Genomic DNA, 131,661 nt, shown 5'->3' on the forward strand with positions numbered 1-131,661 from the left:
TGAATATAATATGGTGGATAGATGCAGATTCTCAAAACTTGTATTACTTCCTCATTGGCCGACTGGATTCGATTTTTTTTTTCTGTTTGTTTAAGTGCCTCACACTATAAGAGAACACTTTATGTGTTTATAGCGACAATTATTAGTCACTCACAGGGTTACGGCGAAAATTACAACTCTGCTGTACCTTTGCAAGTTATACAAGTAAGCATCTGCGTTACGTTTCACATGGACCAATTAAAATCGAGATATTGCTGGACATTTGCGCGGTGACGTCACTACGCCAGCCACGTTGTAAGGCTAATCCCCGCGAAATTCAAAGTCAATATGACGGCGGTGTTCAACGATATCACCGATCCGAGACGAGTTTACACCGCTGCGATCGACGTCTTCACGAGGAAACAGCGGCGGGTGGATTTTACGTAGAAATAATCGACTGATCGGTGAGTCAGAAACTAAACTTCGGGGTTAATATTGAAGTGTGGTGCTGACGGTCCGACCGGCGACCGGTACCCGGCGAGGGGGCGGCGCTGACGGTCTGGCTGGATGCATGTCACAGCCGCCTGGTGGTGCTGGACAGCGAGGTGCAGGATCATCCGGATCAAGCCCACCTACTGATGGACCAACTCAACCGACCGCTGCAGCTGTATCAAAACGCAGCGTAAATGGTGGTCCTACTACAAGCTGTAAGAATCTTGAGATCTAGTTCTAAACATCACCGCCCCCACCCCATTGCATTGTGGGTAATGACGTGTCCACTATAATTAGCGGCGATATGACACTTACTGACCTCACCAAACGTCACTGGGACGTTTAGTTATAGGCCCCGAGTCCAAACATAAGGCATGTGGAAGTCGGCTGACCAGCTCGCGGCCAGCCTCCTGGCCCTGCAGCCAGGAGGCTGTCGCGAGCTGGTCTGGCCGCAAAGATTCGGTCCCAAATTGAAGATTCGGTGTGTGAGTGCCAAAATTCAGAATTGGGTTGCCAAATTTCTGAGATTTGGGTGAGAGCCAAATTTCGGTGGGTGGTGGGAGGGCAAATATGTTTAATGAAATAATCAATCCCAAATTCCACTAGTGAACACGTTCATTTCTTATTCTCATATGAATAGGATTACACTTTTGTTCATTTTCGTCATTACCCACAATGCAATGGGGGCAAACCGTGACTGAAACCAAAAATCTTCAAATCAAAAGAAAACCTTTTGTACTATATCAATTACCTAAAACCTTGTACATGTAGTTATGACAATTCTCAAAAATGTCATGGCAGTGTTCCCTGTCAATCGCATGAATAGTGAACAGGTGATTCACTCTGAGGGTCACGTGAAATATTACATGGAGGCAATGGAGAAAAGAGAATCAATTCATTTCTTAATTGTTCTTGCCTAGTGAGAAACATGTCAAATATTCTACAGTCAAAATGTCTGAATGCCATGAAGCCATACAAGTCATTTTCCTTATACCGCAGCATTTGACCAACATTATTTCTTATCATCAGGGCCCTTTGACCTCTTGGGCCTAACCGTTCCATTTTGGATGGAAGTGTGACAAATAAACCACAATTAATGAAAACAAACGTCTGTATTCATAAACTCTCATTACGTACTGCTTAATAAACACGTGTTCCCTCTTCCCTAAAATAAATATAACAAGATTATGCAACAATGGTTGCAAATGAACCATAAAAATCACATAAAATGAACTGCATTAAATACATCTGTACTAACCTGGCTAAATAAAAGAAACAGTTTAATATAATTAAATAAATGGTTAAAATACACGTATTCTGCCACCAAATGTTGGAGACTTTTGAGAAAAATCAAATTGGATTTACAATTTAGTACAACTCGTAATGTTGTGTTTAACTCAGCTCTGGACTGATCTCTCTAAGTTCACATGACCGTATAGTACCTGTTTATTCAACTTAGCAATGTAAGTTTGCTGGCTTGGCCGCCTAGCTGACCGACTGGCAAGGTGGTGGGTCGGGCGCCGGCCGGTCAGCTAGGTGGCTGGGTGAAGCCAAATATGTTCAATGAAATGACCAATCCCCAAACCTTGTACGTTGTACACGCATTTAGGAGATCGTCAACGCGTGACCATTGAAAAATAACACAGCAATCTAGTGGCTCGTATTTCCCGTCAATAACACAAAACACATAAACAGTGAACAGGTAATTTTACTACATCCACAATATATACAAAAAGTGCAATATTAAATGAAATTACATTGATGCAATAGAAATAGAAATATATGCAGACAAAAGCATTCTGCGTCTTTCTTTGAACCGACACAACGAATCGATAATGAAATTCGTTGCCAACGCTTTCAATAATCAAATTTTAGCAATTTCAGCGATTCTTGTTCTCTTTAAGGATTGTGTGTTGTCAGATATTAAAACAACCGTTGTAATTGTCCAGTTATTAAAATGTGTGCTTTTTCAAGTACACGTTGTGGAATTACTCAACAGGTATTTATTATTACTATTACCTTAAATTGGCCGGATAAAAGTATTCGTAGATGTGACTTGAAATGAATAAAATTTTAGACAATTATACAAGTCTCTTTTACTGAAATATTCAGTGTAGGAAATATTCCATCATATACATGCTCACTAATGTAATCTGGGATTGATTATTTCATTGAACATATTTGGGCCCCCCCACCATTGTGCCACCATCCTGAGCGCGTAATTTTAAATTTTGAGCACGGAGAACTATATTTTAGCAAAGAAAAACATATTCCGTGCGCGCAGTTTACTCAGGTGCCCTCTCCACAAACTGGTTTTCTGCGCGCAGGCAGCCGTTGCTGCGCTCTCTCCACCTCTTCGCTCTGCGCTCGCTCGACTTGCAGCAGCGTTACATTTGTGCCACAAAACCAACCAATCAGAGAACTAAAGAAGGTCCATTGTGATTGGCTGTTGGTCTTCAATCACAACGCTAGTAGGACTACCTACAGCATCGCGGAAGCTCAGCGAGTTGTTGAAGTTTGCAGCATTTGTGCTAAATGCTAATGGCCTGGATTAAAACACTTGCTGTTCTCATCATTTGCTTGGGTCATGTCTGATGGTGGCTAGCCGGACTTCTAATATCGCTTTTTTCCGTCTTCTTTAGGAAGCGTTGTGAACTGCGCGCACGCAATATGTTTTTCTTTGCTAAAATATAGTTCTCTGTGCTCAAAACTTAAAGTTACACGCTCAGGATGGTGGCACAAATATAACGGCATAAGGGCAGAGCAGAACACGTGGGTGCCCTGAAAGTGTGTCGATGGCATTGTGCGTAATCACCTGTTAATGTGTTTTGTGTTGTTGAAGGGAAATATTATACGAGCCAATAGATTGTTCTGTTCTTTTTCAAATGTCACGTGTTCACGAATGTAATTCAAGAAAAACTCCCCAAACAATGAAAAAGTATTCGATGGGGAGAATAAAGGAAAGGAAGGAAGAAACCTTTAGAGAGACACAGGACGATCCTCCCTGGGACGGACAGACTGTGATGGACGTACAGAATGAACAACGTAAAATATGTATAATACGTTCAAATCATCCGACAGAAATGATTCAAATTCACATATTATCTCCTCATATGCGTTCATGATCATGAATCGATTGGACTCGGTAGCTCTTTCTCTGACGGCGATGTTGGTTGTGACAAATGCAGAGCGGCGGGTTAATTGTTCTTTCTTCACATTCCCTTGACAAACCCCTGCAGTACGCTCCTGAGAAGGTCCGGAAGATACTCGTAGGGAACAAGTCAGATGAGGTGGACAAGAAGCAGGTGGCCACGGAGCAAGGAGTCAAGGTGGGTTAGTCTCACAATGGATTAATAATAATAATTATACTTTATTATTATACGTTAAAGTTAAAGTTATACGTTATAAGCTAAGCTCGACTAACTCTTATCATTATTGCACATAAGAGATGTAATCAAGGCAGCAAAGTCCACGAGCTTCTTTACCAAAATGTTCAACTTCCTCAAAAAGCGTATAATCGTTTGTTATAATCATCATAAAGCCGACAGCCCGCAGATCCCACTGCACATGTGTGGAAGGGGATGACATTCAGTTGTTGTTGTTGTTGTTTTCTTAAGTCAATGCTTCACTGTTGTCTGTCTCACAGCTGGCCAAGGCTTACGGGATGGATTTCTTTGAGAGATATTTAGTTGTGATGATTCATTGACGTGTTACTGAACTTTATGAACTGCCAGTTTTTAACAGACCTCACACTTATTAATATACGTTTCACTGTTCACCCCCCACGAGTGAGTGAATGTGTTTGTTTGTGGGGCTTCTGATTTTCACTAATGTGAATCCAATATTATCTCTTTCTGGCTGCAACTTACAAAACAAAAAAACAAACCTCTTCCTTTGACATTCCATGTTTTATTTCCTTTTGGTATGTTTAAATGACAATAATATCACATTATCAAGGGTATGAAATATGTGTTTGAAAGTTAGATTTGAAGCTTGATATTGACAAAAAGGGGAGTTCTGGTGCTCGATTTAGGGGTTTAAACTCTGACAGATTCTGACAGTGGCAACGACGTGAAGCAGATTGTCTTCTTGTAACCGATGTTTTTTGTTTGTCCCTGCAGGTAAGGTGGTCCACGCAGAGACCACGGTGGCTCACGCCGTGCTGAACGGGAAGCAGTATTACCGTCAGGACTGGGTTCATGCTGCCGCCCACGTTGTCGTCCCTCCTCTCCGCCTCGACCCCAACACGCCAGGCTACCTCATGGGCCTGCTGGGAAAGTATGTGCTCAGTACAAAGTGGGACGTGCTCCTAAAATACAGCAGTGATATCAAAGACGTAGGAGGGTCGATGCTTAGTGATGATTTGGACCAATAACATTCATCTTGTTTCCAGCGACTCTCTGAGTGTTGTGGCATCAGAGCACCGTCCATTTAGCATCAAGCAGAGGGCTTTGGGCAAAGACGACTTCACAAAGATCCCTCACGGAGTGGCTGGAGTCCAGGACAGGATGAGTGTCATTTGGGAGAGGGGAGTGGTACGTACAAACACACGCACACATGTACACATATACACACTTAAGCTGTAAACCTGCTCGTGCTTATTATGTAGCGTGCATCCCAGGAAGGATCCATGTAGAATCGTATTAGATACCATTAATACTAAAATAGCTTTGGAAAAAAATGCTTGGTTTTATTTTGTATTACTGGTCCACAAGTCCACCACTGTCTCCTCAGTGTCAATTTGTGTTTTCATTGGCTTATGGTTACTGCATTAATTTAATAACAAGCCGAAGAAATAATGTACACACATTTGCATTGCTTTGACCAAGGAGCCAAGCCAAGCACAACAAAATGCATAATAAAGGGTGAAATGCAACAACGTTCCTTGTCTTAAAGCGGTGATCGGTCGTAGCTCTGTTGGTATCTTGTCCACTCACACCTAAATGTTCTATGATAAACTATTCAGCATTTCGGTGAGGAGCCGCTGGTCTCAGCAATCAACAGGCCCCAGGTCAGAATTTATTGAATATTTGCACTTTCTCTGTGTACTTCACTTACACTACTCTAATCACTGAGAAATAGATTTGCTAAAAGTGTTTTAGGTTTATTACAGCAGTGTGTAAGTGGTACAAACAGAATTCCGTCATATGCAACATGTGTGTTTCATATGGTAACAAAAGATGGTTTTGTTAAATTGGTGTATAGTTTTTCATTTTGCAATGGATCTGAGGTGTTTTGCTCATTGGGTGTGTGGTTGTGCTAATTGTGTGAGTGAAATGAAAAACAGAACAAAGCAGTCAAAATTGTGTTTAAGCAATCGAGAAAAACTGTAATATGACATATGACATAATAAGCACGAGCAGGTTTACAGCTTAAGTGTGTGTATGTGTACATGTGTGTTTGTACGTACCACTCCCCTCTCCCAAATGACACTCATCCTGTCATCGCCTTAAATGGAGTAATTGCACGTGCAATTAGAACCAAAAACAAACAACAAATAAGAAATGTGAGCCTTATTTACAGTTTTTCTCGATTGCTTAAACACAATTTTGACTGCTTTGTTCTGTTTTCCATTTCACTCACACAATTAGCACAACCACACACCCAATGAGCAAAACACCTCAGATCCATTGCAAAATGAAAAACTATACACCAATTTAACAAAACCATCTTTTGTTACCATATGAAACACACATGTTGCATATGACGGAATTCTGTTTGTACCACTTACACACTGCTGTAATTCTGACCTGGGGCCTGTTGATTGCTGAGACCAGCGGCTCCTCACCGAAATGCTGAATAGTTTATCATAGAACATTTAGGTGTGAGTGGACAAGATACCAACAGAGCTACGACCGATCACCGCTTTAAGACAAGGAACGTTGTTGCATTTCACCCTTTATTATGCATTTTGTTGTGCTTGGCTTGGCTCCTTGGTCAAAGCAATGCAAATGTGTGTACATTATTTCTTCCAACCTAACAATCCATAGGCTCGTATTTCCCGTCAACAACAACACGTGATCAGGTGATTACCCACAATCCCATTTACACTTACTACCCCGTAAGTGTAAAAAAAAAAGTGTTTAATGAAATTATCAATCCCAAATTCCATTTGAGAACACGTTCATCTTTTCCCCAACGGCTGATTTACTATGTGAACACAGAAAATAATAAGCATAAGTAAAAACATCCAGTTGAATCGTTGCGTTATTTTGCTGGCCGTTGTTGCTCAGCAGTGAATAAATACACCTGCAGCCATTCTTGTGCAAATGCGGCGTACACCTGCTCACCTGCTCTCTCCGTCCAGTCAAAGGAGCCCACTAAGCAGACGCTTGGACACATGCACATTCAAATGTCTGGTTTTGCGTGTTTACCTTGTTGGGGATGGTGACGGCTCTGTGAGTAGCCTCAGACTCCAGCTGTAGACAACAAGACTGAACGCTTTTAATAAGCTCTCACTAGAAATTCATATTTCAGTTCTTTTGCTGTCCAAAGAAAAACTACAGTATGTGTGTGTGTTCTGTATATTTCTCCTTAAGGGAATTAACATTTCACCGTAAAACATTTTGTGCATCTACATCCAGCCAGTTTAAACCCCTAAATTGAGCACCACAACTCCCCTTTTTGTCAATATCAAGCTTCAAATCTAACTTTCAAACACATATTTCATACCCTTGATAATGTGATATTATTGTCATTTAAGCATACCAAAAGGAAATAAAACATGGAATCCAAACAAGGTCATGACTAAACGTGATAATGAATAATCTTTGATATTAATTTACCTCTTCTGGTCGACTTATTTCGATACCCTCCGGTCCACTGATGCCTAAATCCAGAGCCTCTTTAGCACCCTATTAACACACACGCAAACACTTCAGAAGCTCAATTCATCACGTAATTGTTTCTGCAACATTTCAAAACGCACACACAAGTGATGACAGAATCCAAATGTTGGCTCCTAAAATGTGAAAACTAGCTGTCCAGTATGTAAAGAATCCACAATGAATGACAGACACACAACAAGTATTTTTCCTGTGCTGGACATTCAAAGAAGAAACACAGGCATGTGTGGGGGTTGTGTGGTGTGCACCTCTGCCACCAGCTCTCCGTTCTCAGCGTGGACTCGAGCGACGGCCCCGATGTCTTTACAGGTCTGCAGCGTCTGGTAGAGCTCAGAGTCCCTGAGCATCATCGTATCTTTGTAGGCCATGAACATCTGGAAAGAGTTCACTCCGTGCTCCCTCACCAGGGTCTCCATCTCGCTACGCACCTAAACACAGGACAAAGGTCAGGGGTCAAAGGAAGAGGTTTTTTGTTTTTGTAAGTTGCAGCCAGAAAGAGATAATATTGGATTCACATTAGTGAAAATCAGAAGCCCCACAAACAAACACATTCACTCACTCATGGGGGGTGAACAGTGAAACGTATATTTATAAGTGTGAGGTCTGTTAAAAACTGGCAGTTCATAATGTTCAGTAACACGTGAATGAATCATCACGACTAAATATATGCATTGGTTTTAGTCGACATTGCATCAGGGAATTTTGCGAACGTTTTCTGACCTTCAATAGACAAATAATTGATCAGTTGAAGATTAGATTAGGTTACGGTGAGTGATACAAACGGGGAGGTTATTAACAACTAGATTTGCTTATAGATGATAAATGTAGCATATGACCCAGCACATACATTAACGCCAAAGGCTGAATGAGGCATGTTGACTCGTAGAATATGTCTAACGTGCCCACTGAGCATGTGTGCTGACCTACTTCATGTAAGACAGCATTGGAGCGGCCAGAGCTCGGCAGTTCCCGTAGGCGTCCAGGAGGGAGCAGTGCTGCTCAGGCAGGACCAGCGCCATGACCATGGTGGTACCACCCATCAGAGCCGCCTGGGTGAGGTGAGGAGGGGGAGGCAGGAAGGAGGGAGGCAGAGGAGGAAAGGAAGAGAACAATGATTCCACTGTAAAGGACACATAGTCACTGTGTGTCAGGGTGACAATGAGCAATGGTTCTTCCTCATGAACTGTTTTCTCATCATCACTAAGTCTGCTCGATGCTAGCTCTGTAAATTGTTTCTAGTTTGTTATGCAGATGATGCACAGAGACTGATGTCTTTTTGTACTGGTCTGCAGCAGTAGGCTCATCGACAGAGCCCGGTCCCCCACTGACTGACTATAACATTCCACCGGTCACTCCCCTTCACACTGCACATGTCACTTTAACTGTCATTTATCACTTTGTCGTCACTCGTCACTTTGTTACTTGTTCGCTAGTGCACTTAATATTTTTTTACTTTTTTTTTATATTTAACATTTTTAACTTTATTCTCTTGTTTTATACTAACCCATAGCCCTATTCTACTAACCCATTGCATTAGCATTTCATCTTACTTTATTTTATTACTTGTGCACTGCTGTCTTGTTGTCTATTGTCACACTGTCTACTGTCATGCACCATCCGCCAAGACAAATTCCTTGTATGTTTGACATAATTTGGTAATAAATGTTTCCTAATTCCTGATTCCTGATTCGTTCTAACGTATTAGTAATAGTGTAATTATTTGTATGTACCTATACTATGCATTTTTGTGGAGCTCTGCTTCTAATGTCTCCACTACGTGAAATAATCCAAACTGTTTCCACCTTCATAAAGCCATCTTCCTATCTCTATTCTTTCTAGTGACGTGATCAGTTCGAAAGCGTGACTCATTGATTGAACACATTCTGCCTTTCTCACACAGAGGCAGCAGGAGAGTAAGGAGAAAGGCTGGAGTGCAGCAAATAAGTGATAAATGGAAAATAGGGGCCGGGTTCAAAAGTTGCCCTTTCAATACTTAAATCCATGAAGATCTATTTACTGTTAAAATGAATAACCAAAGCAAGAGGGCCCAATTAATGATGTTTCATTGGATAAAGACATTTTTGAGCTTGCAGAAAAAACCCACCAAGGTTTCCTCCGTTATTTTGATTGTCACTTTGTGTCACCGACCTGCAGGGAGTTTGCATGATTCTGGTGGCCTCTGGCTGTGGGGAAGGAGCACGGGGCACTGAGCCAGGACTGGGCCTCGTCTAACCAGCGGGCGGCGCCATGCATAATATCTTCAAACTCTTGAAGGCAGGCGGGGACCTGAAATAGAAAACATAAGGAAGCAGACAGTCGGTTTGATAAACAGATTTTTAAAAGCTGGGATGCAACAAATTTTCAAGATACAAGAGTCAACCAATGCTTCCTGTTAACTCTCATCACCCCTTTCTCTGCATTTAATCAGTTGCGAACAGAACATTCCTGACCTTGCTGAGGAAGGCAGTGCATTGCTCGGTCATGTGCGCTGCGTTTTAATACAGCTGCAGCGGTCGGTTGAGTTGGTCCATCAGTAGGTGGGCTTGATCCGGATGCTCCTGCACCTCGCTGTCCAGCAGCATCAGGCGGCTGTGACATGCATCCAGCTCATCCCACACGAGCTGGAGGACCGAAAATGTGAAGCATGTCGGGGCAATGAAGCAACAATGTTATCCTGGATTGTCATCGGCTCTGAGGGAAAAGTGGCTGTTTCAGTTGCTCGCAGACATGGTTAAGCTGTGTTACACTTTCTACTGAAAAGTCATCTTTTAGACACTAAAAACATTTTGTGTAAGTGCTCGATTATATTGCAAGCTTGCTGGACTTTACTTGTTACTTACAGCCTACATACATGCACATGTTAGCTGATGCAGTCAACTTAACAGATTTAAAATGTGAATAAAAGAGATGAGAAAAAACAAACAAAGAAGACTTTGAGAACTAATTTCAATTTACAACACCTGCAAATCAGCAGGTTTATGGATCATTCACAAACACACACATAGAAGCAAACAGGTCTCACTTTGATCGCATTTTGAGCTTCATTCACTTTTGGACTCCAGTAACACTTTTACTCTCTCTAGGCCATTTAATGCTGTTTTTTTATCCGATGCATCGATTAATCAAAGAAATAATCCACTGATTAATCGCTCATGAAAATAATTGTTCATTTTAGCCCTAGAGGTGTGTAATTAAGACACAAACAAATGGCTTTGTGGACATATTACTTATTTCATTTATTATTATTCAAGGCTAAATCAAGCATATCTGAACAAGTGATCTGAGGTACATTTTGAGAATTCTATTTCTGAACAACACAGTCTGACTACAGAGAGGGCATCTGGTGTTTCCCTCAAAGGGAATGTTAATAGAAAATGTCACTGTCTCAAAGTACAAAATGGCCTTCATACAGAATAGTGTAAGAGAGGATTCAGTGTCCATCAGTACCAGAAACGTATTTACTTTATTGGGTACCTCAGATTCGTCTTTGCTTTCTTTTTTTTCCTCAATCAGCTCTAGATAACTAATTCTCTCTTATATCCTGAGAATTTTCATTTATGTCAATAACAGGCCATTGATGCTCAATGTACAGATGAAGAGGACGCTGCATGAAACCCAGCTGGGAAACTGGGTCAGTGTTACATCTGAGTGGTTACACCTCAAATCAATAGAGGCTGTAAATACCTACAAACTCCTCTATTATCAATGTTTTTTCCTCATCCGATTTGATGTGGGATTGTGGTTGACTGATCTGCCCCGTATACAATTCAAAAGTTTCCACCACTTTCCTCATGTAGCTGTCAGTCTTAGAACCATTTTGTTAGTAAACTAGTCCCAGTCTGTGATTCAGACCGGAAATATAGAGTCAGTCTGTGGGAGGCCGATGAGCCAGTCTAGTGTCATTTCCGTCATCTGAACACAGGGTGGCGTGGTTTCCCTCGGCAACGTCTCAGCTTCAGTTAGCGGTTCTCAGCAGCCACATGGTCACAGTGGAAGGCACATTCAGCAAGGCTCAGTAGCCAACAGGCACATTATCAGTGTGTGTGTGTGTGTGTGTGTGTGTGTGTTAAATCTTGGGCCTCCAGCCCTGTATGAACTGTGTGATCTTGGTGACGTGCAGTCTGCTCAGGTGGAAGTCATGTGACAGGATGTCGCCAGACAGCTGCACCAGGAGGCTGCCGTCGATTCGCTCCCTCTGGAACACGGCCACCGCCGCCTCCGATAGGCCGATGAACCGCAGGCAGGCCGACACCTCCTCCAATGACAGCACGGACAGGTCGGCGGGGGGCCTCCAAGTGTGGTCGGGAGACAGGGGCTGCCCTTCAGTGACGCCCGCGGACGTCCCGCCGCCCTCTGCCCCTCTGGAGGAGTCCGTCGTGGGGTTGGCAGCGGGCTCGGGCGAGGGGCAAGGCGACTGACGGTTGAAGGGGTTCAACGCGCCGAAGGGAGCAAATCGACTTTGCGGAGGCCTCAGGCGAGGTCCGGAGGAGGTGAAGGTATCCGCCCATGGCTCCGCCCAGGCCGCCTGCGCTGAATGAGGATTGGCTGTGTTGTCTGTGGGGACGGCGGAGGCTGGCTCGGGACTGGCAGGGTGGGGGGCCGGGCAGTCCGCCCAGGAGCACGGGTAGCAGTAGAGGGAGGCATCTGGAGAGGGCGAGCAGCTGGGACCAGGCATGATGAAGCAACGTTAGCTCCTGTTATCAGTCAGCGTGGATCGTATACATTATATGAGGTGTAGTTGATGGTGGCTCAGATAGGACTAGTGAAACCATTTTTATAGAGAAAGTCACTACTAGTCCCTGTTGATGAGGATTGATGGGGTGGTTACAATACCCTCAGGGTAATCATACGTATAATTCCACATGTCATAATGATTTGCTGTGTGCAAACCAAACACTACCTGTCCTGAAGTCCAGAGGAGTAGAAGGAGAGGTTGGGTCTCGGGGAGGTGGAGGTTTTGGGGAAGCGAGGGGGGACCGGAGGGCTGGGAACCGGACTGGAGATGGACCCTTCTTTAGAGCAGCGAGGGGGAACCGGAGGGGCAATCAAGTAGCGACACTCCTCTCTCACCTGCACGCAAACACACACACACACAAACCCAGAAAAATTAGAGCTATGGCAGCAAAAAAAAAGTTAACTACTAAAACTTGACTTCTCAAGAGGCTAAATGTGAGAGTGTGTGTGTGTGTGTCCGCTGGCTCGTCCCATCGTTCTTATCAGTAAATGTCAAACTAGGTGACCTTTACACCTCAAACAAACTCTGTCACACACACACGCACACACACTACATATACACACAAACTGTGTCTTGGCAAGCTAAATATCAGGGCATCAGGCGTGCTGTGTGTGACAGGGTATAATCCAGCTGCATCGCAGACGTCAACACCCACACGCTGCCTTTCCTTTCAAAGTCAAAGGGAATTAAACCAAACAAAGCCTGATGATTCCTCGTCTACAAACTCATAAACACTGTAAATAACTACAACAAAATGATTGTACTGCCTCTGATGATCTGTGGAGAAACAGAAGAGCCTCCAGTTGAACATGAAAAGAATGGAACAATAAAAAAATTGAAATTTACAGGTTAAACAAGTACCAGAGTAGCAATCTGGCAAAGAAGTTTGTAAATGGATTTGCCCCTTGCAAACACTCACTAAGGGATGTAGGAGAGTAATGTTAGTAACAACTCTGTAAGAAGTAAAAAAAAAAAGAAGTAAAAAGTAATATGTGGTTTATGAAATCCTGAACGTTTCTAAATCATTAAAGTCCTGTTCCAAAAGTTCATAATGGGAAAAAAATGATTTACAGGAAGATTTTACATTTTCAGATCATTTCAAATTGAGCATTTATGCCACCTTACTCAGTTCCACAGTTGAAAAAGGAAATATGTTGAATATCTTAAGGTTTTGAACTGATGCAACCATGTGTCCTGCAGATTTTGTTTCCGTACAACCTAACTGCATTCTCAATTACATTTACAATGATTCCACTTGGATTAGAGTTGCTGTTTTAAACAGTTGAAAAGTAATTCATGTAAAACATGTGGTTGATGTTTTATTTTGTATTTTGTTGGGTTCAGGCAACAGAACTACTTGATTATGTTGGATGGGGAAAAACCGTCATGGTTTTTATTAGGACATTCAAATAAAACAAAAAACAATTTTGTTGTAAGAAAACATTTTAAGAGATTATGCTGTAAGAAACCATCAGAATTTCTCAGTTTGTGCAACATTTATATGAATAATCAACAAATTAATTTAAAATGAAAAGAATCGTGGCCCTAATATTAAACTGTTGCTAATTTGGTCATTCTTAAGACCAAACACTCCATCAGTACGGCCACCATGGGACAGAAACAGCTCCGTGCTATTCATTGAACTCAGACAGCACATGTACTCACCTTCTTGGTGATTTGTACTCATATGTATTCATGAACTGTCAGCACACAGACTCTTCCTTTCCAGGAAGTGGGTGTGTTTGTGTGTGAATGTGGCCGCTGAGGTTTAAAAGCTTTAACGTATGAATAATTCAAACCAGGCATCCTGACTTTTAACAGCCGGATGTTGCCGCGGACGGGCTCAAACTCACAGCTTCTGATTTTGGAGGTACGGGCGGCGGGGTCGACACCCTCGTCACCACGGTGCCAAAAGAACCATCCAACGACGAAGACGAATGAAAGGAGATGAGGTTTGGTTCCTTCCCCAAGCCCTCTGGGTTCTGATTGGTCCAGAGTTCCTCGTAAGGGATTTCCTCACTGGTCCTCATTTCGGCCTCGGTCCACTCGGGAGTCACATACTCCCGCTCTTCACCTGGTACCTCCCCCAGACGCTCTCCCAGAGAGTCCCTGCAGCGCTGCGATAGGCTGTCCGAAATCCCGCCCCCATACCCGCACATGGAAAGGCGCTGCAGTGCCGGCGCCAACGAGTCCTGGCCCGACACGCACAGGCGAGAGCGCCGCGGGCTCACACACTCCTCCGTCATACACTCCAGCTCCGGCCGGGTCTCTCTGACAGCTCGAGAGTAGGCATCCGGGTCGAACGCGTGCCGCAACAGGAGGCTCTCTAGCGCCGCCGTGCGGACGGAGGCCTCGGCCACGTTGAACCGGGGCATGCAGCGCAGGAGCAGGAAGTGGGACGGGGAGACTTCCTGTCGGCGGAGCACCATGCAGAGCACCACCGTCTTGCTGACGATGTTGAGCAGCTTGTAGCGGTGGCCCTCTCGGACCGCATGGCGGTCGTAGGAGTTCCGCGGCGGTCTCAAAGGGACGGACACATTGACGGGCAGGCGGACCCTCTCGATGATGCTGCGCACCGTGTGCTCCCCACCCAGCATGCCTTGCTCCAGTGGGGAGCGTGTGCAAAAGCGACCGCGGCAACCAAAGGGAAGGCTGACACTCTGATTTGTGCGATGGTTCATACAGACCAGGCATGGAGTTTTACCTGAGGAGGCGGAGACAAGGGAGGTGGATTAGAGCCTGAACACAAGCTAAGGTCACATTTGCTCTACGATAAATCCTATTCCTCTCTGCTCAGGCCCTGAATATGAGCATCAATGGTGATGAAAAATGATTACCTTGAATTCATTGCGTCACTGCTTCTATTGACTGGCTGTGCTGAGCTGCAATAATGGAATTAATCTCTGAACTGAAGTGGACTGTATCACTTTTATCAAGAGGGAATCTACTTCTCATTTAGTGCCGCCCCAGTATGTCACTAAATCATAGCACGCAGCCCTACGTACTTCTAGGAGTCTTCCCTAGGCGTCTCAAGAGTGCGCTCAGTCCCGTCTTTTCCTTCGATGGCGTGGCACAGAGAAGCTCCGCCTTTCCCATGAGTGACAGCTCATCTCCAGCCTGCAGAGTGAAGCTGTAGGGCTCACTGTCCTCACTGAACTCGCCCGACACCACCTGCAACATTCACATGGGACGTGGATGTGTGAGCACGATCTTGCGTGACAGAAGCTTTAAGATTAACATTCTCATGTTCTCCCAAACCTTGACACTAAAAGTGATCGTCTCCATGACGAAGACCCGGTCGGGGAAGACTCCAGCGACTTCCTCCACGCTGGAAAAATACTGGATGGGATCCCTGACGTCTCGGTCTTCATCCAACAACTTGAACTTTCCTACAGAGAGGATGGAGGTGGGATGAGGGAAAGAGGAGAAAGGTGGAGGAGGTGTACAAAGGGAGACGCAAAGATGGACGGAGGAAGAGGAAGGAAGTTGAAAAAAGCGGAGGAAGGCAAGAGTGAAGATTAAGCCAAGTGAGAAGAAAGGAGGTGAAAAAAGGGCAAGGAAAGAGGAGAGAAGAGTAGAGGAAGACAAGCAGGGAGGACAAAGAGGACAGTTATTTTTCTTCTGTTTTCTCTTTTCTCTTCATGACTCCCTACAGCATCGTTCAAACACATCCTCAGGAGACACTTATTGGACAGGGAAGAACACAAAGACACCTCGGTGACCTATGACCTGGCACCAGCTCTCGCCAACCGACAGCAAACGTGGGTCGGCATGGCAACTAATAAAAGGACCCCCATTCTCACACAGAGCAGAGACCCATCACCATGGAGACACTCATTCCCTCCTCTGTCTCTGGACCTTCCTCACTCACACAACCAGCATGCGTGTTTGTTGTCCTCAAACTGTGTTTGGCTTGTGCCCCTTTTCAACGCTTTTCAGGAATTCACCTCCAAATCTTGTCTGAACCCCGTTGTCTTTTCTCCTTATAAACTGGCTTATCAGATTGCATTTAACTGCTGCACCCTTTTAAAGGAGTCTGTTTGTATGAGCGCGATGGAAAGAGACATGAGAATTTTCCTTTTTTTTTTGGTCTGAGAAGCAGAGCAGAATACCAAACTCCACCATCTTCCTCGCCAGCACCTCCCCCCTTAAGCTCTCTCCCTTTTTCTCCTCCACCCCAAACAGGACCTCCACAATAAGGAGCTTGCACCCTGCGAACAATACCGGCAAGTGCTACTTGTCAACAAAACCAAAGAAAACTACAGTTCTATTCTGGAAATTCTTGGAAGTAAGACGATTACTGTAACAATGCATTAAAGGGTTACTGCTCTGTGATAAAATGTCCAACAAGAAATCCAAACGCAATCACTCCGAGGCTTTTAAATCCCTACACATTCGGCTTTGGCCAGCGGCTCCACATTACAAGGGTTTCTTTGGCGCCACTCGCCTCCCTGAAACCCATTCATTCAGCCTTTCTGTCCGCTCCCCTCCAGTGATCCGGGCCTCTCTCGCTGATGGATGGAGGAGGATTCAGAGTGAGAGAGAGAGAGAGGATGAGAAGGAGGGGGCATCCTGTTGTCTGTCCTCAAGGGGAAACCTATATTGCTCTCCTCGTAAGCTTATTTAGACTTCCTGCATGAAGTCATCACACAGACATTAGCTCATCACTGGCGATGGCGTACGGTTTGACAACAACCCACCTGTCCTATAAGTATGCCTGAATTTAAAATGGCTCGGTCGGCTGTTTTTGCCTTGGCTACAGAATTGCAGTTTTGAAATGGTTCACAAGTGAAAAGTATTTGTCGCCTTCATACAGCACTCAAGAGAACTAAAAACCTGGAGCTGAAGCCACCTGGCAGGAATTTGGGCCAGATTGTGAAATTGCTTGCTTGCTTTGAGGGATTCAAGGTTAAAATCTATGTTGTCTTAGTATCCATCTTTACGAGGATCTAGAGTTTGAGTCATAGAAAGGCAATCACACGTTTCCATGTGTTACCATGGCAGTTCTGGATGTGGCGGGATGACAACGACATCGTGTTATTGCTTCTAAGTCCCAGTGAGAAATCTAAATCTACCGGTAATAGTCTGTGAATTTGTTTTCCTTCGCATGTCATTTGATGGCAGTAAAAATGTCCAGCGTTTGTGCACAATTTCTCCCTGGTCATTATTTCCAGAAAAGGTCTTCAGTGAACTGTAACAGGGCGGTTAGTCAATTTTCGAAAGAAAATGTCCCTCAGAGAAAACGGTATGTGAATAACTGCACTCGACAGCTTTTGCAAGTGAAGGTAAAAAAAATGACAAAGTGTTTTAAATCTTACTGGATCATCACATAATCAGCTTTTTTCAGGCATTCTATTTCCATATGTCTCTAATAATGTCCCCCTATCAATGCTATTGTTAAAGTATTAACAATACAATAGCACAATAATCATATACTATAATCATCATAATCATAATACTATACTATACTTTGATATTCAAAGTGTCTTAAAAGGAACAATATGTCTACCTTCTGCTGCTCACTGCTGATATTGCCAATACTGTGCGCTCGTGCTTCTGCTGTCAAATGGCGAAACGTCTAAAATGTCAATGACCTCAACACGCCCCCCTCCTCCTCCTCCTCCTCCTCCTCCCACCCAAATGTTCTTTCATACTTCCGAAAAGGAGCCTAAGAGGCGGCAGCACTGTGAGGTGACATCAGCACTCCATCGGCAGAGGAAACAATGAAGAGGAGGCATTAGGATCCGGTTACACGGAGAACAATGAGACTGGTAGGACGGTCTGAACTACGCGATCGAGCACCGTGAGGTCATACTGACTAGACTCATTCAGCAGGAAGACGACAGGCCAAAGGACTCGAGGAGACAGGAAAGGTCTCATTGGCGGTGTGTGAATGGGGGATTTGCGTGCAGACAGCTGTATTGCAACGTTTTCTCTCCTTTAGTTCACCTTGAGTCTGATTTAAATCCTCTCCCTCCGAACCGGGGTGATGATGACTCGTGCAATAACACCCGACGTGGAGGCCTTTTGAAAGGAAGCAACCAGAAGGTCGCACAAGGTTTAAGAAAGAAAAGGCAAACTCGACCCTGGTGGGGTTTAAAAAATAAGAGACCGCTTCTCTTGTACTGTGTAAATATTTGTTCTTGTTTCTTCTGAGCAGGCCTGAAGGCTGGCGCAGGCGTCTGCGTCTTTATGCACCGTTGTGTCGACGCACTCGTTTCAATTCATGGTTCTAAAAGTCTTGCGTGTGTTGCAGAGCAGTTCCCCGCCAGAACCACAGTGAAGTAACGTGCTTTTGTCAAATATGACCTAGAGAGTCACGTATTTGTGTGTGGAAGTTGTTTGCATGTTTGTTTATTTATCATAGACTTTATTGCCCCGTGCATCGCCACTGCTGCTTTTCATCAAGGACACATTTGTCCCGTATTTTCCTCCACAACTTTGTTCACCTCTTGACCGGCAAACCGATGTTTTTGCGGAGATCTCCCCCCATGAATCAGAGGCCATTTGCGCGTCCTTATAGCCGCCAATGACGGCTTGTAAAAGTTCTCATATTTACGGATTTCTTCTGTATATATGTATCTGATCCGTTCTCTCGTAAACATTGTTCGTTTTAATAATGGCGGTATTGTGCTATGAATACGGAAATGTGAGACATCGGAAAGGATGCAGTTAGCAGACCAATCGCAGCTTTGCGGGCTGCAGGAGGCTCGTGTAGCTTTTGACGCAAGCCTAGAAAAATGTGTCGACGCACGCAAGGAGGTGTGAAAAGGCACGCGAGGGACACGCAAGGGGCTCTTGCGTCTGCGTGTCCTTGCGTCTCTCTGAAAACGCAGAAGCATAAACTAGGCTTAAGACGCATTCTCATGAAGAAATGGTTTTAGAATGCATATTCAGAGCTGGCGAACAAGCCTCAGATCTCACTCGTCAATATCTAAAGCGGCTGTGTCTATTTCCAGTGTTTGTTTGCACAAAGAAACATTTTTTTCCGCTTAAAAGAGCGGCTGGAAAATGTTGGCCTCGTGCCAAAAGTGTTTGTGACATTTGTCTCCCCCTCAGAGGAAATGGACAATTTATGGAAAAATTGGTATTTTTAGGATACGGATGACATTTTGACGAACTATTATGGCCTTTTTGGGGGTGTGGGGGGGGCGACCTCCAGTTCACCCGGTAGACTGAGGGCTCCTGGTAGAGTCCTTGGCAGCAGTGCCCCGTGTCTTTGTCTCATGTCGAAATGCAGTGAGTGTGTGTGTGTGGCTCACCCTGGTATTGCAGAGGGATGTCTATCTTGGGTCCAATAACGTAGTGTCCCTCCTCTAAGCTGTGGGCGGTCACTGTGGTCCACTGGCGACAGGAGTGTAACAGCACCACATCCTCCTCTGACAGTCCCTCCACACATTCACCTGGAGCACACACACATGGACACACAGAACATGGGTTAGGATCAACCAATAGTCCGCCTGCCTGTTATTTCTCCACCGAGTATTTCAGCGATGGGAAACACTAAACCACCAAAACCACCCACACACACGCATGCAGGGTTCAGAGTGCATAATTGCCACTATCAGTGACAGGTCACCACGCTGCAAACTACTCATCAGGATCCCACCATGCAACTGGCAACCCACTATTACACCCCACCCCCTTCACTGGAGCCATCGTGTAGCAGAACTGCATGGATTTCTGCCGGAATCAGAACTCGATCCCACACACAGATTGCATGGATGGCAGAATACAGATGTAGGAAAACATGAGAAAGGTTTTCTGCATGTCAAGCGAAAGGATTGCCTCACCCATTTATTCATCTTGGTTATTCAATCATACATTTGTATTTGTTGTGGGTTTTTTTTTGTTTTATTACTCTTGATAACGCTTCCACCCAAAGACACACCGGATAGACTTAACTTGACCGAATCCAACCCACAGCTCTTCTAAGCCTGCAAGCTGGAGAGTCTCAGAAACACTGACTGCAAGAACAAGTACAGCATGTCGGTGTCACAGGCCTTGATCAATACAGATTTTATCCTTTGCTTAACTGCGTGCAGCAAGATGCTGTCATACTCTTCATGGATGCAAGAACTTAAGCCTTCCAGACTCTTTGCTTTTGTTGCAAAAAAACATGTCCCCTTTTGTTCACACTCACATTTTCTAGACACAATGTTAACATTTTGTTGGCCAAGACACTCAATACGCTCACTCTGCATCTACCTCCTCTGCCTTGTTTTGACCTAGGTTCTTGATTTTTCTTGATCTTGAAAAATAGCACCTGTGTTGAATTTTTATTGGCACTATTGAAGTTCTGGTGTCAAAATACAAACATTTTGATGTCTAGATCAACAAAATATGTGAAGCCATTCAAGTGCAACACTGAAGAACTGTTATTCCAAATTTCGGCAACGGCTATCTTGAGAAATGGCCGCCATCTTTGAATTTTACTGAGAAAGTAGTACCGAGATTATTCATGCCAAATTTGGAGGCGGCCTGCATCTCTGTTAAAACAGTATGAGGTTAAAAGCATGTGTGCACCCTTGCCTATATATAACAGAATTTTATTTTCTTTTTATTTGAAGTCGTTTTAATCACAGGAATTGAGATGGTTTAATCCTTGCAGGCGTTTCAGTGTCTCACATTTCTGTCATCGCTTTTACGAGTGTGAGATCATTGTCTCTTTAGTTTGTAGTTGGATTAGAGCACATCTACAAACACTGACTGTAAAACTGTTACCAGCGACGATGTAACTGACATCAAAACCGTGCCATGTTGGAAATAACTAACCACCATCTTGGCCGGCTGGTTGTGCAAACAAGCCGGCCTCTGTGGGTTAACTACAGTGCAGTTAATAAACACCCACGGGTGCTCTCCCTCTATCTCCCCCCTCTCTCTCTCTGTCTCTCTCTACAATGCAAGTCAGTAAGTAAGGTGAATAATCTTCGGGGACCCGTGGTTTGGCGCTATTGTCCACGAAGGCCTTTTTTTTTTTTCCCTCCTCGTCGCTACTTGTTGGTATTCACCACATTCACCGACAGATTACATCATTTACATATGAAAAGAATTGAGCAGCACTTCAGCAGCACAACAGACACTTTGTGGCCTTCCAGGCCTCGCTGGACTGGAACAACTTTGGCCATGATGACACCCGTCGACTGCTCACCAGAGTAAAGGCACCGAATGTGGAGAGGAGAGGATTGTGTCCGCGGGCTAAACATGCCACAAATGACGGGGAATTCAACAGTAATGTTCAAAAGGCCCCTGGGAGAGTCAGTGGGTTGGTGTGAAACAGAAAAGTTGGTGTCTGAGAGAGTCACACAGGGGCCGCTTTCAAGACAGCCACACATAAAATAAATAATAATGGAAATAATTAAATAATAAAAAATGTGCCTTGTCAGCAATTCAAACCAAATCTGAGCCATACATTTATTGAGCATGTCAACAAAGATAAAAAGTGGTGCTAAAATAGCTAAATCAATCCAAGATCTTGAACTCAGATCTTTGATGACACTGACTTTGACTCAGGAACTAATGAATTAATCCTATTAATAGCTTAAGTCCATTACTGGCTCATAACAGCAGAATCTCTGCTCATTCATGGAAAAGATCATCACGTCACAATATTACAGTGTGCAGTTTATTAAAGACATCTTTCATGAATTATGGGTGGTGCAGTATCAATTTATCTAAAATGTCAAAGTTGGTTTACACTACCTAGTAAATGAGACACCATCTACAAGCATTCGTTTCAAAATACCTATTTGTCACTTTTTAATTGGATCAAATTCCGAACAAATTTCTATTTGAGTGTGTATCTTTTTTTGTATTAATTCATTTCCAAAAGCTTTTTTTGTCCTTACAAACATATTTACATATTTAGGTTTTGACCGGAAGTGGTATTTATTTCCTATCAAACTTGACTCCGTCGACATTTTTCAGTAAATTGCCCCACTTGTTGTTAAATTCCAACATCGTTTATTCGAAAAAAAAGAAGAAAAAAAACACGAAAGACCAACCCCCACCACAAAAAAAAGTTTAATTTGACCTATTTTCCGGACAACTTACATATTCTTCATTCTATCCCATCACCGCTCCACTTAACGGTTCATCCGCGGTGGCGCGCAAAGAGCTAACGTTAGCCGGCTAACCGTCATCACCACAGGACAACGGCAGGAAAAGTTTCCAACGGTCGCGCCGGAGTTCCGCGGCCCCCGCGGGGAGGAGAGGAGACGGGATGGGTGGGTGGTGGTGGTGGCGAAGGGTCGTGTCTTACCGTGGGCCAGCCGGACCAAAGTGGGCAGACGGAACTTGCTGACCACCGCGTCCAACGGCAGCGCCAACGGGCTCCAAGTGATCTCCGACAGGCTCGCCGACAGCTGCTCCATCCTCCCGGGGCATCACGCTACCGGAGATAACGCCGTTGCTGAGGAGGACGAGGAGGAGCAGGGTGAGGATGACGACGACGAGGAGGAGGAGGTGAAGGAGGGTGGTGGTGGTGGTGGTATGGTGGCAAAGAGTTTGGCCATGTTTGAAATGTAGCAAAAGAGGGAGCACAGTGACAGCAGGAGCGATGGGAGGGAGCGCGCTCTCTTTCTCCCTGTCTGCCAGTGAGCGCGCGCGCCCCCCCACACTCCCTCACGCGCACCCACGCGCACAGCCGCCCCAAGTTTCGCGTGTGTCATTTTAATGGAGATGCGTAGATTCAGCAAGACGCGTCCTTTCGATCTTTCCCGGATGTCTCTGTGTGATAAGCCGCCCTCTGTATCTCTATCTCTATGTAAATGTGCGTGTGCGTGTGCGTGTGTGTGTGTGTGTGTGTGTGTGGTGAGCGTGATCTGCAGGGACTTTTCAAGGAATGATTTCTCAACAACTCATGGCCTGCACTCATTTTAAGATCTTGGGAAACATGTTCAACTGAGATGCGAATCCAAGTCATATTTTATGGCAACTCTTCCCCCTCTATGTTACGGTATTCACCTTTTTTTGCGTAATTTATATAGTTACACAACTTGTACACAAACCTAACATCGATCTAATGAAATTAGATAATAATAAAATGAGTTTCCAACCTGGGAACCCTTTTCAAGGACAGGAAAGAAGAAAAACATTATTCAATTCAATTCAATTCATTTTATTTTGTATAGCCCAAGATCGCAATTTACAAATTTGCCTCAGAGGGCTTTACAGTCTGTAGACATGCAACATCCTCTGTCCCGAAACCCACCATCGGCACAGGAAAAACTCCCCCAAAAATGAAAAAATCCTTCCAAGAGGGAAAAAAGGGAAGAAACCTTAGTGAGAACGTCAGAGGAGGGATCCCACTCCCGGGATGGACAGACTACAATGGATGCCATGTGTACAGAATGAACAATGTATAATACATGCAATTCCTATGACAGAAATGATTCAAGTAATTGTGAGTAGTAAGCCAGGCGCACAGCAGGACCACTGCAGGGGCAACCACCATCAGATAGAACCACCATCCACAGAAGCCTGTGGGGAGGGAGAGCACAGAGACTTAAGGAGAGGGTAATGTTGGTTTACGAGTACAGTAATATGATTAATATCTACAATAATAATGATGATGATGGCAGCAGCAGGCGTCAGCAGGGCCACGGTCGGTGTCAGGACCAGGGTCCAGAAGGAACTACGATCTACGGAGACCTGCTAGGGGAGAAAGCACAAAAAAAACCTCCCAGAACGAAGCTGAGCTCGGTGTGTCCTAAGAAGTCCCCCGGCATTCTAAGCCTATAGCAGCTTAACTAAGGGCTGGTCCGGGCTGACCTGAGCCAGCCCTAACTATAGGCAGAACCAAAGAGGAAAGTTTTAAGTTTTACTTTAAAAGAGCTGACCGAATCTGCCCCCCGGACTGAAAGTGGAACCTGGTTCCACAAAAGAGGAGTTTGATAACTGAAGGCTCTGGCCCCCAGCCTACTTTTTAAAGCCATAGGAACAACAAGTAACCCAGCATCTATGGAGCGCAGCTGCCTTGTAGGGCAATAAGGTGTTACAAGCTCTTTAAGATACGACGGTGCCTCACCAGCAAGTGCCTTGTAGGTGAGGAGAAGTACCTTAAAATCTATTCTTGATTTAACAGGGAGCCAGTGCAGAGAAGTTAATACAGGAGTGATATGATCCCTTTTCTTAGTTCTTGTTAATACACATGCTGCAGCATTCTGAATCAACGGGAGAGGCTTAAGAGATTTACAAGAGCAGCCCGATAACAAAGAATTACAGTAGTCCAGTCTGGAAGTGACAAACGCATGAACTAATTTTTCTGCATCACTTTGAGACAGGAAGTTCCTGATTTTTGATATGTTACGTAGATGGAAATAGGCGGTCCTTGAAGTCTTCTTTATATGCGAGTTGAAGGTCATATCCTGGTCGAAGAGAAATCCCAGATTCCTGACGGTGCTGCTGGGTACCAGAGCAATTCCATCCATAAAAACTGTATCACGTGACAGCTGGCTTCGGAGGCGCTCTGGGCCTGTCAGGATAACTTCCGTTTTTTCTGAGTTTAGCATCAGGAAGTTGCCGGTCATCCAAGTTTTGATGTCTCCAAGACATTCTTCATTATTCATTCATTATTCTGCTGCACCAAGATCTATACATTAAACATTACTATTTGGGTTCATATTTGCTATTTTCTAGGGAAAAACAGGATACATTCACCTCTTCAGGTCCCTTAAACACATTCAAATTACTCTTTGACCCACTCAAAACTCACCACAATTGAAGATGGGTTTTTCAAACTGTCATCTTCAACATCAAAATGTAAAAACACAGTACCAAAAATGACCCAATAAGAACACTTTCTCACATCAGTGACTGGATGTTACAGTGCATTAAAGAACATCAGTACTCATATACTCATACTCACCTCTCACTTGACCGAGAGATGATAAACTCGGCGCAAGAAGCAGGAAGTAACCCTGTCAGCTCCCTCAGACACACAGGCCAGACATTTATTTAATGATGGAGCAATACGGTGGAACAAATTCACGAATGCCTACACAGCGGTCTAGTATGTCATCCCTTCTGTCAAAAGCTATCGATTCATCTCCGTCCCAAGAGGGCAATCCTGCTGCTACTACAGTATGATGTCATAAATAGACACAGTTGTATGGTTTCTAGATTAAATGTTGGGGTTGATTTGATGTTTATTTTAAATGCAAATAAGGGTGTTAAAGAATTTTAAAGAAAAAGACTCATTTGTATAGCTTCAATTTGCTTCAGCGGGCTTTAAAATATTTTCGGCACAACACATCCTGTGTTCCGGGATTCTCGCGGGGAAAATGATGGCTACTCATATTAAAAGCAGAAGGGGATGTAATTGAAGAATCATGATAACAGTAGAATGGACATATTGATTTCAAACTTTCATTAAGACATCTACTTAAAATCAATTGCGCAGGTGATCATGAAGTATTCACAGCGCTCATATCCCAAAAGTGCCATCAATAGCGCACAGATTGATGTATTGGAGGTGGAATCAGTTCATCCACCTCTGCACTAAACTTCTGGCCCACAGGAGAACTCTTGTCAACTCCTTAGTTAAGTTGAACAAAGTGAGAAAATTTGCCATTGATTTGAGCTCCACACACGGCAATTCTGTGGTTTATTCCTTCCGTTCAGTTAGTTAAAACCTAATCCCAAACTGACTCATGGGCCATTAATGGCTCACTCATTCTTTCACAACAGGATATGACACAGGAAAACAAAAAGGACCCCATTATCCGAACAATTAGCTTCAATAACTGGTTATATAAATGGATTCAGAGTTATTGAATATCCTTTGGTTGCACACACAACATGGGATGTGCAATCAAAAGACAAAGACAATTTGAGTTCATGTGGCATTACTGTACAAATGCACAACTAGCTACGTCAAAGCCAACAAGGAAAATGTTTTTTTTTTTTAGATAGCAACTTTATTTGTTCCATATCAACAAAAAAAAGAAAAATCAAATATGAAGCTTGACTTCGGGACAAACGGAAGGTCCGTATTTCATAGCAGGTGGAGGTGTGGTGGGAAGCTCAATGTGCAGGCTCTGCAAAAAAAAACAACATTACAAATGTCTTAAAAGAAGCCTGTCCACCAACAACAAAAAAGTTGAAGTTAGTCTACCGGTGACATCTGGAGGAAATGTAGCTGTGCAACTTCTGTAGCATCCAAGTTTATTACTGCAAAATTTCTTTAAAATAACTAGAATCTTAAGACATAGCCCATGCAACACATTTTAATGTTACATTTTGTAAACAGGATATTAAATAGCTCGTATATTAATGAAAACAAGCCTAAAAGTGCATTACCATGCATCAGTCCTGCTTATTGATGGGCAAAAAGTGTATATTGTGTTGCGGTATGTGTATGCATGTATATATGAAGAAGAAGATGTATACATATATATTCATTGCCCTACCACAACTACATGGTATGAATAAACACAATGTTTTGCTACTTACTGTCCTTCACGGCCTTTGTGCCTAGAATAGAAAGAAACATCTAATGTCACTCACATTAAGATAAACCACTGAGACAACAGGCATTTAAAGTATACCCACGTTAGCAGCATTACTGGAAGACAAGTTCCCTACAGACCCATTACTCACTTCAGAATTCATATACAATATTTGTTATGTTATATTTATTGGTGATTTGTTATAATAATAATAATCCGAGACAAAAGGAATGCAAAATCTATTCTTTCTCAATCCAAAGCTACTGCAGCCTCCAACTTCATGCCGACAACAACGGTGCCTTATTTTGACCAACGACATTACTCCACATAAAGTTTGTATTTATCAACAACTATTGCGCCTTTGACCCACCTCCATAGGATACTTTGTAGTACAGGTATGACATGATGCCAACGCCCACCCACATCTCCTGGTAGGCCTTGGTGTAGTAAGGCCGCACCAGCGTCCACCACTTGGTAAAAGCGCTACCAGCCATCTGCGGGAGAAGCAAACACCACTCTGGTATTCGGGGTACAGCAACGGCATCAGACACCAGTGAAACGCGGCCGTTCGTCACCCAAAGGGCGTCATCTAACTGCGCCAGCTTGCTGATGTGTTGCTTAACTGCAGGACTAATTTTAGATTTTTAATTCATCCTTAGAGCTTATTCTTTCGGGAGAATGCCTTGAATACGTCAGGGTGCACCAATACTGACTTGGCCTTTAGAAACTGATTTATTGATTCGACAAATGTGGTTGCTAATCATAAAGATAACGTGGATGATATTCTGACCCTCAGCGGTGTCCGACCAAAGAGACACCGGGCGAAAGAATAAGCAATGTAAGATATACATGTATTTCCCTCCCCGGTTCTTTACCGTGTGTGGATTAAGGGAAGGAGCGTCATTGAGGTCTCCAGTAACTTATCGTAACTCAAGGTAACGTGTTTTGCTAACTCCGTTGCTAGTGCTAACGGCACCACCACTAAACCGTTAGCATCGAAGCAATGAAGATACTATTTAAAAGCAGACATAAAATGAATGGCTGGTGGTCAATCTGCGGTCATTTAACGTGTCCAGCTAACAATGTCCAATCAACGAATGCACCCTGGCTGTCGTATTAAGTCTTCTCCGCTGTATTAGCAGAAATAATGCTAGCAAGAAACTAACGTTAGCTTGCTAGCCATACCTGGGTACATCTGCAAAAGTTACACATACAACCACAGTAAGCACGTAGAGACTATTTGGTTTAAATTACTGTAGTTTAAGGCAACGACTCGTTCCTGTTATTAGTCAAGTGACTTTGCTAAATTTGCGTATTAAGAGCTCGCTTACCTTTCAGTTTGTCACGCTGCAGTGAGAAGGTCAGGAGAAGCTCTGCTGCTAAACGTCAAAGTCGTGGGGGGGAAGTCTTCTTCTACTCTACTAAACTGAGTAGGATGTGATGGGTGTTGTGGTGTGTAGCGCCACCCAACGGGGGAACATGAGTACCTCATCTGTGACCTGTACGTGCTTCACCTTGAGGGTTTGACCATACATTAGTAATCTTAAAATAATAATTATAGTTATTAAAACTCAACTATTGCAAAACAAATAATAATATGGTTAGGAATTGTGAGATTGAAGCTAATATTTTTAATTCTGCAGATATATTGATGATTACTGAGCAAAGCCAACAGTTTGTTTAGAAATACAATCTGACGTTATCCCTAGAAGTCAGCCATCTGATAATTCAAACTCTTGTGGACATCTCTTGCGCTCAGAGTCCACCAACTGTTCAATAGGAGTTTCTTTCAACTTGTTAGGTATTAGGTGTTGCACACTTCATGCCTTAACATCAACAATAACTAACTTCTGAAAAACACACTAAAATCTTAACATAAGAAAACCTACCTCCCATTTTAACATACTGTTATCATAGGCATGTTTTACTTGAGCTCCAATTTGATGTTATTATACACAGTATAGAGACAGAGTAACCAGTGTAACTATGAAACCATGTGTCTTGATCTGCTTGTTGGCTCCTGTGCCACTGCCATAACAGAGGTGGAAGTTTGAGGTGAGGGTGCAGCTGCTACGTTGCACACAGGCTGTCCGCCAGCTCAGTGGGCTCACCATAGTGAAACAACAAATAAAACACCGGCACATGCTCTCAAGGGTAAAGATGGACTTGTGTTACATTGTGTCTTCTGGTGAAAGAAAAACACTTAGAGTGAAAGCAGAATAAAATTTGCACATTGCAAAGCCATGACTCAGCAGGAACCCAGAAATGCACTTAAAACAGTTTCACATAAACGCATCCACCCAAAGGTATTTCCCTCTCAACCGTTACATTATTGCACTTGATCCCAAGAAAATAGAAGAAAAGGCCAATATGAGTAGAAACACGAGTATGTTTGCTCAGCATTTGCTCTCTCATCAACTCTCTCTGTGAATTGTGAGGATGTGATTACTTTTGTTGTCAATAAGTTTGTAGCACAGCCTGCGGGAGGTTTTTTGGCTTGCACTGGGCGTGGGCGGGACTTTCCTGCGTTGTTTGTCCCCGCACTCCAAAAGCAAAAGGCACTATAAGACATTTATGAGCACCGAGCGTCAAGTCCTCGGTGAAGCGACTCAACACAGTGGATCTGCACAGAGTTGTGCCAATATGAAAGGACACGACTGAGGACATTTATTGCACACGGAACACTGTAACATTGTAATCAATCTCCAGAGACTACAGCCCTGCTACAGGTATGCAGAAGATTAGTGAGCGGGCCATCTATTTTTGTATATCGACGTTATGACAGGGTGGCACTTTCCATGCAGCAGTTATTCCTCCTCTTTGCGCTCTTTGCGCTTTGTTTGAGTGTTTGCATGTGTATACTTGTATCTGACTGGGTGGTAATGTAAGGGCGTGGAGGTGTTTTCAACGTGACTAGTCAGCCAGTGGACGCAGCCAGGCGAAACATTGACACTGCGGTAATTGGCTTTTGCATCCTCGCCCTTTTTCGTCACTGTGGATTTCTCTTGAGTGGACGCTTTACAATCTCATGTCTCCCGGACCTTCTTGAGGTTCGGTGCTGTTGCTGGAGGCTTTCATGGCTTCTGGCGGAGCGGAGGAAGGCGATGGAGGCATTCCATTGGACATCGACAACGTGCACATGCTGCTCCAAGGTCAGGCTGTACTTTGGTTGTGACGTGATGTGCTAAAGTGGTGGCTACATTTCGGAATGTGTCGAGGTACTATTTCAACGTGACTTCCATCCGTCCGACGAGACGTGGAAGACGTGCTATAGATGGATTACCCAAAGGAGTTGATAATAATTAGAAATAAAAGGGATAAAAAGGATAACTGCCTCTTACTCTTGGGGAAGTGGGTGCAGTTGAGTGATTAAAAATGCTGAGTTTCCTGTTTGGGACTCACACTCACTGAGATGGATTCATGGGTGGATAAGTGTGTGTTCGTGAATCTAACATTTTTATTTATTACAGATAGAAAAGTAAAAACAAACCTCCACAGTTAATCATTCTGGTCTGCAGGAAGGAACAATTGTAATCGTGTGTGGTTCTGAATGTGTATAGATCACTATTTGTTGGTCTGTTTCCTTGACAGTGGAGCAAGAGCAGATTCAGAAACAAACATTCACCAACTGGATAAATGCTCAACTGGCTAAGGTAAGTTATGGTACTATATATTTGTGTAGGATGCTTAAAGGATACATTAATATACATTTTCTTTACATTTGCTAAAAAATACAAGACACTGATCACAACCAATTTTAAGAAAAACTGAAAACTCCATAAAAGCCTGTGGGTGATTGAAATATAATTCATGTCTCTCAAAGCATTACTTTAATAGATATGATCAAAGATCTGATATTTTTGATTAAATGAAGATCTGGTGCTTTTTCAAATACGTCCCACACAAAGGTTTGCATTAAGCTGTCTAAAGTAAAGGTTTCTTTATGAGGTCATCCAGGGGCCGTGTATCACTGAGTACGAGAGAGGCTGGAGAAGTGATGCAGAAAGGCAGTGATGAGAGAATGTTACACAAGCCTGCAGGGGTATACGTGTGTATTGCAAAGCTTTACCTTTGATATTTTTAAGGGGACGTACTGGGCTTCGGGCACATTAGGGTATCTGAGAGCCAACACACTTAAAGAGACAGTGTGAGAAACATATGTGTTGTGAACGGTGAAGCATGTACTTATATTCTAGTAGAAACCCAGAATACAACTATTAACCTGAAAATAAGCATGACCCGTTCCTTTTAAATACTCTACCTGCTGGCCTTTTACTTTCCCTTAAGGGTTAAGTTTTCCTCTATATTTTTCAAAAACCTGCTTTTATTTTGGGAGATGTTGAAAGCAAAGCCTGATCCAGAGTTTATGCAGAGTTTTCAGTGCATTTTAATCTGACGTATTTTGACGAGAATTTAAATATGACAAAGTATTTTGGAGAAGTCTACCTGGCGAGAGAGAGTGAAGAATGATGTGATGCTGTGATTGGGCTGTAGAGGATATGACGCAGGCAGTAGACCTGCTGACTCGTTGTTCAGACAGGGTTCGTTGTGACTCGGATGAAGTATTAATAAATCATGTAATTTGAATCCAGACACCGCTTCATAACCGCACGTCTGTATTACGGAGCCCTGAGATCGCTGGTTCATTCCCTGCCATCTGTTACACCAATCTAAGTGCACTGACAACACCCAACAGGAGCTTCTTCCTCAGAGGACGACGCTCAATGTTGTGACTTGACCCGAAAGCTTTGACCCAGAAACCTTTGGATGGTCCCAGGGTCAAGTTCTCCTCTGACCTTTTATGTCTTCTCCCTCAACCTCACCGCCAGTACTTAAAAGCCTCCATCTGCAGCCTCGGAGAAGCTGTACGCTTCCTTGTGTTTCCAAAGCGTGCATCTTTAGACTATGCATACATGCGAGTTATCTCAGTGCTGCTCAATGACACCTACTCCAGTGTATGCAGCAGGTGAATACTGGATCACAGCCCACTTCTTATTTATATTTTATCTATGTTAAAGTTTAATCTCATGCTTTCTTACAGAGATGCCCTCCCTCGTTTGTGTCAGATCTCTTTACTGACCTGAGAGAAGGATCGCAGCTGCTGGACCTGCTGGAGGTGATGAGCAGTCAGCCCATGGTGAGTTTCTACACTGTGAATCCAACAGACAACAAGTTCTGTGATCCGGAGGTAGACTAGTCGTTGGGAGGTAGAAAAACAAAACCGTGCTGAAATGAACATTAATATCACATTAAAGTTGACTTGTAACTTGTCTTTGCAGAAAAGACAAAGGGGCCGAGGGGTTTTCCAGCAGAGGGCCAACGTTGAGACAGCTCTGAACTTTCTCAAGAAGAAATCAGTACGTTTGCACCAAGAAAAGTCATGGCATCCATTTCTGCAGTGGTGTTTTTATTCAATTAGTTGTGCCTTGTTTTCGTCTAGATCAAATTGGTGAACATAAACATCCCAGATATCATAGATGGACGACCCTCCATCATCCTCGGCCTCATATGGACAGTCATCCTCCACTGTCATGTAGGTACTGGAGGCAAAAACACGGGAAACAGAGGAAGAAGAAACGCAAGCAGGAGCAGAATTTTTGATGCATCTTTAATACTGTAACTTGTAACATTTATGGAGGTTTTACACATGTATGTTTTGTTTCACCATCTGTGTTTTAGATCGAAGAGTTGGCCAGCACTCTCTCCTACAGCTCTTGTCATTCCTCCCTGGACTCTCTGGCCACCCTGGACTCCTGGTCTGGCAGCCCGGTCCCATCAGGCCGGACCTCGCCTCTCCACAGACGCTTCCGACTATCTGCCAAGAAGGCCTTGCTCATGTGGGTCAGGGACCAATGCCTAAAGTGAGTTATCTACCTTGTAGGTATCCAGGTTTGCTGTTGTCCCTCATTGGTTTGACCCTTTCTGGTCGTCATTAGAGGTGAACAACTTACTATTTCATTGCTTGTTCGCATACAAACTGTAAAATAAGAGATCAGTGAACATGCAACTCAACAGGCCATTAAGATTTGTCTCTCTTTATGTCCCACGACATATTAGAATACACCGCCCACGTGTCCCCACTCACGTCTACCTGTGAGTCACTTGCCTGCAAATAAAAGTAGACCTGGTAGTTGAAGCGACAGGAGCAAAAAACAAAACACAACTTTATTAAGCATGTAAATCATTTTCTAAAAACAATCCCCAAAAAACAGTGTCAACCTGAAAATCCCCCTGTTCCCTTGAACGGCACAAATCTCAAGCACAACTTCTTTCCTTTCCTCTCTTCTTTCATGTGCTTTTGTATTTTGTATTTTTACCTGTAGGGTTGGCTGCTCCGTCAGTGTGAAGAACTTTAAGTCGAGCTGGAGGAGTGGAGAGGCCTTCTTGGCCATCCTGGGTTCCCTCAGACCACAGCTTGCTGATCTGTCGCTCGTCCAGGTAAGAAGCAACCTGGAGAACCTGGAAGAGGCTTTTCACCTCGCCGAGAGGGAGCTCCACATCCCTCGTCTGCTGGAACCCGAGGGTGAGGCTTACCAAGTATTTTAATACGGGTAGATGACATCCAGCGTTGTCATTGGTTGAAAGTGAGTCACGGGGGGGGTACATTATTGGGCGATGATGTACACCTACCTGTTTACATTGACCCGAGCGTAACAGGTTAGATGTTGCGCGACCGTTGACATTTAAGCTTTTAGCTCGATGGCAATCGCCGAAAACCCCCACAAATGATTGTTTTCTGGCAATACGAGCTTTCGCAATGGGACAATTAAGGTGGACATCATGAGCGATGTGAATGAATGAGTTGGTGCGGAACCTGATGATATTTACACTTACGGAAGAGGAGTATTTTTTCTCTAGACTACTAAAATGCGATACACAACGTTTGGTGGCAATTTCGCTGGTGACCGTATTATAAAAGCAATAAGGTACTTGAAGGTGTACTTTATCTTCAATTATGTAACTGTTCGTGGGATAAGCGTTGACTCATTACTGCACCAAAGAAGCATTTGTTATTTTCATATTGGAGCAGCAAACCTGTGAAAAACTTCATTTATAATTACAGTTCAGCTGCTGCCATACTGAACATCAATAAAGGCTGTTGTTTTATTTGCCTGTACCTCAGATGTTGATGTCAAAGACCCTGATGAGAAGTCCATTATGACTTATGTGGCCCAGTTTCTGCAGTACTCGAACGACATGCCGGCACCCAATGACCATCTGCAGGTAGGCCGCGTCACTGAAGGCTTCACTGCAGAAAGCCTGATTCGTCGTCGGCTCATGCTGCTTCCCTTCCCTGTTTCAAGCTTGAACCCTCAGTCTCTTGCATGAAACGGAGGGGTGTTCTTTATTTTCCCTGTTCTCTTCTGGCGTCGCTGCTGTAGCTGTTTCCTCAGATCCAGCCCTTTTCTCTCTCCCCTGTGAACTTGCCCACTCACTTCACTCCAGCAATCGCTGTTTCACCGTTACGTCAGGTAGCTACACACCCAGCAAATAAGTCCTTCAGTAAACATTGGTTTCGATCTTTTCTCTCGCTCTCTCTCTCTCTCTCGCACTGTCATTTGCGTTCCTTGATAAGAAGTTCTATGCAGCTCAAAAATAGTTTATCACACTTAAACACAGAAAGGTAGTGACTGGCTGTTTACACTTTGTAAATGAAGGTCTCTTCCACTGAGCGAGCACTAGAAGTGACTTCCTGGCTGCAGCGAGCCTACCAGGAACTGTCGGAGGCTCGGGCGGCTGCAGAGAACTCAAGCTTTGCAGAAAAATATCACGTAAGAACAAAGAACGAGAGCTGAAAGAAGCAAAAAAAAATTGTTGTCTACTATTTTGTATTCTTGTGCAGCAAAAGTTTGACTTTGTTTTCTTGTTTGTTTTCTGACTTTTCTGTCAGGTGTTGCACAGCCTCGCTGGCTGCTTCACTGAGCAAAGGAGACCAGTGATGACCCTCCTGGCCGCCATAAGACGCTGCCCCGAGCTGAGCCGAGAGCAGTGTGCTCTCAGGACAGCGTGGGATTGTCTGGAAAAGGAGGTGGGGAAATTCATGCTGAATCCTGTCTTTTGTTTCTCTCTGGATGAATGAAAAATGCTTTTCAGTGCATTCATTGGACCTTATACCAGGTTGCGTTTGTTCCTCAGCTGCAGAGATGTAAAGTAGACCTTGACTCCAGCCTTCCTCCTCCTCTGGACTCAGTCGTTGTGTGGCTGCAGCGTGCAGAAGCATCGCTGACAGAAGAAGGAGGAAGAAGCAAAGATCATGCAGATGCTGCTAAAGAAGCGAGAGCCCGACAAGACGCACAACAGGTTATTTTTTACTTTTAAAGCTGGAGAACAGAAACTGTTCACAACCCGCAAGAACTGGGCAATTGTGGACATGACCATATTTTGACACTCGTGACATAAAGCTTGATTTTTGTTTTTCAGACTTTAATGAAAGAGATGAGCTACTTCGTCAATATCATTGCTACCTTCCACAATACGGACGACTTAGGAAACACAGTCGTGCCCATTGAAAAGTTCAATGAGATAAAAAGAAGGTGCGTGGCACAATTGGTCAACTTCTGTTATTACTGAATTCCCTCGGATCCAAATGGTCTGCAGTTTGGTTCCTCTAAAATAATGCATTAACACCTGTATTTGAAAACAGCTTAACCAACATCCGAGTCACAGCCAAGTATGAAGGAATCAAGTTGGAATACCAGGAAACCCGCCACACGGTGCTGCATCTCCTGGGCCGCCTCAATGCTAAGGTGGTGACGTGGAAATCTCCCTACGGATCCCAGGAGACGGTGCTTCTGCTTCTGCAGGACTGGCATGTACGTATCCGAAAGACAAGGACGTAAAACCAGACCTGTTTTTCTTTAAAGATGCAGTCAGGTGACAAGTTGTACTTTCTAACAATAAAAAAAGGATTTGTTTTTTTTTTTTTCTTCCAGGAAACCGTGGAGCGCCATGGCATGCTTTTAATTCTGATGGACGCTCTCAAAAGCCTGAAGGAGAAGGCGAATACCTACACCAGTAAGGCAGCACTAGGTATGTGATGTCTATGACAAGAAGGCTCTCAGCATAAAATCCTAGTTTCGTCTTCGATACATATAGTGAACGCCGTCGACGATTGATCTGACTTTGGTCAAAGACGCGACTTGACCTTCCACGCACTCTTCCGTCCCCACTCAGGTGAAGATGCGCAACTTGTTACCCGCCAGCTGAAGGAATCAGAAAGCCAAGCTGAGCTGGTCACGCGGACTGTGGCGGCTGCGAGGGGGACGATGGAGAGAGCGGCGTGTGTTTGGGAGACGTACAACAAGTGTCTTGCGTCTCTGCAGACGTGGTTGGCTCAGAATACGCTCCCTCACGTCGCGCATCCTCCCGCGGGCACGCAGGTAACCTCTTGACCGGAATGCTGTCATTCAAGAGCCCAAAAACCGATTGCTTTTGACTCTCACTGTCAGTGTTTCTAGGCCACGTTAGCCGTTTGTGAGTGTGGTACGGTGTGGTTCCCGCAGGACATGAGGGAGTGGACGTCGTGTCAGGCCAGGCTGAACGAGGCCGGGAACGCGCTCATTGAAGTGACAGAATCCTCAGCCGGCCTCGCTGTGGCCAAGCAACTCAGCGAGGTCAACAGGAAGTGGGCTGAACACGTCAAGAGGACAAAGTTTGTGAGTGTGCGCGTGTAACGAGTGCCGGTTACCCGCCTTAAGTTCCATTTTGAAGTTACAAAATTCTAACATATTCAACAGATATTAATGGTGGTTGCTTGTTATCAGTGTTACCCTGTCAAAATCCTTTGTTATTACCCTACTAAAGTAATTTAGTAAAAGGAAATATGTTCATGTGTTAAATATGGGCAATCCTAAAACCAGAAAAATGTAAACACGGTAAAGTAAACCTCACCAGAGTATATAATTGCAACATATTCAATTGATTTTTTTCTCTGAGAATATAACTGATTTTAATCACCTCTTCTTTGTAATTGACCATGGTCATCCTGTACATGTATCTCCCCAATGCTGCTGGTCATGAATACAGTATGTCTTTCCATGTGCAGGCAGTATCATCGGAGCCCAGTGTTGGTCCCTGGTGTCTAAAAATGGTGCATTTACTGAGCCAGGAGGCCAGCAGGCTGCTGAGGATGCCTCTGGAGGTGTCCTCAGTCTCACTTAAGGCCAACAGGCAGAAACTACAGGTTGGAAAATCTATAGTGTACCAATTGATTAGCCAATAACAATCAACAGCAAACACGGGAAGGATTTATTTATGCTGTAACTAAAGTATTTTTTTGCTTCTTGTGCTTTTCAACAGCTACTGAGTAAAAAGATGGCTGAGGTGGATCTTTCATCCCTCGGTCCGTCCCAGTCCTTTCAAACAAGCGACACAGAGAATCTCCAGCAACATCTCCCAAAGGTGCCCTGCTGCAAAGGCCTTCTGACTGACTCTGATACATTTGAACAGGCCTGGGAGTTTTGAAGCTTATACACAGACTTGTTACAAATACAACATTTTAATAAGGTCTCTTATGGATGTATCATCCGGTTTACGCATTGCTGCTCTCTAGTACGGTAAACTGAGGATGGGGTTCAGTTCTGATTTCTTGTGTCTGCATTACAGGTGCTCGCTGACGCAGAGAGTGCCTGTGAAGAGCTGCAGCGGGCCGCGTCCGGGCTGGAGGGGCGTCTGGCTGAGCTGGACCACTGGAGCACGGAGGCTATGGACCGTTACCAGCACCCGTGGGACAAAAGGCACAGTGGACGCTCTGCATTTGAATCTGCAGCCAAAGTCAGCAAACCAACACTTCTCACACTTTCACAAATGATTCATGCCTCTTAAGTACAGTGTTTGTTGAATTAGCAGGAGAAAATGGTGTCAAATATTTAGCAAATTCGGTGGCATAGGCCACAGGTTTGTAATTATAATTATCTGTCTTTTTTGATCATCATCATCATCTCGTGGGTTCGATGTTGTTCAGCTTTTACATGTTTCCCACTAATTTCTTGTCAATGGATGTTAATGTAATAGCTTGACACATTTTGCCACGGAATTTCAGTTAACTATGTTGCTAGATATGCACGTAAACTTGTGTAAGTCCCTGCATGGGGCAGGGGAACATATATAAAGGGCAACACCACAGTTCATAACATCTGACCCTGAAATGGAACCAAGAGTGACTTGGGCTGAGGCCATTGGGCCCCTCGAGCGTGCCGTTGGTGTGATTCCGGGACAAATACAAAGCAGACATGTGTCCTACATGTTCGGTTCACTCCGGATAACGCAATATTGGCCATATAATCTTCTCTAGGTGCTGATCTGTCGAGGTGTGCAGCTGGAGAAGCAGGTTATAACCGAGGGACAGGATCTGCAGGACCTCGTGGCCCGAGTGCAGAAAACCTCTCCGCTGGTGCACCTCAGTACCTGTGGCATGCAGGACCGGATCTCAGAGGCCGTCTCCCACTGCCAGGTGAGATAAATCATTGTTTGAGAGCTTTCCAGTTCTCCAACACTTACTCCTATTCTCATGTTTTTGTATGCGTTTTATTTTTAGGAGATTCTTGAAATGTTTGGTTCTCTCGGATTTCTGCGACATGTCAAATCAGCCCATCAGACACGGAGACAGCCAGAGGCAGGGCTCTTTGTTGTGGCCAAAACCAAACAGGTGGAGCAGATTGGGAACGTTCTGCTCACCCAGGATCCAAGTCTGGTTTCACCTGAGCTTTCATCGCAGACTCTCAGACAAATAGCTCTTCACGGTTGGGCTACAAACCAGCATGAATCAACCACTGTGAATCCATGTGTTGAAACCCAAATGCTGCCCGGTCCATTGAGGGAACCAATACTTCATATTCACTCTCCCCTCACTCGATCTATACAAGAAGCTGAACCTGAGCATGTGATCCAGCCTCGGACACTTTCCAAACGTCGCACTCAAGCATCAAGTTGGAGTCATAATCTAGTTCTACCTGCTTTAATCCAAACTCCTTTTGGGCTAAAGTGTCAAAATACTCCAGTTCTGTCGAAACATGTGACAAGTCCAGTCCCAGAGGAGGAAAAGAGGTCCCCTCCCTCACAAACTTGTACATCAGAATCAAGAATGATCCGGCAGCTGCACAGTGTACAGAGTGTTAAAACATCTCCAAAGCCGCCGGTTGTGGTCCGCGGTGAGGTTCATTCAAAAGCCCAGTCGATGGCGAGGAGCAGACTGGAGAAGGCCAGATTCCGTCTGCAAGGACGCATCCAGAAAGCCATCAAGTTATTCGGTGGAAAAGAGGTTTCAGAGTCACAGGTCAAGAGGAAACAGGTAAATGATGGAGGATATGGACATCACTATTCCTACATTTTGAAAGAAGTGTTAGCTCTGAATTAATTTATTCAATTAGTGATTTACTTTGATTTAATAACCCATTGCTACTTCAAAGTCTTTTACTTTGGAAATCTTCAAAGGTTTGTGTTTTTCCGCTGTGCACAGCTTGTGGTCTTTATGTCTTTCTGTGCAGAGAGCTTTAAAGATTCTGCAGCCTGTTTTCATGGATGAGTTCCTTGGTGCCGTAGAGGGTTTGGGCGCCTTTTGTACTGGGCCCCAGCTCCAGGACTTGATGCTCCTCTCTGACTCTGTCCGAAGACTGTGGGAGGTATGAAGGGGTTTTGCACATAGTAGACTGTCCACCATACACCCACTAGAAGTGAGAGTGGCATTGATCCTCTCATCAGACTCAAAGAGCATTACTGTGTTTTCATAAAACAATTTCTTTAAAATATCCAGTTGGGTTTAAGCTACAAGGAACTTTTACGTTTCTGCTGATTTTATCAGTCTCTCGGGATTTCACAGGGAATCCGACGGATAACGAAGAATAACTAAATGGAAATGATCAATGTTTTCGCTTGTGTTTACTGTTTGTGTATGTTTACTGACGTTGACAACACACACCATTGTAACCACGCCTTGTTTGTGCATTCAGGAAGTAGGCAGAGAGATGGCTGCTTTCGTTCCTATCTTGTGGTGTAAGATCAGAGAGGGGAAGCAGTCATCCTCTGTTGTGAAGCGTGAAACCCAAACTAACGCTCTGCATGAAGCCCATGAGCAGACTGACCATGACTCTTTGCCCCAGCAACAGGTATTTGTCACGACCCTGTAACATGGCAGTAACATCCGCTTGGCCTCCCGATGCCGACCTGAATCGATTATAGAGAAAATATTAGAAAGCTCGATCTACATGATTTTAGTTTCTTAAAAGTTCACATCCGTCCTTCCAGGCCGTCACGGAGGGAGCTGCATCTGTGGAGGTTGAATCACTAGAAGAGCTTTGTGCAACTTTAACATCACGGGAATCCTCCTGCCTAGCAACAGATCAACTGAAGGAGTCAGATGAAGATCAGGAGACACATCCCAATGACACAGAGCTCCCATCGGACCGGTAAGACAATGCTAAGGAGACGTGTAGCACGTGGAATGTATGAGGCATAGTGGTTTTAACGTTATACAAACCTTTTTACTCTTTTTACTCTTTAGAAGATCATACTGACTGATCGCACGTGGCAAGTTTAACTGCTTAATTCTCACCAGAGAAGGCCTTATAATCATTAAGACGTCTTTGAATTTGCTCTCATCCCTAATGCTGTAGGTATTTTGTACATTTATACATACATGTCCATATTTTCAAATGTAAGCTAATTTTGCCAGAAAAAGATCTTAAAACTTTGGGAAAGCCTCTAATTAGTAGGAAGCACATAGAACATTTGGAAGTAAATCAGGCTTTAGTTTAAGAAACTTTTATTTTATTTGGCTAAGCTGAAAAGACTTTGAATGCTTTAACAGGTACACTTAAATGAACATTCAGTTTATACATTGTGAATTTAATTGAACTGCATTGTTCAATTGACACAGTCATTTTATGTATTAACAATGGTAACTCTGTAATCCCTCGTTAATCTGGGATTCCTGGAGGACTGATTGTTTCTAACTCGTCCCGACCTCCCCCCGCTAAACCTTTTTTTTTTTTTTTTTGTACTCAGCAGGGGATGGCAGATACAGGGACCCCCCCCGCTGAGAGCGACTGGCGAGTCGGCCGACACACAGCAGAGCAACAGCTTCCCCCAGGAAGCCTGTCTGTGGCAAAACCAAGCTCACATACAGGTTTGAGGGGGGGGTTACATGTGATGTCACCAGCGTTTTACTTTATATTTACTACGCTCTGTGAACTCCCACAATCAACTATTTGCATTTTTGCAATTTGTAATTATTTTTTAAAGCCCGCACATGGCGCAAAAGGAAGTAACAGTAACATAAATAACTTCTTTGTTGTGTCTGTTTTATCGTTGCGACCAGTTTATCAATGCTCTCAGATGCATTTCATGGCTTTATATGATAGGAATCAGTCACAGTTATAACTTCGATGCAGTCTTAGACCTCTATGTTTCTACAGACTTGTTCGGGATGCTGAGGCTGAAGAATGTAAAATAATTATAGAAGAGATACAGGCAGAGTAGGATTTGCTGGTTGCAGTTTGCAAATCCTTCATTCAAACTTGGTGCCTCCTCGTTCAATGACATCAAAGGTGTTTAACGTGCTTGGTGCACCATTTTTATTGTGTCCCTTGTGGAAGCGCACTTATGATTTGTAGCCTGACCACCACAAAAGTGATAATTGGAAGGGATCATTATGTCTTATGTCAAATGAATGAGTATTACTTTTCTACTTTTCATCTTTTGCTTTGGTTCATATCTAGAATACCAGAACTTTAAAAGAAATTTATTTGAATTTGTTAGGAGGTTTTGCTGAACTCTAAAAGTTAATAGTACCTGGAAGATTTAACTGGACGTTAATTACCATAAATGAATTGCATTTACTCTGTCCGTTGAATTTGAAGCTGCATTTCCTTAAGTCTCCCCGTATCATTGGCTGTGGCTGATCTGTGCGACGCACTGCAGGCCACTAATCCTCAGTAATGGGATAGCTTTGCTCGCTGTTCCGTCTCCTCCTCCTGCCTTCACTGGACTGTTTGTATGCAACTCGGCCATCTCCCAGGTGGTCGTCAGGGGTAACGCTGTGGAGACCAAGCAGGAGGCAGAATGGACCGTCCTTCCAGGGTCAGCCGCCCTCGCACAGGAAGAGCAAACCTCCGGACAGGATGTACTGAGAAGGTGTGAGTTCATTTCTCAGTTCTTAAGTTTGTGTTGTCTTGAGGACATTCAACAGGTGGAATAGAGAATAGAGGACCTGACGTATTCATTAACCACTTGTCTTTTTCTAACATTTATTTGTGTCAGAGTGACATCCCTGGAGATCACTGCTGACCTGATGGCACTAGTCACAGAAAGACTGGACCGGCTTATCAGAGAGTCTGTGGACGTCTCCTCCTTCACCCTGGCAGATCCCAGATTGGTATCTGATTTAAAGGTGCATCTATGTGTTTATCAAAATAATGTTCACTTGAATTTAGCGCGCGGAATATTAAAAAATCAACTCAATCCCTCTTGAATTACTCAGGAGATGAACGACGCACTGCGGTCTGAAATGAGAAGGTTATCCGAACGTGCCTCTGAAGAGGGAATGCAGTCCCCCCCATCCCGCTGCCAGGCTCTCCACAAAGCCAGAGTCCATCATCTTCAGCTGCTCATACAGCGTTTGGAGGAAGTTCTAACAGCTGCCCAGGCTCTTGATCACTTCATGGCCACAGTGAGGGAAGTGAAGGCTGAGATCCCAACCCTGGTGGCAAACCAGCCCCCCGGCAGACAGCCCCTCGAGGCCGAGTGGGAGCAAGAGACAGACTCGTGGCAGGCAACAATGCAGCGGAAGCTGCTGACCGTAGATAGTGTGGACAGCTCTTTAAAGGCAGCGGGGATGACGTGGAGGAAGAAGTGGGGAGAGGCAACAAGAGGGAGAGAAAAGATGACTTCTACACTGCGGGCAGGGAGAAAATACAGGCATTCAATCCCATGGAAGAGGAGGGAGGGTTGGTGGCCAAAAGGAGTAAACCTGAAAGAGATGATGATAGAATTTCACAAAGGCACGCAGAGCACGAAGCTCAAACACGGAAGCTGGACGAGAATGATTTAACAGGCGAGGAACGTAGAGGAAGAAGCATCCAAGTTAAGAAAGAGGGAGAAGAGACAGAGAGTTCTGTCCAGAGGAGAGTCGCCTTGTCCGGCACTCTGAAGGCGATAAGAGAAGCAGCCGAGCAGCTGAGGTTGCAGGAGCCCACCCTGCCGGCTCTGCAGCACAGGTACAACACTTACCTACACCCAAAATATGTGTTTTCAACAAACTTCAGTTCACCGCATCAACCCGTGATCATACCCGCTGGTATGCAAAAGCAATCACAATCTAAACTAAAACACAAATATATCAATGATTGTTTTTCTCTCCTGCAGGACACGTGCATTGGCAGAGCTACACAGTCGACTCACTGAGCTGCAGCACGCACAAGACACAGCCTCACAATCAGAAAACCAGAATGTGAGTCCACCCAGGGAGCTGGAAGATGCCTGGGAGGAGGCCACAAAAGCTGTAACTGATCGGTAAAGAGAGCAGTTTGAGAACCTTCATGATTTACTACGATTTGAGTGTTTTATTGAGTTTGGTGCATGTGCGTGCGTGGATCACTTGCAGGCTGGAGCAGTGTGACGCACTAACAGAGCTGCTGAAGAGGTTTCAAAGCATCCGCGGGGAGCTGAGTGGGACACTGCAGAGGGCAGAAAGTACCGTCCGTGAACAAGCCTCCTACATGGGGAAAGACAACCTGCAGAGATTGCACACCAAGGTACAGGCTTCAACACTGTTTAATCAGGTGATTAAGAAAGAGATTGTGTTATTAAACTGACCAATGAAGGCCAGTCAATGTGGATTAAATCATTTGCGCGCGCGTGTGTGTGTGGTTTCACAGGTCCAGGAAACAAAATCAGAGCTGAGTGGTCTCGCTGACGGCATAGAGGAGGTCCGCAGTGTCTGCAGGCAGCTTCATACTCATCTGCGTCAGCTTCCAGGATGCCTCAGCATCCCATTTGAGGACGAAACGGAGGCTGTGATGGACCGCTGGCTGGACGTGAGTCACTTTAAACTTTCAAAAAACTTTCGTTTTTCACAAAACTTTTTGTTAGTGTTTACTACTTACTACTATTGGTTCCTATGTCAGTGCTTTTACAATCAGACAATACAAGATTTCCATTTTTTCTTTTAGTATCAGATGTATTTGGGCCTTTTTGTGAATGTGAATTATTTTCTCAGTAACTATGTGAGGTAAGTTAAAATGCACTTTGCTGTTGTGTATGAAACAAAAAATATCTATTGGGGAAAAAATATTTTTGTCAAACCTCTCATTGTAATTCAGTTTCAAAAGAGCTTCCTGCTTTTCTTGCAGTTTATGCCGGGTACTACATACTCCTATTAAAGAGTGTGTTTTGACAGTATTTACCCTTTTGTTTCTTGTGCAGCTGCTTACATATTTAAACTGAATAATTCTGTAGAAAATTATTGTCATTAAAAATTCCTATTTTTATAGTTTCTATTTTGAGTTTAGTTGTATGTGCTCAGGTGAGTGGCAGCATTCATTGCAACTCTAATTCTTGCAGGTATCAGAAAAAACAGATTCCTATCTAGAAAACCTACACCGTGGCCTGACTCTGTGGGATGGCGTCATCCAGCTGGGAGCTGCTGTACAGAGCTGGACCTCCAACAAACTAGTAGTTGCTCAGTGTCCGTCCTTCCAGACGGAGGAAGACATCAGAGCCTTGCAGGTAAAACTACCTTCCTCTTTCATTCCGTAATGACACACAGGTTTGGATCCGTCTGCTCCGTCTGAAGTGGCTTTCGACAAAGATCATCCGCCATAATCATCTTCCTCCACGTGCCTCCAGAGTGAGATTGTAACCCGGGAAGAGAACATGGAGCGTTTCCACCGAAGAGTCGCTGAGATTCAGGCCCTGCTTCAAAGCAGAGAGCCCCCTCTGGAGCTGCAGGTACAACGTGAAGCTTTCCAGTTTAGGATACAAGTTTTCAGGCTGACGGATCCAGTGGATCTGAGGGTTCTCATGATTGATTGCTTTTCTTTTGTCTAGGTTGTGGAGACCCAGATAAGGAAGAAGATGAAGCAGCTGAAGGAGCTCGTTTCTGAAGCTGAGGATGTTTACAGGCAGAAGGAGGCTGCTGAAGAACAAATTACTGCCCGGATGGCTGAATGCTTCAACTCCCTCCAGAAGATTCAGGACTCCCTTCTCACTCTCAGTGCTTCAGATGTTCCAACAGTTCTGGCAAAACTTAAGGTAAAATCTATTTAATGTGTTTTGTATGCAGACATGTACTAAACACTTTGCTGCACTATCAAAATAATCCAATAGAAGCCATAACTGATATGATTTTAAAATTCCAAACACCGTTTGAGGAGAACTTGACTGCTGAAGCTTTTGAATGCTTAACCCTTAAATGTCACTTATGTTTTTCTAAAGGGTCTGCTTTTTGAGCTCCAGACACGGGACGAGCAGGCAGAGAGTCTGCTGCAGGATCTGCGTGTAATGGCCTCTACAGCCGGTCCAGGCAGCCTACACAGTTCATCTGTGGATGGGACTCGGCTGCAGGATGAAGTCAGAAACACCCACCAGCTGTTCTCTGAGGTGGAAGAACAGACTGAGAGGAACATCCGGGCTCTCGACAGGTGACAAGTGTCAATTCAGCAGTGATGTGTGCAGTAATGTTAGTGAATGTCCCTTCTTAGACCATGTAGCATGCATACAAACATTTTGGACTGCACAATAAGAGTAAGCTTCTTTAGATGCTTCCTCTTTTTTTTTGCTAATAGTCGTGCAACAGGTCCACGCAGAAAAACAAAACTATACGTTGATCTGTGTTTTTTTTTTCTAAAATCCACAATGAGCTCTTTGGTTTTATAGTCAATGAGCAGTAGGTTGTTCTCTAAGAACCTCCCTGAAAGTTGTGGATTCCCTCTCTATTTAAAGTGTCATCGTATAGATTCCGCCTGAGGACGGTAGTGTAACTGAAGTTTGCAGGATGAATCGTATTGTACTTTTACTCTGCGTCTGTAGTCGTTTTTTCACCATGTCACTTTCTGTTGCCCTGCAATGTGCACGTTGTACATATGAGTCTGTGTCATGCATCATGCATTTATACTGTGTGTGTTCTTTAGGCTCCAAAGCGAAGGTGAGCACTTGGAACAATGGTTGCAAAGTGTTGAGGGAAAAGCTGCGAAAGACGAGGATCTTGCAGGTCTCCTGCAAGAGGAGCCACTCAAACAAAGGTAGCCTGTTTTAGGAATTCAGATATAAACCTGAATATATTCAGTTTGTATTTTACTTCAGTTGATATTGTAATAGTATCATCTTTCAAAGATCAAATATGAAAAGGACGGGATTTAGATGCAACGGTCTTGAAGGTTGTGGAACTATAACGTCATTTAACACACTTAACCAGTCTGCAGTAGTTCAATGTTGTGAAGCCTGTTCGTCCGTAGTACACATGTGTAATTATTGACGCAACATATAGTCTATCCCACCTTTTATTCCCTTAATGCGGGAGGATCCAGTAATTTGAAACGTTTTTGAAGTTCCTGTAAGTGTTTACTCGTAGTGTGCGGTTGCAGACTCCCTCATCCTTAGAACGCTGTTGTAATACAAACTTTTTTCCTATCAACTAATACAAGCGGGCATCGATGTTTTCTCTCTGCAGTGTGAGAACAGCAGCCCTGGATCAGCTCACCTTACAGAGCAGCACATGCAGGCAGTCCGCTCTGCTGGAGGAGAGCAGCGAGCTGTTGAAACAACACCACAACTTTAAAACCAGAGTGCTGAGCGCGGAGAAGCAGAGCTCCGTGAGCCGGGACGTCGAGGCGTGTCAAACCCTTTCAAAGTCCACTCAATCCCCGGTTGGACATCACAGACAAACTTCTGACTCTCCTCTCGGGGAAAACCTTGTTCGCTCCGCTCAAGTAAGAAAACATCACCCTGACTCAGCTGCTCAGTTTCTCAACCAAAAACCCTTGTGTGTGTATTTAAAACAAAACAGGTTTTTTTGTATAGTTTGAAAGGGACAAACTTTACAGTAGTTTTTGTTATGTCATACAAGGGTGCGGCCACTGTGATCTCTTATTTCTTTCACATATACATCTGCTTCTTCTTGTATAATGAGGGCGTGTCCATTGTTGCAGAAATACCTTTGGGACCGGCATATTTGTAAGCACAGATGAAACTCCTACAACGAAATGGTCTTCAGTCCCTGCAGCGACCGGTGCGATTGCACCGGTTAAGTATTAAGTACCTAATCAATCTAATAAAATAAAGAAACTGTTTCAGGCTGCGGTTATTGAGATGGCAGAGGGGAAGTCTCACCTCGAAGACCTCGGAGTTCCTGGAAATCCTCTGAGTGATGGAACTGGCCTGAAACAGGACTTTCAAGGAAGCCTTCAGGGAAGCATGCAGAAGAGCGAGGCGCCGCGGACGGACTTTCTCCAGCCGGGCCAGTCTTGTCACAAGTGAGTGGAGCCAGACAAACCCTTTTGAGGCTTGTTCTCCCTGACACATTGTGCTGGAGTTGACTTTGTTGAGTCCTCGCCCATCCATCTTCTTGTATTTTTGAGGGAAATGAAAACACATATTGCACACATCCCTTCAGCTGAGTTTGTTCTTTTCTACACTTTCCCAACTCATCCATTAGTTCTGCTTTGCCTGAGAGACAGTTTCTGCTCATCTAACAGCCTCTTCTTGCCTCTGAAATTCTTCTTCTACCAGTTTCCTCCTGTCAGACGCCGATGCTTTGTTCCAAATACATAGGCGGTGGTATTGTAACTTAAATTAATCCAAACTCCTGACACCCATGCTGTAGCTGCCTTACAAAAACCCCTATGTCTAAGTGCTGTTTGAGCCTGTAAAATTGCCTCCCCTGGGTTCCACTTCTTCCGTGCTGAGAATGGTGCTTCTACCTAGACACTTTCAGTCTCTTGCCGTTGCACATTTAAACTCTCTCCAAGTGTTGATTGGCTGAACTCCGAGATACCTTTTCCATACAGGGCAGAGTTATGCACAGGTCTTATCACATACTGTATGACTAATTACTTTCGCCACCTGACCTGTTGACGCAGGTTGCCACAAATCTATTTATTATCCATCGCCCTTTTGGGTTTTCAGCCTTTGGTACATGATGCTGTTTTTGGTATTGTCAGTTATACCCTTTCGTTTTTTTCTTCAGCGTTCTACAAGTTGATCCAGACCTCACCAGAACTGCTCAGCTCCCTACTTTATTCCCCGGGTCCGGCTTGTCGGAGCGCAAACAAGTCTGCTGTCTAGGCAGTCACGGGCAGGATGAGGCTGAATCCTTGCAGTTAACATTTACCCGCCCGGCTGAACAAACCAGCGATAAAGATCCGTTCATGGCTGAGCTGGAGACCCGCTGTTCGTCACTGATGGATGAGCTGAAGGTAAAACTATTCATGTTCACGTACAGTAAGTCAGCTCGGCTGCAGCGTGTGGTGTTCATCACGTGACATTTCGGCTCGGGGAAATCTTAGAAATAAATCATTCCTTGTCCTCAGCATCTGTAGCGCTCGTACAGGCCGTCATTGCGGCTAAACAGGTCTTTGTGATCTCGGAGAAGTCTCTCCCTATAAAACGTTAATCTAACTGATAGTGCTCCTTCATCAATGAGGAAGTGAGCTGCCCTTTTTTTCTGGGCGAGTAGTAACTAATCCAGCGGCTCATATGAACCTGTGCCGGAGCAGGTTCAAGTTTTTCAATGTGTTGCTATAGTGATTTCAACAAACCTGCTTCGGGGAACCAAAAAGTCTGATCTACGTCATCTCATCGTGAAAATTCCCCGGCTAACTCAGTTAAAGCCCAGACCTCAAAGTAGCCAGAAAAAGTGCACCATGACTGAAACAACTAGTCGAGGATTAGCTATAGAACTCTAATATGTCCAGTTATACTCGTAAACCTTCTATCTTCAATAGTTGGTCGACTGGTACGGTGCATAGTACTTGCATTTAGTCAGACGAGTCATTTGGAAATCAATTTAGAAAGTTTTCAAGTTAAGATCAAACTGGTCAAATAATATGCTAAAATGAATTTATAAAGAGTTCAACCAATACACACTTGAGTTTAAACACATGAACAAATCAACAAATCACATTTAAAGTTGAATAGGATGACAGAACCGTCGGATTCATATTATCACATCAAATCTGTGAAATAATATGAGCCCTCTGACTGTGGCTTGGTCCACAGGGTGTGTGTTCCAGCCTGCAGCAAGGTGTTTGTAATGAGGAACATTTTGGCAAGTCACTGCAGGCCTGCCGCCACAAATTGACATCCCTGCAGGAAAAGATGTCAGCCTGTCGATCCCAGAAAGAAAGCTCAGCTAAGCCCATCACAGATGCACCAGCTCTGCAGGTATGGTCCTGACCCAATGAATGAAAAATAAATGTCGCATTTGTTCTGCATTCAAATGTCTGAGGACAGAGATGTTCCCAACATACTATTAATTTTCATCGGCCCCTCTCAACACTTTCCAGGCTTTGCTACGGGAAGTTACCGGCATAGAAAAAGAGCTTTTACAAATTATAACACTCAAGAACATTTCCTCAGCCAAGGACCAGGACAGCCTCTCCGAGCCAGTCGGCTCCCCCCAAAACCACAAGAGGGCACTAGACAGCAGCATCAGAGGAGGTCGCTCACCGCTCACAGACAAGAACAAGCAGAGAGTTCAACGAGAGGAGGGAGAGGTCACCTGTCTGCAGACAGATCTGAAAGAAATGTCTGAGAATCCGTGTGGGAACTCTGTGTCTCCTGATCTCACACAGCTCCAACAGCAGTGGGATTCATTACAGGTTTGTTAAAAGATCCTATGAGATGTTGTTCATTGAGGGATAACTTGGCGTCACAAAACCATTTCTGTCTTTTAGGACTGTGATACCAGGCGGACAGAGTTGGGTGCGAGAGTTTGCGACCTGCAGCAGGCCGGAGAGTCCGGCAGCGCACGTGAGATTCCACCTGCGGACGTCACTTTAACTGTTTCCGCAGTTGCTGAAGACCTTGACAGGTATCTAACGTCATTCCTCATTTCAAAATCAATTAATGTTATGCCTCAATAAGAAGGGAGTCCTCTGCTCTGGGATTAATTAGTTAGAAGTTGATGTTCCTTGTAGTTATTTAGAAAAGTGTGATGCTCTCTTTTTATTTTTCTCTCTCTCTGTCTCATGTTCTCTCTGTAGACTCTCGTCCATACATCCAAAAAAGAAGCAGGCGTGTGCAGAACACAAAGCAGACGTAGGGAGTGAGGACATCAACCAGCGGCAGCCTTGGAGACAAACGGTACAAGCTGACCTATCGTCCCCCAGCCAGGTAACACACACCAATCGCTCGATCTATTTATCAAAAGAAACATGAGCATTCCCGTTCCTCTTTGCCTTTCTCATTAATCCTCACTTATGTTATTTGCAATGAACTTAAACAACACAAAGAAGTACATGTCAATAAGATCAAATCTTGCTTATTCCGAACCTTTACTGGACGATAAAAGCCCCACGAGACGTTCAACCCCACAAAACAGCGCTTGTCCGTCTCCTAAAGGACAAATAATGTCATTGTCGGAAATATAGATTATCTGTCAAAGGCTATTTTTCTGGTAGGTAATATTTATGTGTCTGTGCTCTCACAGGCATCACTTGATGAGGGGTTATGTCTTCAACAAGGTCTTTGTGAAATTCTCACCGAAAAATTAACAGAGATATCGGAGACAACCACGGCCCTTGTGTCCTCTCGCTCCTCTGAAAGGGATCAGAAGGACAACAAATATACAACCAACGAAACTATGGAAACAACCAAAGAACAAAAGTTAACAACTGCTCTGCCAAAAATAAACGTGAAGAACTTTTTTGTGCCTAATGATGATACTCGCACCATGGATACTGATGGCAACCCTTTACGCAGAGGGCTTAGGGAACTTCCTGGACATAACACTTTAATGTCAGACTCGCTTCCTACTCTCAAAACGGGTTCAGTAGCTCTGCAAGAGACCACAACTGAAATCGCGTCTCAACGTCTATCGGCCCAACAAGAGACATTTGAAACAGTTACTGATGCTCAAGAACAGGACAAGCACTGCGAGGACGCCTGTGTGACGCCACATAAAGTGTTGACAATAGTCTTATACTTAGAGAGGCCTCAGTTGCAGCTTCAGGACATTGTTGGAGCCTGCAGTCCAGGTGTACTTACATCTTCACAGAGGGCCAAGGTTTGTGATGCACAGCTCACAAAATCGTCCAGTGTTCCTGAGAAGAAATCTGAAGGCTTTACAACATTACCGGGTCCTGAATCAGATGAAACAGACTTGGTGATCCATTACACAACGAACGCTGCATTAAATGAGTCTCCAGTGGCCAACTCACTGCCAAGAAACCCTTTGGCACTTGCAGCTTCAGAGTTTGAGGATATAAATCCTACAAATGCCACATTGTTGTGCCGAGCAACGTCCGAAAGCCAAGCATTAATGCACAGCGAGGTTTTCAATTCCTCTAACTCCTTTGGCACTGATGCTAAATGTCAGCTCACTTGTGCGCATGCAGCTGAAACGACGTCTCTGGATGTCCGGCGGGAGGAGACGACACATTTCTGTCACGCTGAAGAGCAAACGATGAGCTTCGTGTCGTGCACCGGGGAGGCAGACGCTTGGAACGCAACGCAGAGACCCGCTGGTGACAATAAACAGCTCGCTGCAAGTACAGGACAGCTGGTGAGGGCAGAGGGAGGTTCACCTGAAAGCCTGCAGTCCCAACTTTCCAAAGGGCCAAAAAGAGTCAAAGCCACGCTGCCACTTGGAGGAAGTGAGAGGGAGATGTCTACATCGCTGGAGGACAGACAGGTGAATAAGATGAGGGTGGATGTCAAATTTAAAAACACCAGACTCTACAAATCTTTTCTATATAGAGCTTATTTTTTCCTCCACTGTTTTTTACCCACTTATGTTTAAGGCCCAGAAGACGTCATATTGTGCAGCAGATCACAAAAAACACATTCAATAAAAAATGTAGCTAGGATTACATTTTAATTCATTGAAAGATGAGCATTATCGAGCTTGATCTACTGTAATTGGTGGCTGCTCTCCATGTTTGTCAGCCCGGTTGGCAGAAGGCCCCGATGATAAATCCAATGTGTTTGCTCCAAAATTTCACATAGCAAATATGGTCTTCTGTGACATTTACAAAACACTTTTCTTTCCTCGTCTTCCCTTCATGTCAGAAAAGGGGCGGTTCAGTTGAAGTTTATTGTTGTCTTTTAAGTGTTTAATAGTATTCTAAATTCAGTCCTAAATGCATCTAAAACGTAGCTTTTATTCTTATTTATTCCATTTGAATGTGGTACTTCATACAGTTCTGCCAATCATCCTTTTCCCGTCATTCACCCACTGGAAAGAAACATCTTTCTTGGAACAGATAAATTAAGTCTGCATATTGACTTGTTCATTCAAAAGAATGCATTGCAAATTGCAAAACCAAATGGTGCAACACAATATGCAATAAATAACTGCATATATAAAGTGAAAACAGAAACTATACAAATATACTGTCTACCAAAAACGGTTAATTACTACAATTCAGAAAGACTCCACCTGCACAGTCTGCAGGAGCTCTTATGAAAGATAAGAAATAGTATGTAAGAAAAACAATGATGCGGCAAAAATATGTGTAACAAAATAAAAGCAGTGCAAGATAGTTGTCTGAGAAAGGGAAGGAAAAGCCTCATTTGTAATCTGGTTATCATTGGCCTTCTTTCATCAGAGGGACCACTAAATGCTTCGGATGCTTGTAACACAGTATATTTCTCTGCTTGTAGTCTGTCATTAAGTGTGTTTGAGTACAAGCCACAGTGCTCAAAGGAATTTAGGAATTCCTCACTAAAACAACTTGTCATTTTTGTGAGTAATTACAGCACTCCCGTCTCACTGTAAACAGCAGTGTCCTAAAATGCACCAAGATGTTTGGATATTGTAAATGTCCTGGCCCTACTTCGACCGCTGACTAAATTCATTACGGGTCTGCTGCAAGTCAAAACGTGTGTAAGAGATTGAAGTACAAAAAGTTGAAAATGCAAAAAACACAGAATTACAGATTTTTGTGATGTGGTTATGAACTGAATTGAGATGTTTAATCCACTTTTTTTGTTGTTCAAACCCTCTTACCGCTCCAGCTGCGCTCTGCTCGCAGACACACCTTGATCATGGCCGAAATATTTCACAACGAGGCAACTCCCCTGTTGGGAGTAACCAAGGAGTTAACGTTGTGTTTTTTGTGTTTGCCTTGTCTACCAGGTTATAACAGATCACTTTTTTTTTTTTAGAGAAGCGAGGCAGGAAGCTCTTTAGAAATGAATAGTCTATTCTCCCTCAGGGCAGACTGCTCCTCACCCAGGCACATTCCTGCCTTAACTGCATGGACTCGCACGCTGATCTTTACCGCCGTGCAGCAGGAAAAGATGTGTCATAATCAGTATGCGGGATGACTGTGACACCACCCCATGTCTCCTGTGTGCACAGCGTCAGACCCGTGACAGCATGGAGCCCGAGAGGACGGCGCCCGATCCGCCCGCTGGGGAGGCGACAGGTGGATCCCCGGAGTATCACGAACGCCGCTCCACCATGCACAGCGTTCTGCCTGCGATCCAGAGCTTGGTGGAAAGCAGTAAGATAATAAACGTGAGTATCAACTTTTTTTGTTTGGGTGGATCTCTGTTGGATTGACTGTCGGCTTGCTTTGTTCCTGTGGGTTTAGAAACTGATTTATAAAAGTGGGAACTTGTATGTGGGAGTTAAGGGGGCGGCTCCCTGCGGCTCACGCAGCAGTATTCTTTAAATAACAAGCAAGCTGTTTTTGATTAATATGTTATTTAATGATGATATTTACTGTTCCTGGCGCTGGTTCTTTTAATTCCCTGTTAAAGTATGTTTAAAGGATAAATGCATGAATATCCTCATTTAAGTATTTTATGTACTTCATGATTTCAAACATAACTCCATAGCGTCAATCGTCCAAAAAGGGCGAGGAAGTCAATTCTACTTACTTTTGGCAGTGAGCAGATAGGAGCAGCAGCATTGTGATTGATGTTTGTGTGTGTTCCCTTGATGCTGCGGACAGGAAGTTACACAAGATGGACCCTTGAGATGTAATGATTTCCTGCAGATTCATTAGTGGGGCGCACCCCTCTCAGTGACTTCCACTGACAGACATTCAGTCAACTTATTGTGACAAGTTGGATATTCTATCATTTCATGTAGACATTTATAAGTCATATCGCCCAAAGTTGGCTGGGATAGAGTCCAGACCCCCGCGACCCTGTGTGCAGGATAAGCGGTTGGCAGATGGATAGATGGATTTATAAGTCAAAGAAAAAGGAAACAAGAAGATTTTGAAATAAAAGAGTAAAAAAACGTTGACGCAACTTTGGTAAAGGTGATGTAGTAAATTGAAACCGGCATCTTTACTTAGTTTTTATGATATTTCTCATATATCGGTATAAAGGTTTTAAGCTAATTTTCTTTCTTGGTTGTGTTTATTTTCATAGCGGACTCCACAGATTGATTTTAATTGGCACCTGAAGTACTTTCCTGGAGAATCACAGGTTCGATTGGTACGAGCTGTCCAAAATGTTCTTGCATGTCGTTATCAACCAGCTCAACTCGATGTCTCCGCAATGGCCAAACAACTGCAGGAGGCAAAGGTAAACACTTCCTATTACTTTTCTTTTCTTTCGATATGAAAATGTAATCAGCTAAAAACTTAAAATTCATGTCACTGACTTTTTTTTTTGAACGAAGTAGAAGTACAAAAACCGTAAATCCTTTTACCTGCCGTCCATTCTGTCTGCTTAGGACTGCAGGCGCTGTGTGCAGGAGCAAGTGGCCACTATGAAAAGCATGAGTGGTGCTAGGATTTGTGATCCAGATGGTTTGAAAAGAGCTGAAGGACAGTGGAGTGCTGCACTGCTGGAAGCCTCCGCCACGGTGCAGGTCAAAGCAGCACAGCTGGATCAGGTCAAAGAGTACCACAAACGGATGAAGATCACCAGAGCTTTCCTCGAGGTTGTGGCGGCGGAGAAGGACAAGATGAGCTTGTGAGTAACACCTTCACTTATAAGTGAGGTTGGTAGTCTTCGTTTACATCAATCCAATGACTGTGTAGCTGATGAACTCATACTCTAAATCTTCTTTCTTCAGAAGTACTTTGAGAAGCAGCGCTCTCCAAGCTGACAAACTCCAGGCCCTGCTTCAAGCCATGGTGCAGAAAAAAGACACGATGGAAGAGCTCCTCCAGTTGAGCAGGCGATTCTCCGTCCACTTGAGCGACGCTGAGAGTTCAGGGGCTCTTCTCGCCCAGCTCGGAGATGTCCAGGAGGAATGGAGGCTTTTGGAAGGAAGCATCAAAAGAGCTCTGCAACACGCCTCGAGCTCCACTTCTCAGTACTCTCTGTTAATACGAGAGGCCGAACAGCTAAAAGCCAAGCTGGACGCTCTTCGGCCATCCAGTTTTAAAAGCCGTGACAGCAAAAGTGCTTTAGAACTTGTTTGCCTGAGCACAGACGTACAACTGTACAACCAGCTCTATATGCACTTACAGTCCCAGACAGATGCTCTCATCCATTTCCCTCTGGGTCAGAAAGAAAAGGATGAGCTCAGTGGTAGTCTTAAGGACCTTAGGTCCCTGCTTCATGTCACCAAGAGCCAGCTGGACACTTCAAATTACATCTGTGGCGGCATTTCTTCAACTAAGATCAACAAGCAATTACAAGACTTGATCATATGGGCCAAGCAAGCAGAGAACCACATCTCTGTTAGCAATAAGTCAGCTCTTTTCCCGGAGGAGGCTCGTGTTCAGATTGTTCAGATGAAGAAGTTTCAGACAGATATTTGGTTTCGAAGTTCCAAGATGCAAACAGAAGTTGAGAATATGAAAGCTGCGACAGTCTCCGATATGGAAAATGAGCAAAGTGACAAAGTATTGAAGACAATAGAAGACCTTTATGAAGCCTTCCCTGACCGCTTGAATCAGGTTCTTGACACCATGAAGGACAACCTGCAGGAGAGGGAGACACTGTTATGCCAGTTTGCCAGCATTGACGAATGGCTGGCGGAAATGCGTGCTCAGAGAGACCCATGTGCTCTTGTTGACAACGTTTCAAAAGCTGACATCGGAGAGCTGGAGAGCGAGCTAAAAAGTCACCAGCTCGCCGCGGTCGAGATTGAGGCTCAACTAAATCGGGTGGATGCAATGGCTGACGCTTGCAGGGAAATAGCCGTGTGCTCGAGTCCGGGAGAGAGCCGCTACCTTGTCAACAGACTGTCGGGCCTTTGGACGGAGCTACATGGGCTGCTAGCTCACGAGAAAGCGCTCAGCTGGGAATTGGAGGAGCTGATTCATGAGCTAACCACTTCCGGTGAGGAGTTATCGGCCATCCAGGCTAGCTTGAAGCAGATTTCCACTGATTTGGTGCAGCAACGGTTCCCTTTAACACAGGAAACCCTATCGGCAATTGCACATTTGAAGCACACGTTAATGGAACATCAGTGTCAAGTACGAGGCCTTAAGCAATTCCAGGAGGCAAGGCGAAGCTCCGTGCTTTGCACCATTGGTGAACTGCAAGACCAGTGCAAAGCACTTAGTATTAATGCCGTTGAGCAGGACAAATATCTGCACCTGAGAAGACAGATGGTGGAATCTAGGGACATCGTTGAAGAGCAAATCCAACGCGCCAAAGACGAAACCATCAGCGTGGGCGAGAGGGTCATGCTATGCCAATCACTCTTGGTTGAACTTCCTTTGGTAAAGACACAATGTCAAGAAGTGGCCGACCAGTTGGAGACCATAGCTCAGGAGTTGGAACCATCTGATCTACACCTGGAGAAGGAGAGGATTCACTGCACAGTGGAAGCTTTAGTCTCCTGGGAGGATTCGGTCACAGATGATATCAAAAACCTAGAAGCCAAGCTTCTACTAGGCCTGCATTTTTTCTCAGAGCACCGTGCCTTGATAGAGCTCTTCCAAAGAACAAGAGTGGAAATGGAGGGACTGGAACCAGTAACTCCAGATGAAAAAGCCATAGATATTGCATTAACAAGGAACTTGATTATCTGCAGACATATGGAGTCTGGGATGCGGGTGTTAGAAGGTCTGGGAAGGAAAGAAAACGTGGACTTGAAGAACTACAAGGAACTGTACTCGCTCAGGGATGCAACCATGCGTGACTGTCATTTACGAATGGTAAGCTTCAACGTTCGGATGAATCTGTGTTGTTTCTCTAAACTGTGCGTGATCATACAACATGTATCCAACAGGAAAGCTTATGCCAGGCGAGAGAATCCTTGAAAGATTACCACTGGGCTGCTCAGGGAGCAATGTGCTTCCTCCATAACGCCGAAGCCACCTTCTTATCAGCTCCAGGAGGGTTCTTGGACTGCACTGAGGAACAAACACAGACTCAGCAGGCTCTAGAAGCTCTTGAAGGTGGATTTCAGGCTCACATCTGCCACCTTGTGGATCTAGTGCCCAGTCAAACCTGCCTGTCCCGACCGAAAACTGAGCAGCTGCACATTGGCATCCTCAGTCAGCTGTTGGTGGGTCGAGCCATATTGGAGGCCCAGGCCCAGCTCAGGATGGAGTCCTTGAGGAGGTACTGACTGCTCACTACCCCATTGAAGTGCTTCTGTATACCTTTCGTCGTGGACATTTCTCTGTGTCGTAACAAGACTTGTTTCTCCCAGGTGTGAAGTAAGACAACAGAGCCACAGGAAGTGGCACGAAGACATACGTCAGCGTCTTTCAGGGTTTGAAATCAAACTTTCAGAGTGCGCGACGGAGCAAGTCACGTCGTCTGACCAGTCTATTGCTCAGCAAAAGAGAGCTACGGTGGGTTTGATGCAGCAGTATTTCTCTACGGATTAGCGCGCGGCTCCAAAATGTAAAGTCTACACATGTTGGATATAGTTGAACCTTGTATTACACAGATTATAATCATTTACAAACGTCAGCCTGAGTGATGCTACCGACGTGGCCCTGCCAATGGCAAGGGACTGTCCTTTGTGCGAGAGTGAAATGTCTCTGCAACTTTGAGTTTGATTACCATGATATTTGATACAGATGTCGCTTAGTAAGATGAAGACTTTGGTGCCATTGTGACATTTGTGATTTTGAGTGAACCGTCTCTGTTAATATAGGATTGATTAAATTGGGATTTGATCATCATGTCAAGATAGATTGTGATAAGTTTGTTTCTTCCTTCACGTTCCATTTGCTGGACTTTTAGTTTTGCTTTTGCCTTTTTGTAGTACAGACTCCACCACTGCATCACATGAGTGCGTTTGAGATGTTAACCAACACGTGGTTCACGTAAAGGGAATACTGCCTGATTCAAACTTTAATTTTGTGCTTCATTTTGTCACTGCTTAAAGCTACTGCTGGAAGGTCTTCTCAGCCTCGCAGGTCAACTTGATGAACTGCGAGCTGGATGTCCAGCGCAGAGTTGCGGAGTTGGGAAGGACGGCGAGCTCGGCGCTCTCTGGAGGCGCTGGGTATCGTTACGCCGTGGTGTCGGCATCGTCATAGCACACACAGAACAGAGAGGGGAGGAATGGAAGGACATCACTACCAGTGTGAGTTTTACCAAAAAACAAATTCTTTTGCATTTTAGCATGACCTAGTACAGTATATATACAACAATATATGCAGAGTCAATAGGATGTTTTTTCCAGCATATTGTTTGTCTGGCTTCTAAATGTGTGCATGCGTACAAAAATGATACTTTACTGCCTTTCTGTTTACAAAGGTTTACTTTGTTAAGTGACTTTTATTGCTTTCTGAGGCAAAACTTATTGTAACATAATATACAGTCAATAAAAGACTAAAAAGTAATATATAGCTACATTAAGAACTACATTCAATACTTTTTAGATGGAGCAGTGTTGCAGCTCTTTGGTCCGTCTTCAATCCGAGGTTCCCGACTCCTCCGCTGTGAGCTTCAGTCAAGAGGAACTGCTGGAGCTTCTGCAGCAGGCTGAGATGCACAGGGCCTGGCTGGAGCAGGAGCAGCAGGCCTTATCCTCCCTCGAGCATCGACTGGAGCGTGCCCTGGGCTTGTCTAGTACCCAGGAGCCCGCCAGCCCTGGACCGGTGGCCAAAACACTAGTGAAGCTTCAAGATCAAGTCAGGAGGTGGGGTTTGTTTGGTGAACTGGTGCACAGTGATTACTAATGTCAGAGATGCTGAGGTGATGCTGTTCTCCGTAGCCTGAAGGAGAGGAATCTGCTGGTGGTAGCTGCAGCTCAGGCAGAGGACAAGGAGAGGCAGCAAGTCCAAGTGGAGATCGCAGAGTGGGAGCAAAACATGTTAACCATTCTTCCCTCACTGGAAGCCTGTTCAAATCCGTGCAAACAACAGGTCAGGTTCCTTTTTTATTCTAATAGCCCAAGCATGGAAATGTGTGAGAAGGCAGGTAACGTGACATCTAGAACAGATAGCGTCTTAAGGTATAATAATAACAATAATAATAAGCTTCTTTTAATGTCAGGATCTGCTTAGAACAACGGTGTTGTAGCTACAGACGACGTGTAGCTTCAATATTTGGCCGAAAGACCCTAAATCGTCTAAAGTTTGCATCCAGTCTTTACTGAGACTTTTATAGCCGCCGTCGGAAAACGCGAGGGACAAATTACAATTGACGGCCAGGTCAATGGTCACCAAGTCTTTACATCCAGTCTTTACTGAGAGAATAAGTTATTATTATTATTTGGAAAGAATTCATCTGGAGCTAAACAATTTGACGCTTGCAGTCTCTATCTTCCATATTTCCACACTGACAGGAGCTCAGACAGGATTTGTCCTCCCAGAAAGACAAACTAAAGTGCATCATGGACAGCGTACAGGGCCTGTACGCTGAGATACCAGCTGGTATCAGCAGATGGTTACAAGAAGCTCAGCGTTCTTTACAAAGAGAAGAGGAGAAGGTAACTGCCAACGAGGATCCATCCTTAACGTCTCACCAACTATCAACCATTAAAACCTCCAATGTCTTTCTTAATGTGCGCGTGGTCGTTCTACAGCTTGTGGAGAAAAGCTACCTGCTTCGGAGGCTGGATAGTCAAGTGGCACAGTTGGGTTCTGGCCTAGAGATAGTAAAAGTGTTACTGGAGCAAAGGAGTCCAACCGTGAATGAAGCTCAAAATGCGATCAAAGTGAGACCTGTTTGCTTCTATGTGTGTGTTTGTGAATGATCCATAAACCTGCTGATCTGCAGGTGTTGTAAATTGAAATTAGTTCTCAAAGTCTTCTTTGTTTGTTTTTTCTCATCTCTTTTATTCACATTTTAAATCTGTTAAGTTGACTGCATCAGCTAACATGTGCATGTATGTAGGCTATAAGTAACAAGTAAAGTCCAGCAAGCTTGCAATATAATCGAGCACTTACAAAGATTACTTTTCAGTAGAAAGTCTAACACAGCTTAACCATGTCTGCGATCCAGGATTACATTGTTGCTTCATTGCCCCGACATGCTTCTCATTTTTGGTCCTCCAGCTCGTGTGGGATGAGCTGGATGCATGGCACAGCCGCCTGATGCTGCTGGACAGCGAGGTGCAGGATCTTGCGGAGGAGCATCCGGATCAAGCCCACCTACTGATGGACCAACTCAACCGACCGCTGCAGCTGTATCAAAACGCAGCGCACATGACCGAACAACGCACCGCCTTTCTCAGCAAGGTCAGGAATGTTCTGTTCGCAATGGATTAAATGCAGAGAGTTGACGGAACAGGAAGCATTGGTTGACTCTTGTATCTTGAAAATACGTTGCATCCCAGCTTTTAAAAATCTGTTTATCAAACCGACAGTCTGCTTCCTTATGTTTTCTATTTCAGGTCCCCGCCTGCCTTCAAGAGTTTGAAGATATTATGCATGGCGCCGCCTGCTGGTTAGACGAGGCCCAGTCCTGGCTCAGTGCCCTGTGCTCCTTCCCCACAGCCAGAGGCCTCCAGAATCATGCAAACTCCCTGCAGGTCGGTGACACAAAGTGACTAGCAAAATAACGGAAGAAACCGTGATGGGTTTTTTCTGCAAGCTCAAAAATGTCTTTATCCAATGAAACATCATTAATTGGGCCCTCTTGCTTTGGTTATTCATTTTAACAGTAAATAGATCTTCATGGATTTAAGTATTGAAAGGGCAACTTTTGAACCCGCCCCCTATTTTCCATTTGTCTGTTTCTATGTGAATGATGCGTACAACAATTTTAGAAATATTTTTAATATTGAGGGAAACCAATGCAGGCGGCAGACGCGCTAAACGTGCTGGTTGATTATGTAGAGGTCACTGAAGGGAAATAAAGCGTTTTTTTCTTTACCTTTTCCTAATCCGTTCTGTTTGGTAATGTTTGTCTCCATTTTCACACTTTTCCTTTTAATGATGAATTGAATTCTGAATCCTGGGGCACAGCTGGTCCTGGACGACTCTGAGAGGATCAGACAAACGCTGCAGGCCTTCAGGCCGGTCCTGGATGAGATCTCCGCTGTGTGTGACATCAGCACCCACGAGGAGAGGGTGAACCAGAAGGACCAACAAGTCCAGAAAATGCAACTCAAGATCCTACAGCCGCTGGAGCAGATCCTTCCAGCTGTTGGGGTAACCTCAAAACCCTGTCCTCGCACTTACTCTAAATAGGTTCCATTTGCGGATGGATTTGCTTTGCTTTTGCTCAAACTGTAGGCTTGCGAGCAGAAATGTTGTAGCTTGCCCTTATTTGCTGCACTCCAGCCTTTCTCCTTACTCTCCGGCTGCCTCTGTGTATAGGTCACGCTTTCGAACCGCACTAGAAAGAATAGAGATAGGAAGATGGCTTCATAAAGGTGGAAACAGTTTGGATTATTTCAGGTAGTGGAGACATTAGAAGCAGAGCTGAAGACCATGGAGCAGAATGTCCCGAAGATCAGAGCGATTTTATCCTCCGTGGACGACACGCACATAACTCTGATGGAGCATCTTCAGAACCGACAGGTGATTTGTTGCGTGCTTCTTATAATACCTGTAATACTACTTATTTCGAACTACATTTTAAACCACACACATGGAACATGGAAACAAGGTAAAAAAAATGATCTTCATGTAAAGGGATGGAAGGATGTTGATTAACTTTGGGAAGAGATGTCTCATGAATCTAGATGTAGGACTCCTGATTGAGGAGGGAAGCATATAGTAAAAAATATAGTAGTGTAGTAAAGTGTAGTATAGTGAAATACAGCAGTAATTGACACTGGGGTACTACTGATTTTACATTTGCATTTTACATTCCTAGTCATCTCTAATCATCCTGTGAAAAGTTCAAGTATATACATGTGTTGCATTCATGTTAAATCAATATATAGTAGCAATATATACGTTATTGTTACAAGTGTTGTTATGTTACAAGTAAATAGTTTTCTGTGTAAAATGATTGGTTACATTTGTTCATGATTGGATCACACTAGAGAGAGGGAATCTCGCAAAAATGATGTTGTTAACAGTTTGCTCTGTTTCAACTTGAAGGTGATTGTGGCCAATGTGCAGTCCATGCAGAGGACGTTGGAGGAGATTGAGCGATGCAAAGGAGAGCTTCACCTCCCGCAGGGCGCAGAGGAGAGCCTGCTGGTTTTCTCTAGAGCCAGACTGCTCCTGCAGCCGCTGGACGAGCTGCAACAACTCACCCATCAACAAGCGGCGCTGCTCCAGGTACTGCGTGTAGTCTAAATGCCACGGCACATAGAAAAGAGGTCTGATGTCAGCAATATGGGATTAAGCCAAAAGTGTGTATCTCAATGTAATATCTCTTTATTTAAAAAAAATATTTTTCAGCAGGTCCTATTTTTCCATCAACATTTGTCACGTGTCACATTCTCTTTCTTTTTTCTTATTTCTATAAAATAGAACAAGATTAGGGCAGAGAAAGAAGAATGGAATGATCTTGACATCATTGCAGTCTCTGGTAGTCCTGAAGAAGTATTTCATCTCGACAGAGCTCCACAAAAATGCATAGTACAGGTAAATACAAATAATTACACTATTACTAATACTGTAGAACGAATCATCATCAACACCAGCTGAAACTGTAACACTTGTTTGAATACCATTTTTGGAGCCGTCCTGCAGTTTAACCAACAACACATGTGCTCTCTAATCATTTATTGTTGACAATTTGCGGCATTTCACTACTGTTTTGGGGAAAAAAAGCAACCGTTTCTGCAAGAGGTACTTACTGCAGGCCCAGCTAAACTCCTAAATTATTTTGTTTTTTTGGGGGGGGGGTTACCATTATGGCCGTACTGTGAGCAGTGAATCGCAGACTGCATATTGTATATTTTCTACGCCATTCACGAGAATCCTCTGCTGTCAACACATTATCTGTGTATTATCTTTACTAACTGGGCTACGACTCCTTGTCCCATTGTATTCTGAAGTATACTAAATCGTAGACATCTTGGCGAGGCACCTCACAATAAATGGATTCTAGATTAATAGATTGCACCAGAGGTAAGAATATTTTTTAGGTAAGGCAGTACAATTATACTTAAATTAGATTTGTCACGTCCCTTATGAAAGGAAAAGATGAATATCAAAAATGAGTGTGTGACAGATAATGGAGTCGTGCTAGTCTGCATCCTGCAGAGCAACACTTCTTCCTCACAATATTCATTTGAACATTACATTCAGAAAAGGTTTGATGTGAGAGAAGAAATGAGGGAGAAATCAATGAAAAGACAACTTATTGGTCCATTTCATTTTTACTCATACTTTTTTATAATATTACTCACCTTTACCACTAAAAGCAGGAGGCCTTTGAGTTGTCTAATTCAGAGGAAGAGGAGGAGGATGAAAACAACAGTTGTCACTCGTCGTCCTCTGACACACTAACATGCAGTATTCCAGAGGTAAATCAAATTATCATTTGTATTTCTGGGTACCTCCTTGACTCTAGGTCTCATGAGACCTTTCATTGAGACCTGGACAGGAATTTAATTATTAATCACAATACTAATTCTCTGTGTTTTGGACCTTCACATTTCTTCGGTTCCTTTTTCTTTCACATTTCCCTCTTTATTAGCGTTTTAATTCACTGAACAGAATCCAGCTTTCGCACTGCCTCTCTTTTCCTGTGGTGTGGGCGATTCTATCAGTCTGTATCAGGCAGACGGTCCGGTCTCCTGGTGAATCCCCTCGGAAGCTGTCAGAAGCAGCTGTTTGACATATGTTGCTCCTCAGAGACCTTTCCCTTCACACACACAAACACACACACACAAGTCTGTGTGCGCGTGGATTACGTTTGCATCTGTATATTGATACTGTTCATGTTTTAGGATCCAGAGGAAACACTGAGTGCCTCAGATGTGCAAAAGGAGGAAATTGCCAAAATAAAGCAACCGCCAGACGTTACAGTAAGTTATTTATTTTTAAGGCTCAAGGTTGATGAGCTTTTTGACCACTTCTTGTAAAATCTTCAATCAGATTTTTATTGCTACGTTTTCAAATACTGTTTGTTATGATTATTCATCATGGTGAGACTTTTGTTTTAAAATCCAAAGATTACTCCTTGTCTTTATCCACTGATTATTATAGAGAGCGCTCATCTTCAGTAAAATCTTAATCAAACTTGTTTGTCATTCAGGCACTGGAGAGTTTGGCTGGAGCGTTTACCTCCGAAGTGAAGACGAGCTCTAAAAGTGTTCCAAAAGTTCCCGGGCTTTTATCTGGGAGTCCTCGTACATCAGAGCCTGAATCCGAAAATGTTGCAACTGGATTAATAAAAACGGATTCCGTGGTTGGTGAAGCATTCGGTCATGAAACTGTGACAATCGAGCCACCCATCGCTGCAGCCAGTCTGGCAGTTGAAGACAAGTTTACTGCTGGCGCTGCCGAACTGGACTCGCATGGATCACCAAAATGTGAAAGTCTTGTCGCCGAGCCTCATGCAACGTTCCCTCAGGCAGCAGCCGCAGTGGAGGAGACAAGACTGATTCCTGCGAGACCTGAAACTCCATTTACTGCCACAAGAGGATTTGATGGCTTCATGGAGGAAGCAGATAAACATCCGTATTTCTCTACACGTCCGCATCGACATCTGGTAAATGAGATTTCAATCATTTTCCAACTTTTCCAAGTGGATGAGTCGACACCGATTAAAACTCTGAATGGGAACTACTGTCTGTCTGATTTCGAAAAGTTACATCAAAGTTCGCACACCATTAAAAACAGTAAGAAATCATTTGTCTTCTCTCACTCTGTCTTGATTCTAGAACAGTCCCGATGTGTCTACGGTCCGGGGAGAAGAATCTCCTCGAGCCCGGGAGATGTCCGAGGAGCCGATCAGGTACACGAGTGTCATTCTTCCAACTGCTGTTTTACAACTCTCACAGCAGACTTGTGACTCAGACATTCTGTGTGTATTTGTTCCCCAGCATGGCTGAACAGGGGGAAGATAACGAGGGGGAACTAAGGTGGATTCAACTTAATACCCAGATCCTCCAAAAACTGATCACTTTGAAGAAAGTTAAGGAGGGGCATCAAAAGGTAACAACTTACTCAAATGCTGATTGTGAATTTGAATACAAATGTTATGAATGAAGTGCTGATGCTTAAAACTGCACCTTAAAATGAATGTCCTTTTTGGTTTTATAACTCCTCGCATCTTGTTCATTCATTACCTCCATGCATCCTGTCTTTTTTCCCCCTCTTAAACTGAAAAATCCTGGTTTTCTTTAGGACCCCGAGAGGGAGCTGACATCACCCGGGTCGGCGTCTGCTGTCCTGCTGCGGGCACACGAGTCCATCACCATGATGAGACAGATAGTACGTACCATTGTAGATGAGGTTAAATGTTGGCACATTTGTGCATGTTTACCTTATCGTAGATGCAGAGATTGAGTTTTGGAAGTCAAAAGGGCTTATTCTAAGAAACAATGCAGTGATTGCCTTCTTTAACTTTAATTATATATACCATATATGTATGTAGTTGACCAATAAGTGCAAACCTCTTTTATAAGACCTAATTTGTTTCATCATAATAGTGTTATAGTGACAGTGATTCCAATATGTTTGCCTATTTTCCAGGTGAGCTCTCCAGGTGCAAATGACACGCTGTATGCGGCTGCCCGGAAGCTCCTCCTCTGTCTGGACGCTTTGACTGACCTCCTGTTAACTCCTGGAGAAGATGCCCAGCTGAGGCTGCTACAGCAGGAGGTGACGCACCACAACGATTCTCCAGCACAACCAGCATAACGACTCTATTAGGTGTCTCTTTAACATCTAAAGTCTACAAAGAAAAAGTGACCACCTCGCGGTTGTAAAAGCTCTGTTTTTTCTTTGTTTCTGACTAAATACCTGCGCAGTGTGTGTCAACTGAGCTGGTGACTCTGTGTGAGATGTTGAGTAAAGTGGCGTCAGCGGCTACACCTGCACTTTTGAGGGAAAAACCAGAAGCGCTCCGCTGCTTGGTCTCCCTTCAGGAGTGTTTACAGATGGGCCGGCTGGTCTCCACCTCGTCCCACAACCAGCTCATTGAGTGCCGGGGACACGCACTGCGGCTTAAGGTTTGGATTACAAATACATTGAAAACCTTATTATTATAAGAATGTGAAGAAAACGTAGTTATTCATATATTATGCCATTTTCTTACAGCAATAATCTCCAGTAAACAATGTTTCAGCTGAAACTGGGCTTTTATAGCTTGAGACATTAGGGTTAGGGGTTTTATATGTTTTTATGCTTAACTATGGCAATGCATTGTATTATAATTATAATGGTAATGCAATCATTTAATCGCCGTCAATTTCTAATGTGCACATTGTCTGAACCAGTATGAGAATTGAGAGAGAACTACAAATACTTAAATACAATGTGGTACTGCTCGTGTCCTTAAATTTGCAAATTTACAATTTACTCAACTACAATTATTTTACTCATACAGAAGTTCACAAATTTGCAGATAAAATTTTACTCACCACAATGAAATAACGCAGTACCTTTTGTCCTACAGGAGCACGGCTCCAGCCAGCTGTGTAATCTGGACGAGTTCGAGATAGAGCTGAGCGAGATGTTCCCAAACATTATGGATGTTTCCATTTTGGAGGTAACCAGTGCTTTGTAGATTTTTTATGTTAATGTTTGCCTTTGCACGTGGACAGTGCTATAACATGCACAGGCAAATACTTGATAATGCCCGGTTTGAGAGCTGTTGAAGGCTATGACTTCGACATCATTTCTGCTTTTAATTACACGTGGAAAAAGACAAATTTAAACAACAAAGGCTTTATTAGTTGAGTTTTCCTGAGAAAATAGAAAAAAACTACTGAATAATTCACATCTAAATATGCCTCCTTTATACACCCATAGTATAAATGAACGTCATTGGGATCTAATTACAGACTAATGTCAAGAAGAAGAGATGGTGGGCCTTTGTTTATAAAGTTAACAGTATTTTCCTGCAACTGTGCTTTTCTGTATCTCTCTCAGCAGTGCATGCAGGGCCGTCATCAGAGGGAGAGTCCAGGCGTAAAAGCCAATCTACAGCAAGTGTCCCGGTCCCTGCTGCGGGGGATAACTAACCTCGTGGAGCTGGGTGAAGAATGCGTAACAGAAGAGCAGATGAGCTGCACCCACAACTGCAGCCAGTTTCAAGCCATCCGATGCAGATACAGGGTACCTTATTACGCTTTTCGGCACGTTCTTCAACCATCAAGCAACGACTTGGTTAGGGCTGCAACTAACGATTATTTTGATAATCGATTAATCGGTGGATTATTTCTTTGATTAAGCGATGAATCAGATTAAAAAACAGTATTAAAAGCTTTAATTTCCAACCCTTTATTCTAAAACAGAACTGCAAATTCACATTGCGAAAGTACAGGTTACTCCTTGAACATAATAATTTATAAAAAAATAAAGAAAAATACAAATCAGAAAATGTAATAGGATTTGTTTTAATGTCAGAACTTGTTCTCTAAAAGAGGCGAGTAAATAAAAACGTGTCTTACTCCTGCTAACTGCTTTACTGTTGTTATTAGCGAGCTAACGCCAGCTTGATCAGCTGGATGAGAGTAAACAGCAGCAGCGAAGCCGCCCAGCTGACCGACTGGCAAGGTTGTGGTGGGTGGGATGCCGGCCGGTCAGCTAGGTGGCTGGGTGAAGCCAAATATGTTTAATGAAATAATCAAGAGCACCATCAAAACGCTACTGCATCTGGTTGATGTTGTACACACATGTGTGATTACCCACAATGCCGTTTACACACTTTCAGGGCTCTCACGTGTCACGCACGTGTGGTCTTTTACAGAGTGGTGTCTCCGCAACTCATTGAGTGACGTAATAATCACGGGACACAACGAATCGATAATGAAATTCGTTGCCAACGCTTTTAAGATTGGAAAGTTGGGAAACATTTCACTGATCTGAGCATCTAGCATAAGTACAATTAGTTGTTGTTGAATTCTCGATTCACTTTAGTGTGTGCACATTCTTTTTTTGGTTTTCATGTTGCTAATGTCCAGAAAATATGTCAAGAAACCTCCAAAGTTACTGTTACTGTATTTATTGATACACATTTTCAGATACGGACATTCCTTTTATTGTAAACTGCCCGTGCTTTGAAGTCTGCTGAGGGAAGGGAACCCATTTAGAGCAAAAGTAATGTTGAAATTAACATACCTGCAAATATAAATCCCAATTTGAAGGAAGAAACTACATCATAAATATCTGCAATCTATTTGCTCGTATTTCCCGTCAACAACACAAAAGACATAAACAGTGAACAGGTGATTGCCCACAATGCCATTGACTCACGTTCAGGGCTCACACGTGTCACATGTGTAAGTCATGATCGTCGTCTTTTACACAGTGATCGTCTTTTACACAGTGGTGTCTGTGATTACCCACAATGCAATGGGGCAGCTTTAGTAAGTGCAGCGAAACTGCTGGAGGCTCATTACGTTCCTCATGTCAAAACGAGACAACGTAGTGCTTCCGTGCCAGGTTATAATGAAATTTGTTCGCTTTTAATAATCAAATTTTATCGATTTCATCGATTCGTTGCTGCAGCCCTAGACCTGGTTTAAACTCAGCACCTTCAAAATAGTGTGTAGAAGCCTCTTGATGGTTTTCCAAGAGATGCTCAGTCCCAAAACAACTAATGATTAGACTTCACACAACAATGCTCAGACCTGATTCACGGTCAGTTTTGGTTTGCACTGTTCTGTCTTTGTTTAAATCAGACCCACGGTGCAATTGTTTCACTTCAAAAATCTGCTTTCTTGGTGATCCAGAAGCTCCTGGGAGTCCTCGGGTCTCAGTTGGCTTTTGTGCAGCATTTGTTCCAACGTGAGCCAGGAGCACTCGCGTGTCAAGAGGCTGAGCGTGTACAGCTGGAAGTCAGAGCCAATGTTCTGCAGCAACAAGCTGTGCAACAGGAAGTGGCTTATGAGAGGAGAATTGAGGTTGGTAGTACACATTTGCTGAGGGCCATATGAATTCATACATAACAAAATGGGATTTAGAATACTTGTTGGAATCAAATGTCAAAACGAATGTCTGGTTTTCTGGTTGGACCTGCTGTAGGAGTGGACACGCTGGGAGGATAATTCTGGTCAACTTGGAGAGCTGTTAGATGACCTTGAAGCCTTCATCAGCAGCGGGGAACCAGAGGGAGACAACGGCAGTTCAGCACAGCACCGACAAGCCGCCTGCCAGGTAAACACACACATATGGAACATGTTTATCAGCTAAGATCAGCGTATTTTGTACATTCGAGAGAGAACCTCTGTTATTGTTTGAGTTATTTATTGTACATTTCTGACGGAGTTTGATGTAAACTCAACATAATCATTGTTGGTTCCATTTTCTCACCCAGCAAGCACTGGTTCGTCTGGATGACAGCAGAGCTGCTTTAGGACTGCTCCTGGATCAGCGGAAGGTGCTGCAGGCAGATCCAGAGTTTGCTGCCAAAGTCGGTCAGGCAGGAGGCGCTCTGGAGCTGCGATGGCTGAGCACCCGCAGACGGACGGAGCAAGAGAGTCGGCGCTGCAGAGATATCCAGGACAGCCAGGACAGGTGGGCCAGTCTCAAATACACAAACTTTATTATAGGAATAAATAAAAAAAACAGTCGATTGGCATCTTCACAGCAAAGAACGATTGTCTATCCAACAAGTCGAATATGGTTGTTTGCAATCTGAAGATGTACTGAGTCTGGTTTTCATCTATTAAAAGAATCAACAGCCATCGTCAAAGAGGTCTAGCATGTATGACCTTGACACTTTTATTACAGTAACTCCATATATTTAGGTCAGTCAGAATTTAAATGTTCTTTTTCAGAGAATGAAGCAAGCTGCAAGGGAGAGTATTGACTTGAATGAGTTTTGCGTCAAATTCTGCTACAGTGACGTCCTGTTCAAAAAAGAGAAACCTTAAACTCAAGTCTATCATAGTATGAAATCTCAGAAAATATGTGTACATATTAACAGCCCTAATTCAGCTTCTTGCGGATACTACTACATGAGGGTTTTGGCATTTCTGAGGATATAGTCTTAAAGAAGTGGGAGACAGATTTTGTTTTACACCCAAAATGTGCCACTTGGGAAAAGTGTCTACTTTGCTGTTAGTCAGTATTGGACCCATTCCCACGTCCTTAACTCACTCTTTGTTAACGAGCAGTCGTGTTCCGCCCCACTGGATGAGCTATCTGATGCTCTCATCCTCCCCACAGATTCCAGACTGACTTTTCCTCTGTCAGCGAATGGCTGGCTGGCGCCGAAAAACACAGAAAGAGTTGGACAAACCTGGCCAACGCTTCGGACCTGAAGCAGGAATGCATCTGCGCCAATCTGATCAAACTGCTGGTGCGCTGGTTTATACATTTTTTTTAAAATAGAGGTTTAAAAAACCCCAATCAATATTAAGGTTGGTACCATGGAATGGAGCCCTAGGTGACTATATCAATGCTAAAGGCAGAGGGAATATCTTCTAAATGACAAACATCTATCCACATGAGGATGCACAGACTGATGATGTCATCTAGTAGTGTAAAATGCATACACACATGATAAAACGCATTTCTGCTTCAGTCGTTGTGCTCCCATCCCCCAGGACTTCTCCATGGAGATTGAAGCAATGTCAGTCCAGAGGGCGTCTGCATCCAGGGAAGCCACTAAGCTGCTCCGCCTGAGGGAAGCTGATTGTCCTGAACTAAGAGCTCAGCTCGCCCAGCTGGAGTGCAGCTGGACCCAGCTGACCTCTGACCTGTCCACGATACAAGACTCCTTGCAGCAGGTACGGCATACACAAAGAGTTGCTGGAGAAACATGAGCTTTCAAATGTATGGTAGTTGCACCTTAATGGAAATATTAATAGTGATACTGTGATATATTCTTTGTATATGTATCTATCACCTTAATATAAAATGATGCAATGGTCAGGGTGACCTCCACCAATCATCAAATGTCTTATAAACTTGATTATTGCTATCTACGTTAAAGTGTACTGGTCTTGATCCCAAGTGTGTTGGTATTCCAGCATTATTGGACAGAGATATCCCCTCCAGTGCAGGGGAGTCTAAACCCTGCTGAAATCCGTTTCTGGGTGATTAAAGACCGGACGTTTGGGAGGACTTAGTGAGGAAAAATAAAAGATGTCCTTCACCTTCTTGCAATTTGTTACTAGTGAATGAAACCAGATAATTCTACAACATAATAAATATCCACCCTCTCCTTTTTAAGATAAACTTTGATGTCCTACACTTTTCAGAATGAAATGATCTCATTTACCAAAAAAAGATTAAGATAAAAAGAACATTATTACGGCTATAATTGGAACATCCCTTTCTTCTCTGTCGCCTGGTGTCCATCAGCAGCTGCTGGCGGCGGCGGGGCCCCCAGTGGAGCTGCTGTCACACCTGGAGGCCTGGCGGAAGAAGCTGGAGGATCGGCTGAGCCTGGAGAAAGGAACGCTTGTCAAGGCCGAAGATGCTGCTCAGATCACAGAACATCTGCAACACTACCAGGTACTTACCCCTCCACTGTCCACATTCATTTCAAGAGCATGTTGGATGTTTATTTCAATGTAAGATACATTTGCTTCACATTCAGTGGATAAAAATCTCAAAATTACACATTTTTTCATCCTTAAAATACGCTGCAGTGTTTCAACATCCCTTCCTTCCTTTATTAATGTTTCAAGATACCATTTAGTATCAAAATATATATAATCTTTAATAGGCAAAGAAAAATTGTTGAAGTACATATTTCATGTTAGAAACATATTTCTGGCCACTGTTATGAACCGGCTCAAAGGCCACAACAAATACAAGAAACCACGCTACAGGGATTACCAGCCAACGATGTTTATTCTCCAAAGTAACCGATTAGACAAACGAAACCGCCATTGTACTGGGGAACAGGGGAAAGCCAGCAGTCGCGCCCAAACACTCAGACAGGGGCAGGTTTTAATGCGCTCAAGACAGTGGCCAGCTGCGTCTGATCTGCCTGATGGCCTCAGCTCCACTCCACCAGGAAGTTCACCCTGTAACACACATACAGACAAAGACACACCCACAAATACCCTGCCAGTGGCCCTGGGGCCGTCACGCCACACACCAGAAATTACAACTCAAATTCAGTATCACAGCTGTTGATTCTCCACGATATCGTCTTTGGATTCATTTGTACTTTTTAATGTGCAACATTTTTTTTTATTGATGGCCATATTTGTGTTGATTTCTTCGTGACGTGCTGTCTCAGGAGCTAAAGGCGGGCGCGCTCAATGCGCTGCTCCTCCTGGATTTCCTGTGTCAGTCTGGTCCTCAGCCCGGGGGACCTGATGTCCGGGCCCTTCGCTCAGAGCGCACAGTGTGTGCAGAGCAGCTCGGAGCCCTCAGACTCCAGTGGCTGCACCTTCAGGGAGAGCTGGAGTGCCAGGTCTGTTCTTCAACTAACTGGTGGACCTGTCCAGTCCGAAATCGAATGCATCTAGCTGTGCTAACCAGCTGATATGTGAAATGCTTAAGAACCACCGATTCAAACAATACAAAAAAGCGGTGCCTGTCATTAAAAGGTCAACTAGTTCATATTATAAAACCATTAGTAAAACCAGAGACATAACTCAAATTATGCCAAAAAAATTCTTCTTCTTTTTTTTAATTCACACGAACCAGCCACTGTCCCTTTGTCCCCTCAGTCTCGGGAAGCCGAACAGACGCATTACACTTGTGCAGACAGAGAGAGGCGTTTGCAGCGTCTTCACAGCTGGATTGAGCAGCAGAAGAAGCACTTGAATCAATGGAAACAGCCAATCAGTCAAACTGCGGCTCGTGAGGCTATGCTGGAGTTGGAGGTAGAGTGACCGGATGTAAGCAGGCGTACGTCTGGTCTGTCTGTCCTGCTGATCTTGAGACTTCGCCTGTTTTGTATTTTAGGCTGCTGTGAGCAAAGTGAAGGAGGGGTGTGCAGCTTTGCAGGAGTTGAAATCCATACGAGTTGCAAATGAAGAGGATCGCCCTTGTGACGTTTCGTTCTCTGGCTGGACTGAGAGTGTTTGTCGTGCTTACGTGGAACTTAGTCAACAGGTAAAAGTACATCAAATGAGCACCGGAAGAAAGTGAAATACAGTTATTTGTAAACTTATTGAAGATTACTTTTACGATTAAGTAAAGGACTTTGAGAAAATCCAGAACAAACCTTCTTTTCTCTTGTCAATAATTAAAACTATATGTTGTTACCTAATTGTACCTAATAGCTTTCATATACACACATATATTAACATATAATTAAAGCTACACTATTGATTATTTTTAAGAGCAATGGCTCAATTGACAAAAATGAAATGTGCCATAGTTAGCAAGTACTAATAATCTAGCGTTTGAATGTCTTTCATTGTTTCCAGACCTCAACCAGCTGCATGGATGATTTCTTGCCAATTGTATATTAAAGAAAAGTAACAAGAAAGCACCGTATTTGCTCAGAAACAATAAGAAAACTGTTCCCACTGTCAGGGATGCTGCATCACCAAACATCCTTTTGTCTTCCTTTGTGCTAATTGACAGATGGAAGTTCTTCAACCAGCTCTTCAACTCAATGTGGGCGAGTGGAGTTGTTACGAGAGGGATCTGAAGGAGGTTTCTATTCACACCACCAGGGTGCACTGCGCTCTTCAACACCAACCTTTGTACTCACTGAAGCAGGCAGAAGGACACCAGGACCTCCTTCAGGTGAGGAAGATTCGTGACCATCATGTTTCATAAGATGCAAATTTGTTTTTGACACAGCCTGTTGAAAGTTAAAATCACCTTTTATAAGATTTCATAAAGTTGTGGGTGTTCATAGACGTGGAAACCACAGTCACCCTTATTAGGTTTAGTAGAATGTTATGATCCGGCTCCAAGGCCACAACAAATACGAGAAACCACGCTACAGGGATTTGTCAGCCAACAATTTTATTTCTCCAATTTAACCGATTCGACCACCGAAACCACCATTGCGCTGGGGAACCGGAGAAAGCCAGAAGTCGCCCAAACACTCCGAAAGGGGCAGGTTTTAATGCACTCGGGACAGTGGCCAGCTGCGTCTGATCTGCCTGATGGCCTCCACTCCACCAGGAAGTTCACCCTGTAACACACACACCCACACAGACAGAGACACACCCACATATACCCTGGCAGTGGCCCTGGGGCCGTCACACCCCCGCCCATAAAGACAGGGTCCCCACCGGAACCCTGACCAACAACCACTATAACGTTATAACATTTAAACTTTTTTTTTTTTTTTTTTCTTTTTTTTTTTATTGTCACGGCCTTAAGTTATTCCTTAAAATTATATTTACACCTAACTGTCACTAGACCAAATACAAAGTCCCCCGAACAGTACTTGCTCCTTTCGCCTTCATCCTGTAGCCTCACACTCATCTCTGCAACTGGTACCTGGAAGCGATTTTAGAGTGAGAGAGACACCACAATGAAGAACTAGAGAACAATCACTGACATGGGGCTCTGGACAAATGAGACAATACCCTGTTTAAATCCGAAAGTACCTCAGAGTTCTTACGCCGACCAGTTAACAATGCAGTCATGATTTGGTAAATCATCCCCACAAGCAGCTTCACTGCGAGACAAAACTGTGTTACCAACACACTGACTGAGGATCATCTGCCCGTGCACTCAATTCCTGAGATACCCGGGTATGATATGCCTTCAACATTGATTTTACAGTTTGGTGGACACGTTCCAGCGCTCCTTGGCTTTGCGCATGGTACGCAGAAGACTGATTGTGCTGCACATGAAACAGTTTCAATACCTGTGCGAATAAGTGAGAGGAGAAATTTGACCCTTGATCCCTCTGAATGGTTCTAGGAATGCCGAAGATGGATATGAACTGGCCCAGAGCACGCACCACTGATTTTGCTGTTAGCGTGCGTAACGGATATGCTGCTGGGTATCTGGTGCTGCTGCACATAAGCAAATACATCGCACCCGACCTTGAACGAGGAAGAGGGCCTACACAATCAATAATCAGGTGCTCAAATGGCTGGTCTACAACAGGAATCGGATACAGGGGAGCAACTTTCACTTTCTGATTTGGCTTACCAGTTAATTGACAAGTGTGGCATGTTTTGATGTAGTTTGCAACACTTTTCTTCATCCGCGGCCAAAAAAAATGTCTAAGGACCCGATCATACGTCTTACCAACCCCCATGTGCCCCGACTCATCATGAGCAACACGCAAGACCAAATCACGAAATTTGGAGGGAACGACAATCTGATACACAGGATCTCCCACAAAGCTCTCACAATGTGGCACCCCCTTCCGAACAAGCACCTCATTTTGTACAAAGTAACCATGTGCCCGATCTTTCACCTCATCGACCCGCAGAACAGACTGAAAAAGCTCCTTTAGCGTACCATCGTCTCTTTGCTCACGCGCCAATTCACTATGGGAGACAGACAAGGGAGTGTTAGACAAAGTCATTACAAACAACTCCAATGCCTCACTCTCTACGTCTTCCACTTCTATAGGCTCTGCATAATCAGTCGGCCGCTTCATGGCGCGTGTTACAGCGCAGGCCGTGAACACTTCAGGAAACTGCTTTTCATTCTCATCAGGGCCGTTACTACCCAGGGGTACTGGGACCACCACTGGATGTACCGCGCTACTTCCCCACACACGTGCTCCTGCCACATCATTTCCCAGAATTACAGTGACACCGTCTATGGGCAAAGCAGGACGTACTCCCATTTTCACTTCGCCCTCAAACAATTCTGAATGAAGTACAAGTTTATGTACAGGAACATGAAAAATAGACATACCCATGCCCAAAACAGGTACAAAAGATCCAGTATCAGTTTCCTCAGAAAACGGCAAAGCAGACTCTAGCACAAATGAATCCAATGCTCCCGTGTCCCGTAAGATAGTCACTGGCACCCTCTTGTTATTTCCAACCAACGACGCATGTCCTTTTGAAATAAACGGCAAGTATGAGCTTAAGTCAGGCTTTGACATCACAACTGGTGACTCAACCCTCGATTGGTCTGAAAGCACATTGGAAATTGGTGCTGCCAGAGCCACCGGCTTTACACAAGTTACATCTTGCCTATTCCGTAACTTAAACGCCACGCAGTCTCTCTTCCAGTGACCGTATCTATGACAAAAATGACACTCAGAGTCATGGACTCCATGATCAACTCTCTGTTCTCGAGGCAAACCCCCACCTGACTCCCTAGAAAAAAACATCCCTCCTGCAGGTGCAACATTTCCCCCAGACAAAGCATGCGTGCGGACATCGACACCGCTACCTTTGTGGGTCAAGAAATAATCATCCGCAAGGGCAGCAGCCTCCCCTGCTGTCCTTACCTTCCGTTCACTTATGTACATGGCAATTCGTTCTGGAACTGAATTCTTTAACTGTTCAAGCACCATCAAGTTACACAAGTCATCAAAATCCTTCACTTCTGAAGCCGAGCACCATCGACTAAAGTGAATCCCCAAATCACGGGAAAATTCAAGATATGATTTATCTCCCTTTTTCCAACTCCTAAAACGCTGACGGTATGCTTCAGGGACTAACTCATACGTTTTCAGTACAGCAGTTTTAACCTTTGCATAATCACCGCTGTCTTCCAGAGACAACGAGGCAAAAACCTCCTGAGCACGCCCAGTTAACACACATTGTAGCAAAACGATGCGGTCTGAATCAACCCAGCCCCTCGTGTCTGCAATCCGCTCAAACAACGTGAAGAATACATCCACGTCTTTCTCACTAAATTTAGGCACCAAGCGCAAACTATTCAAAATATCACTTGAATTACCGCTGCTTCGAGCAAACTCTTCATTCCTGGAAAAGTCATTGAATTTACCTTCTTTAACTAACCTCAGTCTCTCACTTTCCAAATCTAGCTTTGCCATTTCGGTTTGTTGCCTCATCTTTTCTAGTGCCAACGCTTTATCACCTTCTGCTTGCTGCCTCATCCGTTCCAACTCTAACTCTTTCTCCTTCTCCAACTTCATCCGCAATATCAACATTTCTTTTTGCTGTTCAAAATTTAAAGCTACACTATGAGACATATCCTGCGAACACTCATCCAAAGCCAAATTAGTAGGACTATGTGATTTTTGTACGGGTGTTAAAACACCAATATCATACAAATGTGCCCTTATAGTAAATCTAACGTTTTCCTTTAACCTTCGGTCGCCTACACTGATTTTATAATGGTCAGCTATCTTTAACAACTGATCCCTAGTACACTGATCCAAAAATTGCTCCGAAGGAATAGCAATGAACTCATCTACTCCTGCCATGATGATGAACACCACCTGAACGATGCCCAACAGTAAATCAGTCCCCGGTAAACAAAAGAATGTATAGTATTGACCTAAATAGTGCGCAACGCAGACCACAAAATAACCTCAAAATTGAGCATCCCCTCTAAACTGCCTAACCCGATCTATCTAACTTAACCCTAGTCTTCAGGAGTTATTTGCGGCGGGTATTTACGCACTAAAACCCAGTAGTTTGGTTAAGCGACCAGCAAGCTGGCAACTTCGCCACAACCATGGACGTGCTCCCGAGACAACCGCTCCAGCCACTTTCACCCCACACTACATTCCTGTGCACACGCATCCTAAAGAGGAAAACGCGCTATTCCTACAGGGGAATTTGCTCAAAATATACATTTGCGCAACCCCCCCCGAAAAAAAGGTCAACGCTTACCTTCCTTGTCCCGTGACTAGACCGAAACTAACTTGCACCAATGATTCCAAATCATTCCACGGCTTGGTCATTTCCCTTACGTAGGTTTCCACACAAAAAAACACATCACTTTACCTCTGCTAATAGTACAATTTCCAAGTTTGACGAGCCCCCAATTTGTTATGATCCGGCTCCAAGGCCACAACAAATACGAGAAACCACGCTACAGGGATTTGTCAGCCAACAATTTTATTTCTCCAATTTAACCGATTCGACCACCGAAACCACCATTGCGCTGGGGAACCGGAGAAAGCCAGAAGTCGCCCAAACACTCCGAAAGGGGCAGGTTTTAATGCACTCGGGACAGTGGCCAGCTGCGTCTGATCTGCCTGATGGCCTCCACTCCACCAGGAAGTTCACCCTGTAACACACACACCCACACAGACAGAGACACACCCACATATACCCTGGCAGTGGCCCTGGGGCCGTCACAAGAAGTATATGCACCTCTGAAGTGAAAAAATATAAAAGCTGAGTTCTGTGTCCAGCAACTCCAGGACAAGGTCAGAGAAGGAGAAAGGCTTTGGGCGTCCGTGGACAAATCCTATCAGGGTCTAGTGAAGAACGTCCATCCTGCAACAGCACAGGAGCTGGATGATCAAATGAGGGCAGAGCGAAAACGGTCAGTGACCCGAAAGAACCAAAAGAGAAATCCAAAGTCTTGTGAACACAAATCTCAAAAAGTGTCTTTTAAGATAAAACGTCTTGTACTCGACATAAAAACGTACATTTATTCAGTCTCTTTTCATAGCACATTGTCATTATAGAACGTTTGTGTGTGTGTGTGTGTGTGTGTGTGTGTGTGTGTGTGCGCGCTCAGGTGGGAGGATGTAGTCCAGGAGTTAAAGAATGAGCACATGAGGAACGAAGAGACGATTTGTCTCTGGCTGGGGTGCACTCAGCTGTCTGATCGATGCTCCCTGGACCTGCTGACACTGTGGCGTCAGTGGGAGGAGCTGTGGAGGTCTTCACCTCGGGAGACACAGGACATGGTTCACTCAGTGGAGGTGAGTTTAAAGTTGTTGAATCCGGTGATCGTGGATCTGAATCAGACAAGAAAATGAGATAGTTAACAGTTAATTACAATTCCTCCTCTGCATTGTTGAGGTCGTTTTATGGCGGTTTGTTTGGCGGTTACACTTGTTGTCTTCACGAGAAATTTTGTTTGCAGGCCCTCTGGCCTTTTGGAGATATGCAACAAAATGTTACATTAAACATGTTACATTAAACATGTTCCTTTTCATGGCGGAATTATGCATTTTGAATGCTGGTAATTTCTGTAATTTTTTTGTTAAAGAAGGCTTCCACAAATGTGCATTTAAAGTAGGTGCATTGAAATGTTCCTGGCATTGTTAAAAGTCATTGAAAGTAAAGAGTCAATAAGCAAGTCATCCATCTAGTTCTGCCTGTTTGTAGCATAGGTTTTCTTAGAACTGTACTCATCCTGTACTCTTTAAACCTTTATTTTAGAGTGTTTCTCAAAGACTGGTCTCCTGTTCTATTTTTGGTAGGAAACAGGCCGCATCCACTCTAAAACAATTAGCGATGAGCTGCTCCGTGTTCCCGTCTGGCTCAGATGTTGTATTATGTGTTGTTTTGCACATTCATGCCAAAAAACTAAAATAATATCTCCATTTTTCAAAAGGATAAATAGCAGCCATGATGTTATGATCTTAAATATTTTTATGGACTTGAAATTGCAGAAAATGCAGACAAATGATATCCAAATAAAAGAGAAATCTATATACATAAATATACAGGTGGATAAAAAAAACGTATCTTCTCATTTCAATTGTTTTTTTCACACCCTGACACCAGAAGTTGCAGAATGCTGCTCAGGATTTGCAAAGCAGTGCGGGAGATGTGCTCGGGGCATTCAAGCCTCTCATCGAACGGCTCAAACCACTGGCCACAAATGTTATCAAATCAGAGGCCAGACAGCTGTCACGTGACGTCCTGCTGCTTATAGAGGCGATGTCAGCAAAAAAAAAAAGTCTCCAGGTGAGGAAATAAGTCAAAATATCACCTTCATTCTACAACAAGAGTAGAATTGTAGGTTTTAGTTTGTGGTTTCTGTCGCAGTTCAAGAATTGATGAAAGATCACACGTACAGTGACTAACACAATATAGAAGCTGTCTGTCCTGTTGACATCTAATTTGTCAAGTGTATAATGAATGGAGAACAATTCTCTGACATTTCTGTGTGCAGGAAGCTTTGGAGCAACAGGAGATATTTCGTACTCTACTGGAGGCCCTAGAAAAGCAGACGCAGAGGCCACAACATCTGACCAGGTTCAACAACACAGACGAAATAAAGGTTGTTCAGAGACTTTCCTGTCCAATACTAGTTTGGACACTTCTAATCCAAGTTTAAATTGCTTCAGCATTGGCGTCACCTTTTTTTTTTGTTACACTTTTGGATGAAGGGGCACACGAGGAACTGTAAGTGTGTTAATCATTTTTATTCCTTGGTTGGATAGCAGGCTCTCTCGGAGCTCATTGATCTGTTTCCATCACTGGTTGACGTCAGGGAGATGAGTTGTTATGTGATCCTCACCAACCACGAGACAGAGAGGCTGCACATGCTCAGCAGGCAATGGGTGGAAAGCATGACTCACGCATCTGACATAAACAGGTGAGAGTTTGGTAAAAAAATGTGTGATTGAGTTTTGTATTTGATTGTTGCAATTTGAACGTTCATCCGGCATATGTAATGACTAATGGCTTCATTTTCTGACGCAATACAGTGGATGCAAGTCCATTTTGAAAGTTGCTTCCTGTTGAAGTCCAAATGTTTCCCCAGAGAGCTGCAGGCCGAGCGTCAGTGTTCTCAGAACCTCCAGGAGAAGTGCAAGAGCCTGGCCGCCATCCAGAAGAAGATTGAGGAGGAATCAATGTCTAAAAAATGTCAAAGTATCTCAAGCCTCCGAGACATGATGACTGCTCACAAGGTCTTCAACGCTTTTCAGGATCTCTACATTTCTTTCACTTCAGACAAAATTGATTGGATTTAAATAGAAAGGACAGTCTTTTAAAGCAGAGCCAACTTGCAGTCTGCTCTAAGCTTTTAATTGTCTTTCTTCGCCTTGTATCCCTGTATATTTTAGTCTGAACTCTAGAACAACACTCATCTGTATTCTGCCTGGATGTCGTTAGATAACAAGTAATATTAAGTTATTAAGGCTTGAGGTTGCTAGATTAATAAGGAACTGTCAGCAGAAAAACATATTTTGCTTTCAGTCTAAACGGGTTAATGCATATCTACGAAAAAAGGCTGAACCCTTATTTTAAATAATTGATGTTATTTTGAAGCAAAATGCATGTTAATTACTTTATTCATGTAAACGTTGTTATTTGTTCATGTTAATTACCTGTTTCTCACACCATCAGAGGCTTGAAGCTGAAATAATAATTGGAAATCAGCTGGTGCAGGGTCTTCTCTGTCATGCAGTGGAGTCCATGGAAACCGAGGGAGGAGAGAAAAGGTGAGCGAGGGAAACGTCTAGGAAGACATTCAAATGGCAGTTTTTAAGCCACGATTTGCCCTTTTTGTTCCTGTCATTTGGGACTGCTTTCAGGGCGAGAATGAACTGAATACATTCCCAGAGGAGAACAGAGCAGCATTCCTCAGTTCCTCCGTTTGGATTGGTCAGTTTCATTCTTAACCGCGGGTGTTTTGCACCGCATTGGCACCTGCAATTCTGATTTATTACATAGTTGGATAAGCACGCTGTGAAGAAGCTGTACTTTAAATGAGTTGTGATGTCCCCCCCCCCCCACTCCCCTCATTTCGTCATCAAAGCTCAAGGTTCGCCTGCCTCCGACAGGCTCATAATTAGATAAGACGCCACTTTTGAAGTTCAGCAAGCAATGAATCTGATAATGGAACAATTATCAGACCTTTCCTGTAGAAGGGAGAAGTTTGAGCTGACAACAGCAGTTTATAAAGTAAGCGTTGGAAGTAAAACCTGAATACTTTGATAGATTAATAAAATGGTTTACATTATCAATAAGCTTAAAGAGTTCAGGCTGAAACCAGCACCAGTATTTAAGTAATGTCCAGGTCCAGTTCTCTAAGGCGATGTATATAAATTGTCTTGAATTCTTCTCAAACCTGTGACGTTATAAAGTAACTAGAAAACATAAACATTGTGTTTATGCTGCTGACATTGCAATGCAGTGTGCGCAGGTGTTTCCTGTCCTGGATCGTTTACATGCCTCCTTCACCAAAGCGCCCTTAAATCATTGCTTTGGAAAGCTCTTAGATGTCTCTTTTTGAAGGAGTAAAAGGAAAGTTTCTTCTCATGGGATTGCACCCAAAGCCTCTCTTAAAACTCTTGACAATTTTGTGTGGATTTGTAACTTTTCTTCTACCATTTTATGTGTTGATTTATTTTCTACAAAGAAAGCATATTAAGTTTACTTCAACTTTACAACAACTAACATTCCCACATGCAGCGCTGACTATTTTCACTTATCAGACACACGCCAGCACCTTTTGCCAACAGACGACAATGCAATTAGTTTTTCTCCAAAACATAAATAAGTGGAACCTCTTTTCCTTCACAGCTCTGAGCTGATGGCGCACGTGGACCGAGTGAGAGAGAGCTGGTTGGACTCGTTGGCCTTGGCCGGACAGCGCAGGTCCTCCACTAAAGAACAACTGGGCTACTGGAGAGTCTACCAACGTGGCTCGACGCTTCTGAGCCGGCTGTTGAGGGAAGGTGACCCTCTGCTGTCCTCTGCTGGACCCGCTGTGTTCGCCGCGCATCAGCTCCCAAGCTGCACGGACGATGACCAGGTTAGTGGAGGATGTACAGTCAGCGGCTCTCAGCGACAAGCAACAGTTGAACTCTGAACGTGGCGGAACAGTACAATTGTGCAGGCTGTGATGCTTGAATTAGTTAAAAATGACAAACAACTAAAACTGTGTCCCACGTTCCCTTTTCAAGCGCGTTAAAGACGCTCTGGGTCTGCACGCCAGCGTGTTCACCCGGACGCTGGGGGCCGGCAGACATTTATGCGAAACCATGACCGAGTCAGAGTGTCAGAGCCAACTGCAGTCAGAGCTTCAGGCCCTGCAGGATGCCTGGGAACGGACCACCTCACTGCTGGAGAGGAGGAGAGACGGGCTCAGCACAGCTGTCCAGGTAACAACCATATCTCCCTTAAATACCAACACGCATCAATCGTTCTGTGTCAACATTTAGCAGCTTTGAACTGAAAAAAATCCAAGAGAAGAGCATGTGTTATAGTATTAACAGAGTAGGAGGGGGCAGCTTTACGTGACCCATATCCAGGATCTGATCCTATCCCAACACACACACACACACACACACAATCTGTTGTGTTGCCCTGGCACAGACATCCAGCCAAGAGGGATCAAAGAGGCTCAAATCTCTCCATGATCCACATCCAGAGATGTCTGGCTGTCCGTCCCGTTCATTCCATCACAGTACAGAGCAGGACTCTTATATCATCATACAAGCATCATACATAGACATATGTGATAGACGTACTGCATCGTCTTATGAATATTAAAGAAATTAAGTGAGATCTCTTGAGGATCACTGTTGAATAAGTGTTAAATAAGGTATCTAGACGTTTAGCTGTCCAGGCCCAGCGAGGTCAGGGAAAGTTGCGTGGACCCCTTTAGGCTCAGCAGGATCCTCCGGGCAAAGAGAAATCCCTCTGAGCAACATCAGATCACACACAGAGCAGCACTAACGCACAAAGTGGAACTGACCAACTTCCTTATTAAAATGCTCAAGTAAAAATTGATTTTAAGGACCAGAAGGGTGCGGTTCTCTTCATTCTTGGACTTAGAGTTGCTCTGTCTTGTCTCTGCTGCCGTATGTTAAGAAGTGGACTGAGTGTCAGGACACGATATCCAGCATCACGTCTGAGCTGGAGGAGCTGAAGAGTCGGCTGAAACAGCCGCTGCCTGAGGAGGAACTGCAGGACTTTAAGGGCGAGAAACATGTTCAGGTAATGAACACATTTACAGCCCGGCATTCCCATCACTTACTCATAATAGAAGGAAGCGTTTTGACACCCATTTTTTAATGAAATAAATTTCTTTTTTTACCCTTTTTTTTATCAACCAGGCAATGAATATAGAACACGGACACAGAAATAATGCATTTATTCTTGGCACATAGATCAATCGGTGGCTCTGTGTCTCCGTGCTAAACTACGGACACGCATTTGTTGAACCAAATAATAAGAGAAATCTATTGATGAATAACGTTTTTTTTCATACTAATTTTGATCAACCTTTTCAACAACTTTTAAAGCCCGGTAGTTCAAAGCAGTATTGTTTTCCCTGTTGGATCCGACTGATGCTCTTGACTGGTTATTCTGGTGTATCTGTAATCCCAGCTGCGTCCCTGTGGCGATAATATAAGCCTGCATTACTGTGGCCGATCACACAAACCGTCATGTAATCCCCAAATGAATTCTCAATATCCATGTTGGAATCTTCAGAGAACCAGCCGCCGGTTGTGACTGGCCGCATTCACCGCCCCACCTGATAATATAACAGGCCCGAGGAAGGATTTTGAAAACTAAAAATAACAAAATTTATTTTTGGCACAATGAAAATAAATCATCATAATGTATGTGAAGTTAAAGGCGAACACACTCGTTCTGATAGATCAGCAGCATCAATAATCAGCTGGTCTGCACACTGGCCAAAGTTCCCCCACCCCTCAACTCCATCAGCAGCCCCCCCCCCCCATAACACCAGAGCCCCTCTGAGGTTAGCCCCCTTTTCTTTAGCAACCCCATGCTTTCACTCCCCTCCCCCTCTTATCCCCTCCCCCTGTCCTGTCCACAGCCCTTTAATCTGAATGGTCAGAGCGAGGAAGAGGTATAGAAATGTGTCCACGCAGTTTGTGCACGGCTGTGTGACTGACTGTGTGTGTGTGTTGTGCAGGAGATAGACCTCTTACTGAAGTATTTCACCGGGGAATTTAGAGAACTGGCCACTATGAAGACGGAGATGTCCCAGTACGTAGCGGCCGGTGACTCGGCTCTGCTGGAGCAGCAGCTGGAGCAACTCCACAGTCAATGGGAAGAGCTGTGCTCGAAGGTGAGAGCCGAGCAAAGCAGAGGAGAGACGAGAGAACATGTGGGAGGTGGTAGATGGTGCAGGTGGGGAGGAGAGGTTTGGCGAAGGAGTGGTAGAGAAGGAGGGAAAAGTTCTCAGTGTCTTGGCGCTGACCAGCAGCACAAACCCTCTGCACCACTGGGGCTGAACACACACACACACACACCACACACACGCATATGCACACACACTCATTTGGTTGAGAAAAGAGTAACATGTGCCGGTTTGTGGAGGGAAAATGACAACTTTGGGTCCCTTTTTTGTTAAGACTACTTTTAACCATGTCTTCATATTTCATTTCGTCAAGTTATTGTTGATACTAGATGTGTGTTGTATAGGTCAGTTTGGCTGATTTGGTTCGATTCGGTTACCTCTAAGTCAAACAGAGCCCTTTTCTGCTCGCATTACCATGTGAAAAGCAGAGCCTCATGCCGTTTGTTCAAGCGTTTTGAAAAGGTCCCCTATAATCAGCTCCTTGCTCGGACACACTGCTCACGGAACAATCAACCCTCCAACAGAAACAGGCCGCTCATTCTGTAACTGCATTATTTGTGAGATTAGCTCTACCGTAGAGGCACGGGCTCAAATTCCTACAGTTAAGCCGCTTGGCTTTAACACAACCGTGCACTTTGTTCTTGAGAGACCAGCGGTTATGAGATGCCTACTGCCTTTATTGGGGCTGTTGGATCTTTGCAGCTATGCTAATCGGGTCCCCTCTCAGAACTGGCTGCGTCCACCTGCTCCTGCCCTGGCAGGAGTTATTCACAAATGGAGCCGTTCAATGTTCAAGTAGCGTGCAGCAGCCACTCGTCCTGACTACTTCATTATAGAAGATCTCCCAGAGCAAACCCTGTACAAGAAACGCTTCATTTTTTAAGCGAAAGAAAGTAGGAAAGCCCCTACCAGTTACTTATGTATCAAATTAAAAAAAACATGTGCATAGGTTGAATTTTCTGTTCTATATATCACATTACTTACTCATGGCAAAAAGAAGAAATTTTATTTGAGGAAGCACAAACAAATTTTCGCTGTTAGATTAAGCACACAGTGTTTCATCCCTGACATGGCCGGGGGGCATGAAGCTGAGCCACAAGCGTTTCCTCTGCATAGTTAACAGGTTGCAGGTGGGGGAAGCCACTGGAATGGCTGAGCAGATGGCCCGGCTGGGCTAAAAGGATTCAAGGGACAGGCTCTTTTGTTCCAGGGAAGCCCAAAGTCCTCACGGGGTGACGGCTGCTCACAATGCTCCTTAAATTCTCCCGAGTCCAAAAGGTGCGGCGATGCAAGTACATTAAAACTAAAGCCAGGCCCATTTAAATGAAATAAATGCCAATGAGCAGTAAAATATGGCTGATTCAAACATGCCTCAAGGGCTCGCTAAGCCCTTTAACCTCCAAAAGATCATCGGCCCCTCCTCGGCTCTGTGATGGGTGTTCTCATGGCGTTAAGCTGTCATTAGGGAAAATGGACCTCGTTAATTTGATCAAACGGCCAGAGTCCCTCAGGATTTCAGTGTACTGATTCAGATGGAGATTAAATGGCATTGATATTGAAAGAAAAACATTAATGTTCGGTTCACTTTTTTATTCAGTACCATTTAATCTATTGTGTTGAACAGTTATTTTCTTTAGCACTTTACCATGTTATGCTTCCCTTTGCACCACGCTATGATGTACAAAATGTACAATGGTGCAGACTGACTCGCTTTAAATAACTAAATATACCTCTGTCCTAAAATAGTTATTACTTGGACATTCTGTCAAAATTACTTTCTTATCACTCCTCCTGTAGGTATCGTCGCGCAGACGAGAGATTGCGGACCGTCTCAATGCCTGGACCATCTTCAGCGACAAGAACAAAGAGTTCTGTGCTTGGCTGACTCAGATGGAGAACAAGGTGTGCCACAGCGGGGAGCTGAGCATCGAGGAAATGGTGGAGAAACTTAAGAAGGTACAAGATGTTAGAATCTTTAATATCTTCCTTTCCCGAACTCGTTGAAGAACAGGTGTTTGCATGCGTGTTCAGCTGCTCACACGCGACTAGGACACAACAGGGTGACAAGTATTCTAAACCGAATTTGGATGAAATTGGATTCTTCCAGATATTTTGCAGCATTATTGTTCAATGTACATTGCAGGTTTGTATTCACGCGCATTATAACGTTTTTAAACTCCTCCCGGCACTCTACTCTTACATAAATACCCCCTTTTGTTAATTTGAGTTTTGAGTAGGTTAAAATGCATGAGTTATGCTGTTGATAACAGATGGTGACCTGGAATGTTATGGCTGCACTTCCCTTTTGTTCATACACAACCTTTGTTCTTTCAGTGGCCTTTTGTGCCGGTCTCATGGTGAAGCATGCTCATCTACTCAGCGAGATAATAATTGGTTTGAACACTGCAGGATTATTGTTTTCACTTGTTGGATGAGTGGCACTCCCCTTTGATAAGTGACGGCTGCAGGGACCGGGACCAGGCATTTAGAAAGGATGAATGAAGGGGATACTGAGCAGGGAAGGTGTATTATTAACACATTCCCCTTTCAAATTGAATTGAAATCCCTATTTTTATATTTTTCTGGTTATTTGAAGCTTTAATCAACAACATTATGCCATAACAATGATCATCATTTGGTGTCCTTTTGAAAAAGCAGATTGGCCAAATTAATATCTTGAACACAATAATAATATGAAATCAGCCTGCTGCAGAACACAAATTAATACAACAATCCAAAGTATAGACACCGTTTGTGAGGGTTTTCCTTCTCCTTTCCTAAAGCGGCACGCTGTTGTCATGTTTCCACAGGACTGCATGGAGGAAATCAACTTGTTCAGTGAGAATAAAAGCCACCTGAAGCAGCTGGGTGAGCAGCTGTTGTTGGCCAGCGACGAGGCCAAGCGGACGCAGGTCAACGGCTCGCTGCAGGAGGTCAACCAGCGGTGGCACAACCTTTTCCACCAGATTGAAGCCAGGTGAGAACAGCCACATCTATCAGAGGATCTGAGAGTACGGGCTTAGTGGGCCCCCCTTACATGCGTACCGTGTATATTTTTTCGGCAATTAATGAAAGAGTTTATCACCACATAATATATGTCACCCCATTATTAGCCTTCCTTACAGGCCCCTCTAATGCAGATCCTTCCATCCACCTCCTGTTATTAGTCGTGCTCTGCAGCTGTCAGGAATACATGGCTTGCTACATGGTGACCTGTTACGGCCCCCGACTCCTCCTCTCCGACAGATGGACAGTCCCGTAAGAGCTGGAGATACAGAGTATGTGCATACAAGCTACTGTGTCTACGTCTCAGACAGGACCATATGTCCCCTCCGACTGTCCCCCACACTTTTTGTAGTCTCAGAGTGGGACGACATGAGGGAGGGTGGGTTAGTGTGTGTGTGTGTGTGTGAGGGGGTGGTTGGGGGGCAAGATGTAAAATACTGTAATGCGGGATTCCTGATCCTGAGTTTTCCGGGTGTTTTTTGGAAAAGAGCTTTATGAAAAAGTAAGAAGCTTGACATTTTTTGCAGAGAGACAGAGGATTTTTATTTTATATTTTATGACACTTTTCTTTGTGGTCTTAATGCCTTTGATTCAGCTGCTGGCAACAACTGACTTGATGCGATAATAAAGTATAGTCTCACTATCATTCATTACGTAAAAGTTAAGTGATTCAATCACCGGCGAAGAAGCACATGTCTAATAAGGTAAAAAGAATCCCAGTAACTTACACTTCTTTACTGTTTTAACACCGACCGTATATCCTCACTTATCCTGCAGCCCTTTTCTGCTCCGTTCATTCTCCTCTTGTCCCCTTTTCCTCCCAGAGGACCCCTGACTGGGTTTTGTGTCTTTGTTGTGCCTCGGCATGAGGCTGCTAGTTTTTGTTAAGCTGTCAGAGGTAGAGCGGGACTGAAAGAGAGACACGGACAATTTAGTTGACGGGGATGGTTGTATGTGCAGAGGGGAAGAGTATTTTCAGGACACAATTTACAACGACTCTATGTCTTCATTACATGCCAATAAACATAAAGACACAGTAACTGCACACATAAACTGACCAAACTGTGCATTGCTCCTGAACTGTAACTGGAGCTGGTCACAAAAAATAGGTAAAAAAATATACAATGTTTTTATATACATTTTTAAGGATTTTACTAGCTACTTGAAGATGTCCAGACTGAAGGTGACCTTAAAGTTGGATCTCACGAGGACATTATATATATAAATATATATATATATATCCATGCAGACGCTCACATATGTACTCCTGCGCAGTTCAAAGGTCCGGCCTCCGTTCGGAAGCTTTCAGGGGTTTCGGCCTGCCGATGCCTCTCACAGCTGCTCTAGTTGCTTCATATTTAGGTGGAGAGGCTCTTTCCTACTGGACCTCGGCAGTAGGAGAAGGATGCAACGGGTACATTAAATCAAACTCCCAAGAAGGACACACTTCAAGCTTTTAAGCTTCATAGTGCTCTATTGTCTCCAGCGTTGCTATAACTCCAGTGTGTGCGTGTGTGTCTCAGTTACTATGGAGATGTTTGAAATTGTAGGCCGACTATAAGAAACAAGATTCTCATACAAAGAGAGGAGACGCTTTGTACCAGATTTGGCTACAGGCTCTTTTGTTCTTGTGTCTTTTTAATTAGTGTTGTTCAAGTGTTCAAGAGGTTTGGTCTCGTAAATTGTTCTTATTCATTCACACATTCCTCTAATCTTTGCTCGCTTATGTTTTCTTTTGGATACCAGGCAAATTTACCGTTGCGCCTTTTTCACTGGACAGTTTCAGTTAGCTCAATAAGAACCATAGTGACGTTGATGCACCGATCAAAAGGTCACAGGATGAGTCAGTGAGATGAACTGGTGAACTACCCCATGATGTTTCCAACACTCTTGATGGCTGATTTGTGGATAACCTCATTTTAAAAATTAAAAGAAAAGATAAAGTTAATAAAGCGAAGTGTGTGTTTGTTAATGTGTGTGTGTGTGTGTGTTTAGGGTGAAGAAGCTGAAGGAGACTCTGGTAGCTGTGCAGCAGCTGGACAAGAACATGAGCAATCTCCGCTCGTGGCTTTCTCGCATCGAGGCCGAACTGTCCAGACCCATCACCTACAGCGTCTGTCACCTCCAGGAGATCCAGAGGCGGCTGGAGGAGCAGCAGGTACACACACACACACACACACACACACACACACACACACACACACACTGTTATTGTCTTTCAAGGATTTATGTGGAGCTTTGTCTTTCAACTAAAATTTCTGTTGTAAGTTTCTGCGGTTTTGAAATGTTCTCTTTCTTCAGCAGATTTTTCATTCTTGCAGTTAGTTTTTTTTGCTTCACTGCCACGCCCAATTACTGTCTGCCTCTCTTTACGATTAATAATTCATGTGTGTTCTTTGTTGGTGGTCTCATACAGTGAGCTCCGTCTGTATGTCTGCTGTGCATAACACACGGGTTCATCCGGTGGGTCCGAGGCCACGTCTGACGCGGTGTGCGTCCATGTGTCCGTGCAGGTGCTGCAGAGGGACATTGAGCAGCACACGGAAGGCGTAGCGTCGGTACTCAGTCTGTGCGACGTTCTGCTGCGGGACGGAGAGGCTGCTGGCGGCATCGAGGTGGAGAGCGACTCGCTGCAAGAAACCAGCAACAGTCTGGACCAACGCTGGAGGGCCGTCTGTGCCATAGCTCTGGACAGGAGGCTCAGGTAGGAACTTTCACACACACAAGCTTTTCCCTTTGGTAAATCAGTCAGATCAGGGCAACCACAATTCACGCCAGTTTTTACATGCAAACAAGTTAATTTTGAATCAAATGAATAATTAAAAGTAAGATGAAAGAGTTTGATGATCCCCCTCACTGGTAAAAGCCTTCATCTGTGTCTGCTTGTAGGATTGAGGAGACCTGGAGGCTCTGGTGCAAGTTCCTCGACAACTACTCGCGGTTCGAGGATTGGCTGAAGATGGCCGAGCGCACCGCGGCCAATCCCAACTCTGCAGACGTCCTCTATACGGTCGCCAAGGAGGAGCTCAAGAAGTTTGAGGTCAGTTGCGACGTCGGCAAAAAAATCAGGCTTAAACTAACATTTTCTTCTCATTCTTGTGTATCAAATTGGATGTGACTAAATTCATGAATTCTGAATTCTGAATGGGTGAAAGACACATCTTTGTCAATAACTTATTTCTTTTTGGCTCAAAGTTCTTTCTGTCTTGATAAAATAAAAACATAACAGTTATAACCCAGTTTTCTTTTAGCAGCAAGAAAATAAAGAACAAAAAAAACAGTTATCGTTTAATTAATCAATCAATTAATCGCTTTATTTTCTCAATTGGTCAATAGTTTGTTGTTATTCAATGGTGTTTGTTCTTTATTAAAAATCTGCCCTGTTCCTTTTAGAATTTCCAAAGGCAGGTACATGAGCGGTTGACCCAGTTGGAACTAGTCAATAACCAGTACCGCCGTCTGGCCAGAGAGAACCGCACTGACCGAGCCAGCCAGCTCAAGGCCATGGTGCATGAAGGCAACCGGCGCTGGGACGAGCTGCACCGCAGAGTGTCGGCCGTCCTGCGCAGACTCAAGGTGCAGCACGCGATGCCGGACCTTCCTTTCAAATGTCAGTTGTCTAGCCTTTGACTTTATTATATGTCGTCTACCTCCACACCTTTTTCTCTCAGTATTTCACCGGCCAGAGGGAGGAGTTTGAAGGCACCAGGGAGAGCATGCTGGTGTGGCTGACCGAGCTGGACCTGCAGCTCACCAACGTGGAACACTTTTCAGAGAGCGACGTCCATCACAAGATCCAACAGCTCAATGTGAGGACATGCTGCAACACAGAAAGACACCTTTTCTTTTTTTTTGTGGGAACCGTACAAGGCTTTTTTTTCTTCATCTGACTTCAAGCTTTGACCAAAAAGAAAGCAACTGGCCACTTCTCATGTTGCTTACACAATGCAGCTGTTCGTTTAAGGCATCGGCTTACCATCGCCATAACAGACACTATTACTGTTGTGTTTGGTACCTTTTGTTTTCTCAAACTCCTCCTGACTTTTGTTCATTCACCCGTCCAATTTTCTTTGCTGCAGAGCTTCCAGAAGGAAATCACCGTGAACACAGAGCGCATTGATGGGTTGATAGTGTTTGGAGAGGGTCTGATCCAGAAGAGCACACTGCAGGATGCAGCGTTGATAGAAGACGAGCTGGAGGAGCTGCACTCCTACTGCCAGGAGGTTTTCAGCAGACTGGTCCGCTTTCACCAACGTCTGAGTCAGCCCCCGGTGAGCTGGAGCACGTCAACCGCATCACTGCTCTGCATTCTTCCATTCATCACGTGGTTGATTTTCCTTCTTTTCCAAGCACACTCTTTTTCCGATTGTTATTCTGTGCCTTTGTGATTTGGTTCATACATGTTCACATGTGCATATATATGTTATTTTACATTTGCAAGTATAAACTTCATGCCATCTTTATCTCACAATCCAAATCCAAATTCATGACATATAAGCGGTGGCGATCACGGCGATTGTCATTTTTGAGTTTTAAAGTGAAAAGCTCAATACCTGCTATTTCTTCTCCTCAGATGATCAGAGAAGAACCGGCGCTCTCCGGTGCGGCCGTTTCCTTGGAGTCCAACTTGGAGCTGATTTGCCGACCTTGGCTCATGCGGAGCCACGGAAGCCTCCCGGCGACGCCCACCCGCCTGCTTGCTTCTCCGCTGGAACGCTCGGGGCGGGAGACGCCGGTGAGCGTGGACTCCCTGCCGTTGGAGTGGGACCACACGGGAGACGTAGGAGGGTCATCGTCCCATGAGGATGAGGAGGAAGAGGAGGAGGAGGAAGAACAAGAGGATGACAGAACCTACTTCAGTGCTCCATCAGGTGGATATACAGAAAAACATATTGATTGATGAAGGTTTCCTAGTGTCTAATAATGCAAGGTTAGAGGGCCGTATCATGACGTGATGGTCGTTTCAAAAGAAACATGCATGTGGAAGGACACTAGAAGCACCTGAAAGCCATTTCCTGTTTGACACCCGGGAAGCTTGGCTTTATATTGTTAGTTATTTAAGCCTTTGAGTCCTTTAAAAATCATCCTGATTTACTGAAAAAGCTTCTGTGGCGAAAATTGATTACCCCAGTTTGGCTGGTGGTGATATGATTAAACAAACACCTGATTTAATGGGATTCCTAAGCTGTTGAAGTGGGAGTTGGATCTTTTCAAATGGGTTTTTATGGGGTAATTATATATTGTCAATGTATTACCTACAGTACATGGTGGTTTGGAGACGCAGGGAGGCGCTTTAGGAGTTCACAGGAGTTGTGGCAGACTTTAGATGACGGTGTCTTAAGGTGTCTCCCGCATACAAAAATTTGAACTACCCCTTTAAAAGAAATAGACAAGACCAAATGAAACATCCTTTTCCCACACAAACTCAAACACCAACATCCATACATCTCCACTCTGACCCCTCTCTCCTCTCAGAGGTGGAGTTGACTGAGAGCCAGGAGGAATTTGTTGAATCTCCGGAGGCCGTACGAGCCTCCCCCCCGGGTAGGAAAAAAAAAAAATCTTCACCCTCTGCCTAATAAATCCACTGCTTGACTGTTCGTGGTGGAATATGTTTCCAATGAATAGTTTTTAGCAGCGCGCGTAGCTTTGCGCTTATTGGTTTGTGGTAACGTTGCTGTTGCTCAGATACTTTGCTTCCTGTGGCCGTGCTTTGATTGGTCTATGCAAACCTCTTCAGGAGGCATTGTGCTTTTTCTATTTAATGAAAGCCGCCTCTCCGTGTTGTCCTGCACACCTAAAACACGGCTAGCTCCCTGCAGGGAGCCCATGGGTCCGGACTCTGACTTGCCAAGCACGAACGCGTTACTTGAAGCCTGATGAGATGGATTTTTGTGACATCATAATCCAGCTTCTTACGTGGCCTTTGGTCAACTCCGTTGAATCCGGCTGCCACGCTGGATTGATGTATTAACTGTATTAATTGATTAACTGTATTAATTAAACGTAGCGTTATTTAAACTTGTTGTCTTGCTTGTTCCAACGACAGGTTTGAACTGTGTCCTATTGTTTCTCTCCTCCTGCTGCTGAAGAATGTGAAATCTGACATTAACCAACCATTAATAAACAGTGTTATTACAAGTAAAAATACAGTAAATTACGTTTTTAGGAGGAAATATTATATTTGCGATTGGGTTCTTTAATTCATTTTTTTTGTGCGTCAGTTTTAAGCACATCTGTGGCTGAACACGAGCCTCCAAGATGGCGATGCCAGGGAGACACTGAAGCACAGCTGGACTCTGATCGGCCCTCCGAGGCACCACAGGCCCTCACCAGCACCCCTCTGAAGCAGGGCTACGTACGTCTAAAAAACACCCAGTTCACTAGGGAGGACATGGAAAGGAAAACGTTCATGTGGAATATGAATAGATGTTTCTCAGTGTGCGTCTCTTCTAAAAGCGTCTTCCTTGTGTCTGCAGTTGCTTCTCATGTCTGACTGCAGCGGCAGCATTGAGGACATCAAAAGAGTCTCGCTTATCCTGGATGACGAGGAGCAGCCGGAGGACCTGGGTCTGACAGGACTGTGTGCCGCAGACAAACAGTCGGGTGGGTAGAAAACTGCATTCAGACTTCAGCCTGTCAGATAGATAAACAGAAGAGCAACTGAGGCCGGCCAATGAACTTTTTGAGAGCAGAGGCGTGACGATAAATGGTGAGTTTCTCATGGCATCTTCTCATACATCTGTAAATGTGTTTTGCTCTCTCAGGTGTGATTGAGCGCTGGGAGCTGCTCCAGGCTCAGTCCAGAAGCCCACAGGAGGCCTGTCATCTGCCCTCTGCCCTCAGTGACATCACTTCCTGGTTGGAAAAGGTGACCCCGGAGCTGAAGCGCCTGCAGCAGTTGGAACCGGCAGCCAGTATTGAGGACATGGCATCCAGCGCCACAAAACTAAAGGTGAGAATTACGACCAAATACAACAGAGCTGAACTATTACGCTTTTTTCTTTCTTATTATGTAATCATGGATATTCTCCCGCAGGAGATGCAGAGGACATTTACTCGCTACAAGTCCATCATGCTCTCCGTCAACCTGCGCGCCCAGGAAGCTGCAGAACTAGAGGAGGGACTGGCCGGCATGAACCGGGACTGGGGCAGAGCGTGTGCAGGCCTCCAGCAGTGGGAAAGCCGGCTGAGGGAAACGCTGACGCGCTGCAAGGTGAGGACACAGTTCACATGACAGACCGGTTTCTGCTTTTGCTACACCAGTGTTGCAGAAGGTGGATTGTTCTTTTGAGTTTCTCAGATTTTTCATTTTTTTTTTCATTTTTTTATGTTTTAATGCCGTTAACAACATATTTATTTAAGTCCATTCTTTTTATTCGTATTGCTATTTCAGTACTCATCCCTGATGTCATAAAAAGTAGAACTACGCAGAGTATTCGTATAAAAATCCTACTCTGTCCATATAGTTCTCTGGCTTCTGACATCATATTTGCCAGTTCCATAAACTTCAGCTTGTATACAACTGACCTTGAGGGCTGTACTTATAACCACTGTATACGTACCACTTATAAACCTAATTGCATTACATGTAATATGTACAGTGTGTTGTGCAGAATCTCATTCTTGCACAGTATTGCATTAAATTAAATATCTGACTACTTCTAAAAACCCTGCGTCCGTTGTTGCCCACACAGGAGTTCCATGAACGGCTGCACTCCCTGCTGCTGTGGCTGGCCCACGCAGAGAGCCGACGCTATGCAGCAGACATCAGCGACCCGGCCACACCTGCCACAGACCTGCGGCAACATCTCAGCACGCTCACCGTAAGCAGATGAAACCCGGGATGTTCCACAAAACGTTGTGGCACATCCCGCGTCCCGCAGCTAGGCCGCCTCCGTCGCCATCTTTTACATCTGTTGTGGTTTGTAGGATCTGCAGAGAGAGCTGCGGGGCAGGCAGACTCAGCAGGCCTCCCTCCAGGCTCTGTGGAGTCAGCTGCAGCCTGAGGACGAGGCGGAGGAGGCCGGCGAGGCCGAGGAGAAGCTCCACGTGACCAGCAGCAAGCTCAAGTGGCTGCTGAGGGAGGTGGAGCAGGACCTCGGCGCTCTTCAGCGGCGTCTGGTGAGAGTTTAACCCTAAATCGGCAAAGCACTTAAACTTAGTTTTCTCAGCATTTATTTAAGAGAATGCTAATGATTGACAGAGTGGGAATGAAGCACAAGTTAATAAATTAAGCGAGAAACTCAATGCAAGATTTATTAGAAAGAGTATTACCACTGGATTACAGAGAAACACAAATGTAACACAAACCTTCACACACACACACACACACACACACAGACACACAGACGTGCTGTATAACAATGTCTTTAATTCAGGATGGTGATGCTGGATCAAACATTCAAGGCCAAAACACGTCTGCACATCCAAAGAAAGGTTCCTGCACTCAAAGGTGGGCAGAAATTCTTCATTATTGATACATTATTATCTACTGTTGTTTAAATCGATCGTGGTTTGTTCATGGAAAGTTTACATGAAGGCTTACAAAAGACTGCGGATACTCTAAAGTGTTTCCTGGCGCTCCTCTTTTTTTGTCGAGTTACGTCCTTATCCCTCATTCCACGTGTCTCATGTGTCACGCAGAGAGAAGAGAGACTCGCCTCCGCCTCGTTCCTTCTTCTACAGGGTCCTGCGAGCTGCCTTCCCCCTGCACCTCCTCCTCGTGTTTCTCCTGCTCCTCCCGTGTCTCATTCCCGTGTCAGAGAGCGAAGCCGGCTGCACCGGGGCCAACAACTTCGCCCGGTCCTTCTACCCCATGTTACGCTACACCAACGGCCCACCGCCCACCTGATGGGAAGAAGTTGTAAGAGTGACAACATCCTGTAATGAAAAAAAGAAACAAAGCACCTGAAGTGAAGTGATTGAAGTCATTACGGGGTCCCTGAACAGATTGTATTCATTTCACATTCAAAATCAACCATTTCAATCCGGAGAACCTCCACATTTTTTGATCTCCCTATAGTTACACAGTAGATGGGGGGAAAGGCAGGAGACATACTCTTGCAATAGCAGGTACAATAGTTTAAATACCCTTCTGCTGCTTCAGAAGCCAGCAAACATATTGCAGTGTGTTCATTGGAAAATAAGAATAGAGATGAAAAAAAAATCTAATTCTAAGACAACAAAAACTGTCACATGTTTTTGTCCAACTGGATGCTTCAAAAAACAAATATGCATACTCTATTGGTATGTTAGACTGAGCTGTTAAAATGTTTTTTTTTTACATCAAAGATACTTTAAGATCTGTAAGCAAGGTTTGTAATGTTATTTTTTATGAAGCTAATCGTTCAAACATTTTATACACGCAAAGTATCAACTTATTGTTTTAGATTCAATTTGTTTTGAATTGATTGTGTGTTGACATGTAAATGTCCCCCACTGCACTGTTGTAACACTGGATTTAGCAGAACAAAGTGTTAAAATTGTATTAATATGATGCTTATTTATAACATGAAATTGCTCCTAATTGTTTGGTAGTTTAAAATTGAGCTTGATTGATGAACAAATAAATATGTAAATATGCACTTTACTGAGGGATGCATTGTATGCTTTGGACATCCGAGATGCATTTAAAAAAAAGACATGTGAAAAAAATACAAAGAATTACAACCACAAAGTTACTCTTTGAAAATGAATGCCCAAAAACAAGTGATTACTTTTTTCATTGGTAAATATAAAATATATATATATATATATATATATATATATATATGCCTCCCGATAGTCTGTCATTAAAAGATTTTAGTGTAGACAGTTAGTTTACTATACAAGGTTAATTGTCATAAAAAAGGGCATAAAGGTCATAATATAATTTCTCACAAAAGTTCTAGTGTACTGTATTCATGTAATAAAGGAATTGTTCATGTCATGAAATCCTATGATCATTTATAGGCAATTATTTTAAACTAATTCATTCAATTCAATTGTATATTATTTACAATATTTTAGTTTAGTATGTCATTCATAGATCCTAAAATAATTATTTTATTTCCATACTATATTATGACTTGATAGAAAAAGTCACAGTATACTATGTCCAAAAGGCATGAAAGTCAATGATAATAATATGTTAATAAATCTAAAAATAAATCATAGTATGGTATTTCATCAAAAGGCATAGTATCATATGTCTTAAATATTTATGGTCATCAAAAAACATGAGACAATTTAAAAGGATAGTGTAATAAGTCATAGCATAGAACTTCGAAAAAGGTTATCCTGTATAATAAATTGACGTGGTATAATATATATATAGATAATATATCTGAAAGAAAAAATAAAGTTACAATATAGTGTGTCACAAAAAGTAGAAAGGATTGGAGAATTTCCACAAAAACCCCCCAACATAATCCTACATACGGAAATATTTTTTTTCATGAAGATTTAATCTGAAAAAAGACATTTGGGCATTTATTTTTTAAAACCAACCAATAGTCTGCTTTTAATCACAACAAACACAGCGTTAACACAAAGCCCAAGAATATAATATTTAATATTTTTAAGATTCGCAGCATTTTTGGGGTAAATGGCATGTATTAACACATGGAGAGGTGAAGCACAAAGAATACTGCAGCAGTAACATTACATTACATGTCATTTAGCTGACACTTTTATCCAAAGCGAGTTACAATAAGTGCATTTCAACCATAAGGATACAAACTCAAAAGAACAAGAAACAAGAAAGTGCAATTTCATTAAATAAGCCGATTTACAACTTGCTATACAAAGAGCCTTTAAGTACTAAGCACTTAAGAGTACTTAAGTGCTACAATTTGTTAGTATTTTTAGTCAAGGTGGAGTTTGAAGTAACAGGTGAGTTATTTTATATTCCAGCCATCACTGGATAATGTAAAACGAATAACAAAATTACAATATTTTCACATAATGACTGTAAACAAGAACCTGCTTAGCTTTTATCAGCTTTTCTTTTAAATCAAATCAAATACATTGTCCTGTCATTCAAATTTTACTTGTACATCAAAGACAGTTAACATTGTAATGTTAGATTTATACACATAAACATGCAATAATACAAAGCTTATTTATAACATCAAAGGGTTTATGTGTGCTTATAAGACTTTTACTCAAAGCATTTCTTGTATCCCATCTAAAATGAACAAATGCATGTGTTAATAAGTACTTTACATGCAGGATATTCTTTGGTCCTTTTAAAAATTCTAAATCGGAAGAAGCATTACAACCAAAACGTTATTCTGATTATTGATCCACCAAAACCGAGCTTGCATTTTTTAGCGGAGAGATTACGAACAGCTCATTTTGAGACTACGTGGTTTCCTCCTTTTGTTGTCAAGCGAATGGTTACCGCACTTAATTCCCTTTTCTACGCTAAAGCTTTGAATAGCGGGAACTGAGGGCGCGAGCAGCGCGCGTGATGACGGGCGGCGTGCTCCCAAGCCCTCCGTATCGACCTTGGAATTTATGTAACTTGGAAAGTGTTTTTAAGAGTGCATTCTGTCTACTGACCAGCAGGGGGCGGCGATCCGCGGTCGCAAACAGTCGGCTTGTATAGAGGTCTATGAGAAAATTGTCATATTTCTCATTTGATTTATTACCTTAATAACTTTGAAAACATGAGTTTATGGTCTCAAGTTTAAAGTTCTTCTTCAATAAAGTATTCTGTTTAGTAATTTACGGTCCAGTATGCAATGGGGCGAGCTTAATGTGATCGACAGGTTGCTGCTGCCACAGGAGTCGTAGCCAAAGTCACTACGCCACTTCTCCGCATTTGAATTAAAATTTAATAATTTCCATTTATCGGATACAAAAAAAAGCAGAGAAGGCAGTTTCTGATGCCGAAATTGCCAAAACTAAAGACGTTACTGTGGTAATAAATGAAGCGATGGCTGTACCCTCAAAGACTTATCTGAAGAAAAATCGTTTATTACTTTTATTTTTTCTATACAGGGCTTGAACAAAGGCCACAACGTAGTCCATGAATATGAGATATTAGAGTTCAGATAATTACAATCCCTCCTGGTCATTTTGGATGTTGGTTTATGGCTCTTGTTTTGACAGAATATTGGGTTTTTAAACCCTCTGGCGTTTACGAGAATAATGCAGTGTGCTGCATTATTCTCGTAAACGTCAAATACACAAATACACAGTAAGTAGAATGCAGCTAAATGCCGTGGAGGCCGTTTGCAAAATCCAAAAGAAATCCACACCTGATTCTAAAATTAAGAGAGAGTGAAGCTTGCTGGTTCCCCCTGCTTCCAGCAGTTAGCTTAGTGCTAAGCTAATCAGCTTGCTTTACGCACACATGGTGCATAAAGTATAATATAAAAAATATTTTGGGTATTAAAGTTTGGTTTGTATTATTTGTGATGGTGGTGCCATACTTTTTCTGGAGAGAATGGATAAATGTATAACAAACAAAAAACGACATAGTTCGTGGTCTGGTCGAACATCGTGGTCGAACACACTGGAGATCATTGATGCAACACCCAGAAATTCTTTCACAAGAAACAAACTAGGCACATGCTGGACAAACTGATGTAATGTCATAGTCAGCAGGGCTTTTAAAACAGAAGAGTGTCTCTTACAATCATAACCGTGTACGTCATGCCTCAAATCTCTGGATCACCTCCTGATGACTTGTAGGGTAAAGAACATGATGGTCTGCATCCAAGGACGATTACCGGCACACAAAGGCCCCTGCTTCATTATGTGATCTTTTAGCTATATATATATTTATATTTATATATTAGGCGCTGGTGGAGAAGATCCTCGAGAAGCCCTGATGCATTAAAACTGTGTACGTTGTCAGTCCTGTCTCCTACTTTTACATTACAGGTCATTAAGCAGACGCTTTTATCCAAAGCGGCTTACATTACACTTTAAACCCATGGCTTTTTCACATTTTTGCCCGGGGAGCAATTAGGGGTTAGGTGTCTTGCTCAGGGACACTTGGGGCGACATGGGGCAGCCTTGAATCGAACCACCAACCTTGTGCTTCCCAGCACACCTTCTATAACCCTTGCGCCACGACGACCCCTTATTAATACATGTCCTGTGTAATGATTTTGCCGGTGTCAAGCAATATTTTTCTTACAGCACATTATCACGATATTGTCTGTTAACATAAAGTACAACTGAAGTGCACAGTGAAAATAGAGCTTACAAGAATGGTTACAGAGTGCAGAGGAAAAGCACAGTCTACCTATTTACACATTATGCTTCCTTCAATGATCCCGGTCGTCGAAGCACTAACGCACACACACAGGTCGACTTCCGTCCACAGTTCTAACATACAAAAATAATTCCCCAGTTTGAGCTTGTATGTTCACAAGTCGGAGTGCAGCGTTGTCTCAAGAGCAGCGATGGTTTTGATTATTTTTTTTCCCTCGCTGCAAACAGCAATGTCTGTGATGAGAAAGCCAGGACGGGGACACTTGAGAAAGTCGAGCCCCACGTGTCTAAAGGTCGGTTCTCAATTACTTTTGCAATCTTTCAGTGGCCTGAAAGATGTGTTTGGTCTATGTACCGCACAAGATTGTATTTATTTCAACAGAGTTAAAAACGTTTTTAAACAACTTACATATTTGAGCCACATTTATGCCGTCATGGTCTTACAGGAGTTTTTATTGTTGAATATTAACAAACTATATTGTCTTCGGTAACCTATGTCATTTTGCATAAAAGAAATAGGTGCAGTACACCTGTTGCATTTCTTGCCAAGAGTCGGATGAGAGGATTAAGACCGTTCAGGTCTGTGTACGTCAATTTTAATATTAACTAACCGTTACCAGAAACTCTGAAGCTCACTAACTGTTTGATCTGAACAAAAACTAAAATGTCACATTGTTTAAGTTCCCTCAATACGTATTAAACAACCAAAATATTGCAGGTTTCACTGCTGGCTGTTTTCCTCTTCTTTCAGTCTTCATGCTAATCAGTTCTGCAATACATATTTATTGCTTAGAGGTCTTGATCCATCGATCTAATGAAAATCTTGGCAAGAAAGTGAATATGGTTATTTGCGTAAAGATGAAGAGATTATACATTATAAAAATTCGGATAGATTAAATGACTAAATCGGAATGTTTATCTAGTCCAGTCAAATAAATACCTGACAAATCAAGGTATTTGTATCATGTGAATGAAAAATGCCATGCAAATATAATATTCAGCCAGCTCTCAAATAAAAGAAAGCAGATCTATAACAACTCATGAAATCGCCTGTATCTCACAGGGACTGTGCATATATCCTTTTCTTGGTGTGGTTATCGTCTCTTCAGTTAAACCCAGCGTTCTGAGTGACCTCTAGAATAATACCTGATGAAATTATCAACATGATCAGAGATGAAAAGGGAAAAAAATCACGTTAGTAACATAGGATTCACGTTTAAACAAGAACTGGTGCTACTGGCCAAATGATTCATTCCTTTCCATTGTACTTTTTGTTAATATGTAGCGATGAGGCGATGAATACTGGCAGGTTAGACTGTCTGCAGAGTAACATGCTCACATCAAAAGTGCACTAGAATTAGTGCAAAGGGTCCACAGAAATCAGCCAAACGTCCCAGAAAAATGTCTCGTCGGTCTTGTGAATTACTTTTGTGCAAAGCGGTAAAAACTCTTTGCATCTAATCGCTTAACTCCCTGTGCTGCCGGGAGTCCAGGTATTCGAGGGCCCGCCGCTGGGGTTGTTTGGCCGAGCAGGGACCTGCGTCTGGTCCCCGGGCCCCTGCGGAGGCCGGCGGGACAGACGGGAGCCGTGCATGATGTGGGCGTCCAACATCTCCAGCAGCAGGTCGTACAGAGGCACCATGTTCTTCATCTTCATGCAGTGGAGGTGGTCCATGCCCTTGTTGCTGCGTGTTTGGAAAGAAGAGGAAAGGAGTGGCGGTTTCATGTGGCCCAGCAGTGAGCTGTACTTTTCACTACCGAGATGATGGGGAGTGGCGTCCAACATATCGTCCAACAGTCAATGAAGACGTGAACGACCGATTTTGCATGGAGAACATGAAGGACGTGGGGTCCTTTTACCTGGCATGGCGGATGTGTGACAGCATCATGAGCAGGTGAGCGAGGCGGGTGTACTGCTGGCGGAAGGTGAGGCCGGTCTTTGCGATGGCCCACACCAGTGCGTCCGTCACGGCGTCCAGGAGACGCAGCAGCTTGGAGCGGCTCTGCAGCTCCCCGCTGCCCTCCGACGAGCTGAGGCACATGTCTGTCCACACACACACACACACAGACACGAGGACATTTGGGCTTTGACAGACGGGTAACACAAAGATGATGATGGCTATTCTAGTGCGGTCAGACTATTCAACGTCCAATCTACATGTTTTTCGTCTCTGAGCTCTTTTATCCTTTTGTTCAAAGCACTACTTTGTCTAGATATCTAAAATAATAAAAACAAGCCATGGCCGCATAAACTGCTGTATATGGTTATATGCTAAAAGGCTGGTGTCAGTCAAGGATTTCTTTTTACATCCTGCTTATAAAAGCTGCCATGAAAGAGACTGATGCAGAAATACGAGCTCTGTTTGAGGCAATTAAAAGGAAAACAGAAACATTAGTCGGATGTTAATTACTGCGCAGAATAGCTGCTCACCAGAGAGGCTCTGACCTCGTTCATCCCCCAACAAGCACTGTCTGATGCTTTGAGCAGCACAGCCAATGAGAGCATACACAGTGTTCCCATTAGGGTTTTCACTGGTGAGTTATTTAGCCGGTCCCCTTGACAACCCTATGCGGACGCACGCACAGACAAGATCACATGCTGAGACACCGATCAGAACAGTCAACCGCGGTTTCCCGTTCTGCAGCGCCGTGCACAGACACACACACACACACACACACACACACACACACACACACACAGGCATGTCTTTGTCACATCTAAACACATAGCGAGGAGATAGGCGACACAAATAAGAGGCCTCACAAGAGTAAACACACACACACACACACACACACACACACACACACACTCGCACGCGCACACACTTACTGGAGTTAAGGAGGATCATGGCCTTGAGGCAGACATACTCCTCTCTCTGGAGCTTGAGTTCTCTCACCCTGGACGTGGCAGCTATCAGCATATCAAAGATTTCTGAGAGGCCCTGGACGCAGCTCCCCTCTTCTCTAGCAGGCAAAGACACAGAAACGGCTCTTTATTTATGCCTTTCGGGAAATTAGGCAAAAATCATATAAAAAAATAAATATATATATATATATACATTCAGAACGAAGGAAATGAGGCGTTACAGGCTCAGAACTATTCTTGTCAAGGAAAATAAAGGAATTATCAGCTGGATTGTCAGTTTGACAAACAGCAGAACATTACAGTCGTGGAAAGTAACAAAGTACATTTTAACATTTCAGAAGGGAAATATTCTGTTTTTTACACACTTTGGTTACCTATTTTCAAATATCCTTTATAAAATATAATGGCTGAAAAGATGCTTCAGGGTGCCGCGGTAACTCAGTGGGTGGAGCCTGTACCATTAAGGCGGAGTCCTCTTTGACTTATGTAATGATTTGCCATGAGTGTCTGCAGAGCACTGCACTGCTTCAAAGGTATCATGACGACGAAGATAAGGGCCACCACTAAGGAAGTGTTGTTGAGTCAGGACACTTATGTCCTTAGTATCACGCCAGCAGATTCTTCTCATCGAGTGGAAGCCAACACAATGTAGCACTTAAGTTGTACTTATAATGGCTCTTATCTATAGCAAGTTGGAAATCAGCTTATTTGTATGTGAGTTTGTATCCTTATGGTTTAAATGCACTTATTGTAAGTCGCTTTGGATAAAAAGCTAAATGACATGTAATGTATTGGAAGCACTTGTTTTTAACACTTGTTTTTAAGTGACAGTGTTGTAGAAACTGTGCCATTCTGAACTCCACCATTAAAAAAAGAAAGTGAAGCTACATCCTTACGGGTTGGAGGATCTTTGATTTCAGTTTATTACACTCTAAAGTTATATAATGACATTTTCGGTTAAGCATTCCTTGCTACCGTTCAGCAACATGCCAAAACGATCAATGTTGCTGTAACAGAGAGGCTGATACCAGCAATAAAACGCGAGAAGCCGGTGATGCGCGCGTAACACACAATAATGACGCCAAACTGGCCCGTTGATGGAGCTTGTGAGATGTTGGCGGTGGTACCTGCTCAGGCTCAGGTCAGGGGAGAAGATAAGTTTCCCTGGATGGTCCACTGACCTCCACATCAGTCCGATCATCAGTACCTCCAGCCAGCAGCACTCCAGCAGGTGCACCTGGTCCAAAAGGCTGAGCTCTACGAACCCTGAGGAAAAGACACGACCAAATAGCATGTGTTATGTATCATGACATTATGTTACAGGTTATTTACCATGATACATAACAGCATGTAACCGCGGGCTGCCGGTGACGCTCCACAAAGACGACAAGCAGCCAACATGAACGTCCAAACTAGTTAGGAAATTATAAGTTGAACAAAAAAGATGGAAAAAGGTAAAAGGTTTCTGAGTCACGGTGTTCGCCTGAAGCAGTTGCCGAAAATAGCCTGAAGTCATGTGTGCAGACAAGAAAGTCTGAATCAATCAGCCCGCACTCGGCTCCCATGCTGACTAACATTGAGACAATTACAGCAGCTGGCCGGGACGCAGTGGTTAACTCGGGTGTGCCGCTGACTGAGCTGCGCTGCAAAATGGTGTTCAAAAAGACCATTATATAATATCATTAAAGCAATTGTGTCTAGCATTGCATTTGAAATGAAAAGGGTATTTGATGTCATCCTTTTTGCTCCTCTGTGGCTTGTTACCGTTAGTGGGCTTGGACAGAAACATCTGCTTAACAATCAAGTCATTTCTCCTTCAGGCTTCCCTTCATACACAGACACGCACCTGGGATCTTCTTGGCCCAGCTGATCATGTGCACCAGCTCCTTATCAGCCAGGTTGGTGAGCGACATCATGATGTTGGCTTCAGTCAGCGGCCCCCTCATGTCCTTCATGAGGAGGATCTCCGGCGGCTCCGCCTCCATTATTCGTCCTATCAGCTGTTCCGGGGTCAGCGCAGGAGGGTGGGGCTCATTCGGCAAACTGACCTCCGGCCCGGCCAGCGCTTTCGCTCCGTTGGTTCTTCCCTGAGAGGACAGACGGGTCACTCGCCTCGCCTGTGGGTTCCGGTTGTTTGCGCGCTCCTTTCGCATACCTGAGACAAAGGAAACGCGTCTTCTAAAATTGGCCATTGTTCGTTTGGTTTACGACTTCTGTTTTGGCCTCTGGGACGCAGTAAAAACGCTGGGATGTCATCACCATAAGATGAACTAATCAGCAAACAGTTGCTTATTGACGTGGAGCATCAGCAGCAGCTCTGGTTTTGGTCTCCTGAGGGAAACATCTGGCTCGTTCACCAGCTGGTCGCCAACTTTTTCAGGCTTCTGCTTGAGTCTTTGCAGGTGGTCAAACGTGTTTTTCTTAAAAAAAGGTTTGTTTTTTGTTTGTGTGTTTGTCTGATAGCATTTTATTTCTGGAACAGGAAACCGTTAACAACAGCAGTGGGAATAAAACACAGACATTGGTATAAATATGTTATTGTTCTTAGAGAATTGAATGAGAAAGTGTGTGCAGACTTTTGACTGGTACTCAGGCTGTTATAGAAATATTCATTTGGGCCGCTCTACCAACAGCATTCGTCTCCACTTTTTAACAGCAGTTTGACAGATTAAGTTTACGTTGGAGAGGAGCAGCACTTTTCCTGGCTGCTGGAGTGGGATCATGCTGCTCTGGGAAAAGGAGAACAAACAGAGCCACGGGGCGGGCTTTTGATCTCCTGACTATAAACATGACAAGATGACAACCGTGGAGACCGTGTTGGTAAATCACGCGTTGTCTGGTAACGGAGGCAGAATTAAGAAATGATAGAATACGACTTGCCACACTTGGTCATGCCAACTTCGCAGCACTTGCGCAGGCGACACGCCTGGCAGCTCTTGCGGCGGTTCTTGTCGATGGTGCATTGATTGGTTGCTGGACAGATGTAGTCGTTGTGTCCTGGGACGGCAGCAAGAAGAAAAGAGAGAAAAGCAGTATGAAAGGATTAAAAGCAGAAAAAAAAATCTATTTTTTTAAACACTTTTTTTACATCCTCTACTCGTATGTCCATTACGACCACAGAGATTTACACGTATGTATATATATATATTTATAGATAGATTCGCCTTGTATGAGTAACTCGTTATGACCGGAAAGTGAACGTGTCATCGATTGAGGAACGGCGGTTTGCAGGAATGAACTGAAGGTTTCCTGCTGAGGCAGCTGCGTATCTCCACGGCCCACCTTGGATGCTCCTCTTGAAGAAGGCCTTGCAGCCCTCACACGACCACACGCCGTAGTGGTAGCCCGAGGCGTAGTCGTGACACACGGCACAGTAGTGGAGGTCCGCCTTGCCGCCGGATGACACCACGGCGTCCTCGCCCTCCTGAGAACGCCTCCTCACACTCTTACTAACAAGACAAGTTTCCGTCATCATTTCAAGACAAAAGATACCGTGTTGAAGGCGTAATTTACTGAGCAGGATGTTCCCTTTGAAGAAGTCGTCACCATCATGACATTGCTTTGGCTTTTTGCAGCCTTCATTAAGCAGGGAGTAGTTCAGAGAAGAGGAAGCTTATCATTCAATTCACCATCATTTTTGTATTTAAAATGAAATTGTCAATACTAACTGGGGCTGAAATAATTAGTTTACTCATCAATCATTTGGTTCAGTATGTTTGATACATTTTCATGATCAAAAGTTACATTTAACCGCTTGTTACATGTGAGCTGCTTTTCTCAGTTAAAGGTCATCGTATGTTTTACATTTTGGGGAGGTTTGGATGGTTGGCCTGCCAAAAAAAATTGGAAATTGACTATTTGAAATCGCTACCTAGGGTTGTGACATGTTTCAAACTACTCAACAGCTCCATCAATCACAGAAAGAAAAGAGCCACAACGAGAAGGGATTAGGTGATACAATGTGTTGTTTGGTCGTCGCTCTCACTGTCGATTCTCGGCCTACAAGTAAAGTAAAATGTCGGAGTGGGGGTGTGATGCACCGCCCTACCTGGTCGTCAGGGCGCTGTCCCGCTGCGTCAGCTCCACCCACGGACTCTGGGCGGCCGGCCCGGGCTGGGGCCGGGCCTGGGCCTGGTGCGGAGGCGGCCCTGCGTGCCCGTGGCTGGGCCAGAATAAGGAGGGGCTCAGCGACCGGTGGACGGCGGCGCAGTCGGAAATGCCCGGGCTGGCGTACGTAAATATGGTGGGACTGTAGAACGGAATGGGGCTGAAGTCGTGCCCGAGGTCGGTGTAAGGCGAGGGGATGCAGATGGGCTGAATCGCTTCCAGGGTGAAGCCAGGCGACGAGGGGCCCTGGACCGCGTGAAGGACGCGGCCGCCGATTCGGCTGGAGTCCACCTCCTGGAGCTGGAGGAGGGGTTCGGCCTTAACCGGAGAGGAGGAGGAGGCGGCGGCCATCGCAGCTGCAGAGGGTCTCAGGATGCTCGGCGTTAATGCATCGCCGAGCGGAGAGAGCGCGAGGTTTTCTCCAGCCGGTAAGTTCGCTGGCCTTGAAGTATCACAGCGAAGACCAGCAGATCTACCTACACGGGCCGGGGTTCTTTCACGTCCTGCATGAGCTCACATGGTAGGACTCCCCCAGAATGATGGATGACTCCAAAAAAAATGTGGGCCGACTTCGATTAGACTCACTGTGAAACGCGAGATGGAATCACATTGTTAAACTGAAACCAGAGGATCTTGGGGGTAGAGGACGCGGTGCAGGATGTTCAGCGCTCAGTCGCTGCGCCGTCGTCCTGCAAGGCAACGAGAGAAACGGCAGTTTTCAAGTACAGGTTGTGCAGTGGGGAATGTTGTGCCTTTTAGCTAAGGAAGCAGTGTGGTACGGACCAGGGATCAGGTACGGCCGCTCATCACCATCATGAATAATGTGGCGACGGCTGAGCAAGATGGCCGGGGGATCAGTCAAAAGTAATCTATTCATATAACAGAACCCAAGTGATGTTTTATTTAAAAACTCAAGACTTTGCATAAGGCCCATATAACAAAAACAATCCATTCAAGACAGAAGAATGAAGACAAGTAGGCAACTCGGCTGTGCAGAATAGAATCCGGCTCTCTGGGATTTAAAACCTTGAGCAAATATTCCAATGAGAAGTACAACTGATAGATTCCAGTGGGAATGAACCACTATTTGCTGCAAGGTGAGTTTTCTTTTAGAATTATAGAGTCTGAAAATGACAAGAGGAAATATGAAATTGGGATTTATTATGTACTGAGGACAGACACAGCTGGTAGATCAATAGAACACACACGCACACACGCACACGCACACACACACACACACACACACACACACACACACACACACACACACACACACATCAGATAAAGCAAACCCAGAAGAGTTAATCATTCCTGGTTGGCAGGACTCTGTCTTCAGTCAAAACTGGTACACATTGTCTCCACCTTTCTGGCACAAAGGTCCCTTTAGGAAGGCACTATTAACCCAGAAGGGGGAAAAGAGGCGTCGTTAATCTCCCCAAATGGCTGAGAGACGCTTTTGATTTTGCCGGCCAACATAACTGGACAGTGCGTAAGAGTAGCTGAGGTCTCGCGCAGCGAGCGAGAGAGGAGCACCGCTGACAACCGACGGTAATTAAACTCGCACCGAGCAGAGGGGACCATTCCAGAGTTGTGTTACCGTGTAAATCAGCAATATAAAGTTCTACTTTTTTATGGTATCACATTAAAATGTTACCGGATAAATCACTCATAGAGCTGTGATAAATAAATATGCAAATGAAGTCATTCAAGCTGCTTCATCTTCACCACCAAACTACAGTATGTCACAATTATGACAACATCAAATATGGACCCCGGCCACGACTTCTCTCACAATCTTCCAATGTTCTGCAACTGTACGTTAGTGGCAAGAATAAAAGACTTTGGACTTGGACTGATGCCTCACGACAAACAAGAGACATTTCCTTTTCAATGAAGCCTTTATTACACACACACACACACACACACACACACACAGATATAAATAATATAATATATAATATAATATAAATAATATAAACACTCAAATGATTCTTGTTTTAAAGCCACTACATGGAACTTTCCTCCCGTGTTCTGGCGTCCTTGTGGGGAAATGCAGGCCGTAAAGATTTATCCGTCCTCGACTGCTTGAAGTTCACATTCAAACCCTCGCATCAGCATTTTTTTTTTTTAAACGGTTAAGATGCTGAGTAAGTCCGTGGCCACTATGCGTTTTGAATTTGGTGTAATAATGAGAATAGTATTCATGTTAAATTGATTGAGATTTGCCCTCCCACTGTTTTTACTGGTGATTATTGACTTTAAACTGTTTTAAAGTGCGTCGCTCTCAACTACAAAGCAACAGAATCCTTTTACTTTCTTTAAAAGACATTTGTTTTGATAAACGGTGTATTTCTGGCTGATAACACACAGCGTCCCCTGGCAGCGGGAGGGCGGCTTTACCTCCGTCTTCTCGCGGTTTATCAATTCTCTTCTACCCTCTGGACTGATGAGACGCCAGGAGATCACGAGTTAGGAGGTATTCTCCGTTTGAGGTTTAATAAAACCGCCCGCCAGCTCATCTGTTCCAGCTCTAATCACGGACAATGATTGATGAAATAACGTAATGTACCGTCTCTTATCAAAATATGTGGCCCCCACCACTAACAACAAGCAGAAAACTGAAATGTAAAATCGACAGAGCAGAACAGGAAAGCGCTGTTTCGTTTCACTGCGCCTCCGATGGCCTCGTGTCTGCCGCCAATAAACTGACTCCTAAAACAAATGAGTCACATTATGAGAAGAGAAAACAGAATGTGGCAAGATTGGGTTGCTTCAAATTGCCATTTGGGGGTAAAAGCAGATGTGGAAGCCGTGACCTACCCTTCAAACCGCCCCGCCGCCACACGTTCCAGCAGCTGGCGGCAAATTGTCAACGAAAACCTCCCGAACCAGCTCACACACACGCAGTAAATGCCAAGCGATGCGCAGTAAAGCGCTGCTCCTTTAGTGAAATGAAAGGTTTGGTCTCCACCATTATTACCTCACAGCCGGGACGCTACGTCCGATGGTTTGTGGTCACATGAGCGATGGTTTATCTGATGAACACAGAACCTCCGATACTTGAGCCTTGAAACCTCAATTGAAACCCGTCATTTAAATATACAGCCTGGATGCGGCACTGGGGGATCATTTAAAGGGTGCAGAAAATATGTTGTATGCTTCTTTAATAATCTCAGCCAGTTGAACTAATTAGCTGGTTAATTAAAAGATAATTTATTTAAATGCATCGACATGTGATTTAAAAAAGGCCTTTGCCCTCATCATCATCATCATCATCATCACTTGAACTGAAGAGTGAGAAGTGATAATTGTTGCTGCTCTCCAAAGATACTCGTTTAGCATTTTGTCCACTGGGGTATTAAGTCCACGCAATTAGGTTTAGTGTCTCATTCATGTGGTAGAATGAAACTCAATCAAAACCATTTGAGCAACAAAAAGGGATTTTTCAATGGCAGGAAAAAAAAAACCTCCATACAGCGTTTTGGCTTCATGGGGCACATTGGAACCCTGCGAACCTCCCAAATCATCAACAGGCATGCAGCTTGTACACTGATGTACACACACACACACACACGCACACGCACACGCGTGTGTATCGCAGCCAAAAGTACACACAAGGGTCAGAGCCGGCTGAGTGACAGTGCCGTTCTTGTTGTTGCTGGTCATTGGCCAGAAGTGCATGCCTTCTACACAAAAGCCCAAGGACACGTCATTCTCCCATCCGCAACCCTCCCTCTGCCTCCCCAAAGTCAGGCGGAAACGGACGTGCAGCGCCATGTGCGGCGAGACGCCGTACCTTACTACGGACAGCGAGGGAGTGCGAGGGGCCGGTTGGCGCCAGAGAATGTGGCCTATCTGATGGAAATGTTTATCCGCCCTTTATGATAACCGAAGATTGCTGCTACGTATTTACTGCAGATACTTTGAGACCAATTCAACTTGAACTAAAAATGCAAAAAGTCTGCGTGACAGGTTAAGCTCACTGCAGACCAGTTTGAGCTGCACTAAACGCTTAACATCCTGCTCTATAATAAAGGATGTTCCAAATAACCAATCCTAAAAACATACGGAGCCGTTATATGAAATATGTATATTTGAGTAATTTATTCAGTCAGCGGTGTGACAGGAGAGAAACCTGCAAAAGACTGATGTCGTTACACAACATCAGATGCAAAGTTCAAACAAAGCAAATTCTTTGCTCTGCCTCACAGCTGCTTGTTTACACGGAGATGAGTGCTTTCTGAAGTGGGAGAATACTCCCATTAGCCTCATTGAAATGGGAAAGCCGTATTCCCAGACCGCACGGAAAGACTCAAAGAAATCAAATCAGGGATTCATGTGAATATCAAAATACAGGTTGCATTGAGATGATGCGATACTGACAAGCACATCCTTTCTTTGGGTCTTTAAGAAAAGCTGATTACGTCCAGTTCCGACCTGGAAATGATTGAATAAAAATGTTAATAACGACTTTATTCTGTCACCCATTAACCCAGCAGGCCGAGTACATGTGGTGTGTTCATTCACACTTACAGGCCTCCTACTTGTTGCTTCCAGCAGGAGCTGCAGTGATAAAACCAGAGGTCCGGATTTCCCCCCCTATGTCCTGCCTGCAGAGCCCCATTCACCTCAGACATGAGGGGTCAAATTAAACACAGGGGTCAATAAACACGGAGATATTCTCACCTCTTCCTCCACGAACACCAGTTGCAGACAGTTTTGGCAATAAGAAGTCCCGCTGTGGCGTCACGTGCCGGAGAAGAGGGAAAAAAGGAGTTTGGGGAGCTGATGCGAAGCTTTCCGAGGCTCAACAACGAGTAAACTCACTGTTGATACTCGCTGTCGGTATAAGAGACACACGGCTGTTGCTGTCAGCGCGCAGACGAACCACCAGCTGCGGAATGGGAAATGACGTCAAGCACGACGGAATAAGGTGCGCAAGATCCGGTCAGTGCTTTCAAAATAAAAGCCCCCCGCATGGACGCGTTGTTTTTGTTTTCGTGATCATTGATCAGTATTGTCATCAACTTAAATATGATGAGATGTGATAAATATGAGTAAACTGAAGAATGCACTAATTCAAACGGGAACGTTTTTGATTTTGGAGAGTGGGTTTGAGTTGGTAAAGCGTTTGTATGGTAGAACATCACAATGAGCAACGTCTTCCCGTGACCCCAAAATACTGAACTAAATGGCATGCTTGTTTTACATTTTGTATTGTCTTTTATTTCCATCTTCTTCCAGCATTTGCCGACTTTTCTTTTGTCCAGACAAAGGCCAAAAATGTTTCTACTGATCTACGATTATCTGTCCTCCCTATTTTTAGTGTGACGTTCATAAAGAAATATTAAGATTAACAGTACTTTATTTTGAAGCAAATCGGTCTTCCATCATAGATAATAGTTAGTGAACTTGATGGCTGTTCAAGGAAAGTGGCTCTAGGAAGTCGGAATAAACCACACCTTCCTGGTTGATGTATTTTCCCAGTCAATCTAAACCAAAATACATTTTTTGTTTAACTCCAGTTTGGCAACATTAAATCTACTTTGTTGTTAAATGTTAAAATGTCAAAAAAATATTTTGATCTGTTAAATTTTGTTTCTTTTGGATGCTCCCACGAGCACTGCAGATATTCTTACGTAAGAAACAAGTCATCTTGGTACAAATTAGAAACGTAATCTAGGACTCTTATGATGTTTACTTTGGCATTTACAACCAAAAGTAAATCTTGCGCAAAGCAACAGGAAGTCGTTGTCTGTCTTTCTCTTTGTAAACTATGAATGCAAACTAAATTTTTCTTCTTGGTCTGTTTGAATGCACTTATTCAAAGTCCCTTTGGATAAATGACATATAATGTATTGTAAATCAAATACATCCTATACAAGTAATTTCAATCTTAGAAAAAATGATCGCATTCAGAAACCGGTTTCATAAATGAGTGTGGTTTATGTATCAAGTCTTGCAATCATTTCATCAGTAAGACGATATAAATATTTATATCATGAGTGGTAACATCTACTTGTATTAGAGTTCTGATTTGTGTTTTCCTCCCCATGTTTGCATCCTACGAATGACAGAGTTGTTACATCATTATCGCCCACAGCATGTTTGGCCTTCTACCACTGAGGCCTGGACCAGTGCAGCGCTAAATTGAACTCACTGAGCAGCACAGCCAATAAGGAGGGGAAAAGACAACAGCGCCACACATATTTGATATTTTTCCAAGAGTTGTTACACAAATATCAATAGTAAAACAAGTTTAGAACCGTATGAATGAAATCACAGCTGCATGAATGACATGGTAATGTTCAACTTGTGAGAAAACAATCTTTGCACTGAGGTTCTCCATTAGTTGCATCGCCGTAAATCAGGCAAATGGTGCAAATGCATGACTTTTAACAGTCTAATTCATAAAAGGGGCCCTTGTTCTGCTGGGTGGTACATCTTAAAAAAGGGGTTTTAAAAAGAATGTTTTTCATGATTACAGTCGTTCTTTCCACATCCCGTTCACCAAGAGAGAATCCTCGCAGGTACAATAATTATACGTTAGAAGGTTCTACTGGACACTGGGTTACAGTTTTTTCATGCAAACAGATGCAGTTGTTTGCCCGAGCAAAATGTCCATCTCAGCATTTCTGCTATATTTGACATTGTGCATTGTTGACATCGGCGGTCAAGTCGGCGTCATGTCCAGCCCCCCCCCCCCCCCCCCCCCCCCCTCCTCTGTCCAAATAGTGCTACGTTTGAAAACATGGATGCCTCAGCAAGGCATCCGTCAGGCTCACAGGTAAGCACAGTACCAATAGAACACAGGATTACATGTAAAAGTATTTGAGTAATGAATCAGTTATGAACAGTTATGCTGTAACGAAACCAGCAGCAACAAACAAAAGCAACCCAGGAGAAATCCTTTTGTATTGTTACCACATTGGTATTGGGTAATGTTAGAGGAAATGACCATTTTTACATCCTTACCCTCATGGTCATTGGTAAACCATATTGAAATGATTATGCTGTGTTTGGATTTACATAATGTACCTTCAAAGACAAATTACAAGCATTTCCTTTTCAACCCCACTGGGATAAACGCTCTGCACTTCCACATAGTGGTGTGTCTTTGGTTCCTGCTCCTGTTGTTCATCCCTGCAAACAGCTGTGGAGCATCAGCAGGTTCATCAGTGCTGCAGATCAGATGCAGCATCCTCAGAGAAACCCCCCCCCCAACAATACTCTCTGTTGCCGTTGTATTCGAGAAGCAATACAGAGCATGCACCACAAATAGGAATGCTTTCTCCAGATTAAATGACCCCTCTACACCTGCTCTCCCAGGAGACGGGAGGACACACCGGGTGTGTCTGACGGAGCATTTTCAAATTTCCTTTGGAGAAAAAATAAATAAATAAGAGAAGGTTTTTCCCGCCCGGGGCCTTCGCCACGCCTCGCAGAGTAATTGGTCCAAAATAACCATGCGCTCATTTTCTCACCTCTTGAAATCCAATTTTGGTGATTAGATTTTGTGGCTTTTGCCGTCTTCAGTAGCTAGACATTAACAGGTAATGGACTTTACATTCTCTACCAAAGCTACTGTATGAGTGCACCGAAAGGTGCAAATTGTGCCGGGAGATGTGACTGCGGCTTTGCCCGTCTCTCTGTTATCTGGCTTTCCTGAAGGAGCAATTTGCCTCCAAATGGGCTTTTAACCCTCAGTCGTCGTGATGGCACATAAAGAGTGATCACTGAGATTTGGCCCCAGTCGTTTTATAATCTCACCACGTCATTGCTGGACCAGAAATATTCTTTTTGTACTTTTGTACCCAAGGTGTATTCTTTATTTCTTCCCAATTTTCACCCTGATGTCGCTGGACATTTTTTAGGTTTTTTAAACTTCTTTCATCTGCTCAGGAAGAACTATCCTCACTCCACCCACAAGCGTGTGTCAGTGAGCTTCCTTGTTTTTCCCTGTTAGCGTGCAAACTGGTGTAAATAGCAAAATCATTTAGAAATCGCAACTTGCTTGCAGCTTGTGCACAAAACAGAAGAGTAATTACAGCTTGCAAGTAAAGACTGGTTTAAGCAAATATCCCAAACCTATGAGTAGATTGTGATCATGGTTAAAAAGAAACCTCCGGCATAATTCATACCGGCAACAGGACAAAACTCCTCTGTCTTTTTAAATGGGAGTCATGGAGTCATCTTGGTTTTCACGCTCTGCGACAAGTAAACTTATCTTTTGAATACGGGACTGTGCTTTCAAATGGTACCTATCTGTCTATCTATTGAAATGAGTACAATTATTACATCATAGACAGAGTTTGGGCCCACTGGGACGATTGCAGTAACTTAAAACAGAGTGTTGATGTGCAGGGCAATATAAGATGGCAGAAGAACACTTTTTTTTTTAATAAGACTTTTCATTTTAGGGCGGAAACAGCTGGTGCAGAGAAAGGAGAAGTCCTGTGTGCCCAGAGAGAGATGGATCCATCAGTAAGAGGAACACAGAAGGTTATGCCCACTTCAAAACTCATCATAACCCCACCGCTGGCCACGTTGCTTTATGCTGAGATCTTACATAAGCTGTATTATCGCTGTTAAAGCGATAAAACTGGACCATGGACTGATCCACAATTCAACATCCCAAACGTAAGCGCTGACCTTTTGGACATAACAGCATCCCTTCAAACTGTTTCGACAGTTCATAAAACAAACAAACGGAATCTCTGTTTTCCCAGCCATTGGGCATCCCAAAGAAAAAAGGAATCAAAACCGCTTGACCTCCAGCTGGCAGCGTCTCGGCGAGGTCAGAGGTTCAGGGTGACCTCTCAAGGCACAGGACACGGCAGGCATCACATGCTGGCAGCTTTGTAGAAGTGAGAGTGGGAAGTTGTTGCTCTTATTGTGGCAACCTGGCACATGAGGTGACTCCGAGGGCACTGCTGTGCATTATGGGTAGCCGGTTTCACATGCTGACCCAGTGTGGGAACTGTTCCTTTCTTGTGATCTAATTGCTGCAGGGATGAGTCAGGGACGCCATTAATTGCGTCGGTTTTGATGGGTTGTTGTGCAGGGGACGTGGTGTGGGCAGAGGAGTATAAATGCTTTTAGTTCATCTCACCTTTGCACCTGCAGTGACAAACCTATTTGTACCTTCTGATCAGAGTGAGTACGAGTGAAACTAGGATGATCATATCTGCTTGAGTACCTTCGCAGTTTGGGGTTTGAAGCCGTTAGGAGCTTGCGCGTTACCCTGTCCAAAAGAAAAGTTGAAGATTATCGGGCATTATATCTTTTTTTACCGACATGATCTCAAGCTGACAGTCAGGCTCATCTTTTAAATCCCTTTTAGGACAACTTTGTTCCTTCTTTGCCTTGTATTTATTTAGACCCTGTATCTTGTCTGTTAATTATTGAGTTGGGTTCAGCTCAATGTGCAAATATTCCTTAAAAACAGTTGTGTGGTTTTTATTAATATATTTTTCATTCACGTGCTAATTAAGTGTAAGTTAGCAACACGAAGCCGAGAGCGGGATGTATAACGCGGACAAATGCAAAACTTTTAATAGGCTCATGTTTTCAGCAAATAAACACACGTGTGGAGGTTTGTTTTTCTCTTTTTTTGTAGGACTTGATGAAAACAATCTGCAGAAATAATGGTGGCTGTTCACTTTCCATCATGTAATCCAAGTTGGCTCCACCAGCAGCTCGGGGCAAAGTCAATCATCCAGCGAAGATCACGCAGTAGAAGAGAGAACTTTCTCGTGGATACAGTCAGTGCTGATGGAAACTGGAGTTCAGTGAGGAGCTAAAGGCCACATCGTTGCTAGAATGAGGGAGAGAGCTTCAGATATGTGTACATACGTGTACCGCGGCAAACTCACTCACATGTCCCAGAAAAACACGTCACTGCACCTCCTGAATCATGGTTTCTCTGGGAAACTAATAGCTGATTCACTTTGTGGCTCCTCATGTTTTAAAGGCCTTACTTTGAACTTGTAATACGCTGTGTGTGTGTGTGTGTGTGTGTGTGTGTGTGTGTGTGTGTGTGTGTGTGTGTGTGTGTGTGTGTGTGTGCGTCAGTCCCCTTGGACTACATGGTTTCCTGTAAAAGGTTGAAGAGGTTATTTACTGCTGGAGAGCGCCGTGCCTGGCATTCTCTCCCGGTACACGTTGTGATGTGGGAGTAATGCTGCTCTTCTGGAAAATAATTAAAACCATCCTCGACAAAAGAAGAAAAAAACGGGAAAGCTAGCAAACCATGAACCCACGCTATCATTAAAATAGTGAAATTCAAGAAGTTCTTTTGGTTTGAGTCAGGCGCACAGGCTCGGGTGAATATTAGGACCGAGGCTTTTCTCTCGGTCGCATCTTTGAAATACAGCCACGCAGAATCAAACCCCGTTCATCTCCTCCCCCAGCGAAGCCACATCTGTTTATTACATGTCTTCCTTTCGCAATGAAAAGACTCGAAGGAGAGATAGCTATTTAATCACATTTAAAAAAAAAAAACACAGCAAAGTCTATTTGTTCAAATCAGATTCAGCTGAATCAGGGAGGATTCTTCTCCATAATAAAAGCTGGCCCCCGAATCCCATGAAGATCAAGCGATTGTGTTTCCTCTCAGCACTTTTAAAAGCCATTTAATGGTTTGGTGGAGTTTCACTCTGCCGATGACTCACAGCATCCTGACTGCAGAGTGGGAGTCTCAGGCCCAAAGTGATATCGTGAGTTGTTGCTTCCAGACAGATTAAAAGCCTATTATTGGCACCGGTTAAGTCTGTTCTACATGTTGATTAACTCAAGAGACACATGCACACATTATATAACATTATCTAATTGTTCTACTGCGTCCCGATGACACAAAGTGCACCGTGTCCCTTTTCCGCGCTATTGCAAACCCCTGTCATATTAAAACGGGCGCCTGGTTGGGTTAATCAAAAACAATTATAGTACTTTTCAGTGTATTTATTAGAGGAATATAGAGTCAGAAGGACAGTTGCAGATACCGTTAATGGGAGTTATGGGAAAGTCACTTTGCTTCCTATAAGCCAGCAGTTACTCCTCGATATCTTGAGTCTGTCCATTTCTTCTGGCTTCTCGGGGTCAGTAGAATTAAGCTGTGCAGCTGTACAATATATTACCGTTGATTTAGAGATGTGCTGCTGGAAACTCAATATTCACTCTCATTTAGTGACTGGATGCCCTGAAGTTCTGCTTTTGTATTAATCACAACCCATTTTCTGCTTGGTATGCATGTTGTAAAAAGCATCTCTTATATGAGGGGAGAAAATATAAGTTTATTTTCCTACTATGTTTATTTTCCTACTATGTACTCATTTAATAAACAGACTAATTTGGTTATTGATTTATTATTTGTGATTTATCCATGTGGAAATAGTTAATAAATGTCTTATTAGCCTTGTTAACGATGCCGTTCCTCTTTTGTCAGGTCATCATCATTATTATTATTATCATTATTGCAACTACATCAAAAGGCAGATTTCAAAGCCCTTTTTCCTTTGGCGTTATTGCAACATCTGACTCATTATCTGAACTAAAATGACCTTATATAACAGTTGCATTTAATGAAATTACCAATATGATGATGGTTGTTTTAAAAACTAAGCCAGTTATCATTTTCCTTTTTGTTTAGTTCTTCTCCAAAATGTTTTTTTCAAAAATGTGATTACCCTAAAACTGAATATTTTAGAAATCGCCTTGCGAGATTTTGACTATGAAGACTACGGGTTAATGGTTAGAATTATGATTCTGAGAATCTGAGAAACTTGAGATTCATCCTATGTAAGAGAGCTTTTGAAAGTAACATAATTTACCAAAATAATTATTTATAACCCTACAAATTGTACCATGGACCCAGTGTGTGGTGTTGTTACAGAAAACATGTTATATTACATTTTTAACATGCATTTGTTTCACTTCCTTTAAATCTGACCGGCCCATCCCATAAAAAAAAGATCCAGCACATCTTGTGAATTATTTCGACTGTTTTGTCCTTTTGTCTTATGTTACTATTCAGAACAGTAACGTCGCCCCCTGGTGGTCATTGTCCTCCATTACAAAGACAAGTCGTTACGCATTGTCATGCAGCTTCTTCCATCAAAACAAAGCGCTTATGAAGGGTTATGAAGGGTTGTGAACTGCTCTGGTGGAGCAAAAAAGCAAACACAATATATTTTGATGTTTACATGTCAAAACGTTTAAGCCAGACAAGCACTTCCATCGGGTAGCTTTCTTGTGTTTTCTTTACTGTTTGTGAAAGATTCGTTTTATGTAACTTAGATAACAGAATTTATTATGTCATTTTTAACCCAATTGTAATAATATACTGTAACTCACCACATTCCGAGCTTTGATACAGAAGCTGTGACTAATACTGAAGCACACTGCTCTTCATTTTGTTTTTTCACCACAAAAAAATTGAGGACGGAAAATCATCTTTCCATCCACCTTCTTATTGTGAAATAAGAAAAAACGCTGTGTTTTCTACAAACTTGATGATGATGATCTTTTACTCTTCATTAATCGTTAAAGTGGGGGATTATTTCTCTGATAAGAAGGAACTGTTGGTTATACACATAACGCGGCTCAGCACGGTTCCAGACCTCTGATAAACTGCTCACATTCTAAATCTTAAAAACGGAATTTTAGTGTTTTATTTATTTGAAAGCTACTCTCTATCATGGATAAATGAGGTTCTGTGGGAGACCTTATTTAATCTTTATGATTCACAATCAGCACTGATCAAAGGTTCTGCTAATGATTTATCGATCATTCTCAAAAGGCCTTTTTGTTACCGTAAACTCTAAAGATCTCTGGTCCCATTGAGGTGAATAAATGTTTTTCTCCTGCGCGTGCCCATGTGGTAAGCAGACATCTTTATTGTCTAACAAAGCACACACACACGCACACACACACTAGATGCTGATACAAAGGGAGGAGTTCAGTGAACTGTAAAAACTCTAATGGGATCCCTGACAATATAATTAACTAATGAGGCTGATGGAGAAGACAGCTCTCTGTCAAAAGACACCCCCACACGTCTCCCTCCCTCCCCCTCTCTGCAGGCTCTCCCCTCACATCTGCTGCAGCTCTCAACAGTCCTCTCATTTAGACATTCGTCGTGTTGAATTCTGATATTCCAGAAGCTTTTGTTTCTAAAAACGTATCAGGCAGAACAATTGTAAATTGATGAATGTAGCTTTTTGTTATCTGGACAGGCAACTGTTTTCTGGTGGTTGTGAACTAGAGAAAGAGAACTAGTTCAAAGGTCTTGTGTTGTCTTGCAAACGTCTCTCAAAGATATTCAGTTTATAATGATAATTAGCTAAAAAATACATTTTCCTGATTCCTTGTTTTACCTCTGCAAGCAATTCATTTCCAAAATAAATTCATCCACATGGCTATTTTAAAACGTGCCAGTTGTTTGCTGATTGGCCGATGTTTCTTGCTGGTAAACAGTTAAGCTCTATTGATGCTTGATTTCTTGGTTGGTGCTACAATACTTAAAAAAGCAGCACACTAAGGGGGTCGGACACGGGATTGTTGAGACTACAGAAAAATCACTGTTGCATTGTGTGGAAGTGTCGCTGGCTGACCGCCGACACGGATTTATTGCTGAACCACCAAAAGGTTTCCTTTGTGTTCAGTATAAAAGCCAGGAATGTTGGACGCTCCATTAATTAGGTGGTTTGTTGTGCTTCTGTGTGGGGACACTGGTAATGATTAAACAACTCTGTGTCAATTTTATTGATATTATATTGATATTATAAAAATAAAAAAAAATTCCCCCAATTTTGGTTTGGTTTGTCTTTGCTGCAAGTCAAGGATCTCTGATTCATGAAGGAAAAAATGCCCAGAAAAGTGTGAAGGGAAGATGTACTCACCATACTCCAACAGTAGGGGGCAGTGAAAGCATGTTTATTGGCAACGCGTGTAATGTATGTGACATTTAATACCTCCCAACACACACACACACACACACAAACATGCAGACACACACGGGGACGCTTCAACCAGTGACCATGGCCGCACGCTGACAGTGTTCTCTGTCCTCACTTTAGGTCCACACGCCCGTCTCCTCCATTGGTTTCCACGGCATTTCAAAAGGTTTAAGACTGCATTTGTTGGGTGACCATTTTCACAAAAGTGTTGGCCGCTGAGCGATTTAGGCTTTAGAGTGTCAGTCAGCCTACTCCACTTCCTGAGTAATCATCACAGCATGTAGATATCACATTTCTATAACTCGTATATCTCACACGCATGGGAGTGTTGGCTGTGGTACTACTGTGGTACTACTGTGGTACTACTGTGGTACTACTGTGCCGTTCCTCCGTCCGTTGGTCTGGAAGCTACAAACTTCGAAGCTGGGTTGTTTACAAAAGCTTCCCACAAGAAATGATTGAAAATGTGTGGTGATTTCAATAAAAAATGTAAAGCAATCTTTATAAATAAAACCAAACTATTATACTATGTTATTTTTTCCAACACTATTCAAAATCTTCTTCGTTCTAAAATGGAAAAAGCGTCTTCTCCTTGTGCAAAAGGCGTTTAAGTTTCAGTCACACAACGACTGCCTGTCGAAGAAGCCGGGAGGTCGTATGTCTTATATGGTACATATGAACTGACATATCAGGTTAGCACAGATGCAATTTTCCTCTTCAGTACATGAATGTGCATGAAACGTGTCAAACGTGATGCCAAAAACTGGCAGGAGGGCTTTTTTTTATTCAGCTTAAAGGTTTGGTATCCACGCAACAAATATCGGAAATAAAAACACAGCTCAACCGACTAATTCCACCGATTATAAGAAAGAAAGATTTTTACCTGCTTTTTTTCCATTCTACCTTCATCAGGTTCGGCCCATTCACTGCCATTCTTTATTCACGCCTAGTCTTCTTTGTTAGCTGCATAGTGTGCTGGTTTTGTGTTGTGGACCTTTGTATTTGGCGGTGATAGACGAGTGCCTCAGGCCGTGTTAAAGATTACTTCTTCTCCTCTTTTTGTCTACGCGCTGGTTTTCTTTCGGATGCAGGCAGCTAATCCATTGCGAATGTACACGTTGACCACGAGAAAATCCAGCCGTCAGGATGTTTAATTGAATAGAGGTTTTTGACAAAGCATAGATTACACGCAAGTATTTACATACAAATTACAGACGATATCATATCGTAAGACGTAACCCCGGCCCACAGTTCAACAATAAACCAGCTCCCCATGAGAGAGAAACCTTCCATCCCGCCCGTGTGTGCGTGTGTGTGTGTGTGTGTGTGTGTGTGTGTGGTAGAAATCCTTCCCTCCCTCTGGCTGTAAACTTCCTGACCCGCTTTGCTGCAGCAGTGGTGCTCGTCTCTGCATTGACTCCTTCTGTGGAGAAAATCAATAAGTGAGGGTCAAAAGCAACCACTGAGGAAAGGAGTATTGGGAAGACTGTAAAACCATCAGCACGGGATTTAATGTGGTTGACTGGTGTGGTTTTTACTTACATGTACATCGTAATGTACACTTTAGAAAGTCTTCTTTTCAAGCACCTTTTACAGCGTCCGAGCGACAACGATGATTACCGATTTGAAACGCAAAGCGAGGAGGCCAAAGGAAGACGAGTCCACTGACATCGCGTGTGAAGGGAATTTGACCAACGAACTCGAAGATGCTCGACACACACAGGGGGGATCTGACAGGCCTAATGTGAAGACGTCGGCCTTTCCCCTTTCCTCACACGCCTCTCGCCTCTCAGCACCCTCAGCGCTCATCGTGAATGTGCCGCCGCCGGAGTATCTCTGGCTTCATGCCTGCTGGTGTCCTTGCTGCTCTCAAGCTCCTTATCAAGTGTCAGATGTGGGTTTGGTGTCACTGAAGTCCAGTCTACTTCCCTTCACACACACACATCCTGCTTTTTGAGCTCTGGTCCAGAGAAAATGCTAATTATAGCATTTCTTTTGTTAAATCATGTTTTATTCATCAATTAAGTTTCTTTAAGTTAATGCTAACGTTAATATGTAAATAGAGAAAAACAACTTAATGTGGCAAAGATGAACACAACATAGTTTCAAACTTTGGATAATGTAAAAACATTTAATATCAATCACACCAAATCCAAAGTCACATGACTTAGTAGTTGTTGGTCTGAGCTAGTGGCAGATTGCATATCTGGTTTATCTTCACCCTACGGACACAATTATTAATGTCAAACCAACTTACTTTTTGCATATAGGTCCAAACTCTGTGGTTACTGTCTGCAACTGCAAAACATGAACTTGATGTTATAATCACAACTGACTGTCATTAAAAGAATCATCCAACTGCCACTTACAACATCTGCAAAAGGAGCCATAAGAAATGTATCGACATAAACAAAGTTTCACTGGACGAACGAACCAAACAAAGGCTGATACCAGTGTAGCTACGCTGAAACTGTCCCGCGCTGTGAGCAGAGTCGTGGAAAGTCCCTGAAGCCGACCGTGGGAACACGGGACATGAAAGCCAGTGTCTGATCGGGATAAGTGAATGAAACGGTTCAGATCAAAACTTTGTCTCCTCAGCATTACTGGCAATTAGCTGCTGATAAGTGGGCAGGAAGGGCAGCAGACAGTGTGTGAATGTCTCCAGAAAGCTACGAATCGGCGGAGATGTGAGTCAGTGAGCAGGTCTTCCCATTTGGGCCGTGGTTCTATATGGATCTCTGGTTTTATTTGACTGGAATTAGCCATTTTGATACGGCACACATGGTGACATAACACCTAAAACTCAATATACAAGAACCACAAACTTTGTCCACAAACAATCCAAGGAAGGAGACGCCTCGGGGATGATGTTCGATGTACTCTCAGTCCGTCCGTGATTACACTCCACCAGCCACCGGCTGGTTCTCCTTCCATGCGGACTTCCTGTCATCTGCTCTCTGCCCGTTATTGATGTCCATTTTTATAAGATTAGAAATCCAATAATGGTAAAGTTCAGATGGCCAAAGCCAGATTAATCTAGTAATCTCTGTAAAGTGTAATGTAAAAAAAGAACCTGTTGTCCTGTTCGTCTCTACAGCAGCTCAAAGGGCCTATTGAATATTTTTCTTCTTCGCTGGGTTTTCTTTTGACACATTTCGGGGTTAGAGGTCGCATTGTGCAGAAGTTGTTTTTATGTGGTGATAATGTTACACTGTCGATTAGTCTCATTATGCAGAATGACCCTGTTGTGGGTTTTATTATGTAACATTATATGATGTTTGAGCCCGATCTAATTTCTACGACGAACATTTGGTGAAAGTCTACCTTTTCAAATGGTTTATTAACCAGGTTTGAATATGGAACTCGGTTTAAACCGTGCACCTCAGCAAAGACACGCACTTCAGTTAGGCTGAGAATATCGTGACCATCGGGTGGAATGTTCTCCCTTTGATGTTTGTCCACGGTGGGGGCTATTTATACCGCCGGCGCTTGTTTTCTGGAAAGTGCCTGTGCTGCTCCGTCGATCCCCACTGTACACAAGCACATAAACACAGGGCCGGACTCGCAGCGCTCCTTATCGACAGGAACCCAAAGTTCCTCCAGTGGAAATGTCTTTGTTCCCCGCGGGCCGCCACACAATGAGCGCGACTCTCTGGAGTCGGCTGAAGGCCCTGCGAGCAAAGGCCTCCTCTCATTCCTCGCATAGCGCAGCGAAGGCGCTGACCTTGGCGAGAAGCTATTAAAATTGTTCTGCACCGCAAAAACATAACATGTACAGTTGCCTTGTCACAGCTTTTGTCTCAGCAACATGAAAACAAAGCGTGGCGGATAAAAAGACACCACGTGAAAAACATAGGAACATTTTCTACATAACCATCATACCGACATTGATCATCAGTACCAGGTCCTATTGTGTCTACGGCAGATAATCAGACACTATTTCCTAGAGCCCAAGCAGTCGTCATCACATTGTTTTATCCGACCAATCGTCTTAATCCCAAAGATGCTCAGTCCGATTTTTATCTTTATTTCTTTAAAGAGAACAAAATGATCCCTCTGCAGGCGTAGCTGGCAAATAGTCACGTTGCAGTTTACATCAGCGTCTTCAACAATGTCGTCACTCATTTAAACCCACTATATGTTTTCGTTTAATCGTCCCAACAAGCGTGGTTCATTTATTTATTTCATTTATGGCCATTACATATTTTCTGAGGTCAGAGTGAATTCAACCACCAAATTTGAGTCAGTTCAAGTCCACGTTTGTGGAAAATTTGAAGAAGTTTAGTTTATTGCTATCACTGCGATTCAGACCTTTTTTTTTCAATTGTAACCGGGACTCATACCACCAAACGCTGCATCCCGTCCCTACAGGCCTCCTTCCACAGCCACTCCCTCAAAACTATTCTGCTTCTTTTATTCAGTGTAACCAGAACCTCAGAAAAATAATCACAAAAAACATTAAAAAGCTTGCCAACCCTGGCACACCTCATTCAGATCCTCTGCAGTCTGACTCAACATTCTTTCTGACACGCACCACCATCTGCGTGGTGCGAGGTGGGTTCACTGCGTGACGGATTCACCGACTCACGGCCTGGAGAATGCATGGTATCAGCAAAACATTCACACACACACACACAGATTTCCCTTAATGACTCGCCTCACGACGGCGGTGAGTTTGAGCTCTACGGAGGACGAAATCCTGTTACAGCTGGCTTTTCATGATGCCTTTAACCGCATTACTCTCCTCTCTCAAGTCTAGATCCGATTTCCCTATGAAACAAGGCGGCGCACACACAGCCACCTTTAATGTCGTAAACACACAAAGTATGCTCTTCTTCTCTCGGTATCTCCGCTGGCTTTGGATGTTGGCGTGGGATGGGAACAGGAACTCAGTCAGACAGACGGGGGAGGAAGAGGGGGAGCAGTGGGTTCGTTGGTAACTCACTTCATGTGGTAGACTTTTGAGATAAAAAACAAAATCCTCCTTTTGTCAGTCCTCACCTATTCAATTAGTGCGTTTAGGATGAGGACTCTGGCTATGGGTTATAATAAGGATGTGAATCAGAAATAAATTGGTTTAGAGGGGAGGGCTAGGCCTGTGACGAAGGGGTCAAAGCAGAAAAAAACGGTTTAATAACCTCAACCTCCTTTGGACAAAACTCACCAATGGCTGCTGCGTTTCTTCTTGCTTTAACTGAGCTGACATGTTCAGCTAAATTGATTGGTTGATGAAGACATCACCATTGAAAGTTTTCTGATTATCAGTAGGGATTCCATGTATTTCTTTATATGCAATGGCCCTGATGAATGATCAATAATGGCGTATTTATTATATGTTTTATTCAGAATTACATTACATTACATGTCATTTAGCTGACGCTTTTATCCAAAACGACGTACAATAAGTGCATTCAACCATAGGGTACAATAAATTGAATGAATAAATGAATAAATTGGATGGATACTATGAAGCTAATTAGCTTTCGTGCAGTAGAGTCGTGTGCACGTTACAGTTTTAAAATAGGGTTTTGCGTCAGCAAGTGTTGAACAGAAAGCTGGAAGTAGCGAAATTTGAAGGTTAATTGGCTGTATTTCAATTCCACCACCGGGCACCATATTTGTCTTAAGCTGACGTAATTAACTTTAGAAATCATCTTTAATGATCTTTAGGTGAAGGGGACTGCTCAGCAGCTCACGCCGCCCATCCCCCCGCTGCGCCCTCCCCCTCCGCTTGACCTCAGCAGCAGAGAAACCCGCTCGTCTGCTGGATAAAAGGCCTTCCTTATTAAGTCAGCTGTCACATCGGGTACCATGCCGAGCGACGCATCCATCCACCCACTCGCTTTTACCAGCTGTGCTCCTATCGCTCGATGCTCAATCCAAAGCGTGACCCCACCCGACCTTTGTTACGTTTTGGTTTAACCGGTATATATCCTGAAAACACTCAGAATCTAGAATAGAGACAAACCGGTTAAATTTGAAACACATTTGCCACATAGATACACACAGGGAAGGAACGTCAAAGCTACACAAACACACACACACACACACACACACGCGAACACACACACACACACACACACACATCCACCTCCAGTCGAGACAATCACATTTAAGGAAACGTTTCTTTATTAAGCTTCCATGCTGGTGGGTTTCTTCTTCTTGAATGCCAGACAATAGTTACAACCACATCGAAGTTGGATCTTTGATCCAAAAGCGTTTTGAAGGATGAAAGGGATGAAACGCCTTAGAGACAATCGATTATCTTTACTGGTGATTCCCCCAGTAACTTTCAATTATCCTTTTATACAGGTTTTGTGATTGAATTGATTGAGTACAGATGGAGTTGACCCCTGGACAGATGTCTAAGGTCTCAAGTTGGGAGAATTGATTTAAGTATTGAATGGGTTTCTGATTCATTGGTTCTTTTTTCCTCTTCTGGAGAGTGTCACTTTCACCACAATCAATCCACACAGAGGAAAAAATTTAATGAATTAAGTCTTTGCAGTTGGTTTTTCAAGATCAGAACAGTTTAAAAAATTAATTTTAGGGAAAGGCTGGCGCAAAACTCAATGTACTTTAGGAGTCTGAAATTATAATGTCACTCATTAACTTTAAGCAGTAATTGGCTAAACTGCGTCTTTGGGGCACGGCCCGAGCCCAGCGGAGACGTGCGCAGAGGACGTGCAGGAAAAGAAGGTGGCCTCTACGGACCAGCCGCTACGGGGGTTTTGTTCTTGTTCTTGTTGTTTAAAATAATAAAAGTGACAACGGCAAATGTTTCTTACGGTTTATTGGAAAACTAATGCATTATTATGGAATCACTGACTTGTAATGCAATTCAACGTTTCAAATACCTTGTTGCTCATAGCTATCAGATGTTTGACAGCGTCAAAGAATTTCTGTGTGACTCCGTGAGGCGTCATCTGTCATAACGACCAGACTATGCAGGGAAAGGCACTTAAAGTATAACGTAAATAATACTTCATTTCTCTATCACTTATATGATGTATCATGTAAAAGCGTAAACGCACCGTTTGTTGCATAAAGCGCTGTATTTTAATGTCAATCAAATGTGTAGTTGGGAGTATTGTCAGCATATTTCTTATTAACTGTGCCTTCTATCCCAAAACATAAAGTTAATTTCAGCAACGATGACCATATCCAATCCATCATTCATGATATGAATCATTGTACATGTATTTATTATGTGATCAGAGAGCTCAGCTGATTTAATCTATTCAATTGATTCTTAAAATTTCAGAACATTCTTTTTGTTATTGCCTTATTTCATAGGGTCCAGAGTTGTATTTAAATGTCTTGTGTGGTTCATCCTACAGTTCAATACCCAAATAAATTGATTGGACAATAATAATGATGAACAAAATAATCATTAGTTTATGTTACTCAATACCCTGCCTAACCTTTTAACCTGTGAGGCTGTAAGGGGAATGCAGGAAGCCCAAGAAAGGCCCCACCCAATAAAGAACCTTTAGTAAGATATCAAGCCCCAACATGCTGCCGTTGATCAAATGAAATAAGAATTCTGACCTCATTTAGCATTTGAATGCAACACACCATTACTTTTCTCAACAAAATCTCCGCAAATGTAAAACGTTGGAAAAAGGGACCAGAGCTACAGTGGATATTCTCACTACGTTTAATAACAATTTTCTCTCTCGTTATTATTGAAACACATCGACTCACCTGTACTTGACGTGGCTCGAGGCAACATATTTCTGTGACATGCCCAAACTAACCAAGGAATGCGTGATATTGCATTTGTTATTTCCTTACTCATTGTGGATCAAGTGAGTCACACAGGGGTGTGCCAATGTGAAGGCATTAGAAAAAAAGGCTTAAATGTAGAGTAGACAGTTCTCCACTTTATGGAATATTTCAGCTTTTTTCATTAGCAAAAGCATTCATATCTTCATCTCCATTCAATGTCCACTTACTCCCTTTATCTGCATCGGCCGAGACAGCTGCTGATAATGGAATTCTAGACATAGAAAAGGGTTCTTTCTGCATGTTTGTTTGAAAATGGAGGTTCTTACTCTGGACCCTGAATGTGTCAGTTGAGAAGGTCTAAGGTCCATTAAGCGGCAGTTGTGGAGCTTTTGTTCATATCACATAATCCTGAGTGGCAAATGAACCTCAACATTTGACAAAATGGAAAATAAAGCGCAGCAACTTCCCACCACCCTAAACCTTCCATGTTATGCTATCTGTGGGTCATGCTTCATAGTAATGAGTATTCATAGAACTTCTGATTTTACCCAATAAACAGGTAAACGAGTAATTGAGTATGTGTACATAAGTTTGATCTTAATTCATGGCAATTTATTGGTTATTTCGTGTTTTTGAATCTAATAGTAGCCTATCATTTTGATGTACGGTAGGCCTGCACACTTTTACTTGCTTCATAGTAGCTCCTGAGGATGTTTTACACTTCTGTTGTCTCATGCTGAGAGGTGCAAATCGACCTTGCATATCACTGTCCAGGGTGTAGATTTTCACTACACACTTTGAGCGCGTCACTTGAGCGTGTACAAACGGACATGCATGGCATATGTAGAGGGAAACTACAACATGACATCTCAAAAAGGCTTAAACAGCTGCTCAAGGCCATATTCTCAACAGAGGTATCCAAACAACCGATAAGCGCAGACGCAACATCATGCCGCTGCAGCTGAGGTTAGGAAGTAGATGCATATTTGTTTAGCCCACTCTGACCTTTGACGTTCCTTCTGCCCTTCAAAATTTAACACGTAAGTTTTAAATGACTACATCAACAACAATTTTGACGATCAATGTAATTTTTTATTCAATCAAAAGCAAAAAAAATACCAAGAAAGATTTACTTGCTTCTTTAATTTAAATACTTTCTGTTGTCTTTGTTTTCTATTATGGTGGATTAAATAAATACAGGGTTTGTTTTTGGTTAAACAAAACAAGATATTTAATGACACAATTAGTTTTGGGGAAGTAGGATTTCCACCCGTTGCTGATATACAACCAATTGCAAATTTGGTAATAAGGCCATATTTATTTATTTTTAATTTGTAGATATGATGAATACATTTCTTGTTTGAATTGTTGACTATCATACATGATAATGGAAAAGCCTCCTTCCCTGGCACCTTTGTATTACTTCAAATTTAAGTATATTCTTCTGTGTCTTGGTTCTTGTCTCTGCGTAAAAGTTTACGAGCCCCAATCATTTACGTTTCCTCTCAAGACTTGTTTATTAATACACACCTGCACACTGCACAGTTGCCAAGGCACTGAACAATCCCCCACTGCCAAATTTGGTGACCCCCCGTTCCATAGTCCTGGTGCAGAGGGTACGCAAGAGCGTTATGCAGACCTGCAGTGGCACCCGTCCAACACGCACGCATACAGTCGGTACATTGTGGCTTGTTCTCCCTCCCCAGTCAGCCCACAGTGCCAGCTGCAGCCCGCTGCCCACCAGCCCGTGCCAGCTTGATGCCCCATCAGGGCCGTGCTTGGTTTACGACCGGGTATGTGCGTGTTTAAAGGGGATGGAGGGCTTAGCCTAAAATCCTGTCCCCCAGCTGCTTCCACTATCAGATGGTACCAAAGACCCACATCAACAGATGTACAGAGCAGCGACGTGGAACAGG

The 131,661-nt window shown here is 43.6% G+C and overlaps 5 protein-coding genes and 1 long non-coding RNA gene across 9 annotated transcripts; 2 read left to right on the plus strand and 4 right to left on the minus strand.

Moving 5' to 3' along the window:
* Positions 1-3,691: 3,691 nt before the first annotated feature.
* LOC120807884 (uncharacterized) lies at positions 3,692-5,006 on the plus strand. Its single transcript, XR_013453346.1, has 3 exons — positions 3,692-3,800; positions 4,593-4,749; positions 4,865-5,006. It is a non-coding gene; the product is annotated as an uncharacterized LOC120807884 (long non-coding RNA).
* A 1,646-nt stretch (positions 5,007-6,652) lies between these two features.
* On the minus strand, positions 6,653-9,937 carry LOC120807883 (dihydropyrimidinase-related protein 5-like). Of its 2 annotated transcripts, XM_078093049.1 has the most exons (6): positions 9,767-9,937; positions 9,465-9,602; positions 8,244-8,365; positions 7,565-7,744; positions 7,257-7,325; positions 6,760-6,890 (listed from the first exon to the last, which is right to left on the minus strand). In XM_078093049.1, exons 1-4 carry the CDS (start codon positions 9,797-9,799, stop codon positions 7,717-7,719), a joined length of 321 nt encoding a protein of 106 aa, XP_077949175.1. In that variant the 5' UTR covers positions 9,800-9,937; the 3' UTR covers positions 6,760-6,890; positions 7,257-7,325; positions 7,565-7,716. The 2 variants fall into 2 exon arrangements, with proteins under 2 accessions (XP_040016263.2, XP_077949175.1); XM_040160329.2 differs by lacking the exons at positions 8,244-8,365; positions 9,465-9,602; positions 9,767-9,937 and having other exon boundaries at positions 6,653-6,890; positions 7,565-7,754.
* A 590-nt stretch (positions 9,938-10,527) lies between these two features.
* Positions 10,528-22,694, minus strand: gareml (GRB2 associated, regulator of MAPK1-like). 2 transcript variants are annotated; one of them, XM_040160327.2, is made up of 7 exons: positions 22,313-22,694; positions 19,314-19,454; positions 15,310-15,440; positions 15,057-15,222; positions 13,905-14,755; positions 12,217-12,386; positions 10,528-11,977 (listed from the first exon to the last, which is right to left on the minus strand). In XM_040160327.2, the coding sequence occupies exons 1-7, from the start codon at positions 22,422-22,424 to the stop codon at positions 11,383-11,385; spliced, it is 2,166 nt and encodes a 721-aa protein (XP_040016261.1). In that variant the 5' UTR covers positions 22,425-22,694; the 3' UTR covers positions 10,528-11,382. The 2 variants fall into 2 exon arrangements, with proteins under 2 accessions (XP_040016261.1, XP_077949173.1); XM_078093047.1 differs by lacking the exons at positions 19,314-19,454; positions 22,313-22,694 and adding an exon at positions 17,561-17,618.
* A 3,253-nt stretch (positions 22,695-25,947) lies between these two features.
* Positions 25,948-27,963, minus strand: atp5mj (ATP synthase membrane subunit j). The gene is made up of 4 exons (XM_040160430.2): positions 27,833-27,963; positions 26,872-26,995; positions 26,506-26,526; positions 25,948-26,090 (listed from the first exon to the last, which is right to left on the minus strand). Exons 2-4 carry the CDS (start codon positions 26,993-26,995, stop codon positions 26,077-26,079), a joined length of 159 nt encoding a protein of 52 aa, XP_040016364.1. The 5' UTR covers positions 27,833-27,963; the 3' UTR covers positions 25,948-26,076.
* Positions 27,964-27,968: 5 nt separating this feature from the next.
* Positions 27,969-97,466, plus strand: syne2a (spectrin repeat containing, nuclear envelope 2a). Its single transcript, XM_078093046.1, is given in 113 exon segments — positions 27,969-29,653; positions 30,093-30,154; positions 31,543-31,638; positions 31,781-31,858; positions 31,942-32,034; positions 32,181-32,362; positions 32,825-33,024; positions 33,625-33,725; positions 33,884-33,973; positions 34,160-34,273; positions 34,393-34,530; positions 34,638-34,802; positions 34,923-35,035; positions 35,146-35,314; positions 35,435-35,531; positions 35,676-35,881; positions 36,005-36,157; positions 36,547-36,684; positions 36,801-36,902; positions 37,107-37,274; positions 37,795-37,953; positions 38,038-38,790; positions 38,987-39,121; positions 39,449-39,604; positions 39,744-39,904; positions 40,503-40,623; positions 41,515-41,630; positions 41,757-41,886; positions 41,977-42,334; positions 42,337-42,712; positions 42,861-43,007; positions 43,099-43,249; positions 43,373-43,531; positions 44,058-44,222; positions 44,343-44,444; positions 44,544-44,747; positions 44,931-45,136; positions 45,626-45,736; positions 46,165-46,423; positions 46,788-46,966; positions 47,680-47,908; positions 48,711-48,875; positions 48,998-49,312; positions 49,388-49,524; positions 49,697-49,826; positions 50,143-51,345; positions 53,017-53,175; positions 54,042-54,197; positions 54,349-54,590; positions 54,694-56,734; positions 56,809-57,143; positions 57,235-57,379; positions 57,922-58,122; positions 58,421-58,680; positions 58,756-58,906; positions 59,329-59,472; positions 59,569-59,700; positions 60,041-60,223; positions 60,379-60,516; positions 60,953-61,138; positions 61,388-61,510; positions 62,039-62,221; positions 62,417-62,530; positions 63,319-63,417; positions 63,844-63,921; positions 64,152-64,607; positions 64,780-64,853; positions 64,942-65,053; positions 65,246-65,332; positions 65,594-65,722; positions 65,872-66,072; positions 66,519-66,611; positions 66,995-67,180; positions 68,800-68,970; positions 69,092-69,223; positions 69,384-69,583; positions 70,238-70,370; positions 70,618-70,800; positions 71,378-71,530; positions 72,267-72,443; positions 72,703-72,858; positions 72,941-73,090; positions 73,568-73,732; positions 78,252-78,385; positions 78,584-78,770; positions 79,582-79,764; positions 79,973-80,080; positions 80,244-80,398; positions 80,567-80,714; positions 81,154-81,248; positions 82,333-82,564; positions 82,716-82,913; positions 83,626-83,751; positions 84,701-84,856; positions 86,666-86,824; positions 87,679-87,845; positions 88,036-88,146; positions 89,870-90,032; positions 90,388-90,578; positions 90,764-90,914; positions 91,268-91,450; positions 91,546-91,683; positions 91,954-92,145; positions 92,448-92,745; positions 93,350-93,418; positions 94,099-94,232; positions 94,354-94,480; positions 94,642-94,829; positions 94,914-95,090; positions 95,572-95,700; positions 95,807-95,998; positions 96,256-96,329; positions 96,521-97,466. Coding segments are annotated over 113 exon segments (21,669 nt in total). The 5' UTR covers positions 27,969-29,577; the 3' UTR covers positions 96,729-97,466.
* Positions 97,467-98,410: 944 nt separating this feature from the next.
* On the minus strand, positions 98,411-112,972 carry esr2a (estrogen receptor 2a). Of its 2 annotated transcripts, none has more exons than XM_078093048.1 (9): positions 112,746-112,972; positions 108,001-108,748; positions 107,235-107,401; positions 106,833-106,949; positions 105,799-106,107; positions 105,134-105,218; positions 103,917-104,050; positions 102,947-103,130; positions 98,411-102,771 (listed from the first exon to the last, which is right to left on the minus strand). In XM_078093048.1, the coding sequence occupies exons 2-9, from the start codon at positions 108,408-108,410 to the stop codon at positions 102,552-102,554; spliced, it is 1,626 nt and encodes a 541-aa protein (XP_077949174.1). In that variant the 5' UTR covers positions 108,411-108,748; positions 112,746-112,972; the 3' UTR covers positions 98,411-102,551. The 2 variants fall into 2 exon arrangements, with proteins under 2 accessions (XP_077949174.1, XP_040016728.2); XM_040160794.2 differs by having other exon boundaries at positions 105,080-105,218.
* Positions 112,973-131,661: the final 18,689 nt, after the last annotated feature.

The sequence above is a fragment of the Gasterosteus aculeatus genome, chromosome 18, assembly GCF_964276395.1.
Source record: "Gasterosteus aculeatus chromosome 18, fGasAcu3.hap1.1, whole genome shotgun sequence".
In the NCBI taxonomy this organism is placed as follows: Eukaryota; Metazoa; Chordata; class Actinopteri; order Perciformes; family Gasterosteidae; genus Gasterosteus; species Gasterosteus aculeatus.

Coding starts and splice junctions, on each gene's coding strand:
- LOC120807883 (XM_040160329.2), bottom strand. CDS start 7,732: ATGGAGACCCTGGTGAGGGAGCACGGAGTGAACTCTTTCCAGATGTTC. Junction 7,326..7,564: donor ACGGAGAGCTGGTGGCAGAG/GTGCACACCACA, acceptor GTGTGTTAATAG/GGTGCTAAAGAGGCTCTGGA. Junction 6,891..7,256: donor AAATAAGTCGACCAGAAGAG/GTAAATTAATAT, acceptor TGTTGTCTACAG/CTGGAGTCTGAGGCTACTCA.
- gareml (XM_040160327.2), bottom strand. CDS start 22,424: ATGGAGCAGCTGTCGGCGAGCCTGTCGGAGATCACTTGGAGCCCGTTG. Junction 14,756..15,056: donor CCTAGGGAAGACTCCTAGAA/GTACGTAGGGCT, acceptor CCGCCTCCTCAG/GTAAAACTCCATGCCTGGTC. Junction 11,978..12,216: donor TCCTCTGGACTTCAGGACAG/GTAGTGTTTGGT, acceptor GCCTGGTCCCAG/CTGCTCGCCCTCTCCAGATG.
- atp5mj (XM_040160430.2), bottom strand. CDS start 26,995: ATGGCTGGTAGCGCTTTTACCAAGTGGTGGACGCTGGTGCGGCCTTAC. Junction 26,527..26,871: donor CTACAAAGTATCCTATGGAG/GTGGGTCAAAGG, acceptor TTTCTATTCTAG/GCACAAAGGCCGTGAAGGAC.
- esr2a (XM_040160794.2), bottom strand. CDS start 108,410: ATGGCCGCCGCCTCCTCCTCCTCTCCGGTTAAGGCCGAACCCCTCCTC. Junction 107,402..108,000: donor GACAGCGCCCTGACGACCAG/GTAGGGCGGTGC, acceptor TTGTCTTGTTAG/TAAGAGTGTGAGGAGGCGTT. Junction 105,219..105,798: donor CTGGGCCAAGAAGATCCCAG/GTGCGTGTCTGT, acceptor TCTTTTCCTCAG/GGTTCGTAGAGCTCAGCCTT.